The 136,719-nt window shown below is 42.4% G+C and overlaps 3 protein-coding genes, 1 long non-coding RNA gene and 4 other non-coding genes across 10 annotated transcripts; 6 read left to right on the top strand and 2 right to left on the bottom strand.

The window, feature by feature from the left end:
- Nucleotides 1–16,773: 16,773 nt before the first annotated feature.
- Nucleotides 16,774–21,166, top strand: FZD7 (frizzled class receptor 7). Its single transcript, XM_048953209.1, has one exon. The coding sequence runs from the start codon at nt 17,294–17,296 to the stop codon at nt 18,992–18,994; it is 1,701 nt and encodes a 566-aa protein (XP_048809166.1). The 5' UTR covers nt 16,774–17,293; the 3' UTR covers nt 18,995–21,166.
- Nucleotides 21,167–36,365: 15,199 nt separating this feature from the next.
- On the bottom strand, nt 36,366–92,531 carry LOC125696916 (uncharacterized). Its single transcript, XR_007378608.1, has 3 exons — nt 89,407–92,531; nt 65,730–65,859; nt 36,366–37,217 (listed from the first exon to the last, which is right to left on the bottom strand). It is a non-coding gene; the product is annotated as an uncharacterized LOC125696916 (long non-coding RNA).
- A 3,991-nt stretch (nt 92,532–96,522) lies between these two features.
- Nucleotides 96,523–108,358, bottom strand: SUMO1 (small ubiquitin like modifier 1). 2 transcript variants are annotated; one of them, XM_048953248.1, is made up of 6 exons: nt 108,293–108,358; nt 107,374–107,551; nt 101,254–101,328; nt 100,080–100,157; nt 98,352–98,423; nt 96,523–97,396 (listed from the first exon to the last, which is right to left on the bottom strand). In XM_048953248.1, exons 1-6 carry the CDS (start codon nt 108,328–108,330, stop codon nt 97,328–97,330), a joined length of 510 nt encoding a protein of 169 aa, XP_048809205.1. In that variant the 5' UTR covers nt 108,331–108,358; the 3' UTR covers nt 96,523–97,327. The 2 variants fall into 2 exon arrangements, with proteins under 2 accessions (XP_048809205.1, XP_048809206.1); XM_048953249.1 differs by lacking the exons at nt 107,374–107,551; nt 108,293–108,358 and adding an exon at nt 106,820–107,124.
- Nucleotides 108,359–108,755: 397 nt separating this feature from the next.
- On the top strand, nt 108,756–133,454 carry NOP58 (NOP58 ribonucleoprotein). Of its 2 annotated transcripts, XM_048953216.1 has the most exons (15): nt 108,756–108,921; nt 111,851–111,927; nt 113,507–113,559; nt 115,699–115,823; nt 116,573–116,709; nt 117,862–117,926; nt 119,747–119,881; nt 120,627–120,772; nt 121,705–121,831; nt 122,446–122,609; nt 123,329–123,463; nt 124,697–124,758; nt 127,098–127,231; nt 132,034–132,155; nt 132,881–133,454. In XM_048953216.1, the coding sequence occupies exons 1-15, from the start codon at nt 108,877–108,879 to the stop codon at nt 132,935–132,937; spliced, it is 1,584 nt and encodes a 527-aa protein (XP_048809173.1). In that variant the 5' UTR covers nt 108,756–108,876; the 3' UTR covers nt 132,938–133,454. The 2 variants fall into 2 exon arrangements, with proteins under 2 accessions (XP_048809173.1, XP_048809174.1); XM_048953217.1 differs by lacking the exon at nt 111,851–111,927 and having other exon boundaries at nt 108,787–108,921.
- Nucleotides 113,852–113,940, top strand: LOC125697283 (small nucleolar RNA SNORD70). The gene has a single exon (XR_007378754.1). It is a non-coding gene; the product is annotated as a small nucleolar RNA SNORD70 (small nucleolar RNA).
- LOC125697284 (small nucleolar RNA SNORD70) lies at nt 118,514–118,601 on the top strand. The gene has a single exon (XR_007378755.1). It is a non-coding gene; the product is annotated as a small nucleolar RNA SNORD70 (small nucleolar RNA).
- Nucleotides 120,878–120,961, top strand: LOC125697280 (small nucleolar RNA SNORD11B). Its single transcript, XR_007378751.1, has one exon. It is a non-coding gene; the product is annotated as a small nucleolar RNA SNORD11B (small nucleolar RNA).
- Nucleotides 121,964–122,047, top strand: LOC125697279 (small nucleolar RNA SNORD11). Its single transcript, XR_007378750.1, has one exon. It is a non-coding gene; the product is annotated as a small nucleolar RNA SNORD11 (small nucleolar RNA).
- Nucleotides 133,455–136,719: the final 3,265 nt, after the last annotated feature.

Here is a 136,719-nt window from a genome sequence, read left to right as displayed (position 1 = left end):
AAGTCAACTGCAGTGGAAAAATCTCTCACGGAACACCATCAAAGCAGACTGAACTCTTACCAACAATATAAATTCATACACACACACACACACACACACACATATATGTACTTATATGGAAGTCATGGCCAAAGGTCCTGTGCAGCTGTGCACAAGTGCAGAATATGAGCTGCAGTGAGATGAAAGAGCTCAGCACAATGAATGCTGGGCTGTCTTGGGTGTATGGCTCTGGGTGAAAACGGAATTGTTTGGCTATTTGGGTCCAGAAAGGAATGCTGAATTCTTAAATACTAGGCCTCAAGCTTCGTTGTGAATCTGACCATGGGAATGTACGAATTTTTCATCACTGACTGGAAAATCCTGTCACTGAGAAATCATTTAAAGAAATAAAAAATCTGCAATGCTTTGTCTCAAGACAGAATAAAACAAAACAAAAATTCACAAAAATGCCACCAAGACAAGCAAAATAACCCAAACAAAAACTGCTTTTCAATAACAAATATGGGGAAAAACCTATTTCTTATTTTATTTTTGTTCCAGTGGGTGATGTCTACATTAGTATTGCAGTCCAGAGCAATAGTAAATTCGTGAAGCAAATATAAATCCAGTGAGCATCCACACTTTGTAGGAACTGGTTTGCTTTCCAGACTGGTTTTGGTGTGGGCCAGCTTGACTCCTCCTGCATGCTAAGCCAGAACTGCTCTGGATGCAACTTAATGAGCTCCAGTAACAGGTCTGAGTCAATGCCCAGTCCTCTGGGCAGATTCAAAACATGTCTTTGTGGGAACATTTGGTTCAAGCAACCGGACCACCTTGCCCAAAGTAAATCCCAAACCTTCAACATGGTGTGTGTACAGATCTCAGCACCACGTATCTTCAAACTACTAATCCACTCACATTATAGTAAATTACTTTAGACAGTGTCTAACAGACTCAAAATGTGCTGAGTGCTTACTGTTCCCTACTGAAGAGCTGCAGAGCTGTGATTCCAGCTCTGAGCAAATGATTACAGCCAAACTGTACTAAATAAATCAGTGTTTATGCCAAGTCCCAGGGAACAGTGCAGCAGATTAGGCACTCATTAGAGATTAATTTCCAATCTATGGACCAAACAAAGAACAGATGTGATACAAAAGTTTTCACTTAAACAAACCCACAAGGTTCTGGTCATATTATGAAAACAGCTAATGCACTCTTTGTGACTTTTTAAGTCTAGATAATCCTGAATAATGTTGTGTTTTCTGTTTGTTTGTGTATTTTCTATTTGTTTGATAGTTTACATCATCATCTTGCCATAGAATAAGAAGGAAAAGGTAAAATTCAAAATGTTTTCAAAAGTTCATTTCCAAATAATTTGTGGAGAGCTCTTTGATGGGCGATGACTATTACATATGTGGGATAAGAAAGACATCCTGGAAGATTCAGACATCTTTTATAGCTTGAATACAAAATACTGCAAATATTTCTTCAGCTGATATGTAACTTTTCAACATACACTCAGTATGTTGTACATTTATTCAGCTCAAGCGTGTACGTTTATCTGACCAGAAGAGCTGACATTCACATTCAGAATTTCCTTTCCTCTTTTGTGCGTAAGATTTTTCCACTTGCTAAAAGCTAAATGCTACTGAAGATGACCTATATTTACTGCACCATTATACAGCATCTTCCCTAGCAGGCTGTTCACAGGAGCCTAGGATGCTGCATACTCTCTGCATATTCTACAGGTTTGTATTACACATTTCAGCAGCTTTATTTCAGTGACAGAGGGCTACAGAATGGAAACCAGGTGGGAATTATGTTAAAAGCGAGTTACCCAAAGGACAAAAGGCTATCCTCCTTTTCCTTCCAGTTTCAGGATATTATCTTATTGAGCTGCATGCAATCATCTAGATTAAATGAAACTCACACATTTATGTCTTGATTCACCCTGCTCAATACAGAAATCCATTTGATTTCACTGAAGGCAGTGAGGGCTTTGCATGCAGTGGGCTCACTCACTGAGCAGCAATGCCATGTGAAAATGGACTTCTGGAGACTGATAGGACTTCTGCACCAGACACTGCCCTTGCCACACAGTGTAGTTAAGCTGTGTAAACAATGATGCGAATAGCATGCCTTGCCTTGATCCACTTCCATACAGTTCCATAAGGAGTGACAGCAACCTGCTGCTCCATCTCTTCCAGCTCACAGTTACTTCCACTCTACTTACAGAGAGGAAAAACTGAGAAACAAAATGCCCTATTTCCATTGCCTTAATGCAATTGCTAAGCAGCAGGTATACGTTCGAGAAGAGTCGTCTGCCAGGGACGGAAAACAGAGGGTAAGTGAGCAAGGCAGGTACTGAACAAGGTCAGCCAAAAGTTCCCCAAAATGCAATATTTAAATCTAAACAGAGCTGTGCAGTGAAAGTAAGTGAGGGAGGGAAGGCAGACTGCTTTTTCCAGCTTGGCTGATGACTAATCTAAGTTTTGAAATATGCTTTTTGCCTGTCTTTGAGAGTCAAAGGTACCACATACCTGTGTGGCATGTTGCCATCTGAGGGTTCAGCAATAGAGGCTTCACTTGGAGACCTTTGGCAGTGTGGGAGCCAATGCATCCCAGCTCCTAACATGGGGTTTACCCCTCCCAGACAGCATGAGGGCTCTGGGGAGGCTGTAGTAAGACACCCACCTCTGGGCAGTCCAACTTCTGTGCAGGGCCTGTAGGCTGTATACATGGAGAGCAGGAAACATTCATTTTTTTGTTTGTTTGTTCTATCCACCATTTGAGCAGCTGCTCCATTGCTCAATCAGATCTCCTTCTGAGCTTTCTGACCGAGCGGCTGCAAACCCCACCCTGCAGCCCTGGATAGACAACATCTGTCTTGTTTGGGGAAGTTTGAGAGCAGGATGGTTGGCCTCATCCAATGTCCTGGCTGAATGGGATGGGCCACATTCATGCAGTCCCACAAAGAATGGTAGAATTGAATGCAAATACGTGAAACTGCTACACACAGATTTACCATCAAGCAAATACAGTAAATTAAGAGGAGATTATAAACTGGGAAAGAAGACAATGTGGAGTGGGAAAAGTGCTTCCAATCTTGATCCTGTGGAGAACTTCACACTAATTACTTTTGAAAAACACTGGGAATGAAAGGCTGCCTCAAGATGCTAACATTACTCACAGCAAAGTGTGGTTTATATTGCCATACCATCCATCTGCTGCATGATTTCTCCACATCTTGCAAACATCCAGCAGACAGATAAGAGCAAGGCTAACACGTCTGGGTTTAATTGGACATGCCCGCTTCTGCCCACAGATTTTGTCTGGAAGGAAAGGAGACTCTCAGGACTTTCTTTACCTTAATGTGGGAATTCTGGGAGCCCAATGGCCCAGCTGGAAGTACTGTGTGGCAATGATCCCCAGGTTACCCAATGTCCAGAAACCGCAGACATTTCCATGGCATCTGTACAGATCAGCTGCACAGCCTGCAATACAGTCCAGCACTTCCAAGAGATGTCAGAGTGCAATGTTGGTATCAGCCGTGAGGCCGGAGCAGAGTAAATGCATCATTTCCCAAAGCACTAGATTTGTGGGGCACACAGATCACCCGTGCAATGCACCACCAGCACCACCTCACTATTTTTTTTCACCACAAACTTTTGCACACATTTCTGCCCATAGTTCCCCAGAAAGAAGCTCTGGACTAACAAAAAGATCCCAAGGAAAAGGATCTGATATGAACCATGACCACCATTTCTGCAGTAATGAGGAAGAAATTTCTGAACTTGGCACCTAGCAGCAATGTTGCTCGGTGCAGCATCGAATGTGGACCCCAAAGGGTTAGAAGTCTATAGATCCCACACTGGCTTCGTGCAAGTGAGCTGCTGGTATGAAGACAGAAAGAAATATCTTTCTGTGAATCTGTCAAAGAGAGGGTGTGGGGTGTTCTGCTGTTGGACAAGACCAGAAATAAAATGCTATTACATTTTCCTTTCGTTGGAAAGTAAAACGCAGCAGAATTTGATTTTTGGTGGACATCAGGGTGAAAAGGAAGATGCAGCTAAGCCTTTCTAGCCTTTTTCTTTCTTTTGAAATAACTCAAAAACCTATTTAGAGAGAGAAGAAACTGCAGTACTTTTAATCATCACCAGCAGGTCTTTAACCTCACAGGAAACAGAAAAGGAAGGACATATTGTAAAATATCCAGACAGACCAAAGGTCATTCTTCTTTCCCTTGGGATGAAACATTGCATTTCGCCTTCAGGACAAATATGCATCTACTATACACATTCTGTCACACAGAACATCCACATCTCTTCACTGTCACTTGATAGCAGTACACCAAGTTTACATTTAAAAACGGAGATAGGCATGGCAGAGGTGAGGAAGCAAGCAAAAGGATAGACAGAGAAAAAAAAACAAGACACTTCTCTACAGTAAAAGAAGGATCAGCCCAAGCCAAACATATTCAGGGGCTGTGTAGTTAAGATAATGTACACTGTCTCAAAAAGCCCTGTGCTGGAAGAGCTGCATGCTTCCTAGAGCTCTCCAGCTCTTTTTTCACTGCTGGTGGGCAAGCCTGCAGAGCAGACAAAACCAGCGCAGAGCCAACCAGAGGTGGGAACAGGAGGCTGTGAGGCAACCAAACATGTGCCACCCCATCACAACTCTTCACTGGGGCAGAACACCTTGGCTGAAGGAGCACCGTACACCTTCCTGCTAGCATCCATCTGCATACAGATAAGACCTTTTTTTTATCATCAAAGCTTGAGGACTAACAAGGGCTGGGGGTACTCAGGGTTTGTTCCCTCCTCAGGCTCTGGCTCAGAAGGAATCCTGTCACTGAACCAGCTCTACTCCAGGCTACTGGGATCTGCTTCCCTTCTCAGGCCACCATGGCTGCTGGGGACAAGAAGAGCTCTCACTTTTCATAGCTCGGAGCACAGAAAGAGAGACACTCATTTGCAGCTCTTTGAGCCTCCAGAAGAAGGGTGGAGATGGGCCTTCCAGCAACACATCACTGCAGCTGATGAGAACGGGAGCTGTGGGCAAGAAGGAGGAGCTGAATGCAGACAGTTCTCGCTGCAGCACTTCAGGAACTGCTGCTTGCTCTCGTGTGCTGGCAAATTCCTGAAACAGCAGGAAAAGAGAAACACTCTGCAAGGCTGCCCTTAAACGGGACATTATCAACAAACTTGCTCTCCAGAAATAACATCTAAGGACAGATGACAAGACATGGAGATTTGGAACCACGAAGTGGCCAAAACCAGTGTAGAGGGCTGTGATCCCTGCTGCAGGGCGAGTGTTCACACCCTACTCACCAAAGTCCTGGTGGAGAAGTGAGGGTGAGTGGGCAGAACACAATCACACCACAGAAACTGGCATGTGGAAAAAACATTGCTGATCTCAGTTCCCAAGCCCATGTAAATAATGCTTGGAATCCTTGAGCTTTGACTGAGCTTAATCACCCGTCATATGAACACTGCAGAACAGCAATTCCCAGTAACGCCCTATTCCTTGCTGGAGGATGGGCTTGGCAGCTTTTTGCTGTTCCCAACCAGCAGCCCTGCCATGGGCCAAGTGACAGGGTCCACATGCACATTCAGAGAGGGAAAGCCTGGGCAGGCATGGGGTGCTGAAGGGACCCATCCAGGAGAGATCCTGGCAGAAAGTAACCTGAGCAGCCCAGCACAGGGTCAGATGCCCCGTCAAGGGCACACGTTCTGTACTGTGGAGCTGCTCCCTGCCAGCACTTCCCCCGTTGTGCAGCAGTAGTCATCTCTGCAGAAAGTGTCAACGACCAGGCATTCATGTTGGGCAGTTTGGAGAAAGCTGTCAGAGTGAGCCCTAACATCTGGGCAAGATGGCAAAATCTACCCAAAACCACAGAGCAAAGGGAACAACTCCATCCTCCAGCAGCTCCGTCCCTCAAGGTTACAGCAGGGCAGATCAGCTTTCTGAGCATCCCTGGGTAGGCAGGCTGGGAGGAGAGGGCTAGCAGCAGAGACAGCGGCAGTGAAGCACTGGGCACTGTTGTCCCTTTGCCGAGGGCTGGCACCGAAGTTGTTAACTCTCCCTTGTTAACTCTCCCTTCGGGGAGAGAAACCGGGATTTCACATCCTGAGGAGGCCGGGCTTTCAGCAGCCACACCACAGAAGGTGGGGGACACAAATCCCCTCAGTGAGAGCCTGAACAAACAGCTTGAGCTGAAGAAGGGCCAGAGGAATCTCTCACTGTTCCACACCCTGTAAATCCTTTGCTAATTGCTTTATTGCTGTTATTTGTGAAGATAAAGGAAAAGGATTAATTAACTATGTGGAGAGCACAGCATCTCTCTCAATGAGCTTCATTAATTGATATGGGAGAGAGAAAAATCAATTAACAAATTCCTTTGCCTTCTTGATGGGTCTGGAAACAGAGCCATGGCACTTCTTGTTTGTGATTGTGAATAGTAAAAACGAGCCTGCTTCCTTGGCCAGCTGGGAAGGATTCGGTCATCTGTTTGCAGTGAGCTCCTGAAGCACAGCGAAGCACACTGCAGACATTTTACAGTTCTGTGACAGCAAGCAGCAACGTGACAATGTCAGCAAGGTAACGATGTTGGGCACCAACTCTCTTTATTTTTGAAACTTCACTCTTAGGGGAGCTACTTGACTGAGACAAGAAAACGCAACTAAAAATAATTATAACATGGGCACTGGTGTCCCCTGACATTTTAAGCTAGCACATGATTTCCTGCAATATATGAGAAGCAGCAAAAGAAGCAGAATAGTTAGGGAATATCATGTACTGCATGTGCTGGTAGCATTCTTATTTCTTCTTGAACCTTTCCACAAATGCAGAGCCAGAGCCAGGCACTAAGATGCCTTTCACGTGGCATACATATTAGTTGAAGGAAATGAATGGTCCCCGGGGATGAGGCCTCAGAGGGAAGGAAGTGTTTGATGAATGAGGTTAGAAAGGTCTCAGTGTAGCTGTGTCATGCCTCGGTGAGGGCTTCTACAGAAAAGAATGATGGTGGTTTCCATTGCCTACACAAACAAGGGAGGATAAGCAGCAGCTGTGCTGCAATGTAAAAAAACAAACAACCAACAACAACCATCAAAAACCCAGCTCACCCTATTTCTACAGTTTCATCTAAAAGCAACTGGAGTAAACCAGATGCAGTATATTCAATTGTTTAAGCCTTATAAACCATTATTCAGTGTTAAAAATGTGGATAGGGGGAGAGCTGTACTTATCAACCGGGAATTACACAGTTTGGATCTGATGTCTTGGACAGTAATTCTTAAGTTTCACTGTCACTGTCTCCCAGAGACAAAATTAGCTAACAAAGGAGAAGAGTGCACAGGCACTGAAACTGAGGAAAAAAAAACCTGCAGAAGAGGGACAGAGCAAGCTAATAAATAAAACAAGAGCCTGAAGGGAAGAGCTGCTTTGTCAGAATATAAATATTTCCCTTCCTCTTTTATCTTTAATGTGGTGCGAGGAGCTTATTAAGGGAAGTGTAGCTCTGTCCCTGGAGTCCATCCACATAACCATGTAGGGAACTTGGTCCAACACAGCCAGCACAGTCACTCACACATAAACTCTTCTCTGCTGGAAACAAACGTAACGAACTGAGCAATAAAAGGGAAAGCAGAACCCACCGCGGTCACTACAACCCTTATCTTGCTGGCCCTGGTACTCCTCTGCAGGGACGGGCACAGTGCTGGCAGGAGCCCAGGCTAGGGATCTCAGTTCTCAGCTGCAGCACGGGCTGGGCAAGCCGCATCCTGCTGGGGATGCTGTGCTGTGGGGAAAAGCCTGTGACAGCTTGTAATGGTGCCAGATTTTATTTGGGGTGAATAAAGAGAGGGGGGAGGTGCGTAAAGAGGGAACGGCCAGCGAGCGAGTCTTTGCGTCTGCCCAGCTGAGCGTATGGCTGCCTGCTCCTACTGAACACCCAGCACCATGTGCTGAGCCAGCCTGCTGGCCACTGGGCTCAGCCCTGCCACGGCCCGGGCTTTGCCTTCCCCCACGGGATTACAGATCAATAGCCCCTCTCTCAGAACTCTGGTTTCCGCTAACGACTCGGTTCCCTTCCCAGCAATGACACCAGCACCTCCGTGGCGGCCCTTCAAGATGTTCGACCATATGGCTGCACAAAGCTGCGCCATCCGTCAAAGCGTCCAAGGCAGGAAGGGGTACAGTTTCAAATTGCTGCCAGCGGATTCCTTCCCACTATTTCCCTTGCCTGAGCTGTCACAGATACAGGTGTCAACCTGGCTCCTTTACTGCCTCACTCTTTTCATCTACTCTTTAAAAAAAAAAAAAAAAAAAAAAAGGAGAGAAAAAGAAAAGCTTTGCATTTCCTCTGCTCGGGCCTTAAATTGGAAAAATGAAGGGAATTCATTGTTGGTGCTGCTGATCCCTCCACCCCTACTGTTGCACCACTGTGGCCTATTGAGCATGACAAAATGAGCTCCCCAGGCTTCATTATGCAAGGCACTAATTCCTCCCTGAGCCAAGGGGGTGCTTGTGCTCAGTGCCCATAGATACAGGTTTACCCAGCTTTTGTTTTGCTTCTGTTTATAAACACTTGGAATTTCTGCCTTAAAAACTGACTTGATTTTTCTTTTAAATGTATGCTGATGAATAGGAAAAGAACACCACATACTCTTGCAAAATCCTTTTCAAGTATTTCTCAGAAGAAAGTGTTGGGAAGATCTACACATGGGGTTTTCCCCCACATGAGCTCCTATCCCAAGCACCATTTGTCGTAGTGTTTGAAAAAGACACAACCTTAAACACCACCCATAAAACGAATTTTCTCTAAAATCCTTGAACATACAATTTTTTTCAAAAGTGATTTTGATAAAAATGTACTGAAAGAAAAGTCAGAGTCAAATCAGTACTTTCAAAGAAGGATACAAGCAGTAATGAAGTTTCACACAGCCATGATGCTGATTCTGGGATGCTTTTAGCCAGCCCTGTTAGCAGACATGCCCTTTGACCCCTTGCTTGTGCTGTCCCTCAGCTGCCCAGCTCCAGCCCCAGCTCAAAAGCAGCCTGGGAGCGCCCCACACTCCCCTGGCTCTGCTTCCAAGATGCTGCAAGAGGACACATTTGACTTGCCCAAGAAGTGTTTTCACTGTAGCTCACCTATTGCTACACTGTACTTCTGTGGCACAACACCTTTACAAAAAGAAACCTGTAGGAGCCTGGCAAAGACACCAGCACTAACATCTCTATCTCTGAAACTGTACTCCAATCACATTCAGCAGCTGGAATTTCAGTTTTCACGTCCCAGGCAAAACACAGCACCTCCAGCAGCACGGGCTGGGAGCACAGCAGGCAGAGGAGAGCCACCGGCTGCAGCCCAGCATCATTCCCCATGCTGCAGGCCCCAGCCCAACCAGCCCAGCTTCCAAACTTGGCCCTGTTGAGCCCACACGTGGCTGCCTGCTCACCTTGGGGGGAAACGGAGACCTGCCAACATTTCACTCTTCCTCCATAACCTGTTGTTTTTTTTTTTCCTAGGAGTTGTAACTTCTGCTCCAGGCAAAACCTTCAAAGCTGTTTGTAAAAAATCTCGAGTAGCATAAGCCTGGGACATCTTGGAGTACTAGATGTTGATGTTTCCCAAAATATTCTGTGTTCTTACAATTTTAAAACAATACTGTTTTTCACAACGGCTCCCAGGTGCTTCATTATATTGGGATATGGTTTTCTCACCCTTGAAAAACACAGCATAAATATGAGTGAGCTCATCATTAAACCCATGGCTTTACTGTACACGTGTAGCAGCTGACGAAAACACAGCTTTAGGGCTGGGTATCCGGTCAGCAAGTTGTAGCTGTCAAAAGAAGCTCATCTCCTGCCAATAACAAGGTTGTACAGAGTCTTCGAGCAAACTGAGTTCAGTTCAACCTGTATGAGTAAACCAAGTGAGAAATACACTATTCCAGCTGGGGCTGGGGTTCTGCACATCCCCCCTCAAGGTGCTGAGTTCTCAGCTATCTCTGAACTCGAAGGGAGGATCTGTGGGAGCAAGGAGAGCAGGAGCTGCTATTTTTAGAAGTGAGGAGTGAAACAGCCTACCACATCAAGCGCCTCCGAATTTGGCAGCAAATTGGGATCTGAGAGCTCTGAGTGCCTCCCTGGACTGAGCCTGTGGATTACAAGAGATCGTAACCGTGTCCTCAGCCATGCACATTTCCTCAGCGTGTCAAATCCTTTTTAAAAAATGCAAAGACTGAGAGAAAAATATTAAACACGGATCTACACATATTCACCATAAAAAGTTGAATCTCCATTGTTCTGAAGTCTAGCAAAAAAAAAGACCGTAAGCACAGCCCAGGAAAACATGGAGGCTGCAAAAGCTTTGCGATAGTGGACTGAACACAGAACAGAATTTCAGATGTTGCTTTGAATTTCCCAGCTTTGGTAGGTGCAAACCAGACATACGATGTTATTTCTTTGCAGCCCATATGAGAAAACGTTACATGCAGCTGAAATCTATTTCAGACAGCAGTGTTTCTTCAGCAGAATGGGATTTCTCTGATGCTTTGCTTTGCTCCATATGCTTCTAATTATTGCTCAATTCAAACAGCTATTTCTGCATTGACTTGCAGGAATCTCAGAAGGCACCTTCTACGTAGGCAAGAAGCATAGCCCATAAATAATTTCAAAAAGTATTAAAGAGGGGAAGCTTCATAGCTTTTCATTCCAATCTGACTATGTGGTATTTAAATAAACCTCTGTGGCTTTCCAGTAACATGGTAGGAACTCCCAGGTGGCAGGGCTGGGGGAAGAGAGGGAGGAGAGCACTAAACATACTAATGAACATGTAATTAAGAAAATGGGCCCTCATTCCCTTCAGAGACTGCATGAGGAGGGAGCTTATTTAAAGCGCCGCATTCTGGTTCTCCTCCCTCCACAGATGGAAATCAGCTCAATGTCTCCAACGCCATTCCGTGTAGTTCTCAGCAGCTCCAACAAGTTCAGTCAGTGCAGGCTGGCAAGGAAGGGAAAACTGCAGCTTGGAAATGACTGGGTAAAAAAAAAAAACATGTGCAGGGGAGCTCGAGATGTTGGTCATGGCCCCAGTTCCTGAAATGCTTTGAATCACTGCTCCCCGGGGGTCTGGTAGGAAGGGAAATTCCTGGTACAGCAGCATGACTCTTTCCCAGGGGCTTGGGGGGGCTGCAGAAGCCGCCACAGCAAACCTTCGTGTCCCCTTGAGGCAGTGAACCACCTCAGCAAGCGCGTCCCCAGGGCACGATCGAGACCAAAGGAAGAAATAATTCTGCCTAAGAGCTTAATTGTAGTTGAGGAGCATGAGGGTTAATTTGCACAGGCCTATCAGGAAGAGAGAAAATAAAAGTAATTAAAATATTTGTTTCTTTTCCCAAACTCATTTTGGAAGTGAAGTGAGTTAAGGAAATTTCACCCTAAACATAGGATGGTAGCAGTGATTTGTAATTTAAGCATTCATGGGAGGAGGAGAGGATTTTGTAAACAGAGGCTTAGGAATTCCTTAGCCTATTTAGACATCTGGCAAATTCTGTATTGAGTAACAGCTTTTCTTCCCTTGTTTTCTAAGCTTTGGAAACAGCATATTTCTTAGAGGCTGCACTCATCTTTAGTGGGCCCTAATCAAGCTAAGATAAACCATTTGTTTGAACATCAGGCAGTGGCTTCCTGCCAATACAATCCTTAGATGGCAGAACCGTGTCCCATGAGAAATAGCAATGGTCCCATTATTCAAGGTATTTAAAATTAAGCTAATTAAACCGCTGGCATTTATGAAAGCACAGACTAAGTGATATAATGGATCTTTCCCATCTCTTGTTTTGAGTTAAATCCAGTTCTCCTTCCTATATAAACAGAAGTTGAGGCTTTGGCTCTGTTTCCATTGAAACAAGTGAGCCCTTACCCATTCACGTAAATAGGACAAGTGCAAGCCTTCTGTCTGTGCATTAGAAAGTATTTAAGATTCAACCTCAAATAAATGAGAGTATAGAAAGACAAACTAAAACAATGTTGGGAATAAATGACAAACACATAGTGCAAGCATTTCATCATCACATTCCTCACAATCAAAGAGTACTGACAGGAGAGAGATCAGAGCCATCAGTCACTAAATCCACATCAGAATCAAAAATCAAAAATCAGAATCCACATCAGAAACATAACTCCACATTCACAAAAACCCTGGCACCATCTGCAATGAGATGGGAAACTGATGAACAAACTTGAGAAAGTTGGCTGTGTCTCACTAAACTGTATGCTGCCTATCTGGGTCTGGGCATGGTAGTGATGGGCCGGCTGTTGGACTAGATGATTTTAGTGGTCTCCTACAACCTTACTGATTCTATGACTCTATTTATTTTCCCCACCACCCCTGGAAGCTTCTCCTCTTCATACTGTGGTATCACTGCACCCAGAGTGATGGCAGGGCCTGACTGATACCACAGCTGCTGAAAAGCATTTTGCCTTGTTAAAAATCGCCTCACTTGGGAAAGTAAAATAAAGAAGGGTTGCCTACAGTTTATACCAAAGGGCCTCTGCAACCCCAAAATTGTGCGAGAGCAGATTAAATTCACTTCAGAGAAACAAGGGAATTCAAAGTGTCACGCAGGGGTTAAAGTGTAACTGATGTCCTCAGTGAAGTGCTGAGTGGGGATGAGCTGATCAACATCAGGTTTTGTTTTCTTATCCAGGGATGTCAAAAATGAAAGCCATCACCAGATAGCCCATCTTTGTGAATGTTTCCTAATGTTTTCTCCAATTTGATCGTAAATGTGGAAGGCAGTGGAGCTCCCATATATCCTTTGGGATATTACTTCATAAGCTAATAATTATCTTACAAATCCATGATGCAACTGGCGATTGCCTCTCTCACTGAGGAAACCGCATCCCCTCCAGCGGTATCCCCTTCCTTTTGTCACCTGCGCCCTCCCCATCCTCTCTTTTCAATCAGTTTCTGATGCCCTCAATCTAATTTCAAATTCAGGCTCTGTGTTGGGGGGCAGGGGCTGCCTTTCCCCACTCCCTGCCTGTGAAGAACCAAGCTCTCCTGTCTCACTACAGAAAAACCAGACTTCATTGATGAGCTCAAACAATGTGTAATTTAGAGTTGTCTGTCAGACTGATAGAAATGCAAGCAGATATGGTGCTATGAACTTATTTTATTACTAATTATGCAGACTGTTATGTAGAATTTGCATGCATCACTTCCCCCCCAGGCTCCTGGCATCTCCCCACTAAGTTTTAGGGAGGGCAAATTTTGATGTTCGTAGCTCAATAGCCTGCCCGATCATGTAGAAATATTTGTGAGTGTGTTTCAAAATGAGATGAGATGAAAATTGTCCTGGAAGTCCTTCAGTAAGCCTAAGTGCAAGAAGAAGGCCTCACACTTCAGCCAGTTGCAGCTGGGATGGTGGCAGGGCACCATAACTGCATCAGCAGAGTTTCAGCAGCGATGAAGGAGAAGTGGTAACGCTGTCCTTTATTCTTCTGAAGGCAATGAGGTCTGGAAACCTCGCAGCAGATAATCTGAAAATGCTCACCCTCAGGCACCCGAAATAACTGCTGCCTGGCAGAGTGGGGAGGGGGATTGTTTTGGTTTCCTTCCCCCCATGGGAAGAGTTTTCTATCAGATGGGATAGGAAACAAGGAAAATGATATTGGCAACATTTAAGGAGGCTTTAAAACAGCAGGAAAAGACATCATGTAGGGATTGCTGTGCCTCACTCAGACTTAGCTTGGGAGTTGAATTGGATCTATTTTTAAATGTGTATGAAGGCAGAGAATTCTCTGTTCCCAAGAGCTCCTTGCTATGTGCAAAGCCAAGTGCTCCAGAGCTGGTACCAAGCCCTGGTCTCATGGATTTACCGGGACTTTGCTCCTCCTTTACTGCCACAAGACAATGTCAGATATTCAGAAGAGCAGTGGCTGGGAGATTTTCAGAGGACACCTTTTAAACTCCTGTACAGTTACAATAGCTTCCCAAGAGCAGCGAAGCCCTGAGCAGCGCAGTTGCTCTGAGGGGCTGAGGATCTGAGCAGCAGCAACTGCATGTGCTTAGTGCTGATGAGAATCCCTGCTGTCCGAGGAAGTTTAAGTGACTTTGCAGGTTAAAACTTGTGAATTTAGATTGCGGTAAAAGCAGGAGATGAGCACAAGTTTGCAGCCACTTGAAACACGGCTGATGCTACTTAGAGAGGCCCTGATGTTTTGGAATAACTTACAGAACCCTGGCTTTTGCTGCTTTTCTGTTATCAATTTTTCTCATTCCCTGAAAGCTGTAAGGATGTCTCAGAGTAATGTAGTAGCCTGGGATTTTCCTAGGCCACAGTCTGCCATTCTCACACCGCCACTCCCTGTGTCAGTGACTGCTCCCATCTCCCAGTGGTCTAATTAAGAAAAAAAAAAACAACTAGAAACACTGGAATTTGATAATGAGTCCAAGAAATTTTCTTCTTCCATCTTAGTAAATGCTGTTGCACGTTCCTGCCATCTGAAATGTCCTAGCAGTGTCATCCCACATAATAAGTTTACTGTCTTCTTATTTCACTATGAAGTAACAGGGAGCACATTTTTCCTTCCTTCTTCCCTTCTGCCTACTTCTTTCTTCACCTTTTGCTTCACTGAACTCTATGTTACATTCAACACAAACGTAATGGAGCTTTTATAGTTCCTGGCCATCCTTTCTTTCAGACCATGGCTCACAAGAATGACTCTAATGAATAGGACCAGCAAAAAACAGGGGGAAGCACTGATGCCATCTGCCCTGTCTTGTAAATAAATACCCAGTTCAGGTCTTGCCACGTGATTTGACATTCCTTACTCTGAATAGTTTCTGTCACTCTCTCCACACTGCTGACAGAGTTTCCTGCAATATCATTTTACTAGCTCCAAATGTATCCTTCCATACAAAAATCAGATCAGTCCATGCATGGGGCAGAAAGTTTGCAGTTCCTTTCCTCTCTCTGCATTGTCACTGCCTGCACTGAAACACCTCCTTTCCTCTGACATTCTTCATAGTGAATGTCACAAAATGCCTCACAGATGAAGTCAGACATACAAGCCAGAGTGAAATCTAAGGTGATTAGTAAAGATTGATGGCTCCACAGCTCATGGAGTGTCACAAAAAGTTGGGATGGGAAAAAAAAAGTGAAAAAATCTTTCTGAAGGTTAGCAACAGCTGGACACACACACACACACAAACACACACACACACAAACCAACAGTAAAAAAAATAAGTTGATGGAGAACTTTTCCATGGAGAACTTTTCCACTGAAGGTGAGTGACTATAGGTGCACAGAAGTATGCCCTTCAGACAACTAGCCTCACCACGCTGACACGCTTAAGTTCCTCTTAGGGCCCTCCAGCAGCTCTGAGGAAAGAAGAAAAGGCTTCTTGTCTAGAAGCAACTGCTGTGAGCACAAGTAGCTCATCCTGCCTGGCACAAAGCTCAGGGAGCAGAAGAGTAGTTTTAAAAACATGTCCACTTTTAGAGGAGCACATTTATTTTAGTAAGCCCATTTATAACTGTCAGTTTCTCTTAACAAATATAACAAAAGCTGAAGCTGTATGGCCTTGTTGGTATGAGGACACATTGTTCACGAGCAGAAGAGGATATGGGAAACATTTGTCCACCAATTGCTGTTTGAGCTCCCTGAGCCACACTCTGATCTCTTGAACTGCCTCGGAGGCTACACAGATTGGTGTATTTGCTTAGGCACAATATGAGCACAACGGAGAGTGCAAGAGCAGAAGCAGCAATTTGAACAGTATAGTTCCTGTCCTCAAAGGGAGGGACAGGTGAGCTGGATAGTACTTGGCCCCTAGGCCAGAGCATGAAGGGATACGCGGTCGCTGCCGCATGCCCTCTGTGCCGCTCCGGCACTTCTGGCCCCAGAAGCACGAAGGTTCCAGCAGCCCGCGGTTCGTCCGTGTGCCCTGGAACACAGCTGTGCAGCAAAGTTCACTTCTGTCCTCGGCGAACGCACGCCGGCCTGGCTCTGGGCCCACCTTGCATCACCCGCCGGCCAGCAGCGTCCCTCCCCTGACCTACGTTTGTCTCTCTCTGCATTTTGTCTTTCGCAGACGTGCCGGGCTTCCACAGAGGAGCTGCTGCTTTGTTACACACCGTTTGGGCCTCTTTAAGGGGTTGCAGCCGCACACACGGCGATTTAACGTTTTTCCCCTCAGCACTGGTAGCGGTGGACATTTCAAAACAAGCTGCCCTCCCTGCCGAAAGCTTACATCCGCGTGAATAAAGCGCTCATTCTGCCAGCAAAACGCAACGGTCATGCTGCGATAACAAATCAGCCCCCCCGCTGGGGGAGGCGATGGCTCGCAGACGCGGACATCCCACAACGCCATCAGCTCATTCCGCAAATGTACCCGGGCGGAGCTCTTTTTATTATTTATTAAATAACTCCGGGTACGGGCAGCCGTTTGCATTTTCAAAGTCCGCTCAGAAAGCAGCCAGTTAATTTCGGCTCGCTCGGGCCACCCTGAGCGCGCTCGCCGCCCCCCGCCCCGCCGTGCCTCGCAGCGGGGGCGCGGGGCCCCGGGGCAGCTCCTCCCGCCCCCGGCCCGTTCCGCCCTGCCCTGTCGGGGATGGGAAAAAGTTGAGCGCAACTTCTCGGGCCGCCTCGGCCCCGCCCCCGGCACGGCACGGGATTGGCGGGCGGGCGCCGTGAGGCCCCGCCCCCGGCGCGGTTTGTGAATGGGGCCGGCGGCGGGGGCGGGGCCAGCGGCGCGCCCGCGCGTATATGTGTCTTTTTTGTGCCCAGCTCGGCCGCGGGCCGGGAGTTGCGGGGCGTGCGGTTGTGCACGGCCGCGGGCGGAGCGGAGCGGGCCGGGAGGCGAGGCGGCGGCGCCCGTCGGGAGCGGACCCGCGGGGAGGATCGCGCAACAATTGGATTTTAAAAGTTATTTAAGCCCGCAAGTAAAATACACGGCTCGGCCGGGCGCGGTAATAATCCGTTTAGCCGTAACCTAAATCCTCGGCGTCGGGGCTCGGCAGCCAGGCGGGGAGCAGCGCCAGCGCCTCGCCGCGGGACCCTGCGCGGAGCTACCGAAAGCCGTCGCCGCCGTCCGCCACCTTCTCCAGCGCTACCGACTCAGGAAACTTAACGCCGAGGAGCGCCGACCCGCCGCAGCCGAAGAGGAACGCCGCGGAGCCGCCGCCGCAGCCCCGCACCCCCGCCCCGCGGAAGGGGCCCCACCGCCGGGCGCCCGCGCCCCTGGGGCTCGGCGCCGCCCGGTTCTGACTCGCGCCCCGCGACTCCCCGGGCCCCGGCGATGCGGCCCGCGGCGGGAGGAGCGGGCGCCGGGCTCCGCTGGCTGGGCCTGGCCGCCCTGCTGGCCGCCCTGCTGGGCACCCCGTGCGCGGCGGCGCATCAGGACGATAAGGCCATCTCTGTGCCGGACCACGGCTTCTGCCAGCCCATCTCCATCCCGCTCTGCACGGATATCGCCTACAACCAGACCATCCTGCCCAACCTGCTGGGCCACACCAACCAGGAGGACGCCGGCTTAGAGGTGCACCAGTTCTACCCGCTGGTCAAGGTGCAGTGCTCGGCCGAGCTCAAGTTCTTTCTCTGCTCCATGTATGCACCGGTTTGCACCGTACTGGAGCAGGCCATCCCACCCTGCCGCTCCCTATGCGAACGGGCTCGCCAGGGTTGCGAGGCGCTCATGAACAAGTTTGGTTTCCAGTGGCCGGAGCGGCTCCGCTGTGAGAACTTTCCCGTGCACGGTGCGGGTGAGATCTGCGTGGGGCAGAACACGTCGGATGCCCCGCCAGGGCCCGGTGGCGCGGGAGGTCGGGGAGCCACGGCACAGCCCACTGCTGGCTACCTACCTGACCTCACCCCACCGCAGCCTGCTGCCGGCTTCTCCTTTTCTTGCCCTCGGCAGCTCAAGGTGCCCCCCTACTTGGGCTACCGCTTCCTGGGGGAGCGGGACTGTGGAGCCCCCTGTGAGCCGGGCCGGCCCAATGGGCTCATGTACTTCAAGGAGGCCGAGGTACGTTTTGCCCGGCTCTGGGTGGGCGTGTGGTCCGTGCTCTGCTGTGCATCCACCCTCTTTACTGTGCTTACCTACCTGGTGGACATGCGCCGCTTCAGCTACCCGGAGCGACCCATCATCTTCCTCTCGGGCTGCTACTTCATGGTGGCGGTGGCTTATGCGGCGGGATTCCTGCTGGAGGAGCGGGTGGTATGCCTGGAGCGCTTCTCTGAGGATGGCTACCGTACTGTGGCCCAAGGCACCAAGAAAGAAGGCTGCACCATCCTCTTCATGATCCTCTACTTCTTCGGCATGGCCAGCTCCATCTGGTGGGTCATACTGTCCCTCACCTGGTTCCTGGCAGCTGGCATGAAGTGGGGCCACGAGGCCATAGAGGCCAACTCCCAGTACTTCCACCTGGCTGCCTGGGCTGTGCCTGCTGTCAAAACCATCACCATCCTAGCCATGGGGCAGGTGGACGGCGATGTGCTCAGCGGGGTGTGCTATGTGGGCATCTACAGCGTGGACTCACTGCGGGGCTTCGTGCTGGCGCCACTCTTTGTGTACCTCTTCATTGGCACCTCCTTCCTGCTGGCCGGCTTTGTGTCATTGTTTCGCATCCGCACCATCATGAAGCATGATGGCACCAAGACGGAGAAGCTGGAAAAGCTGATGGTGCGCATTGGGGTCTTCAGTGTCCTCTACACAGTCCCTGCCACCATTGTCCTGGCATGCTACTTCTATGAGCAGGCCTTCCGTAGCACCTGGGAGAAGACGTGGCTCCTCCAGACGTGCAAAACCTACGCTGTGCCCTGCCCTAGCCACTTCGCCCCCATGAGCCCGGACTTCACAGTCTTCATGATCAAGTATCTCATGACCATGATCGTTGGCATCACAACGGGCTTCTGGATCTGGTCTGGCAAAACCCTACAGTCCTGGCGGCGCTTCTACCACAGACTGAGTACCGGCAGCAAGGGCGAGACGGCAGTATGAGACCTCCACCAGCCCTGGCACACACGCAGAAGAGAGGGTACTCAGCAGAAGGGAGGCAACAGCGGCTCCCTGAAGACGGAGGAAGGGGGGAGGCTTTCCAAAACTTTGGCTTTCTCACAGCGGGGTTAAAAAATGATCATCGCATAAAGGACTACGTGCGCTGCGTCCAATGGTGCTTACGCCCGGCTGAGAGGAAAAGCACAGAAAGAGGCCGCTGCCGGGGCGGGAGAGCCCTTCGCTTTCCAGACAGCCCCCTCTCTTTTCCGTGTGCGGGAAGGAAACCAACGCGGCCGAGGCCACCCCGGGCGGGGAGAAGGCGCAGCGCCGCCCCTGCCCGCGGGCCGCCCGGCTCTGAGCCCCTGGGGTCAGGCGGCCCCCGGGCTCCCGCCTCGTGCAGCCCGGGGCGAGCACGTGAGTACCCCGCGGGCAGCGCGGTGCTGAGCCGCCTCCGCTCCGTCACTTACACGTTCCTGTTTTACCTCAATGATGGCCGGTGTTCGCATTTCGAAGAGAGAGGAAAAAAACTGTTGGTTTTGCTGCTGCGGGGAAGGAGGGGGCTGCCTTTCCACACCCTTTCTGAAAAGAAATGACTTGTTGCTTTTCAGCAGAAGGCTTTTCCCCCTTGCCTTTGTTCTAGGAGACAAAGGGGGAAACAAAAGTATTTTCTGAACAGAAAGGCGTAAGCATGGGATCGGTTTTTATGGGCAAAGTAACAAAAAGAAGTCACTGATGTTCACCCTTGGATGTGAGGAGCTCACAGAAATAAACATTCCTTTTGTGAGGAGCAGAGGAGGCGGGATGTTACCCGCTCGGACGGCCCGCTTTCCTACGCGGAAGGAAACGCGGGGAGACCGAGAGGGACAGAAGAGCGTAACTGGGAGCACCTGCCGAAACGAGCCCTTACAGTACGGAACGCTGAGATACGATTCTTTCCCCCCTATAACGCTGCTTTTCCCCCCGCTTTCCAGCGGGGCTGCCGCAGGTGAAGCCAACGCCCCGAACTGGCCCCTGGCTGCAGCCGTACCGCTGGGGCTCTCGGCGCCGATCTGCGGCCCGGCGGCCCCGGGGAGAGCCGTTCGCTCCGGCTCCAACACGGCTGCTCGTTGTTCCGGAGATCGCGCCTCGGAAGGACATGCAAAAATTGATCATTAAATCCATCGGTTTCGTTTTGAAATGTGACAGATTTTTCTATTAATTTTTAATGTTGCCACGTTCATTTTTAATGTGTTACGTACTGCTCTACTTTTATATTCACTGAAGGGTCCTTTTTTCTAAGTGTGTGTGTATGTATTCTCGTCTAAGGACAAAACTCTGGACTTTCAGCAGGTCTCCACTCTATGGCTGCTTTTTTTTTTTTTTTTTTTCGAGTGGGGAAAAGAGTGTCTGGAAGTCGAAGAGTGGAGGCTGAGGCTGAAGGTGCAGGCTGCAGGCTGGGGACACGCAGACCGCGTCCTTCAGGACACCTGATCCCGGGCTTGGGGTTTTGTCTTCTACTATGTGCACGTGGGGAACGACATGAACTGTGAGACAAGTGCAGTATGTATATTTTGTAAATCTCCTTTTTGTAAGAAAATATGTATTTATGTTTTTACTTGATTTTTTTTTTTTTTTTGAAGGTCTGTATGAGGCCCTGCTTCATCCCATGTACAGATCACCAAATAAATAATTTTTAATACAAGGGCTCTGAAGTTTTTTCAGTCTTTGAAAGCTGTTCCAGAAAGGGGACGGTGCTGAACGTCCTTGCCTTGTCCTCCCCTCGGGCTCTGCTGTGGGGCACGCAGAGCACAGCCGTTTGAGTAAATACACAACTGAGCAGAAACTCAAAGCAACTTCCACTGGGCGTTTCACACCTACTCGCCCCTAACAACAGATCAGGGTCTGAGGCTCTTCCAAAGGTTTGCCCTCGCTTGAAGTTTCATTCTAGGCTCTGCATCTTGGCAAGCTGATAATCCCCATTTCCTTATCTATAAAATCGGGATAATAATCTCTTTCCATCTCAAATGGACTTTGATGGAAGAAAAGGAGGATGCTGCAGGTGCTCTAAATTAAATCACAGCATTTTTCACACCTGTGAACTGTTGATAACTTTCAGCTTCTCACTTGCAGTGACTTCATCCTATTTATTAGGTTCATTACAATGCTTTTACCTTAAGCTGCATCTATGTTAAAAGATTAATTACAAAACTGCTGTAAGATGTCACAGAAGCCATACCACCAAGGTAACTGGTTACCCTGAAACTTCCTTCAGCTTACAGAGCACGGGGTACAACAGTTGCACTTCCAGGGCACTGCTTTATTTGGACACCGTTTAAAAAAAACCACCTCTTGCATTTAAAGTTCACCAACTACCAGTGTAAGTTACTTTCAAAGGCCCTTCTATGAGCCTTTCCTCCCGTGAATCCATCAGTGCCAGCTGGGGCAATGGCACGGCCAAAGGGCTGCTGCTGAAGGACTGAGAGTGGTGAGGCTGATGCCCTGCAGCCACAGTGCAAAGCGTACAATTAATTCTTAATGCATCACGGACAGGCCTATGACTTATGCAGTCTGTCCCCTTCCTTACTCGCTGCTCATCTTGGCTAGATGGGTGAGAAACTGCATTTAGGTGTGAGGGCTATCTGCTGTTCATAACTGAAAAACCACTAAAGATGTATGCCTTTGTTTCAAGACTTCCTATGAGGCACTTCTGAATTTAAAGTCACTTCCAAAAAACTATGAAAATCCTGGGATTTAACTTGATTTTTAAAATTGGAGATTGTATGTGAAATTTGATGCCGATATAAAGTAAAAGCAACTGCTATTAACTTTAAAGCATATGTGAGTCACATCAAGACTGAATTTGCTCACAGTGGAAACAATGTGGAGAATTTCAAGTAGCGATAAGGTCTGGCCTTCTGGAATAAAAATCTCTGTCACTGTTTTGATAACAAAGTAGCAGTTGCTCTCGTTATGGAGTAAAATTAAAATAAATCTGTGTGAAACTGCCTGCAAAAGAAGAGGAAGCATAGGCCTCTACTAACCTCTGTGAATCACTGCCAGACACCGTTTCTTTGATTCACGTTCAGGTACCTTTGGCCCACGTGTATGCAGTGCTTTGTGCATCACAAGAGTGTGGCAAGCAATAGCCATTGCTGCCAAACATCCCTGTGAGTTCAGGGCATACAGCAGATTGCCATGGAAATACATCCCTTCCTGTTTGGTTCTTATGTTTCAGAGACATCAGTGCTGATTTCTGTAAGAAAGCAGCATCACTTCAGGCTAGTTAAACAAGAGGCTTGAGCAGTTCTGGAGAAACCAGCAACACCAACTGAACGTCTACACAGAAAAAAAGTGCTTGTATAACACATCAGTGTTTGTTTGGGTTTATTTTTGGTGGAATACCCACAGCAGCCATTGAATGTTTTTGTCTAACTACTTCACCCACAACCAATAGCTCTGCATGCAAGTAAAAAACCACACACCTCTGTGTTCAGTAACTGGCAACAGTAGGCATTATTTATAATTTCTCAGGGGTTTAGAAACCAAATTACTAGTTTGTATCTTAAACAGTCCCTTCTTTCTCCATCTCATTCTTGTTCCCTCCCAGACCTTACAGGTACATTCTATATAGCTCGCTCTCCATAATTTCTTTCCATTCCTGTAATTATTTAATATCATGAATCCAGCTGAAAGAAATCTAGTCTGTTGCTTGGAGGGGGAAAGACAATCTTTCAGTGCTGTGAGTGATCACTGAGATAGACCAGTGCCAAGCCTGTTCTATATAAACCATGATAATTGTTTCGTGCCAACGTGAGCATGTGGTTTTGGCAGCTACAGCACTGCATAGGGTAATATAGGACTGGAAGAATGGCAAGTTCTCAAATGCCCCACTTAAAACTGACAAATTTTGACTAAAACGATGCCCGAAGTACAAAACTAAAATGAGAACACGGGCCCAGCCAATGTTTGCTTTGCAGTCAGAAAACAGGGAGTGCTCTGATGCTGCTTTACCCTTAGACCCAAGGCTGCCCCTTTTGGAGGGGCCAGGTGCCGCTCATCCAAGAACTCACTTGGTGGGAGGACACAGCACTTGCTCCTAAACCAGGTAAAGGTCAGGCTCATGGAACACACACTCCCTCCCTTACACAGCTTGGCTCTCCCTGTCTGGTCTGACTAACCATGAAAGGAAATTATGACACTGGGATAAATCAATATATGGGTAAAGAATAGAAATAGACAGGACCTAGAGCACATTTTTAATAGCAATTATAAACCGGTGGGTATCACTTATCCATATTAGTCAGGAAATCCTGCTAGCAGCAACTTGTTCATTTTGGCTGCCATAGCTGTGCCACAACTTTGCTTATAAGAAACCCTCTGCTTAAGCATTACATTCTTACAAATATGAGTGGAAAATCAATATATGCTGCTTAGGAGAGCAGTCTACAGGGACGGGGTTTGGCTGCACAGGTCTTTGACATTAACCCCATTGCGGAGCCACCAGGGTAGCTATGAATCCTGCTGGTTAACACCAGGAAGACAACTAAGGAAATAAAAAAAGAGGTCTATTTCTCCACTACCTTCAGCTTTACTGAAAGCTCTGCCAATTCTAGCACTGTTCTCAAAACATAACACAGAAAGGCAATGCTGTTCTCAGTACAGGCAAAAAGGCGAAGATTATTACCACAGTTCTGTCCTTTTCTTAAGGTAACATGCACAGGTACTTAACAAAAAGCTTGTGGTGAATGGGGAATTCTGATGGGCCACAGCAGAAGAAAAATATGTTGTCTGGCTCAGACGGACACAGAAAGGTGCTCCAGCAAGAAGGCACTAATCTGGAATTCGGAAGACAAGTGCTTGAATGCCTGTTCTGTCATAGATGCTAGGCAGCTCACTCATGGCCAGACTTTCAGCAGTACTCAGGCAGCTAAAGATGCACTCAGGTAAATGGAAAGCACATTTTGTAGTGCTTAAACTCCCAGGTGCCTGTCTTAATAATTGACTAAAAAAATCTCATCTCTGTCTCAAAATTCCTTGTCTGTAAAACTGCAACAGTGGCACTTCCCAGTATCGTAGGAATGCTGTAGGAATAAACACTCTTAAGATCAGAAGAAATTTAATACAATGATAACAGAGTTTATATAAATACTGCTGTCAGATCTTCATCCTCCAGCCCAATGTTTTGCAAGTTGGTCCCATTCTGGAGAAGACTGAATTAAGACCACCAGCTGGAATAAATTATTTGTGTGCTTTCCAACATCTTATCTAAACGTAGGCAGGCTGAACACATGCTTTCACAGGAGTATTGCTCTAGCCAGAGATCAACCATAAGTTATATGAGGGTATAAAGATGCAAGCTAGGTAATTAGAAAATTGCAGTGGCGTGGGGCATGCATGAAAATCAAAAAATGTTTACTATAATCAAACAAAATGGAGGTAAGGATTTGGGCCCATTAGTGCTGGTGCTCTTGTATGTCCTTTCACGTAAGGACTGTTACTATCAACAGACTCAGTGATACTTCTTGTTCCTCTAATTCTTTACAGTTCACTCCAGCTTGCTGCCTTAGGCAGGAACTAAATCATAGTAGTCCTAAATTAGAAATGTCCAAGGGTGTGATGGCCCTTAGCAGAAAGAACTCACCTTTCCTGCCTTATTTCCCTTATTTGCTCAGCTCCTCAACATTTCTTTGTGTTACCATGACCTCCAACAAAATTTTTTTCTTTACTGAGGGTGGCCAAGTGGAAGGATTAGTTGCCCATTCGAGTATTTTCCTGCCACAACAACAGAGAACAGCATGAAACTACTATGCTTCTTTCACCAACGACATACAGAGGGTTCTAACTGACTGCGGTAAACGTTTGTGCGTTGCTTCGGTGCCAGCTTTCCCTGCATGACTTCTGCACCCATTCATCTCCACCACACTTTAGGTTTTTTGTTGGTATCATAAATAAAAACAAAACAAAACAAATTCCTAAATGCACCAAAGCATCCTCTAGATAATAAATCCCCCCAAACAAAAAATATCTATAACTAAGTTTTTGTGGAATACAACGGAGTTACTTCCAAAAATATTTACTGAAAGCAGAAATCTGATGGTTGTCCAGCCCGGCTTCCTTCCAGAAATGCTCCATGAAGGCTGTGTGTAGCCATCTGTGTGTGTGCACGTGTGTGATGTGCAACGTGAGTGCATGCTAGTCTAACAAGTGTCAGTTACAACCGTACGTAAAGCTACCATCAAACAAGCAGTAGGAGAGGAAAATCAAAAGACCCTTGCCCACTGCAGCTGTCTGTTAATTAAACACCAGTGTTAATTGCAGCACTGTGCCTGGCCTCCATTCCCTGTGTTTGTTGTCGTGCCTGATTGAGTTCCGCATTTTACATTCTCACAGAAAATGAAACCATCTATAAAAGGAATGAAAGGCTGTGATATGTATATATATCTATAGGGCTATTTTTAAAGAAAAAAAGATTTTTTGTGTGAGCTAGTTCAAAGCCAGCTTTGATTATCTAAAGCAGGAGTCAGCCTTTAGAAAGGGTAAAAAACTAAATGTAAAGATGAAGATGGAATCTTTTTTATTTAATCTATGATGAAAAGAGCATTTCTTATTTGTAATGCTCTTGCCTCTTGATTCTCTTTCCTTTTTTTTTAATTTTTTTTCCCCTCCAAGTTAAAGGCAAAATGTAAAAGTTTCAGGCAGCACTTCCCATCCTGACTTTACGAGATGTGCAAAGCAGCATTCCACGAGGGCCAGCAGCCAGCAGAGAGGATGTCATCTGACACCCTTGCACAACGGTGCATACCAGGCTGGAACCCAGCGGCATTAGGCGAGCGGGGATTTATTCATACTGTTTTTCTTTACACACTGCTCTCTGAAGACAGTAAATCTGCGATGGGCTTTGCAGAAACAATTTCCATGGTGGCTACAGAGCCTGGGCTGCAGGCGGACGAGGGCCCGCAGCAGCCAGGACAAGGGCTGGCTGGCAGTCGCACCCCAGGGGCTGGGCAGTGCCTGGAGTCTCCCAGCCCAGGCTGGGGCAGAGGTGGGCCCGATTCCAGAGCCCCGCTCCAAATTCCAGGGCAACTTTCTGCTTTTATGGTAGGCTAAGCTCAACTCCTGGCCCTGAACATTAGGAGACTAAAAGACCATATTTACAGTTCCTGCAAGACAAGCCACGCTTTTGGTAAGAATTGTTTATCTGGATCACTTATCTGCAAAGATGAATTAATCAGTGGATAGTTCTGCTTTGTCACGAAGGCAGAGCGCTACACCACTTTCAAGAGACCTGCACTGCTTTTTCTGCCTCTTGTGATTATTTCAGGTTTCTGCCATTTCACTAACAGAGCTGCCATTAACTAACAGAGGTAACAGTTTAACTCTAGCCTCTCACTTCCTTCAAGCACAGATTTACAGAACTGAGTTAATCAAATCTCAATTAAGGCTTCCCAACATGAGAACTGAAAATAAACATTTCTCATAAAATCTCTAGAGACTCAGCAATTTCATTTAACCAACTCTTCCATTTTGCCATCAATTTTCATTAAAAACAATTTTGTTAATAAAATGGCCCTTGGCCAACTTTTCACCACTGCTCTCAGATTCAGTACATTACTTGAACACAGACGTTAAAGCTGCGGTAATGCGTTCGAAGTACAAAATCTAACCCACGGAGGACCGTGTCACAATAACCATTATTTTCACAAGCTCTAGCTTTCCTGTTATCCCTGAGTGCATCTTATTTAGCTGGTAAAATTCTTCGTATAGATACCAGCCTATTTTATTTGTCCTTAAATACAATCCTGCACAGACAATGATAGTTTTATTACTAAATGAGAAGCGGTGTGTGCCAGCAGACAGGGCTCCAGCCTAGGGGTCAGCAGACTGGCATACTTTTCCCAAACTTGCCCAAGGTCTGCAAATTCTTCCAATCATCCTTACCTCCATTTCTTTTTCGGCCCTTCTCTAAATAGGATCATGCTCTCTGGGACAAAAAATGCCTCTATTGTCCACATGTTCTTGCCGATACTGTTCCCATCTTGCTGGAGCCCTGATCTTGACGAGGGCCTCGCTAGATTCGGCACAATACGAGAGGTTCCAATTAAAAATAATTGATCATTAAGAGGCAGAGAATGGCGAAGAGTGAGCTGGTGCTTCACTGTCTATGGGGAAATAGTCAAACACTAGTGGTGAAGTAGAGACATGTGTGATGACACCAATCTTCCCAAAGAAATGAAAGTGGGAAGTGTCACTCATCACCTTTTGGGCTTTTGTGTAACAAGCATAAGGAATGCTCGTTTCTCTGAAGAGTCTCTGTGGACTCTTCAGATGATGGGATTTACTGTCACATGCCCTCTTGTGCCTGTCTTTTTTTGGTTGTTGTACAAAGTGTTGCCATGTGGGGTCTGTGTGATAGCACATACTGCAAAATATCTCCAGCTGAGAGGAATCGGTGCTGGCCAGTCGGGTTGTTAGTTGGCTGCCTGTTTACTGAAAATGAAAACCAGACACTGAGGAAACTATCTTGCTCATAAAAGGAAAATATTTATCTGCAATGGGAAAAAAATTGCTGGATATTTCATTAAATGATCACTGTTGAACTGATTAAGTAATTGAGCAGCAGACCAAGGAGACAGCCAGCTACTTCTCCCACCCACTTCCAGAATGCAGATTCAAATTAAGCAAAACAATTTCCCACTTCACTCTGAATTGCTTCCACCAAACAAAAAAACAAAGGGATAAGGCTGGAAAAGTCTGAGTGCTTTGTTTAAATGCTTCTTAAATGAATCAGTTCCAAGTTTGAATTTGAAATGTAACCAAAATGAGTGAAAAACATGAAGCAACCTTATAAGGCTCAGCTGGAGTGAAGGGGCAGACTGGGTGGACCGAGTTGATGGTTGAGGCAGATACGTGAAGGCACACAACTCAACTCCGGACATGCAGAGAGTCTAACAGACACCACCCTTGGTGTTGTGCACAGCCTGCCCTGAATCACCAACAAATTCTGGTCCACTTCACCTATACCATATGGGCCTTCTAATAAAGGGAACAAGGTAGCAGATAGATACTTCTTACTTTACTTGATGGGATTAGAAATGGCATAGAGAGAGAAAGCAGGGATAGAATAATAAAATCAACTGAGATTTCAGATGTGTATATGCACAGCTATAGCTACATGCATATTTGCCTTTCCTGTGTTTCAGGCTGGTCAGCCAGAAAACAGCTGCCATGTGAAGCCTTGGAGCTGCAGCTTACGCTAACTGGCCCTGTGTGCCAGCTAACATGCAGGGCTGGCATGGAGACTTACCCGGCTCAGAGCCCACACAAGGCAAAAGCAGACTGTCTGCCCCTGTCCAGGTAGGTATCACTCTGGGATTCCTCAGCGCAGCTCTGTCACCTGGCCAGGCCTCCAAACATAGCTAAGTACTGCTACTTGTTAAGCTATCACACATTAAGGGTAAGTGCCCAGGCTGTGAAAGAGGACTTAGTCATACACAGCTGCAGTAGCATCTCCAAGGCATACTGACAGCTGACTGTAAGCTGCTTCAATGCATGTGAATGCTCGCCAAATGATAGCTCTCCCATAAATCTTCAAGAGTAAGAAGTTTGCTGACAAAGAAATTCATGAAGGTTGCCAGGAGCAAGAAGTACCCTTCCAGAATGTCGATCCTCACTATTACCTTGGAAACCAGTAAATAAGGAGTTAAGGTATGAGCAAACACAACCTTAACTGCTGTTTGAGCGATGCCCCAATATGGCCACAACACACAGAGCCTGTGCTATCTCAAAGGCAGAGTGCAAACATTTGGGGAATAGGGCACATGACCACAGGACAGAGTCTAAAGCTACCTTTTTGCAAGGGAAAGCCTGCCTTTCCTGAAGCAGCAATGATGGGCTGGGGGGGGGAGGCACTCTGGCACCACTGTACCCCCTCAGAGAAGTGATCTCTTCCCCAGGACTAATACCTCCTCACTTCACAAACCCCATCCTCGCTGACTGCTGCAGGATTAGTAGTTCTTCCCTGCAGCACTGAGCCCGCAGCCCATCCTGCCATGCCCTTGGGTACTTCTGCTAATTCCCCGGGGGAGGAAGAGCTCTAGGCACCGTTATTACCACAATTTACAAAGTCAACACCAAAAACAGATGCACTCCCGAACCCGAATGACAGAGGCAGGAAGAGGCATGCTACTTTGCTTGGCGTTTGCTGCACTTAGTGGGCCAGTGTAAGATGCCAGCAGGCAGCTTTGCTGGCACTGTGGCAGAGGCAGGATAGCACAGAGTGCCACCTCTGCCGTGATACACCCACTGCTCTAAATGCATGAGCACAGGCAGCCCTGCTCACATGCTCTTTACAGTGGCAGCAGTACACTCAGAAGTGTTGTGCTGTCCCTCTGTTTATTTCTCATTCTTTGCTCCCTAGGAAACTGAGAATCACATTAGTGTCTCCCTCTTTTTGTGCTACTTTGAAAGCTGAGCAGCCAGCACCCATTATTCTGTGACAATGTCCCATCTTACTGATGGATCTTGAATATGTACATTTTTATGGTGCTTTAATAGTGCTATTTTAAACTTTAAAGCCTGTCACTTGTCCTCATGAAAGTCAGATGGATAATAATGCTATTCTCATGTTTTTTTTCTTTTTTTTTCTGGTCTTTACATCCAAAGTAGCAGTTGCTATTGCAAGCCTATGTCCTGTTGGCAAGAATTTATGTAGCCAGTTTGTACGGTGCTGACTTGTGACTATAAAGAAGGGCATACTCCAGTACTACCATTACAGCACATCTGCAACATGCGAGGGCTAGTTCTTCTATCACAGTAACTTGGAGTTCTGGTTGAGCAATGAATGCAGTATCAAATGAGACATACAAATACACAAAATACAAAGATCAAAGATTACAAGCCTAAATAATACCTATGGCTATTCCCACTTTTGTATGGACACCAATACGAACTACTGGTGGTACTCTAGCAAGAGACGAAGAAGAGGACCAGTCTTGAATCTTACCATCCTCCAGACTCAGAATGCAGGCACGTTCCTACAGATTGTTTTTTTCCCAAAATATCTCAGAAGGAAGAAACTTTCCATTCCCATCTAGAAAAAGCCAAAACACAGAAGCTATCCTACAGAAATGGCTTCACATTATTGTGATTATTATGTCAGCAAAATTCTCACTGAAGTGTCACTGTCTGAAGCCAGCAACTCAGCCAGTGGGGCAGGCTGCAGTGGCAGCAGGGTGAGGAAGGGTTCAGCTGCCATATGTCACCTGGGCACGTGCTGCAGCAGAGCAAGGGACAAGAGCATCCTCACATGCCTTGGAAATTCCCTCCTGACTCAGGTGAGAGTTCAGTGTTGCAGACCTGATGCTTAGACCTGAGTGCTCTCAGGACTCAGTCCCAAGCCCTGAGTGCAACACACTGTCTATTGGCTCAGGAAAGTTGGCTGAGGCCTGTTCCACTTGACAACCAAATGCCATGCTGCAGAACTGGCTAGGAATAACCAGCACAGCCCAACCCATTTTACTTGCAAAGGAAAAGAGCTTAGCGAATGCTGCAAAGTACTGAGTCCCAGTGCTCTCTTGGGCCCCTTCCAAGCGATAGCCACTGCACTTTCCTTAAAGCAGATCACCTGTAAATTAAGAGTTAACTTGGAGGGTCAGTCTGCCAAAGCACACACTGTATGTCTGTGGACTGAAAATCCACCTCTTATTTGCCTCATCCTGTTTTAAATGAACCATCCTCTGAGATACAGTAGATATCCCTTTTCTTGATCTGCTGGTTAATTGCCACACTGCGTGTCTCTATGGCTAAAAATCTCCATAGTAGTAAGCACTTCTATAAACACTTCCACTTTATCTGCAGAGAGGAAGAATCCCAGCAGTACTGGAAACAGATACAAATGGGAACTGTTATAAAAATTAATAAAAAAAAAATCACTCAGCATATGCTAAGAGTAGCAGTGATTTCTGGTGAGAATTAATTAAACCAGATGAAATATTTCTAATACGATTTGTGCTATCAGATCATTTAATTAGTTCTGGCTTTTAGTTCATCCTAACAAGCTTCTGTGAGGGTGAAAAAGAAATAACTGTTTATTCAAGTGGCAATAATTTGGGTTTCTTTAATTGACTCCTAGTGTGAAGGCATTGATTCCTGCTGTTTTATAAAATGTGGGGTGGAAAAGTTCCAGCATGGGCTCCAGTTCTGGAGGCCACAGAGTCCATTTCTCACTGCTGCCCATTCCACTCAGCCCTGCTGCTGACCAGGGCTGCTCTGCGCACGGCACAGCATTGAGGCAAAGCTTTGCCATTCTCAAGTACTAGTGGGCTTATTAAGTATTCCTATGCAAAACTACCAATGTGCTCATAAATAATATTGCTAGGACTTAAATACATTTTCTTTCCCAGCAGGCTGGATAGTCTGCAAGGGATGTGTTTTAAGAACAAAAAAAAAAAAAAAAAGGCACCAAAAGTATCTAAAAGAGAAGAGGTTTTGGATGCTACGACGTTTCCCCCAAGCCCCAAAAGTATTTTTTTTTCTATAACTAAATTCAATTCATAATTCTTTGCCCAAGGACAGGGAGGAAATTGATTTCACTTCACTATCAGGATACAGCGTAGAAATGTCACTGAGCCTACAAAGGCATGCTAGCAGTTTTAAAAGTAGGGCTGGCAACTCCTGTTTCTGCTGACTGCTAATTTGTTGAGAAGCAGATGGTAAGAAGGTCCTATGGTTCTTGCTGGGTAAGAGGTGGTACATTAAAGCATGCAAACTTAAGGAAAAAAAAAGAAAAATAAAAAATAAGAAAGGAAAAAAAAAAGATGCCTTTCTGCAGTTTGAAATTCCATCCGAGCACACTGCAGATTTACGACTAATCAATGCTTATGGGTGACTACTATAAAAACAGAATTCTTTACATTACTCAGTCTAACAATGTCCATGGCAGAAGAATAAGGCCCCAGTTTGGAGGATCTAGGGGGCTGAGACCTTATCTGTATGCTTTCCTGTAAAACTCCAGGTGCACTGTGAGATCTGTATCATCAGCTCCATGCTAAAAACTATGTTGTTTAAAACAAAACAATCAAAGGCTGAAAAATGAGGCTCTCAAATATCATGAAACAGCAAAGCAAGGGTTGCCTAATATAACCTTCCTTCTGCCTCTGGCTTGCATGGTATAATATATCACATCGGTCTCTGACCAGGTAATGCCCCCACAATCATTTTTTTGGCAAGAGTCCTTGCTTCTCTCCAGGAAAACGATCCATAGTGCTCTGCATACAAAGTAGCTCTTCAATATTCTTTCTAATTTCAGTTCTTCAGCATGGGGCTGAAAAAAAGTTCCACCTTAAACTGTCGCAGCACTGCTTGAACAACAATACTTTTTCCATTCTACATAGTTTACACTTCACTCTTCAGCACCAGAATACTGACTGCTTTGCACTAGTTAACACATTTATTCCCAGACCAGAAAGCGAGGAAATACGATTGGTACTTTAGACAGTAAGACTGAGTTACTTTCTAAAGAAAAATAAAAAGGAGTCAGGGAAGGAGACCAGATCTCTGGAGCCCCAATCAAGCACTTAAATCATCATTTCTACAACAGGCCTCTGGCCTTTATTCACACCATGCAATTTCTGCTACAGGTTAGGCAGCAGCTCTATCTAGAGACACAGCCCCATTCACCGATACAACATAAATCTACTCCCGTGCCTCCTGACCAATATATAACATGACTCTGCTCCAGGCTTACTTAAGGTGAAAGTTAGGCCTGTGCAGAGGGCCTGCACTTACATCCTTTCTCCTCGTGCTTCCCCCCACCTCTGATCTTCTGCAGAAAAGAAAAAGCAGCCACTGGGCACAGTGATCACTTAATGAGGCACATGTGTACAGACTGGGATTAGAAGGGGCAGAGTAAAGGTTACTCAGCCTTCTTGAAATTACTTTGATCATCTAAAAAGTAGGAAAATAAATTTAAAAAAAGAAAACAAACTTTACATTAAAACTCACTTTGCCCAACGAATTAAGGAGCAAAATAATCTCCATGTTTCAGTCATCAGCTATATAGCAAGAGAATGTACACTTGAATACCTTCAGTCTACAGATAAGGAATGCATTATCTGACTTAGATGCGTGTTTCACTGTGTGAAAAGAAAAGCCTCAGAGTTCTTCACAGAAGTACCTCCTCAGTTATGTGAAGGAGAGGACTGAGACAGCAACAGGTCTCATTCCTTAAGGGCCTTGCCAAGTTTACATATTTTAAGATATCCATCTGCATGTCCAGTGGAAGCTTGTGCAACCTGCTAACCAGTACAGGTCCACTTCCCTTTTCTATCCACAGGGATTCCCAAAGCCCCTGTGTTCCAGACTTTACCTTAAGCCAGCGCGCAACTGAAGGTTGTTTCCCAAAATGAAATCTAAATCAAACCAAACCTGATTGGCACTGGCACAGTGACAACTACCAATTCCCCACTGAAGTCACATTTCTATGACCTGCTTTGAGAACTTTTTAATCAGTCAAAAGGCTGAAAAAAACCAAACCAACAAACCAACAAAACCTGTAGCTCTTCACACTCATGCATGAACGTGTGCTTTGCTCATCCTCTGGAATGTTTGGAGGGGGGCAGCAGGAAGGAATAACACTCCCCACGCTCAGCCTCTGAAGCAAGTTTACCAAATCAGATACTTAGCATTCAAAATAGGTTGTCTCTTTGCCACGCGATCCTTTGTCAGTGAATGGATATTAATAAGCTTACATTAATTTAATTAACAGTTACATGTTCCTGAAGAAAACAGACCTGTCACTTTCAGAACACCATTATTTGCTGCTGTCATTTCCATTCTTAGCTTCTGAATTGCCTCCCTTAAAATATATTTTGTGTTTTAAAACATGCATAGACTTTTCATAATGGCTTTCAGCCACATAACTACTGAACATCTCTTACATATTAGAGATTTATCTTTGCAAGAACCTCGTGAACGAAGGGGGAATGGTTCCCCTCATACAAGTTGTGTGATCATTACCTGCTGCCCCCACAGCTGCGCCTATAGGCTGTTCCTGCCCTGCAGCCCCATACCTGAAGCACTGTGCTGTTTGGAGGAGCCAGGTGCTCCTGGCTGCTGCAGCATTCACACAAGGAAGCGAAGGCTGTACAGCAAGGAAAGAGCCTGCAGCTGGACCTCAAGGCTGAACTGAAAACTTCAAAGGCAAGTCAGAACAAGTTGTGAACTTCCCTGCATGGACAAAACTGAGTTCTGCTGTCCTAGCATATGGGGCTGCTGCCATCCTAGGGCTGGGCATTCAAAACACCTTTTTCCGTTAGCATGGAAAAATGGTAAACCATCTCAGAAAACCTGCATACAACAGGTTCAGCGCTGGACCAGAAATCCACTGAGCTAATTGTGGAAGATGAGAAGTGCATTATGGAGATGACTTTGCCCTGCTCTCATTATCTTTCCTGGCATCTCCTATCAGCCCACACTGGAGGCGGTCTAAGGACCACGTCTTTGGTTTGTCTCACTGTAGCTCTGCTCTTATGCCGTCAGGTCATGTTGCGGCACTTCAGCCACAGGGAAAGGCTAGGGCAGAGCTAGGGATGCGAGCTGGGCTGAGCCCTGCCAAGTTGCACTTGCTGCTCCGGCTGCTGGTGCTCCCCAGCCTGCTCAGCTCGGCCCGGGCAGCTGCCCTAAAACACTCACCACAGCCTCACTTTAGGTTTGGCTGCTCTCTGGACTGCTGGTTTTGCCTATGCCCAGACCTTCCCCAGGCCACACAGAGGGGGAAGCTGCACCCAAATTCCCAAGTCTCAATATAGCAGCTTAACCACAAGTCTGTCTTCCCTGGCTTCTTTCTCAGGGCACATATTGCCTCAGTCTCTCTGTGTAAAATAAAGCGTATAGTGTTTCAGAAGACAAAGTATACTTCTCCTCTCTCCTGAAGCTTGAAAGGAACATATTGACATGCTGCTTTAAAACAGTGGTTAAGCCCAGGGAAGGACTCTATCAGGAGATCGTGGTCTAACTTGAAACCTAACCAAAGCATGCACAGATTCAGACTAATGTTTTCTAGCAGGATATCTCATAGCTGACCCCACATTGCTGAGAAGGCTGCACTGCTGAAAATGCTATGTGCTCCCCAGGCCACATTCTTCAATTTGTGCTCACTTTTCTGCCCAGCAATGCAGAGATAAACAGAGGAGGGTGCTGGCTGACCTTCGTGCTTCTTTTGGTGAGTAACTGCTGGAGTGCACGAGTTACAACGCACACAGTCTCCTCGTGCTTACCCTCACCTACAGCTCTGCTCCAGCTGCGCTGCTCCTTTGGAATGCAACTGTCTCTGAGGGTTACAAAGCATCCTCCAAGGCAATCTCCAAGAAGGAGAAAATAAGGGAACAATTGTCATCTGGTGAGTCAATATGAGCTTCAGTAACACAAACAGACATTTGTAACAGTGGAACATGATGTTAACACCCAAGCTTGCTGATCACCCTGGACACCAAGCTTTGCCAGGCACAGGGAGGCAAGAGTGCTAGAGGCTGTCTCAGCTTTTGTACGAGCTCTGATGTTCCAGAAATCCCACCATATGTGACACTTGAGGAGGCTTAATGTGAATTCTTTGCTCTCATTGTTCTCCCCTTTACATGTTGGAGGCTTCTTCCTGCTTCCTCCTTGTCAGTGGAGACAGCTTTGACAATATGGATTTTATTGTACACACCCTACATCCCACTTCTGCCTCTTGTCAATAGCAGAGAGGCCCAAACGCCATCTCAGCAGCAGAGAGGAAATGACTATTCACAAGACACAAAGGTTTATGGATTTCTGCCTAACAAAAGATTATTTCTGAGCGAACCCTTCATGTACAGCTCTTCTAGTAGGAAAGCTGAGAGCCTGCAGCACGCTGAATGCAAGTGAGGGAGGGCATTCTCCAGGGCAGGTGTACTATGCAAGGTAGCCTCTTAATCTTCTCACATGCACAAGCGTTATTTTTCATACCAGCTGCATCTTAAACACTCGGTTAAGATGGTGATTAGTGGTGGTGGTAGGGTGTCACAGTGGGAGCTTTCTTAAGAAGAAAAGGCTTTGATTGAGCCAATGAAAGCTGTTGCCAGGGAACCAGATGCCATGAACACACCACTCCAGCAGCGCAAGAATACAAACCATGTGAGTGCTGGACTGAGCTTTAAATGCATTTGCTGGTTAGAGCCTGAACACACTGTTAACTCTTTCAGAACCCGACAGAGTTCACACAATGAGGTGGGAAGATAGGAATCCCTTGTGGGCGCTGAGGAGCAAAACATCTCCCCATATCTCTCTGTTCCACCCTGTTGATCCAGAAGTAAAACAGAGAGGGGAAACTTTTGACCTTTAGTTTTTGAATAGTAAAGTGGGATTGTTTATTATTTTTATAAAGTATGCAAGAGAACTTCTCTTCAAAGTAACATTTTTACACTAATGTGAAAAAGAATCAGATTAAGTGCTCAGATAACACTATAAATGTACTAATTTTGTTTTTCTAGGGGGTGTTACACATGAAGTTTGATGTGCACAGTGTGTTCACCAGTCAGTTTCTATGCAAGAGGAACAGAATAGCTTAGATTCCATTTTTCCCAGATCTGAGCTGGTTTCCAACACAAATGTTACCGATTTGAATTTTATCTGATCAGCTGCCAATTTGTTTCAAAGTTAACTTTCCACTCTGATTACTAAACAGCCTTGTACTCTACCGACAGAGCATTTTTTTCCTAATGTAAATTCCACAGTGCTCTGCAGTCCTACCAGTAAAACACAGCTAAAGCTCTAATTAAAAATCATGCCTGCCATATGTCAATTCATAAGAACTAAAATTAAACTAACAAGGGGCTGTAACCAAAACTTTTTTTGAACACAGCAGCTTGCCTGCTCCATTTTGAAGCAGTAATGTTTGAAAACTGGGGCATTTCTTGAAGGACGATGACTTGTCCGAGACATTTTCATTGCTGGGTTTCCAGTTCCTAAAAGCCATTCCCATTCTGCAGCTCAACTGAAAATCCCACTGTTCCCACATAGCCAGTATTGGCTGCCTGTAACTGCTTTGATCCCACAGAGCCACTAACTGTTGAGCAAGTGAGATGTTGCTGGCAATGTTATAGAGCACTCCCCCTGCCAGTCTCCGTTTCAGCCTTTTTACATCCTGTAGCAATGCCAGCCATCTCGAAAGCCCCGAGTTGGGGTCCAGTGCGCTGCTGCCTTTTTAATCCCCTCCCACAGTGTAGAAGGCCTGGGGAAAAGAAGATAGCAATACAATTATAATGCTTAAGTGGCCATAAAGTCCCAGTGTAAGTCCTAACAACCTGCACATAAGGTACAATAAACTTTGGGCCCCTCCAATTTATTCTAGGGGTTTGGCAAGAGCAGGTATTGCAAAGCTGATTTAAAATCTTCACATGACTCTTGTGCCAACTCCTGCCTGGGCTGATGATGGAGAATTTGGACTCTTGGTAGTCCACTGGTCATCAAAACAGTCACAGCTGCTTACTATCAAGACGACACTTATGGTTCATCACCCCGGAGCCCCTAGGAGTTCCAGCTAATAGTTATTCCATGGCTGCATTGCATAGCTGAGAACTGGGAGAACATACACACAAATATGGCAACTCGCAGTGCAGAAAAATGTGCCATACGCTCATACAGAGTGCTTCTGTCTCACTGAACACTGAAAAGACCTACTGGAGGGTCCCCTGGACCTCCTGTGGGCTTGGCCCTGAGGTCCCATGTTAGTTGCTGTATTACCACAACTGGGGCTGCCTGCCTGCTGACAATCTGACTCCTGCGTTTTATCTGCAGAACCCCCTCTCAGGCAGGACATCACACTCTCTTAGCACAAGAACTTCTGCAAGCCTCATAAAACAGGGAAAAACAGCTCTACAATTCAGCTTAGGTTAGCCCTGGATAAGTGGAAGAACTGGAAAAGATTTCTACAAGCAGAGCAGTTATCTAAACACAACTTTGGCAATATACAAGGGCTAACAGCCCAGTTTTATAACCAGTTCCATACAAAATCTCCAATGATCAAAAACAGTCAGTGTCTGCACTTTGTATTTTAAGCCTAAAACATACATATACGTAGCTAGATATTGCACAGTGGCAAAGGAAGCCATTCTGGTGTGCTGGCTTAGTGGGACATAAGGATGAAAGCGTCACTTACTGATCAAACATGCTTCTATGGCACGTTAGTGAACTTTGCAAAGCACCATCCAAGATCCTGGGCAGATGTGATCCTGCTCGGTTTGCAAGAGCAAACAGAACCACAGTGCATGATGGCATTGTTACAGAGACTAATAATCTACTCTCTGCACCACAAATAGGAATAGATGTACTGAAGTTACCATGCTGGTGAGTGACATTTAATACTGGCTGTTGCTGGCTACCTCTTGCTATGCATTGCTGAGCTCCTTCCCAAAGACATTCACTCCCAAACAAACTCAGTTTTTACATTTATGCTCACTCAAGCATTTGTGCTGCCACGTTAAAGGATCTTCATCAAATCTGCAAACTGGAGCCATCAAGAAATGTGAAGTGCAAGTAATGCTGCCATTTCCAAAACATATTTCCTTTCTTCACTTCTACATCAAAATACAAGTCCCAGTTCACAGAATTGCACGTTTCCTTCAGTACATGCACTCTGGATACAAATAGGATTACACCTATTCTGGGACAAAAATGACAACTACAGCTACCTGTAGGACTATGTCATTTGTTGCAGTAAGTGGAAGCTGAACAGCCAACGAGGCAGAAGATGGTGTGAAAAGAGATGGGAGCCTCCTCGACTGAGGACTCAAATGCTGTGCTGAGCAAATAGACTCTGTCCCCAAACATGACACAGACTCCATATCTAGTACAGAGCCCCCTGATTAGCTCCAGGCAACATCCCCACTCATCCCTTGTCCTTCCCTTTCCCTCTCTCCACTCCCAGATTCCTCAGGGCTCCCCTTGTCCTCTTCCTCTCCATAGCACTGTCAATTACTTCCCACTTCCTTCCGCAGACTGTGCTTCTGTTTGCCTCGCTCAAATCATTTCTTCTTTTGCTTTCAAGTTCACCTACATCCTGACCTGCATCTGGTCCTTCTTTGAAAATTTACTCTTTTTTTTCCCAAGCACACCTCTCATTACAATCAATCACTATCTGGATGTACACTGATCACTGAAAATTCCTGTTTTCCATAGCTGTTCCGTACCTACAGATTTGGACAGCCTATTTCCATATGTTATTCTGAATTTACACAAGTTTATTTTAATGGCATTTAAAACAGATCTAATATAGCACTCAGAGGGCTGGATTTTTTTCTGTAAAATATATATCCTCCTTAGAAATAAACTAAGTCAGACTCACCAATAAAACTGACAATCGTAAAAAGTAATGGACAAAAGGCAGTTGCTACAGCCCCTTCCCACAACAGTAACGAAATGTAATTAAGCACTGCTTAGAAACTACGTGGCACAGCCTTGCAGAAGAGTTGCTAAAGAAATGCAGAACAGAGAATCAATCAGAGACTTTGGAAATAAATTTAGATTCATTTTCTCACCTAAATCTCTATTTTCTTAATTTACATCTTGTTCAATTCATCAGAAAGTCATGAAGTACAATCATTTTTCTATCTTGGAAGAAAAATATCATAAGCTGAGGAAAACTGAGAATTGCCCTGCCAGTACAGGCTCATTGCTATTGCTGTTCTGTTATGGAATGTGTCATTTTTGCCAACTGAAGAAAGCAGCTCTTCTGTTTGAAGATATATTTGTTCTGTACATTTTCTATTGCTGTTGGTATATTGTAAAGCACTTTGAGCACATGTAGAGTGAAAGACACTGTTAAATAAGTTAAAAGTTGCAGTGTTGTAGCATGCTGCAAGTCTTTGTACATGGCAGCAGGGGGCACTTCCACAAGATGATGCTGAAACACAGCTGACAGACTATCCTGGTTTCAAGGCCAGGCAAAAACACAGCATGCTCACATCTCACGTCTGAAAGCATGGCATGCCTGCACCAAATGATGGCTCCCCACCCCTCTTCCTCCTACTAAATATGCACAAAGCAGTTGAGTAGCTCTGTGAGAAAATTAAAGAAAGAAAAAATTGTACCTTTGGATCGAGTATGAGGAAGGTAATGAATTGCACACTTGAACACAGAGGGAAGCAAATATCTGAATAGGTCTTGTCAACCAGTGTTGGTGCAGGGACTACAGAGCAAGATTTCCACAACAGGAGTCAGAAATGAGGCTGAGACTCTTACCTTCTCTGCAATTACCTAGGAAGCGTAAAATGCTCTTACAGTAAGTTTCTGCATGAAAAGAGTTGAAATATCAGAGACAAAGTCATTGAAGTTACATAATACATAGATGACTGTTCTACAAAACAAGCCCCCAAACTAGTATTTCTGTACTTGCTATGCTCCCCCTCACTCTCTCTGTGGCTGACGTAAGGAAATCCATTTCAGTTCACCACCACAGCAACAAAGAAACAACTCCTGATGACAATAAAGAGGGTGCTGGAAATGCTTCACAGATCCTGAAATGCTGCAAAGCAAACAGAACAGATTGAACAAGTGCATTTTTCCTCCTGTATGAGGAGAAAAAAGTAACTAACTCCACTGAATCTCCCTCACAGTTGTCAAAAACACAGGATGCTAGTCTGGTTTTGCTGCTATTTGGAATAGCGCATTTGCAGAGCACAGAGGTATGAATTAGTGCATTTCTGAACAAAGAATCTGGCTGAGTGCTCTGAGAGTAAGCGTGCAGTTGCAGGGGCAAACTGCAAATTTGGAGAGCCAGCTGACAGCTCTGCAGCTCAGGAGAAAATGCCTGATCTCTGCCTGCTAAACCATGGTGTTGGACGCGTGGTAAAAAATGACCAGGAGAAACCAGAACTGTTTTGTGAACCAGGGGTGAGCGGCTGCAAGAAAATTCACTACAGTAGCGTTCAGTGATTAAATATTTTTCTTTTTGGAATGTTAGCTTACATTGAAATAATCACCTTAATGTCAAATTATTTTACTGCAATGAAAACTTAAAATGCTGTAATAACCAATGGCATAATATTACATGAGATATACATGTCTGTCGTAGGTAAAACTGCAGAATCTTAAAATTATTGTCCCAAAAGCCACAATACACACAGAAAAATACAGATTTCTACAGGGAAAAGTCAACGCATTGCTAAAAATCAGATTAATGGGTAAAATTGCCGATTTCAGGGTTTGTGCGAGGTTTTTTTTGAGCCTACATCTGTTATACTGATTTAAAATATTTTGTTTGAATAGCACATACCACCAGTTTCACAGCAGCTAAAAGAACAGACTTATACGATGCAATGAAAAGTGAATACATTAGAGTCACAGCCAAAGACTGGGCTTTCTGCCGTGAGTTTGTATCAACAGCACTCCATGCTGCAGCCCTAACGCTGACTCAGTAGAAGTTAGAATTACATCTGAAAGGACCACCTTTTGATTCCAGTTATACAAAAACCTAAAGCTTGCGGGATACAGAGCAAATTTTACCTCAAACTTTTCTCCCAGCTGTATCACAGCCACTCTACTAAAGACAGTGCTGGAAGAAAATATTAATTTTGTGTATTGTGCACACTACCTTGAGATGGATTTTGAATCTCTGCAACACATCCCATAAGAACTGTGACTGTTTATTCTGGTTAGCATTATTACCATAGCAATTACTTGAAGACATAATTTTTGCTCAGTGACAACCAGAACACGACACCAACTTTACATTGAAGAAAGCATGTGAACACACCAATTTTGCAAATAATTTGGAAACTTTATTAATCGGGATATCCGGGATTTTCCATAGATAAACTGTTACACTCTCCTCTTACAATTTTCTCTCAGTGATCCACAATTGCCAGTTTATCAGAGCCATTCTCACACGCCTCATTCAAGACACACCAGGCTCAAAGCATCCATCTTATCTACAGCCTTTACACTGCAGCCATCCCTCTGACCCCTGAGCGCTCGGGGAGACGTTTCAGACTGAGAGGGACTCCCCCAGGTAAGACAGCATAACCTGTTGGAGATGCACATCTGTTGCTTTGCCAAATGCATTACACTTTGTGAGGGAAACCCCCATTTTTATTTTTGAAACATTCCCTCTTCCTCATGTTAACTTCCTCTTTGCTGCTGATGACGAGAACAAAGTGAAAGATTTTCTCAAGCTAGCAGGGGTCAGACTTGTCTATTCACAGAGGATCCAGCCACTATCTGATCTGAATGCTACAGCAACAATTACTATCTCTATACGGTAGCAATACCTCTTCCACCTGAGGCCAGAGCCGTGGTTCTGAACATGGCATACCTCCTTCCACGAGAAATCAATTATGCAGAGAGAAATGGCAAAGGGAAATACACTTTAAACTGAAACAGATGGTGAGCTGCAATTGCTTTTATTGCTAAGACATTTGGTCCCTGTATTTTTGCATTTCAAATCCATTAATTTGCTAGTTTTTAGAAAAACTGTTTAGCTGTAATAGTGGCCATGGATGAGATGAAACAAACTAACATGACTCCCCCACTATGTGACTCCACAGTCTGGTGTGATACATCCCATGCCAAGTACTGACAGGAATATGGCTTCAGCAGGCACCTTTTCAACAGGCTTATGAACTACTTTCTTAGTGCAGCAATATGCTACACATGACACTGCTTATATCTACAAATGCTCAGGGAAACATTTTATGTCCTCAATACTGCTCCTGCAGAGCAGGACAGGCATCCTTTGTAAGCCTGCAAACAGAGACTGCACCCAGATTTGCCCCCCCTGCTCCTCAGTGTTTGGGCAAAACGGATCACTTCTGTGGGGAGCTGAAAGGCTGCAGGAAGGGGAGATGCATCAGAAAAGAGCAGAGCTGGGAAGAGAGAAGGCAAAGCTCTGTAGATGTAGGCTTCTGCTGTCACTAAGAGAAAGGGAAGTACAAAAGCCAGGATGCCATCTCAGAGGAGACTCTACCCTGGGGCGGCAGCAGCAACAGCAGCCAGCCTTTCCAGAGTCGTGGCTATGGACATATAGTCACTGCCTGATATATCAGGTACCCTGAGCAGTGCCTACTGTATCTTCGTCTAGGGCTTGTCTGGACCTAATCCATAAAGCCAATCCAAGAGAAACCCATTAAGGTCCCCACTGAAGACTCAGTATGTTGCTAGATTAAAACTGGGAAAAATCTTGATGATTAATTCATGGCCTCATCCCAGATATGAGTACAGACTGGGAGAACAACAAAGCAGCCCAATGGCGCAAGACATGGGGGTCTAGACGGACAAAAAGCAGGACAGGAGCCAGCAGCATATACTTGCAGCTTGGAAGGCCAATAGTATCCTGGGCCACATCAACAGAGGGAGCAGCAGGGAGAGGGAGATGATTGTCCCCCTCTACTCTGCCCTTGTGAGACCTCATCTAGAGTGCTGCATCCAGAACAGAAAGCATGCAGAGCTGATGCAGTAGACCCACAGGAGTGCCACAAAGATGCTAAAGAGCTGGAGCATCTCTCCTATGAGGAAAAGTTAAAGGAGTTAGGCTTGTTTAGCTTGGAGAAGAGAAGGCTTTGGGAAGACCTTATTGTGGCCTTCCAGTACTCAAAGGGAGCTTACATGCAGGAGTGGAATCAACTTTTTACACGGTCTGATAGTGATAGGACAATGGAGAATGTCTGTGAACTAAAAGAGGTGATGTTTAGGTTAGATGTTACGGAGAAATTTTTTACTCAGAGGATGGTGAGACATTGAAACAAGATTGCTCAGAGAGGCCAAGTTTGATGAGGACAGCGGACAGCCTGATCTGGTGGGTGGCAACCCTGCCCACAGCAGGGAGGCTGGAACTAGGTGATCCTTAACGTTCTTTCCAATCTAAGCCATTATATGTTTCTAAACTCTGGCTGCTCAATAGTTCCTGTAGGTTTAGTTCCTGTAGCTGTAGGTGGTCTGTTGGAGAATACCACAGCTCAAGTCCTAGTTGCCCTGCACAGTAATTCTTAGACAACAGAGCTTCATTTGATATATTTGCTGATGACAGCAGATAAAGATACAATGGTGAAAGTATGTAAGGAAAGAATAATTTCCTGCACAGTTAGTCAGCCATGCAGCCACCAATTGACAAGCTGCAAAATGATTTAAGATACGCTTTTTTTTTCCTTTTCTTTTTCCTCTCCTGCGTTTTTTCAGTTTCACAATTACTTGAACTAGAAGTCTCATTACAATGACTACTATGTTAGGCAGACTTCAAATACAAAGTACAACATGAAGGACCGCTTGGCCTGTCTTTTCCAAAAACCTACAGTACAAGGGTGGATGCACTGCTCTGTACTTGAGAAACCAGTTGAGCCTTCATGGAAAAAGGGCAGTAGGAGGATGGGCCACAGGTAGAGAAAAAAACTACAGATGGAGTGGCACACCCTCCAAAACTTGACAAAAGGCATCTTGGCACATGGAGGCAAGCAGGTAAGAACTGATAGCCTACATGAAGGCCTTAGCTCTGTTCCTGTAAATATTAACTGCACAGACTCCACAAAGCCTCAGAAAAACTACTGCAGTTCAGATATTAAGCAGCTGCTAATAAACTTAACCTGATACTCAAATATATATTTTCAGCATCATCTTCCCCATAATCTTTCCCTCATTTATTTGAAAGTTATCAACTATAGTTCGTTTATCATGACTAAGTTTGTACCTGTTCTGAGGTTTTAAATGGTGCCCACACGGTCACAGTGCCTCTACACAGGGTGACTTATTTCTCAAACACACTGCCGTATGTTGAGCTGCTTCCTTTGAAGCCCACATGGAGCCGGATTTTGGCTCTCATAAAGGCTGCTGGAATTTTGCCATCAGCATCGACGGAGCCAGTTCATGTGTGGATTTCATGTCTATGAACCCTGACAAGGAACAAAACTTCTCAACTTCTATTCAAGTGGAAAAAGCTTTCATGCTAACTAGCTGAGGTTTTTTTCTTCCTTGGATTAGAAAGGAACATGTCAGACATCCCACATGATACTCATCACCCTGGCTCCCATATTTCTTAATTCACAGTATAAAATTCAAAGCAATTACATAATAGTATTTTGTATTCTGCATAACTCATTGCTATTAAAACTAATAAGCTACACCCATGCCAACGACATGAGTTTTTTTTCTGCAGCACAGCAAATCTACTTCAGAAAAAAGAGGTAGAAAGCAGACTGACGCTTTTTAAGAGGACAAGACTTATCCAGCAATCTCTGATGGTGTGAGATACAGTACAGCTGCTACCACATTTGTCTGGGAAGTCTTTGCTTAACTCATTCTTGGCTCCATCATCAGTGACGTAATGAGTTCATCCCAAATTTGTGGCAAGACTTTTATTTTTCTTTTTACAACATCCTACATCTTGATTTGTTCTGTATATACACCCAGGGATAGGTTCACAGATGTCTTTGACAGTAAACTAACTAAGCAAGCCTATATTGTGCCACTTTCCTGATGGCACGGGATGTTAGTAAGATGAATATCAGGTGGCAAAGATCCTCATCCAGCATCATACATTTTCATGCTAAGAAAAATTCTTAAACATTATTTCCTTTCACAAAGGAAGACAAGTCAGAGCTGATCTAAGAGTTCAAAATGCAAGCACAGGTTGGTTTTCCTTCCAATCACTTACTAGTCGTCGTTTGTTTTGCTTTCCTATAAGCCTGGCTTCAGACTAATTGTCAGAAACCAGAAGATTTCACAACAGGCTAAGTTGTGCTGGAAGTGTCTGCAGAGGAAAGCAGATGAAGTCTTTTCTACTCATCATCGTAGGAGCAGAACACAATGATCATTGTAGGTCATTTCCAACTTGGGATATTCTATAATCTGCAGTCTTCTTCAGGGTCTAGGTTCAGTCCAGTGTGATGGCACTCAGAAATGGGCTGATGGAGATTATATGGCTTATAATACTGCAGCAGGCTTGATGAGCAACTGTTTGGGCACAGCTACCAGTGATAAAAATAGCTGTCTTGATTCCAGCTTTGTACTTCCTTAATCCTGGAATTAAGCAGCTTAACTATCCCCAGCACAACTTGCTATGCCACTACCCAACAGTCTCAATAAATCTACGGCAGTTGAGGATTCTAGCCACGTCTCCATGTTTCTAGCTAAATCCCTTATTCTTTGGGAAGGGGAACAGGGAACCCCTGTCTTGACTTTGTAACATTCCACTCAGGGATTTCCAAACTCCAGAAGCACACCACAGGACTCAACCAACTTTAAGAGTCACTTAAAGAAGGGATTGATTTATCTAGATCTGCAATTTTTTATTCCTGCAATACGGTAAAAGCAGAAGAATGGAGCTACGGATGTGCTTCACAGGCATTCAATAGGGTCAACATTTCCTTGATTGCTGAGTGCCTCTGCACTTATTTTCTGTAGATAATATAGCAGTAGCTTGTTCTTAGAATTTAAATGAGGCGTGGGTTGAAGCTTGCCAAATACAATTTGGAAGCATACCCTAAGGGTCTGGGAGGGCACAGAGGAAGAAGCAGAGAGATTGCCTTGCAGAGCCTGCCACTAGCAAAAGCTCTGCAGAATCCAGCAGACACGCCTACCAGATTGAAACTGCCAGACCTGATGCTCAGAAACACTCTGAAGCCCAGCTGAAGTTGTCAACAGCTGCAGGTGTTCTCAAAAGCCCTCTGGCTGTCACAGTAGATGTCTCCCGAAAAGGAGGAAGAATTGGAAGGAAGAATTTCAACCTTTGATTCAGACATAAATTACAACAGAATTATTTCTCGTCAAGTCTATGGCACAACAGCATAACAACCTGTGGTCACAACACTTAAGGCTTTCCTTTTCTTTTCCTCTTCTGCCTAGCCACACTATTACTTGTTCTGTTTCATTCACAAAGAGTAAACACAGTCTCCATGTTGTAGAAGAAAACGGTACACAGCATTCACAAAATGTGTGCCTGCCTATGCATACATGGAGGACTGGTGGAAGTCTGAGAATTTTTCTTCCTCTTATATTCACTAGCTGAAATTAATTAATTTGTTGAAAGTCACACAGAGCAGAGGATAAAACTTCTATGGCTTGGAATTGGCCTGGAATTGAGAAGACTTGGTTTAACTAAAAGATGTTACCACTACTGAAATGCAAAGAAAGCAGCCATTTTGACAAACAACTGCATCACTGGTGCAGGAGATCTGTCAGCAAACAGCAAGTCTGTAATAAAACTGGCAAAGCTAATTAGAAATTAGTTACAAGACAGCTCTGCAGCTGAAAGATATGTTTTTATCTTAATCCTATGACTTGCTGTTACTTTCACAGCAAACTAGAAGCCCACAGAAAACCTGCTACTATCTGTGGCAGCAAACTCTACCCCAAAAAAGATCAGCTCAAAAGCTTTCAGAATTCATCAGATCCATGAGTCCAAAGGGCAATTTCAGTCACTTACATGAGGAACACTCATGAAAAGGCAAAACTAAGGTCCCTTGCCTGTCATCTATAATACAAGGTACGTCCTATATGATATTTACAGTGAAGCTGCTGGATTCTTTTATGTTATTGAACAAGAGCAATTAGATATACTTTAGCATGTAAAGGGGTACAGTATTTAGTCCCCCTACCTCTTTCCAGGTCTACAAGTTAACCACACAGAAATGAGGTAACACTTACTGGCATCCAGCACATGGTCTCTCTGCTGAAGTTTGTCAATAATTAACAGATAATCAGTAGCAACTGCACTAATATCCCTGCTTAATACTACATTTTCCCCTTAACACACAAATAAGTACACTCAAACTATCACATGACACCAATGTTTAGTTATTAATCTGACCGGACTGGAAACGACAATCAAATCCTCCAAACACTGACTCGCATGCAATTCCTTAAAGCGGTCTTTACGTTCTGGCTTAGCCTACAAACCCACAAAATGTCTGAAGAATGATTAATGCACAAGGCAGTTAATTAGAAAATACTCAAGAATAAAAAATGAAAATTCCAATTCTTCAGGAACTGTATCTTGCAAAACCATTTGGAAGTTCTGGCATTTACCTCATGGATGTTTTTATTTCTTGACAATGTTAACTTATTATCCAGGTTCCAGAAATATCAAGAGGCCTCACCCCTACTGTGCTAAACACTATAAAATGCATAGCAAATTGACAATCCTTTCTCCTAAGAGCTTATTCATTAAATCACCATCTTCACTGAGATGAGAAATTTAAAGGCATACACCAAAGCTTAATGCTGTTCATGGGTAAAATATTAGGAGGAGCCTTAAATATTTCAGCACTGTCACAATTACATAGCTTAGCACGAACAGAGAGCAACGGTTAAATCACAGGAAGCAACATGGCTAGTTGTAATGATCTCAGATACAGGGTATTCTGAACAAAATACTTTGTATCCCAGCAACCTCAAATTGCTGTTAAAATCTTAATCCTTCATCTTTACATATGATATGAAAATGTGACCTTTTATACAACTGCATTTTATTAGCACCATCCGAACGGTCTGAAAAATGAAAACCCTATTCATGTCCAGAAATGAACATTTTTCTTGTTACTAGTTAAGGGCATTTTAAAAAGCATGCATGTGTACTGTAAGAGCTTGAATGACTGCACAGATGCATACAACTGCTTTTCAGTTTTAGCATTTACGTGAGCCTTAAGCTAGCTCTATCAGGTCTTACATAGTAACGATATCTGCAAAGATAAAGAGTGAACCTTTACAGAAAGAAAGCCTTTAATCAGTCTCCTAATCTGAGCCTGAACTAATGAGGAAAGTCTCAGTGCAGTCTAGATAACTCTTGCTTAACTGCATTTGACATTTTGGAGTAGATTAGGTTCTAATGGTTTACGGTAGAGCTTTCTCTTTAGAAACCTTGGGATGTCATTAATAAATACTGGCCATCGTATAGGGACTCCACACCTCTGTAGTCGAGACAAAACATCTTATAGGAAATCACTGCCTACTGTGTCATGAACCACATCAGTGAAGCCAGGCGCAACATCCATCAAAGATTAAAAGAGCAGAAAACGAACACTGCTGTGACCAAACACTTGGAATCATGTGCCGACTGTCACAAACAATTAGAATTCAGCAGGGGCATTCTCAGGCATTCACAAATCACGACTGTAGGAGACCGCAGGAAATGGGGCCACGATTAACCCATCCTGCTGTCCCCAGTCATAACAACAGGATGTTATGGGGAAGAAGCTGCAAGATTTTTCATCTTGAAAAGAACTCATTTTCCTAAAACCTCACCTTCTGATCAGGATGCAAAGAATAATCTGTTATACAAGGAAACTTAGAGACCGGGAAATCTGTGCTTCATTCTCTATTCTTTTGAGTAGGGCAGGCATTTGGCAGCAGTGGGAATACAAATGCTACAGGCCTAGTCTCCAGGGAAGGCAGATCCTCTCATCCCTCTGTCCCTCAGTGTCTCAATGCATCTTTGCTGAATGCCAACGTGCTGCCACATACGTAACTCTTCCTGTCCTCATGCAGAAAGCAAATCACTGCAGGAAGACAGGCTGGATATGATGCTCACTGATTCTAGAAGGTGAGTGAAGGAAAACAGAAAGCCCTTCTGAGCACTACAGCACATGAAAAACTGGTACAAACTTTACCATTCTAAATTTGAATATTATAATACTGGGCACCTGGACAAAAAAAAAAAAAGAGACCAACCTATTTCACATAATATGTTCATAGAAAGGATTGTGGAAAGACTCGTTATTTTCTTCAACCCTTTTATTTAAAAGTGGGTCAGCTGAACCTAGTACTACATTCTCAAACTTGCTGTAAGACAGACAGAAAACTGAAATGGAAATTTTCCTACCTGTCATTTCAGAAAGTCAGAACTAGATTTTCACTTAAAAACAAACAAACACGAACAAAACAAGGGCTGTAAGAGCTAGCCCTGCTGGCTAGTACAGTCACACTGCCTTGCAAAAATGCCTGTGCTGGCTCTTGCCTTTACCTGAACATCACAGGTCATGGTGCCCCCATTCAATCATTGCTCCCCCTAGCCTCTTAACAACAACCTGACTCACGCAGGCTCTCTGACTGCCTCAGTAGCTACAGCTGGCTGTGGAGCTGTGAAACACAAAGGCTTGCACAGGAAGTTTCAAAGGTTTATATTTTTCAACATAAGTTTAGGCCTTCCAATATTATCATACACAGACACATCAGTTGGCAAAAGCCTGACGTACTGCCTGACTCCAGCTCAAGCTGAAAGTCACATTTTGGGCATTTTGGGAGGGCTCTCAGTGCTGGATGGGCTCAAAAGCAACAAACACCTCTGACAGCAGTGCAAATTGGTTTTTCTGCATGGGATCAACCCACTATTTAAAGCAGCACATGCTAGAAGAAATTAATAAATGCTGAGGAGAAATATATACAAAGATGTAGGAAAAGAATAATCAGATGCAATAATTGGCTGAACTGTAAAGGAAAATGGACAGGCTTCAACATGCCTGCTATACTGTGAAATATTTGGGCAAGTACAGGGTGGCCTGTTTTGAGAACTGCCAATAAATACATTCCATGAATCAACACAAACTAGAAGATAATTAAGTGGCAAAAAGTTTTAACGTATTTGCAATTTACAGAGACACTGCTGTTCAGGGCTGTTACTTCTACACTCCATTTATTTGTGATCCAGAACAACAGTAATTATCCGAGTCTCTTCAGTTGTTTGCACATCTGCTCACTGAGATGTTGGGAACTCAGATATTTCCAGACCATGAAGAGTAACAGGTCTTTCCAGGCTAATCCCTCACGTGCCACAGGTGTGACACGAGACACACTGTTCTCAATCAAGGAATACATTTGGTGGTACAATTCCAAGTAGTTCAGATAAAGCACCTCATTGATTCGTTCTCAGTTCCTACACAGCATGGCACTGCAACTCATTCAGAACATTGGCAACGTTGCACAGAGGCAGAAGTTGGGACTGGGGCCAAGAGCAGAGTTGGCTAAAATCACAATAGACTAAAAAGGTAACCGACTTTATTACGGTTCTCTATTGAGATCTTACTGGCTTATCTGTAGGTACTTCAAAAGCACTTCAAAATCAAAAGATTTATTGATTAGAGTTTGTTAGCTCATCAGCAGCAGGGAGATGTGAAAAGATTACAGCATCTGTCTGTCCCACGTTATTGCTGCAGGATCACACACCTCCTTGGTACCCATCCCCCCCATCTGGAACAAACCTGATAACCACACTGACCAGCAGAACCACCAAGAGGTATCTCTTCAGACTGTCTTGAACCTGGAAACTGGCACTGTAGTTTATTCCTTTTTAGTGACTGAGGGACTGGAATGGACTGAGCTTTTAAAAGTTCCATTAGTCCTCCAATAGTTTGTAAATACTTATTTGTACCTTTGCAACCTGTTTTCCTCTCCCACACGATTGTTTTTCATCAATTTCTGCCAACAGAATCAACTTTATATGCTCCCCTGCCCTAAGCCACGTGTATCTTTACTTGCAATCTATCCATTCCAATGAGGGATCCACTATTGTTTCACAAATAATCCCAAATGTATTGAAAGATACAAAATGGCCTGGCTGCTGTTTCTGAAAAGTCTCACTTTCTCCCTGTATCACCACCTCTCTGCAAAAAACCACACCAACAAATCCACCTCCATATTGCAAATATCTTCAAATGGAAAACATGATATTAAACTGAATGGAAATGAATACGCTGGGGGGAGGACCATTATATGTTATCACTGAGCATGTCAGAACCAGCTTTTTTCTTTTTCCCCAACACTGTGCAGTCTAATTGTGGAACTCAGAGACAAAAGATACGGATGCCTAAAACACACTGTTCAAAATGATAAATATTGACAAAATCAGGAAATAAAAACAATAATCAAGACTATCAAACCTACAGAACCCCCTCAGCTGTTCCTTGGCAAGGACTGGAAGAATATCCCATTCCTAAGCATCCATTACTGACCACAGACCAAAACACTGGGCTGAAGGGACCTTTGGTGTACATGAAGTAAGGCCACTCCTATACAAGCAGCTGTCCTGTCGCAGCTGAGGTTAGGCTTAGTTTCCCTTCAAAGGAAAGCCAATCTGTGACAACAGCGCAGAACTACTGAAGCTCAGAAGTTTTTGTTGCAAATCAAGGGTTTCTTACATGCTGCTGTTAAAGTAATGGAAAGACCATATAAACTAGACAGCGTGAGGAAAATTCCCAGTACAATGTGCCTCTCCCCACATCTGCCTCAGGCTTTTTAAAACTCATTTCCATAGTAATTTCCTTCTCAACTTGACATTGCTTTGCTCCTAGTTCAATGAATACCTCCCCTGTTTGGAGAAATTCCTGCTAGGATACAGGATGTGAAGGCTTAATACAGTTTGCATTCAAATTACATTTCTATGCCTTCTTCGAGATACATAGTTTTAAATTCCAAAGTACTGGTCAACACCTTAAAGAAAAACAAAATCACTGAGGCAAAACCCCACTTCCTGGAATACAGCATGAATTCTCAATTAGATTATAACTTAACTTGTGCCTGTGCACATTAAGAGAGTGAACAAGGAGCCTTCCATGCTCCACACAAGAACCAATCTCAATTGCTCTCCCTGCAGACTATTGAAACCCAACCATGTCAGTTTGTCCATGAATTCATAAAGCAGCATCATTCAGATGTCATTAAATACATCAGGATGTATGTAGATTCCTGCAGCCAGACGCATGGGCTGTTATCTTACAAGACTGCACAGCTCCCAGTGGTGGACAAGGAAGTAAGGCCACAAAATTTCAACTGAGAAAATCAGGGTTTCTTCTGATCTTCCACAGATGCTGCACTTCTGCTCCAGACCTCACAAATTATTTTAGGACAGAATTATTTTTTTCTAAAGGAGTCTGAGGACACAGGAAAGCTTGCAAAAAACGATGGAAGTCAAGAAATGTCTGTCAGGAAGAAAGCCAAAGTACCTGTTCAGACATTGACAAGAGACCAGGAGCTGCTATCTGGAGCCCAAGTGCCTCCTGTACAGGAGTCTTATGGGTACCCACTGTTCATCACTCCATTTTGCCACCCCTCGGCAGTACCCGACCTGCAGCTCTGAACCTTCTCAGACATTCCCAGAATGGGTAGAATAGTCTCACTCACAGCAAAAATTGTGCCAGCATAAGCTCTGGCTTCAGCATACAACAGATGGCAGTCACACTGCTCGGCACACATTTCATGCTTACAGACTACAAACATCTGCAACGCTGAAGTCAATGAAAGTGTAAAAAAAAAAAAAAAAACAAAAACAAAAAAAAGGCACAAAAGGTTATCAATTTCAGCACCTCAGCTACAAACTAAGAATACAGATAAACTTAAAACTTGCTCACAGACTAAGAGTGATTTCTAAATGATCTCCAAACAAAAACTAGGCACCAAAATAGTTTTAAGTCCACACTGCAAAAGTTCTTAGGATGATATTCAAAAAGGACTAAGGCACTCCGTGCCATCAGGAAGGCTGGCCTTTCTTTCCTCTAGCCAAATAGTGATGCTCCTTTCCTGCCTGCTGTGGTATTCATTTCCTTCCCAAAGAGCTGATTCGGCTCACTCCACCAACAAAAAAAAACAGCCCAGCCAGGAAACAAACAAATAGCAACAACCTAGCCTTCTATTAAAAGATCAACTTTATTGAAATTTGGGTATTCGTATAAGCACAGCTTCTTGACAGGATTTCTACTAAGTGTTTCTACTAAGTTCTCCTTTTCTTGCCTCCTGGAGCACACGGCTGAAAAGTTGCAAAGGTTGCTGTAGCTGAGCATAGGTCCAGGAATTAGCCAAACTACACAGAAAATCCAAGGGATATTGAATCTCTAAACAAAACTACAGAAGATTTTGCTAGGACTATCACTATTAGTAACTCTCATATTCTGACTGAAACATCCCATTCCATTTTCTGTGGAGGCTATTTCCATGAAAGAAAGAAGTTTTACAATGGTAACAAGTACATCTAATTTTCCCCTGCAAAATAGCAGGCGCATTTGTCCTGAACTTCAGAGACTCCTGAAGAATGACAAAGCTTATAAGGACATAGCATACAAGGAAGCATTAATTCGATGGCCACTGCTGCCATTGTTAGTTGTGACTACAGGGCACAGGGAATGTCTCCAAAGTCTACCTGAACTCCTGGTTTTGCCTGTGTGCAGCAGTGTTCAGCTGAAAGCACTGCTGCAATGCAACATATTTAAAAAACATCTTACAAGGAAACACTTCTCCTCCGCTTGGGCACCTGGAGTTCAATGTCTTTTTTCCCCACAGTTGATTCAGTGGCAGGATAAGTCTCTTAGTTGGAGATGCTGACCTGTCTTTTAAATGCTTATCTTATGTACGTCATATCCCATTCTTCATAGCTAGATAAAGATATATGAAAAGCCAGAAAGTTGAAGTAAGAAGACTTCTTAATGAAAACAGCTTTTTTCCTCCTATTCCTTCTTCCATGGACTCAGATCTAGATGTGTTAAAGGCAGAATACAGAAAGGTCAGTTTTGTGGGCTTTTAAAAAATACTTTTGTAGCTGGAATAGCTTGTAAAATGGTCTTTGGGAGTCATAATTTAAATATGATACACAAAATGTGCTGAACTGAGACCACCAATGGTCCACTTGGTCCAGGATCTTGTCTCAGACTGGCTAGTGTTGTACAAAAGGGAAATAAATGAATAAATTAAGAAATTAAAGCTTTTTGTTGGTGGATTGCTTGTTCTTCAGGAAAATACCCTTTTAGAACATCAACAGTTGAAAAAGTTGGAAATGGCCTCTGAGCTCAGAGTCCCAAAACTGAACTACATAATTAATTCATAAGCACATGCATATTTTGGGGAATACACTTTGTAACTCTGCAGATACTTAGTTATGAAAATATGAGAAGCCTAAGAAGTGCACACTGCTACTCCTCCAGAGCTGCAGACAGCAGCAAAATGCTGGAAGGGTTGTGCAGGAGTATTTGTAAGTTCATCCCTGGGGCTCATCTAGGTATCTGGGATAATGACATTTGTAATGCAGCAATAGCTAGTGTGTGACTAGAAATATGCCAAGGAAAAGCAGTTAAAGCCACACCCCGTGCTTCTAAAACAAGCAGGGCTGTTCCTTGATTTGGTTACAACACCATAACTGGGCTGTATGTCTAAGGCTATACTCTTGTTAGAACATGATCAAGGTCCCAGCCATACTGCACGTTTTAATCATGCTGCAATTGTACCAGGGGACAACAGCAAGGATAACCACGTACTGCGATACTGACATCTTTCAGGTGGAGTCAGAGAGAGCAAGAGAATATCCAGCAGTAGAAAAGCCAGAATAGATGAAGTGCCTTAGGGAAAAGACCCACATCTGCCTGAAAGTCAGAATAAGATAGGGCTTGGACAGAAATCCCACGATACATTTGTCAGTGCAGCAATTTGATAGGCTTACTTGCAGGTATAAATTCACTAAGGCTTGCTTGCTCTGGTTAAAAATCAACCAAATAGCATGCCTTGCAGTGGAAGCAAGAGAAGTATGCCCTAAAATAAGAACAGAGGACTAGAGAGGCTTCTAAAAGCCTGTATCAGAAGCTTCTTGACCCTCGCTACAACAGCATTGCTCTAGAGAAACACACATTTTGATAACTGGCTACTCTCTTAACAGCACTAGATCATCCACTTTATCTTGCCTTTACCCAGTAGGCTATCCCCAGCATGCTGTGATGTCACTGTTCTTCTCAAAACTTGCTGCAAAAACACATTGCTGCAGAAAGCAGTCAAGTCAAATAACATAGCTGCACTTCAAAAGGAAAAAGTGGGAGGGAGGACTGGGGGAGGACACAGAGATAAGGATACACATTATGCAGGCCAACAAGGCACCCCTTTGGAAACAGAGGATATTCTTCAGATGTTGGATCAGGCCAAATGTGCTTGCTTTTATGGTGCTGAGAGTTTGACAGGTATCTTTATTCACTGTCATCTCTGTTGACCAGGTACTTTTTCATTAACGGCTCTTCTTTATTTATGTATTTATCCTCACTCTAACAGCCAAAGGTTCCATTATTTATCAGGTTGAGATAAAAGCTAGACTTCAGGGTTCAATAAGAATAATAAATAGAGCTAATACATGACCAAACTGCAGCCTTGAGATTATCTCCAAGTTTCAAAATACACAAAGCACCAACTAAGAAGGATTAACAGCATCTGCTTTGCCTTCATGTAGCTTTTAATGTAGTACCCATGTAGCTAAACAAAGAAATAAATCCAAGAAGTAACATTATTTTTTTCTTATTGTAAATATGCATAATGCATAAAAGGGATGCTGGGTGACAGAGCACACGTCAGCAATAACTTCATTGCAACCACATTCCAGAAGCAAATGCTGACTTAGGAAGCCCAAGATTCCCAAAAGTGGGAGAGCATCCCAATAGCGAGGCTCTTTTCTCAAATCCAATGTCACTTCCACGCTTTTTCTACAAGGCCATTACTGCCCTAAAAGCCCTCTTAGTGAACCAAATACAGCCATTCTTACTCAACGTAGAAACTGTTATTAGTTATCTGTATTTTAAAATATTTAAAAATCTATTCACTCCACTGAACTTGCTTTCACAAGAGTACAAAGAAAGAAAGGTGTAAAACTGCATGTAATGAGACAATTTGGGGCACCTGAAACCTTGGGTTCATATTTTTCAACAGATACCAGAAGCAATGAAGTGACTGGCAAGAAGAGTTACCTACGGTTTACACACTCCCTAAGAAAGCCCAAAGGAACTCCTGGTCATCCCTTTGCTTGACCACATGCAGACTCAACTGAAGACCAGGAATCAGAAAGGAACTGCTATAGAGAAGTAAGCTACATGCAAAGCATCTCGTAAGCTATTTAGTCTGAGGCAAAAGGATTGTTTCCATCCTGAACCGTACCCAAGCGGAGTCAGCTTTTGCACTCAAATATAAAGGCAGCTGTCTTTCAGGTTGTTCATATTTGAATATGTATCAAAGCTCCTTTCTCAGCTGTCCATGTCAAAGTAGGGTAGAGTCTCTGCATGGGACAAACTGGGAAAAAAATGGCATCAGATGAACCACTCCAAATTTGGGACAGCTTAGCCAAAGCTTGCCTGAATGAGCCAGGTCTCTTTGGCAAGTAAAAGCTAAGCTGGACATCTTGCAACAACTCCCTTGAAGCAGTCTGCCACTTAGAAAAGTTTTGCTCATTCTTACACATTGTATGAGTGGCCATATTAGAGGAGGTAAAAGAAGCATATAAGAAAGTCCAGGAATGAAAAGCAGAACATGCAATCAAAAATTAAGAGCTACCCTGATACATACAAGATTGCTGGATAGGTTAGAAAAAGACAATCCTCCTTAAGCCTAAGAAAAAATCCTGCCTGCAGCAGAGCTGCATCTAGTTTGTGTTGGTTAGAGCAGTCTGCAGCCACCTTTATCGTGAATGTTGAGGTGTGGCTCATGTAGCCAGCACGCCCTAACATGCAGTGCACATCTAGATTTGAGTATGCTCTTATCAGATCTAAACAGAGCTCTGCTTGCAGGGACCCGTAGTCTCTGAAGGCCATATCTCCTTATAAAAAGACAGAGGGCCACAGGGCACATCACAGAACTCCGCAGATTGCATGTGGCCCTCCCATGGTTAGTTAGCAATATAACACTGCCAGGAGAGAGATCAGATTTGAAATCTGGGCTGCCAAGGCAACAAAGGCTGAAATCTTATGAAGTCAGATTTCTCAGCTTAAACAAAGCAGAGAAAGAAAACACCTGACATAAGCAGGTCCTCCAGCAGGTATTGCACATTTGGTTTTTTTCCCCGTAAACGGTCATAAGCCAGTAGCCATGTCTGTCCTTAAATTAATATTGAGACAGTATTAAGAAAAAAATAAAAAAAAAAAAGAGGCATGGGAAAATATCGTTGTGTTTTGTTCTCAAAAACCAAAATAAGATGTTAATAGCCATCTGGTCATCCCTTTTCACAGCAGTGTTGGATGCCACTAGTCCAGAATACTGGAGACTGGTAACAACCAATCACCTGGGTTGTTTTTGCATCTCAGCTGCTGGCTCCCAAAGTAAACAGGCCCATCACTTCAGAAGAACAACTGGCAGAACTCTGTTCTGTTGCTTGTTTTTGATTTTTTTTTTTTTCCAAACAAATTTCTGAAGAGTTAAACTACATTTTACATTGATAGTAAGACAGCTTCTAGGATGCCTTACTTGAGATGGTGTGGGGCTCCATACTTGTTTTGTGAACAAGAAAACTGAAATACTCAGGGATAGCTTAGTTTTTGTCTTTCTTAGCAATCACTGTTCAATACTTAAATGCTTTTTCCCCTTAACATGCAAATTTGGAAACTGTTCCTCCTGTCACTTATTTGAAAAGGCAATGACTTTTCCCAGTGTACCTAGTGTTGATGCAACTCTTGAACCATGTCACACTCGAAAGACAAGGATTTGCAAACTGAAAACAAAGCATGCGTACTTCAATTCCACCTTTCCCTTTAATTTACAGAATCACAGAACTGTTTGAGTTGGAAGGGACTCCCAAAGATCATTTAGTCCATCTCCCTTGCAGAGAACTGGAACTTCTACACCAGATCAGGTTGTTCAGAGTCTGGCACAGCCTGACCTTGAAAGTCTCTAAGGATAAGGCATCCAATACCTCTCTGCGCAACCTGTTCCAATGCCTCACCACCCTTACCACAAAAAACTTTTTCCTTATATCCCCTTGTCCTATCACCTGACTTATTCAGTTTCTCTGCTTCTCCTCTTGTCTGTGCTTTCATAGAGTTTCAGAGGAGAAATACTAGGAGTATGTTGCTCTGCCTGCATCTGTAACACAGGCCACAGTATTTTAGTCTTCACTTGTCCTTTTTTGTTTGTCACAACTATCATCCACAGCTGCCTGTTTGCTCAGGCCAACTTGCAACCTCGAAGGAATAATTTCCATTTAGTTAAGGATTTGCATTCTTAGAAAATCTCTGCACCAACTAAACAGGACAATTGATAGTTGCCTTTTTAAACTATTTTGACATATTAGGAGAAAGGAAAACACAGAAAACATGATATAAACACAGTAGTATAATGCACGTTAGCAGTCAGTAAATCTACAGTGCCTCTTAAGAAATAAAAACCCACATTTAAAAGGTGTTCTTCATCCCACCATAACTGCAATGTGAAATATATATCAAAGATCAAAATTTTGAAGCACTGCCCTTATTATTTTAGGTCTTGAATCCACATACATACAATTCCTGATCAACCTTATGTGATTTGCATTCATTTACCAGCAAGACAGCCTCATCACTAGACACCTCTGATTTGAGTAAAAATCTGTGCTACTACTATTTAGTAATCAAAGGTAGTTGAAGAAGAGAAAAACCTGTGTAAAGCAGCTCACCACACAATTAGCTGGGAATGTACATATCTATGTCACATAGGCAGCATAAGCAACTTTTCCCCCAATTTCTAAGATTAGAAATTCTAAATCAAACAACTAGCATATGTTCCTAGTTAAACTCTGGTGGGCTGTCCTAGCTGGCAACTGCTATTCCAGCATTGCACAAGGATGAGGAATTAAGTTATATTTGTCAGGTTCCTGACATAAATAAAAATACAAAGATGCCGCTTAGAGCTATCGTGCGCTCCGACTCTGCCAAGTCCAATCTCAAAATACAAAGGAACAACAGGAACACAGCCATTTGGAAACTATTTTTTTTTTTCCAAGAAGCCAGTTAAGGATATGAGTCATAAAAAACACTGACTACTATCTTCATTTCATTTACCTCTCTTACTCCAGAAGCCTTTTGTTACACATCCAAGCCAAAGACCAGCGGCCATGAGAACCTGCTGGCTCCCTCCCTACATGATCTCATTTCTGGGCCAGAAGGTACAGCTAAGCAACACCAGATGGCCATTGGAGGCTATCCAGACATACATCAAGGTAGTTTCACCGGATCCCCAGCAGGCAATCAAGAATTTGCCCTGGAAAGGGAGGAAGGCAGAAACAAGAGGGAAGAATGCTGGAATGGAGGTCCACTACAAAAAGGTCATTCAGTCTACAACTAAAAAAGATTGCCTTTTCTTAACATATTAGTCATACTAACTGAAATTCAATTATAAAACTAACAAGATTCCCCCTACTAACCACAAAAGCTCAGTGCTCAGCAAATAGCTGCTGATTGCAAACACATCAGATAGTCCAGTATTCTAATTAATGGAAGAGCCCATTAACACATGCTAATTCAAACGTTTTCTATAGCAAGTAAGTTTTTTTGGAACTGAAACCTTGACTCAGAATCTCCATACGGGAGTATTAGGTTGTGCACCTAATACTTTGCAAATACTGAGGTCAGTAAGGCAGGAATTGATTTCTAGAAGCCAGTAATCAACAGTAAATATTTAGTACTTGACACTGCATGCAGCTATCCAACAGAATATAAGACAAAGCAGTTGTTCTTAAAAGCAGAGGAAAAACATGGTGTTCATCATTTCTCAAAAGGATGCCATAAAAATGCCTTTCTGTATGCCGCTATAAATACACTACTGCATCCATTACTCAAATTTTGTAGAAGATACCTTGATTTGTACTTCTGTTTAACACTAACTGCATTTCTTTTAAATTGCTATGATTGGTCTTCTATTAAGACTAATAGCTATAAAAATACAAGGGCTGAAAGTAATGCCTGCTAATCCTACTATTTTATTATGTTGGCCTGCAATGTCAGAGGTGCATGTTGGTGGTATAGCAGTAGAGGCTGAACCTTCTCACCAATATTCCATTACATGTTGTTGCTCTGCAACAGATGGCAGCAGAGGGGCAGTCTGACAAAATGGCTTCTGACATGGAAGTGCAGATGAAGCAAACGTGTGTCACTGAATTCTTCCATGTAGAAAAAAAATGGTTCTCACTGACATTCATCAGTGCTTGCTGAACGTTTACAGAGACGAAACAGTGGATGTGAGCACAGTGAGGTGGTGGATATTGTGTTTCAGCAGTGACAACAGCAATGTGAAAGACAATCCACATTCCAGATGGTCATGCATAGCTGTAACACCACAAAATGAAGCCTCAATCAGCTCATCTACACAAATCAGCCAATAGCAGTGACTATGTTGAAAAATAATGTTTTGTAGCTAAGAATTTGCTCTATCAGATAGTGTTATCATGTTCTTTGTAGCTGTCGTTGCATCTACGGAAATAAATAGAAGGCATGACTTTCAGAGAGACCAACACAGAAACAGCAAATGCCTGCAAAAATGTAGATTAATTAGTTGGCTATCAATAAGGATTACCAATGTAGAAAATTAAAGTTAACTTAAACCTTTATGCACTCATTTCTAAGAGCTTTCTTTGAATCACTGGCTTTTGCTTCTCCTGTTTAGAAGTGTACCCATTCCACGCAGCATTTCATTATTTTCCCCACTACGACGTTTCCACTGAAGTTGGTAAACTATGTACCCAAAATAACACCCTAGCATTACATCTCCTGCCCCCCCATAGATGTAAAGAAAGATCCATTGTGCCAGGAGAGCAGAGCTGGTGCTAAAGCTCCTAGCAGCCATTATGATCTCCCAGATAGCATTACCAAGGGTTTCCTTGTAGGGATTGCATAAAGAACTCCTAGGAGAGCAAAGAAGTAACAGACAGTTCTGTATATTTGTTCTTTGAAAGGAATCCATAATTACTGCTTTTAAGCCATGGAGACTAATGTGGTATTTTTAGTAGGAGTCCTGGGAATTTTAGGAACTGCTTTTATTTTTCATTTGTGAGCAGAGGAAGGGGATGTGAGGATTCGTTTCTTTTAGATCACAAGTGCCAGATACTACAGGAAAAGAAGGACAAAAGCAGGAGGAATAGAACTCCTTTATATGTCCTAGATATACACCTTTATATAGTCCTATACATCTATCAGCACAGAAACAGAAGGGCAAACCTGTCCTGGCTTTTTTTTTTTCCACAGCGTAAGACAAAGGCATTTCAGCCTCCAGCTTCAGCCCAGTGCTGTGCCCCCTCCATGTCAGAGCCCAAAAGCACCAGAACTGCCTGATCAACAGATCACACAGCATCTTGCACACAGTGAGCCTCTCCACAGGCCTTTTGCTACAGGCCACGAGGAGCCAGGTAGCACGCTGCGCGCTTTTGGCACAGAAGAGCATTGCTTGACAAGCAGGAAACCTAGAAATCAGCAGGGCGGCAGCCCCACATAATGGTTAAAGGCTGATGGAAACTGCCAGGTTCCCTGCAAGCTGTGTAGAGTTCTGGCACATTAGCTGACTGCACACCTAATGCTCAGTGTGCAAGGCTTGGCAAATCTTGGCAAGAATACTAAGACTTCACTGAGGAAAAATAACAGGAAAAAAAGATCAGTGGTAAAACTAAACTCCAAAGGTTTTCCATAAGAAAATTACAGGCAGTGAAGCCACCATATTCCCTGCAGCAGGCAGTCGTTTTGTTACAGACCTGCAAAATACATGCTTTTGTCAATCAGCAACTGGATGCCAGGTCACATCCAAAAGCAATGGTCTGTCAGTACCCACTGCAGAATCCGCTCCTATCTCAAAATAAAAAACCTCCTGTGTGTTCACACAGGATGTTTAGAGAAGAGAGAAAGGCACTGAAAATTCAAATGAGAGATCCTGTCTTGTAAACTACTTTTATTTGTATGTATATTCAGAAGCTGCATTCCTATGCATTGTAGATGAAAATATCCTATATGTGAGCTGAGCACTCAAGCTACGATGCAGAACAGCATTTTGGTAGGCCTTGCAGCTCACATAAAAAAATTCCAAATCAAATCCCAGAGAAAACCAGTGCATCCAAAAACACATAACAAGCTGGATTTCCATATGTGCTACAGATCATCCAGTGCTTTTCAGCCTCATTGTTCTCTGAATTACCAGGTGAAAATAGAAGCAATTACTTTAAATGGTTCAAAGCATTTGAGTAGCCTCTCTAAAAGTGTTTCTGCTCTGATGATAGAAATTGCCAATGCTGCTTGGTTTTAAGGTTTCCAGCCTGTTATAGCAGGCAGCCTCATCACAGTTCCTGATCCTGTTCACCTGTCATTCATGGAGTCTTTACATAACATAGACATTCCTGTTCACTTCACTTTAATCCAGGTGAAGATAAAAACTATCAATCCAAAGATTATTTTTTTAATAGCTCTTAAATTTTAGGCTGCCTTAAAAAATAAATGGATAGGACCGAAGTCAACATTTTTCTTACTGAGACAGAATCCCTGCTCATACAGGCACTTCTACTAATGCCTGCATAGCAAGCTCACTTGTCCTGAATTCTTCCATGTAGAAAAAATGGTTCTCACTGACATTCATCAGTGCTTGCTGAAATAATTGAGCAAAAAAAGATCACAACTATTGAGAGACTGGGGACACTATACATTAATGACTGTCAAAACTGCTCTGGAATTTGCCAGCTGTAAACTATTCCTCCCCTTCCTCTGCAGCAAACCTTAAAGGAGGCAGCAGCTGGTTTATAATCTGCTCGGCTCTTTCTGCTATGCACCTCAGCTAGTCACTGTGAATCATCTTCTGAGAGACAAGTTACGCAGCTTCCAAAAACATTAAACAGTGAGCTGGTTTATGGGAAAGGAGTAAGTCTTATTTCAAGGAAGGGTCATCACGTACGCAAAGCGATGTCTGCTAGTGACAAACACAAGCAACAAAAAATAGAACTTGCATCTCAGAGAGCTTTTTGCTCGTACGAGTAAACAGCGAGCAAACAGAATTCAGTGCCACCCAATACAGCTAGTGGCTACTGATGCAGCAATGCAGTCAATACTCAATGTACGAGCAAAAATGATTTCAGATCAAGATATAAATATTTGGTTGTAATACATTATGTTCCAAGTTAAAACTTGCTATTTTTGTAATACAGTTTTATAAAGATAGTCTAAAAATACATAAGAAATAAAAGCCCTCCCAGCAATACTTATGCAGCACAACACCTGTGAAAACCCTTCATTTTAGCAAGAGACAAGGTAAGGTTTTAAATAATTCTCTCATGTGGACTGGGAAAATATTCTAGCAGTGTTAAACATATCCCTCTCACTAAGAAACATCATATGCCGACATTTTAAAAGCATTTGAGTTGAAACTGTACAGTTATTTCTTCTAAAAATAAACCTTTAGCAATGCTTGTTTGCTGAAGTAATGCCTCTGCTAGCTTTTAAAGTATTTGGAATTATTACTGAACACTGGTTGACTTTTGTTAAGATTATTAATAAGGAACATTATTTTGCACACAGCATTAGTGCTGCAGCATGCTCACTGCCACAATCAAGAAGACACATCTTTGCTAGATATCCAGACACAGAAGTTAAAGTTTCCTAAAATTACCAAAATATTTTAAAACCATAGCAATAAACTACAAGAGGGTGTACCTTATTGAACTACTGGGATGTAATCCCAAGTAGGAAAACTACTATGGACTGCTATGGAATTGAATTGTATTAGACTTTTGATGTTTTGAAAGGGAAGAGGAAAAGCATAATACATTCTCTGACCACTTGCTAAGACATCTTTGTGTAAGGTACAGCTTAATGTAGTTATGTTCAAGTTCCATGTGCACATTCCTAGCGACAGCAAGGCTTGGTGCAGTATCTTCCTGAGAGAAACAACCCTGAGAAAAACATTAAAACCAAACAGATAGGAAAAAAATGGATTTTCTCCAACTGTCCTTTGCAAACTTCACTGGACAATGTAAACAGAAATTTCTCAAAGGCTTAAAGTAAAGTTGATGAATTTTCCATAGAAAAAACATGGAACGCACTAATAATAGAAAAACTGTATCTTACACATAAAAAAAACCACGCATCTAATCCAAAACTGGAACTCTGCAATCAACAATTAACACGTTTTCCACAAATGTTCCTATGTTCCCAGTTTAACACACTATCTCATTCCTTCAATCCTTTTGAGCACAATTATTAAAAAAACACAAATATTCTCACTAAAAACACAAAAAGGAAACACTATAGGTCAGGAACGGCTAGTAGACATATAAGACAAAATTTAAATGCTTATTTTCTCATCAAATAACTTATTCTTTAAATCAAAGTGATAATGACCATTTGCGGAGAGCAAGAAAATTACTTTGCTAATAAGTACTACTAATAAGTAGTACTTACTACCAACTCAGCACACCCCTTTTACTCCAAGTTACCACAAGCACTGCAAACAAAGACCATCCAAAACCTGTGAGCACTGCTTTAAGATAGTTCACCAGAACGTAGATATCTTGAATTTCAGCCCCCAGTGCAAACTGCTGATCACCGTGAACTTCGCAGGAAAACCGCCACTAGTGCAGGAAAGTTCAATCCAGGAAGCCCATGGGAGGCATTTTAACACCAGCTAATGCATCAGTTCCTCTTTGAAATGCTCTTTTTTGAGCAACATTAGCCCTAGCCAATATTCACTTACCTGTGGGACTGAAATAATTCAGCTCTTACGGCTGTGTCTCTGGTGAGTTCTCTTAACAATACATGTTAACAATCCATTTTGCACATATTCTGTTCAGGCTACATAGATAGCTTTATTAGTGTTTGGACCCCAGGATGATACTGCATCTCTCAATGACACGTCTGTCATTCAGCATTCTTGCTTCACCTAAGCAGATTTTTTCTTTGCAAACAAGTGCCCACTCTTGTGTGATCTCCCTCCTCTTTCACCTCCCCTCCAGAGAAGTGTCAAACTGAAGTGGGCTCTCTCACTTAGTGCGTGTATTATCCCATCCTCCCCAGCCCTAAGGTGAGACATTCACGTTATCGCACGTTACCTCTCGGTATGTTTGCCTGCAGATCTCAGTCACATCAGCCTACAGCCAGATGTCCAGTGCTGCACAGAAGGTGAGATGGCAGTTTCTCTGTAGGAAGAGGTCACTCAGCTCCTTCAGGACTCAAACTCATCTGCAAAAACAAGATTGCCATTTGTGAAAATGAAAAGACCTTTCCTGCGATGGTCCCAACCCTGAAGAGTCTTCAATATCATGTGTTAGAAGTTACAAAGAGTGGACAGATAGTACTTCCTGCCTTCATCTGCTTATTTAGGATCAGATTCATCCCTAAGACAGTGATTCCATGCTTGGAATGATCTGCTTATAGTTGAGTAATCATACAGAAGTGAAGGCAGAAAGGAATCTGCTTTTTTAATGACAAAATATATATTAAAAAAAAAAAACAGCAATGAAGACAAGTAACATACATGTCAATTTTAACTGGAAAAAAAAATTCCAACACATTTTACAGGGAGTATCAGACTAGAGTCAACAGTTTAAAAAGCAACTGCCCTGCAAGTCAGTCAGCCCAAGTAAAGATTTTCTTCCAAGCAGGAAAAGAAAGTGTTTTCATTTTCATTTATATATTTTCAGTTTTCAGAAACAGACTGTATTGAAAAACAGCAGTTTCACTTGTTTCTTTTTTTTTTTTTTTTTTTCTTTTTTTTTCTTTTTTTCACCTTTTCATTTTAGCCAAGAGATTCACAGAGGATTTAAGAAGATTTTTAAAAAACAAGTAAAAGTCATCAGGTCACAGATACCAAATTGCTCACTTATTTAAATAAATGCTACTGGTTTACAAGACAGTCTTTATATTTATTGTTATAGGACAATCAGCTACAGGGCCCTCCAGTATTTTAGAGCAAAAGCACATGAAATTTTTAGCAGCCATTCTCCGGAGGGAAATCTCAAGGTGACTAGAACAGTCCTTCTCATGGATAAAAATATGCTTGTAATTAGAACGGACTTCTTATACGATCATTTTGCATTTCTCATTCATGTTGGCAGACTGCAGAACAGTTATAGACACTTGAAAAGACACAAAATGATAACTGATGTTATTTTAATTTCACATTATAAAGAAACAACGTATACAATCCTACTTAGAATTAAAAAGCTACACCGTCTCCTTCTGGAAGTCTGAGAGGCTATGGGGAGCTGCTCATTAGTAAGAAACTAAAACCACACACAAAGTTCACAAGTTATTCTTGGATTTCATAGCAGCACTTGAAGATTATCACAAAAGATGCAACGAATGAGGTTATGCAAGAATTTGAGATCTAAGGAAGTCTCAGATGAAAAGGGTAAGGGCATGCTCTGGACCATGGAATGTCACATTAAGATTGGCCATCGAGAGCTTTCAGTCATTTCCAGGGGAGCTTGTGACTGTGACCCTGCTCTTGGTGCAGCTGGTATTCACAGCCAGTATTTTAACTATGGAGACTGTCTGTCTAAGTACACTCAGGCAGCCACTAACAGGAATCAGCTGGAGACAGCTGCTTTTTCTCAGCTGATAACCAGATCTTCTGGTTGTCTCCCAATGTAGAAACATACAAGACATTCCCTATTTACCCCTCCCCCACATTGCCTGCATACACAGGAGACAGGGAGCCAATCTCCAGTAGAGTTCTGCGGCACAGTTTTTATTCCATCAGTGAGAAGTTAGTCAGGTCTTGACCAGTCTCATCCTCAAGCATATCATCAGTCATCCCTGCAGCTGCTTCAATAAAGCAGGCTAAGACTTACATGGAGCTCCATCCTGTCCTCAGGTATTATTTGCATAATACTGTGTGTGTGCCAGAAATTAGCTATGCTATCACCTTTCTAGAAAAAAAAAAAACAAACAGATGAAATTTCTGTTTCCAGGGCTGTCAGTCTAGATTGCTTTTTAGAACAATAATAATACTAATAAAACTCTAAATTAGAGACATGGACGAACTATACAAGAACCTGATTAAGACCCGCTCAATTTCATCATGGGAGACTCTGAATTACTTTTTGAAACTAGAGTCAGTGTTCACAGATATTCACATGAAACTTCTTTGACTGAAGAAACTAGTAATAAGCCATATCTCTCCTTATAAAATTTGCTATGAAGTAATACACAAAACATTTATGAGAAAACGTAAGTATATATTGCAATGAGAGGGTGGGGAATTAGCAGACATGGAGAAGAGCTTGGAGGCCCCAAAGCTTATCTGTTCTGCCTCCTCACAGTTATTTCAGCCAGTCTAGTAAAAGACACGGTTCTCCCTACAAGTTTTCCCATGCTGAAATGGGGAGCTTTATTTTTTTCCTTCTTCCTGATACTCCCCTTTGCAGTCTGTACAGATTAAGCCATGTCTTGTAATTCTGGAGAAGGTGAAATTCTTAGTGAACTTGTAATGGACAGCCCTGAAGACACATGCAATAACCACTGAGTCTCATCTGAGAAAGCAGGGTGGTGGCTTTTGTTTTTTTTTCTTAATAAAACTTGTGGATTAGCACCTAGCCAGATTTAACAGAAATTAAGAAGGCCAGGCAGATAAAAGAGGTTCAGGGATAGCTTTAAATAGGAATGCTTGCACTGGGACATCTGCGTAATCCTAGATAAAGTCAGAAGATGGAAAAAAAAAACAACTTTATTGTGGATGTTAAAAAGGAGACAGAACATCAATATTTGCTGTTTAGGCTACTTGACTTCTCTGTCTTGGGCTTGCTTTACATGCTTACAGTTACGTATGTTTTTGTGTGTATACATATATTTTGCACAGAGATATATAAAATGAAGCTTTGGGAATCAAGCATATAAATTACTTCATTTTAAATTACTTCACTTACTTACATTATAAATTACTTCAGTTCTGTAGCAGATCTTCCAATATACTAGCCATTGTCATATTATAGGACAAAATTATCAGGCTAAGAAAGGAATATTTTGCTCTCGCTGTTCTGCTCTTTCCTTCCCTGGAACATCACTCAGCCTCCTGAATTACTAAATTAAAGGCTGCTTAGTGACAGTGGGAAGATTGCTCCTATTACACTGTTAAGTTTGGGTCCTCAATAAAGCATTACTGGAAAGGGTTCCAAAACACGAGAGCATAAACTGACAAGTATGAGAATTCCATATCCAACATATTCCTCTTATAAAGAGATGCAAACAAGAAAGCCTCATATCTAACTTGTCAGTAAAACACTGCAAACATGTGAGCAGTGCTTGAAAAAAGCATTAAGAAACGCATCTAGCAAAAGCAGTTCTTTCTTTCCCCACACCATTCCACCCACTTTAGTTATCATTACTCTGAACTGCAGGACCTTCTAACAAAGCAAATAAGTGAGTGACAGCAGAAGAGGAGGGGGCTTATTTATACATTTAATTTTTATTGCAGGAAGTTCCTGGAATGTAGGCCAGTCAGTCATTTCAATCTAACAAAAAGTGGTGAGTAAATAGCTACTGGAAGAATTCTCAGGATTTATGAAAGCAGACAACAAAACAGTTGTTGTCTGCCAGGAGGTAGATTACAAAGGAGACCATCCCTGATGCAATGGCAGGAAAATACAACTGGAGTCTTCATCACTCAAGCCTAATTCTTAAGTCTGTTCTTTTGCCATCAAAAATCAGTGCAGTCAAAATCACTGTCGTGGACTTGCACGTTGCACAAACATCCATAAAATTACTCATGTGGTTAAGTAGTCCCACATGGTTCAGTGGGTCTCATTACATAAGTGCTATCAGGGGTCTTAGGTCAGGATACCGCATTCCTTAAACCAGACGGATTCTCATTGAAGTGATTAGGAGCACTTCATTTCCAGAATAGAAAGAATTCCACAGGTATTTGTTTGAAGTGTGAGACAAATTTACTTTAGCTACATTTCCACCTTTCTGTAATGTCTGCAGGAAAAAGCTATTTGAGTGCAGGAGTATTACCGACCAAAGGAAATGTCAGACGCATTCACAGGTACTTGCAGCAAAAGTCTGTGTACTCAGCTACTGCCACAGGTCTGCTACCTGACCAAATCACAACGAAGCAATGATTCAAACTTCTGTCTCACACTCCCACACCTACTCACTCCCAAGGGCAGTGGGATTGTTTTATTATTTAATATATACGAGCAAATCGTTGCCCTTCTGTAGCTGAAAAACTGGAAGGTGGGCTACATTCAATGCTAAGTAAATCACTGGGTTCAAGCAGTGAGCAAGAGCTGCAAAAGTGAAACGCAATAAATTAAGCAGACATCTTGCTCAATCAGCAACATAGGATTGAACCCTCAGTGCTATTCACTACAAATGGATCTATTGGATCACGGGTCATTAGTTCAACTACCTTTAACAAGTGCAACCAAATAGGAATGTTATTAAACATTTATCTTCAGAGGCAGATTTACTGGAAAAGATAAGGAGGTGGTAGAGACACTCCATTAGTACTGCCTATTTCGGCATGCATTCCTGCCATAAGTACCTTTCATTCATAAAAATATCTCAGGAACCCAAAGTATCCTGCACACATCTGCCTTTACATGCTGGGGAGGCACCCTGGCACTCCCCTCCCCCAGCACGGCACTGACCGCTCATTTGCAATACACACTATTTGTTAACCTCTTGCTGCCTTCCTATTCCACATTTCCCAGAGCAGGACAGACAAAGGCCATTAGAAGAGCAAATTACCATTTTGGCCCTAGAGGAGAACCGATCTTATTAACTACTGCTGAAATAGTCACTGCCTTACTAAGAAAGAGGGTAATTAAACACAAAATCAGCCCCTCTCCTTTCCCTCAGAGGTTAGTTCAGATTCTTAGAAATTTGCACCTTGGCCCACAGGACATAAAACAGTAAGGAATTAATTAAGCAGAAGGAAAGAGCAGTTTTTGTCACCCTGGCCTACTGTTTCTACCTTTGCTGACATAAACATTTGTTACTGTATCGGTTTACACTCATCCACATTTGTGCTTCCCTCCCAAGAATTCAAAACAATTTAGTTTTTCATTTAAAGATCAAAATCCAGGAAAAAGAAACAAAACATCACACAAGGAAGAATGGGTTGGGAGGATTTTGTTGCAGGCTCCAAGCAAGGAAGATGTAGCCAAAGGCTGAGTGCAGCTAGCTGCTAGCTTTGATTTACATTTACTCGAATGTTTTCCTCATTGCCCTTGAAAGGCTTTGTTCTGATTTGAAAAGCTGTATTAGTCCTTCTAGGTTAGGAGATATGGAAGGAAGGAGCTTATAATAATATTTTCAAATTCTTCACAGTACTGTTATTCGAGAATCAGAAATCTGAGTCATAAAGAGAAAATGAGTCTCTTTCAGATTAAAATACATCTCAATCTGCCTTAACTGATACATGAATTATGACATCAATAATTACTTTTGTTACAAAGCAGTTGTGACAACCATTTCAAGCTCAGCATTCACAGCTACGCATCTAGTCTCTAAAGAGTCAGCCTAGGCCTTGATTTGATGAACATGGCAGGAGCAAGAACCTGAAGAAGCCTTTCTTGTCTTTCAAGAGATGTTGCAGACCTTTTTGTATCCCTTTGAATAGACCAAGATTCAAGATAGGCTATTTCACTGCAAAAGTTTCAGTCCAGCTTTAAGTAGTCACAGAAATACAAACTGCAGCTTAACCACTGCAATGGTATGAGGGATGGCTTGCCGAAAAGTAAGACCAACCAAACCAACAAACTCATAACTCTAGAATCAGTTCTTGACATTAACAAAAAGGCAGCATATTTCAGTGCTGAAAAGTGCAGTTTTATGGAAGGGTGTTGCCTCTTATCAACTGCCATGCCCTTACTAGCTCTTAAAAGTAGAGCAAATGTTAGAAGCTTTTATGACTGAACGAGGAAAGGCAGTAGATAGACTATAAAAAAGGTATGGGAAAAAGTTAGCACAGAGCCAAAACAACCTTGCAGCTGCGTTACATTATCCTGGTGGGAAGTTGCCAGGCTGGCAGCAAAGTTAAGCTCCTTGTTCATAAAAAGTGAAGCACCAATACCACCAGCTACAACTTGCATTACGTGAGCTTCCCACACCTCTGTGCCAATCCAGCTCAGTCCTGATCTTCACCAATCACACCGTGCCAGCCTCGGGTCAGATTTACACAAAGCCTGCCAGGCAGTCTGTGCACCCAAACTGTGCAGCGATTTACAAGCGAGCTTCTATAGTATACCATAATAGATAGTGGAGATTGTTAAATGTAAGCAACAGCTAGCAGGATAGGTACTTTTTCACAAGTTGCATCCCATCACAATGTAATCATAACACCTAAAATCTGTAACCCTAATGAGCTCCTATGTTATTGAAGCTAATTATTTAACAGTATCACAAATGTACACAGTACTTTTAAAAATACAGAATAGACACATTACCTTTTTGAGTAGGGAGAATTTACATTAACCCAGGATAAAAACTTTGGAAACAATCTGTGGAAATAACTGGTAAGAAAAAGCATCTTGGAAAAGTTTCACAAGGAAAAGTGGGATCAAGAAGTAGGATGGTTAAATATCAGAAGGATAGACTGTGCATGCAGTACAACAAGGCAAAAGGCCCCGAAGTTTTATTTGGGTCCTTGGCTTAGCATCCAAGCCGAATACTCTCCATCACCTGCATCTCTGTGGCCACCCATGAGACCTTTCAACACTATCAGAAATCTACTGCTTCCAGATTTCCACTATTTGTGGAGACCTACCACACTAATGTTAAAGTGGAACTTTAGAGCAAAAGTCATAATGCAGAACACCACAGAAACTCCAGTCCACTTCTAGCTCTTCAGGGTTTCACAGGATCAAATGCCACATGGCTGGTTTACTGCTGTGCAACTCCTCCAGATTACACAAACTCAGTATCATCACAGGAAGGAACAGATTTCATAAGAATATGAAGTTCTATGGCACTTCATTCAAAGCACTTTACAAACACTGTTTAAAAAATAAAACCTGAAAAAAAATTATAGATAGGATCTCTTCACTTCTAGAGAAATGCAGCTGACATTACACCACAATCCAAAGCCAAGAAAAGGACTGGCTATGAAACCAGTCTACTACATTGGGCAGCTAAAGTTTAATATTTGCAGTTATGAGAGCTACTTCTGAAAATATTTCAGGTATTGTGTATCATTTGTTATAAATCATAGATATTCTTCTGACCATATACACATAAAAATCTGCAGTCTCTGAAGGCAGCTGTCTGGAGGAAAGGAAAGTCTCTGAACTTTACAAATACGGAGACATTAATAAATGCTGTAATCTTTGCAACTACCATTTCCATGAGCATGATGTGCAGTGTGTTGTCATACACAACTTGCTAACTCAAGAAAAGGGAAGCTTTCAGTTGTAAAAAAAACAAACAAAAAGACAGAACAGACACACCTCTGATTATTGAATTATTCGGTATCTAGTGGGTTGGGTAACATTTCCAAACTGAAGAGCAACTGCATAAAACACAGTTTAAGAGATTATGTTTAAGAGACCAGGCAGGTCTTCTGTCACCATTCATGTCCTGACCAGGCAATGGTGTGAGCAGACAGGCAGAAATCAGTTTGTTCACAGAATTATGATAGACACACACAGACAGTACCCCAGTGTTTCATTTCCAAAGTGAAGTATTGCTGGTTTGAAATACATTAGGAAGATTATGCATATATATACTTTAATACCAACAATCTGCTCTATGCTGAGACTAACAAAACTGCAGACCTTGTGCAAGGAAACTTGCAGTCAAGGACACACCAAAACTTCCACACAGAAGTCTACTCTTACAGATCTCATTGCAGAAGCAAGGTCCAAGATAGCAGTCAAATCTACAAAAACAAAATTAGAAAGGTATTTAGAGGACTGGAAAAGAAGACTAAGGCACTTCCTGCACTGAGTATTCTCTCACAATTATATAACACCATCACATAACTGCAGGGTTGCATCTGCAACCAGAACAAAAACACTCAGCACTTTCATTTCAGGATGTATTTCAGTGCAAAAAGCAACAGAAAACCCAGTGCTATCACCAGTTTATATAATCTAAACATACAGTCAATACGCACACAGAGAAAAAGTCTGAAGAAATGAATACATCATCTGAAATCCTTGTGCTGACCCATAGTCCCCACTTAGTGCTGATCACTGAAATGCCTATTAAATACGTAGAGTTAACACATCAGTGCTGATGAGAGAGTTAATAACTTCTTAAATTATAGCTTCACACTGCCTCCAAACTCAGGCAGGCATTGTATCACACTGCCTGATATTAAGTATTTTTTCCATGGCTCTTTAATGTATAAAAGCAGGGTTCTGCTTTGATTAGATTCTTCCAGAGCACAGTTCCATGTGAATGTATGCATTTTTTAACTAAAGATGACATGGAGTCCCATCTACTTTGTTCAGTATGTCTGTAAATGCTGAGCCTGCTGATCTTTAAGGGACAAAGACCAACACATTTCTTTACTAAATGTACTGACCGTGGTGCTCTGTATTACACCTTCCTGACTTGATCAATTATGGCTCCGTTTCTGTCTTCCAACTGAAAATTTCCACAAAGATGCAGAAATACTCAGATATATAAAGAGAAGTCTGAAGAACCATTAGGGAACATTTATTTCCAGGCAAAGGTGGTTCCCAGTTGTTTTCCTTGCACAGTCATCCTGGATATCTTTAGCATTTACAATAGACACTACTCTTTTCTTTCGCTTGATTCTATATAGATGCACTGAATCCTTAAATGAATCCAGTTACAATACAGTAGTTTGGGGGAAGAATTTGTCAGAAAAATGTCATCTGTATTTGCAGTGCTCTATAAATGAAGATATCACCAATCCGATACACTCTAGGTCAACTCTTCCTTTCATTGGTGCTCGCTTTTCAGCAACTAAAATCACAAGGCATAAAGTCAGTAGATATCTGAGCTATTTAAATAGCTCAAAGGATAAAGGTCATGCCTCTGATGCAATTTATCTTTACAGGAACCCACTACCTTGGAGATGGGAGATTCTGGGGGTTGTATAGATAAGAGGTTGGTATATTCAAACTAGAGATAGCTTTTTCCAGAGCGTATTTAAAGAGCTTAAAGTAAGGGCTTAGGTTAAAAAAAATAAAAATACAGCAAACAATTACCATCAATGCATTTTACTCTTAAAAACACCCATGAAGTCACAGAGAGTTGCTCTCTCCCACACCAGTACCTTCCAGGGGCATCCAGAGCCCAAGAAAGGAAACCAGTGGTTAGATGTTTCAGTTACTGCTGCCTCTTGGCCCAGTACCGTTTTTAGTCATGTTCTTCACTTTGCTTCCAAGGTAAGGATTAATTCTCCTAAACAGGAGGGAAAAATCTCACCCGTTCACATACATCAAGCACACTTCATTAAGCCAGGCTAAACATCTGACCATGCCAAAGCAGTCAGTCCCACACTACCATCTTCCCCTGCCTGCCACATGCAATGCTCTCCCTGCGTCCCTTATGTCACGCCTGACATTTGCCTAACTCCACCAGGAGTCCAGTAGCTTGATCACCTTGTCAGAAGCTAGCTCTGCAAAAATAAATAAATAAAAATAAAATAAAAATTCAAATTAAAAAGAAATGTAAAATAAAAAGGAATATATTCTGACAAAGTACTTAGTCAAAGGTCAGCTAAACATGAGAACTGATACCACTGAGAAAAAGGGAGAAGAAAAAGCTCTCACATTTCTCAGGAAATCAGCTCCTACAGAGGTAACAAAAAGGCAACTTAGGTACCATCACTGCATAGCCATATGCAAAAAGCATCAGCAATTAACTTGGTAAAAACAAAAAAAAGTAGTGAAATCAGACAAGCTGCAAGGGCAGTATTTTCCTGACTTGCTGTATGTACTGCTACCAACACGTAAAAAATGACTGTTCACACAAACATGAAATGTTTTCACCAGTTCTATTAAGTCTGCTAGAGGAAGTTTCGTTTTTGTTTCAATTTATACCACAAAACAGAACTCCAGCTTGCATACACAGCAGTAGCACCATTAAAAAATTCCACCTTCTTTCAGCAACCAGAGGAGAGGAGGAGAGCTAATTAAAACCACGTTCCCTGAAATCGCCAGTCCTTAGTTGCATGTACCAGACAGAACATAGAATCTGCTACAGATGACTGACCTCAAAACAGAATAGGGAGCAGGGGAGGTGAACGCAGTTGTAACAAAACATGCTCTGAAGGAAAAAGTTATATAAAAGCTATTGGAATCACTGGTAGCTGTACTTGGACAACAAGGAAAGCAGAAGTGGAGCTAGAGGACACAGTAAGGGCACATTCATGCAATCTTGGCACAGATAAACCTAATGATCTAACTGTGAGTATTGTCTATTTTCTTTGAGATCAATGTCTCAGTAACTTCAAGTTCTCTTAGCCAGCCCAGACAGGAAGGATTTCAGTTTAATTAATGACAGGCTTAAACCTACAAAGGTTTCTCTTGAGACTACTGCACACCTTGCAGAGGAAATCATCTGGAGGCATCTTCTGAGAATAAACATCAAGACCACTACTGTTCAGTTTCAGACTTGACCCCACAGTCCCCAGATCTCTGCATATTGCAGCACCCACTATTTTTGCTACAACAGTCAGAAAGTTCTTGATTCCTTAACATGGGAACATCAGCACGTTGTTACTCCCAGACATTTCTTTCTTCACTTTTCAATGTTTTCTCTGTGCTCTCTGTCATCACCTTGTTTTCTCATTTTCCTTTTAATTAAAGATTATTATTCAAAGGAGGAAATGTAGCACAATTTGAGAATTCATTCAGCATGAATAGAGATGCATATGGTCTACTGACTTATGCAGAGGATCGGGAGCCAAGATGCTCATAAGAGCTAGTCCAACAGTTTCTCTAGGTCTTTGTGGAAGTCACTTCAGGTCAAAATGCCTTTCCCATACCCAGAATTTCCATAAGGGATCAAATACCTTAGGACAGAAGAAAGGTTTACTCCACTAACACCAGTATTCCTACTTGTACTGTAGCCACACAATCCTCAGCAGTTAGAACACAGAAGATCATGAGTTTGAGTACATCCCAGTCAGATCAGTGCTCAGCACAGGTTTGCAAATATCACAAGCAGGGACAAGCTCCATATGCTGCATAAGTTTGTCAAGGCAAATTTCAGCTTGGATGAGAGCCTTCTCCCAGCATGACTGAAATATGTATGTTTATTATTTTTCTCCCTGATTTAGCTGCAAAAATATGTTTGCAAACATCTCCAGAAAGAGTCTCCAGCAATAGCTAATGCTCACTGGTTCACCACAGCCACCCAGGAAAATAACTCACTGTGACTGATGCCCAGTTATCTTTTGCCTCCTCCAGTCATATGGCATTGGAATTATGATGGATTTCCTACAGAGAGGGCTATGCAATGGACAGCATATGACATCTAGGTGCAGATCCCCACAAGCATCGCAGCCATCTCATCACATTGCTGAATCTGCTCTCCACACACCATAATATGACAAATGAGCAGCAATGCTTCTTTCAGGCTCCTTTAGTTCTACATTAGGCAGAATAATTCTCACATGCATAACTGAGTTGAGAAGAAAAAAAAAAAACAACTCACTTCAGCATTAATGTATTTTTTTTAACTGCACAGGAGAGCAGGATCAGAAAAGAATGCAGATCCTTCTCAGGAAATGAGATAGTTAAAAGTATGTTACACAAAAATGAGATTAATTCCTGTGAAACCATTTGTTGAGTACATGGGCCCTATGAGATCTAGAACCTCTCTCATTTTTCTGCTAGGAAACAGAAACACTGTTTCTGAATTCAGAGACACAAAGTCAGGATGGTATCTCTAAAAGCTACGGATTAATGCAGTTAAATACACCAAGTCAGATTTTGTTTTTCTACTGCACTGCTATGAGGTACCACGTGTACCCAATGCAGAACAGCAAGGTGACATCAACTCTATGAAAGATGTAAAATTCACAATCAATTTCTACTCTTTATGAGCGATCTACTTTCAGAGCATCAAGGGTAAAATAATGTTCTTAGTAAGGCAAATTACTTGATTACACAAATAGATCAAGAATGAGCTAGATTGAAATAGCAAGGCTGTTCCTTTTCCATTTTTCCCCCAACCAGTGAATTTGCAAGTCAGTTTCAGTTTTCTTTCTAGATGAAGATGGAAAAAAATCAACCAACCCTTTTTTTCCCCAGCAATCAGGTTTCTTTGTGCTAGACTTTCACAACAAGAATTCTGAGCAAATTGAGGATTGTGCAAGCATCTTACATCTTAGTTTAGTTTAAAATACATAGGTGAACTTCAGCACTGCCACAAAAACAAACATTCCACAGCAGTATCCACCTTCCTTCTCTCCTTTATCTGTTCTCCATGTTCTTGTTGTCAGGATAACATTCGTTTGAATGGATCTGGGCTTAAAACTGGTTGAAAATATTAGCGAACCTCCATGCAATTCACTGAACAGCCACAGACACTTTTGGCCAAGCTCAAGGACATCCTGTGCAAAACGGACTAAGCAACAGGTAAGCTCTTTCAGCAATGGTCAGTTGTAAAAGATCACAGAAAATGACTCTCTGCATGTAATTATACCTAAAGTCCCTCACCTAAACCCCTGCATACCCAAAGTTGTATCAAAGACTGAAGCATAAGGACTTTTAAATACACACTACTTCTTTCCTTTCTAGGAAAGCAAGCAGAATCATTCCTATCTTATTGCACAATGGCAGGCTTCTACTGAACATTATCCGAGTCCCTTAGCAGCAAATTTGAGTTCAGATTTGGAGAGCACTGGCTACTCAGCATTCACTCACCACACAGGCGTAAAAGTAAAATGTGATTTACTTTATTTTCAAAGCTGAGAGAGCTGCCACAGAGAAAAGCACCATTACTGTGCACTAAGAATATTCAAGCACAGGGGGAACGTAGAGGAATTGGTGCACTGTAAATTCATATTCCAACTTACTGCACACTAACTTTCCTGAATAGACAAGCCCTTAGACTAATAGGCACCTGGGAGTCTTCAAGTCTGAGTGCCCAATAAATAAAAAAGGCTATTTTATTATATTTTTTTATTGGTGCTCTGGAATCAAGCTCTGATGTCCCTACTCAGACAATGCTTCCATTGAAATCAAGTCTTGGTCTATTATTAAATACTATTTCTGTTACAGCTGCAAGCTTTTCAGGTTTGAGGATAGGGATTTCATATCATGCCAAATCACTAATCGCAGTCCAAAGGGAATTGAGCAGGCATTTTATTTTGGTTTTACATAGGTGCCTAGACACTTGTAGATTCAATAGACTTGCACTGATCCTGAGTGTAGGAACTCTCCTCATGCCTATCAATTCCCAATTCAGATAAACTGAAAACAAAGCCAAAATTCAATTTCCATCACACTTTGAAAACTGTTACACATTCAGATCTATTTGGGACAACACTGAAGACCGCTAAAAAGTCTGAAAGTCTTTCAGAAAACAGCTTTCAGTGCAAATTTCCAGAGCTTCAAATGCCTAATGGACCCTTACAACAAAAAAAACAGCATATGTTTGAAGGTTCCATTGTGCTGAGTTCTACCTCTTTAATCCTTGAGGCATTACGAGCTGTTCCTCCTACAGCCATCTCCCAAACCAACAGATGAGTAGAACCCGCTGGACTCAATGAAAAGGAAGTTAACTCACTCAAAAAAAAAAAAAAAAAAAAATCACAATTTACCAATTCCCCTACCATAGGAAGCAGCTCTGTAACAGGTAACCTGGCCACTCACAGCCAGTCACTACTAGGAATTATTTATGCAATTCCACGCAGCTGAAAGGAAGCAATTGCAGCAGCAATCTCTAGACTAACAAAGCAGACCTGGACAGCAATTGCTTTTCTGTTCCATCTGCAAGAAGCTGCTCACATTCTAACAAAGGAATTCATTTATCCCCTTGAGATACCCAGCCAGCGCATGAAGGAAGCAATCACTTACATCCATGTTATATTAACTTCCTTCCTGCTACACTTCTTGCTTTTTTAGAATAATGGGTCAATGACAAACATTTTCCTTGTAGGCAGTTCACTCACAGTGGTGTTAGTGGAGAGTTTGACAGCTTTATCTTCTTTCTGAGCTACTTACAGCTGTGACTCCATTACTTTGAAGTCAACTTGGATTTGGTTGGAATGAAGTGCAGACATCAGTGACTCAGGCTTAGTGTGTCACCTGCATTTGTTATCTTGCCATAGACAATTTAATCAGTTGTAATTTTTTTTTGTCTAGGCACAAGAACAAGAAAAAATTTGATCAGCATTTCACAGGGTTGTTTCTTCACTGCTAGCAGGCCATTTAGCATCTGATAGACCATATAAAAAGGTCTTCCCAAGGGCTTAGAGTGTTTGAGTTGTTCTTTTTATAGTGTAGGAGATCATTAATGAGCAAGAGAAAGCAGCATGGAAATAGCTAGACAAGTCTTGTCGAGTTAATAAGAAACCGTCATTCTGCTTCAGTACTTTCTCATTAAGCCTGGCAATGCTCATGTCAAAGGAGACTGATGGTACAAATCTATTTTAATGCTCAATTTAGTTCCCCAAGTCTTGACTCATGGCCAGTTTATCCCTCTTTTTTTTTTTTTTTCTCTATGCTTTGTCAGTTCAGAAATTTGAGGAAAAACACTACTTTTTTTTTTTTTAAACTGTTGCTCAAAAGCTAAATTTCAGATTAAAAGTAATTTAAAAAGAGCTAGATATATGCTGGCTATTCTGAACAAAAGACTAGTCACTCCTAATCAAATTATGTCCTCACACGTTTTCCAGGACTAATATCTTTTTGGTTGTTGTTGGGTATGTGTCTCACAGAGCAATAAATTCCTCATTGTTTAAACAGGAGCAAGGCACACATATCACCTTTAACTGAGTCTTAAGTATCAAGGGCATGTCACAGATCACTAAAATGAACCCAGAAAGCTGCTTCTTGCTAAGATGCTCACAGTAAGTAAAGATTCTGTAACTCTTTAGGTACCAAAACCCAGCGCTTTCTTCTTTTAAGCAGCTTTTAAATGCAGTGCTTACTATTCTAAATAACTGTTTTGGTAGAAGTTCAGCATCACACAGATCACATGAAAAGCCAACTCAGCTACTTACACTACAGTAACTTCCACATCACTCTAATGTTGCCATCGGCCCAGTCACAAAATTGATTTAATTGGAAAACTGGAGTAAACCATAACATCTTTGCTGGCCATCTCTGGGCGTCACTTCAGGCTCAATCCCTGCATGTCATCACCCAAGATCATACGCCTAAAGCCACGCTCACAGTAGTACAGCACTTGGTAACTTCAGCTGAACTTGAGGCATATGGAAGTCCAAGAGGAGGACAGTGCAGTGGAGCACAGTTCAACAAAGAAAACTGATGGAAAAGATCCATGTGTTCTTTTCTGTACTTCACATGTACAAAACCCTCGTGAGTGTATCAGAAAGGACTGCTAACACTGAGCAATACCAGCTCTCTCCTGCTGTTTTTAACACTAAAGAAAACAGCGCGGTGCATTAGTGAGGCAGTTTCATTCTCTTATCTGTTATTCCCCAGCATTTGTTAGCTAAACCTCTTAACTCTCCCAGCTACCCATTGCTCACACCAGGGAAGTTCCTAAAGCACACCTTTTCACACAGCATGGGTTTCATCTCTTAGTTGATTTCTCTTTTTCTGAACTCCACACATATGGAATTTCTTGTTAGTAAGCCCATAACAACTGAACATCTCGGCTCTGAAAAATCCCTCTAGAGCTGTTTCCACAGAACTCATTCTTATGGTAGTTCCTTTTCCTTTTCTTCCTCCTTACAACAGCCTACCAAAAGTCCCTAGATCTTTCAAGGCAAAGTACTACTTCCTGCAGCGCAGATACTGTGCTAAGGAGCTGAAGTTCCTGATGGCTTGAAATCTCTGATCATTAGGGTCATACAAAGGTGAAAAGTCTTTAAACTGAAAAAGAGGTGAGAAAGATAAGATGCATCCCAACATGCCAAAAATAATGCAGGATTCCAGTAACGTTAATAAAGGGCTTTCCATTATAGGCTATGTACTTTTGGTGGGGTGCTTGTAAAACTGCTGATTTGAGATAACTTGAAAACTGTCCCATTATTCTAATTTCATGAGTGCTTCCCGCTATCATTCACTGCCATAGAAGCAGAACGAGGCAATTATAATTCTTTCCCCTTATTTTTGAGACTTACTTTTCTGGCAATGGAAAAGGAAAGCTGCAAAGCAGTGGGAAAAGCAGAAAGCAGTGGGAAAAGCAGAAAGCAGAGTAATACCTTAATATCATCCAGAGCAGCAAGCATTCATTCCTTGACTGTGCTCCTGATTCGTTCTGTACCTGTTTAGCCCTGTGACATCAAGCCCTTAAACTTACCACAATATGAAATAACAAGAATTAAATCTGTAAATATATTAGTGAAAATTAATTCCAGCTTAGGAGCTCCTGAAGGCTCAAACAAATGCAAAACAAACAAACAAACAAAAAACAAAACACAAAAACCAAAAGCAATCTTGGGAAGTTTCCTTTTTTGTGTTCTGGCTGTCCTTGGAACAATCTCATTTAAAGAACATCTACCTCTAGATATTTTTATTCTGTAGTCTGAACCACATAAGTTCAACTTTTCTTAGCATATAGTGTAGTTTCTTGATGCTTGAAGTCAAGCATCACTATTGAATCACTATTTCTTGAGTATTTAAAGGTGTTTATTTGCCAAAAGGTGCTTTCCTTGCTCTTCGATCTGCACTTCACAATTTTTAAGAGACAAACAAAAGAGATATCAGCAAAGCTTTTTTTCATACTACCATCACTACTTTCTTCTTGCTGTCTCATCAGAACAGGACCTGCCTTAGATTGTACAGGGCTCTACATGCCAGTATCACATACAAAGCTGGTATCTGACTCCCTCCTCAATTATGATTAAGTCAGTATAATCAGCCAGCACAGGGGAACAATGCAGGCGTTGCCTCCTTTCTGGAGGCAGAGTTTTTCTCCCCAGGCAAGAATTGGGAAGTGCAAGATGCGATTTGTGATGAAATTCAGAACTATGCAAAACTTGCCTGGTTTCAGATTTCATTACCCCCACACTACAAAAGTTTGGCAAGGTAAGAGATCGTCCTCCAACTAAGATCATCCTCAATTGTTCCAGTGTTCAGGAAGCTTCCAGCATGCTGCAAGGTGTGAAACTGCAGCTTCAATCAATCTTCCTGTTCAAGTTTGTTCCAATGCTGAAGTCCTGTTTTTTTTTTTTTTTCTTTTTCTCTCCAAAGGCCAAGCAGATGCCAAGCAGCTACACATGTCCTGCTTTAGCTTTACAAATAGTCACAGGGAAGAGAACAGCTGGGAATGCTGTGTTCCTTCTTGAGCTTGGATTATCATCCTTACAAGCAGAACAAGACTTGTGTCCCCTCTCAGAAGGAAGCTCAGAACAGAACAACACAACTCTCCCACACTAAAGATGCAGCATTTTCAGTGGAGCTGACAATGTTCTAAGTCTCACAGCACTAACGCCTTTAGAAAGAACTGTTCATACTGATACATTGGATTTGATCTCCACTATGTTTCACATAAGTTACGAGGTTCATACAGGCGTATTTTGGTGGAATTCACGTTTCCCTCAGTCCTTTTCTGCCCAACATCCCAAGGGAAATGAGACTTCTCCGACTCTTTAAGACAAAAAGCTCTGCATATATGCCAAGTCATTCTTGCAGGCTGTACCATGCAAGATGGTTAAAAAAGCAGAAGCACCAAGTACATAATTCTGACTGTTAGGTGATCCTTATGGAATGCTGTCCAAATATTTGTGGGTGGGGAGAGAAGCTCCTTCCTTAAAGAATTTTTTTTTTTTTTTTCTGCCTGAAAAGTAACATGAGCTTTTGCAGTAACACAAAATCCAGTGTTGTGGCCTGACAGCAATTCATAGCGTTCCATAGAGCTTTTACACATCCTTGAAACAATGGCTCTCTCTGCTGGTGCCTTAACGTGCCATCCCACAGGACAGCTCTGCAGAGAAAAGCACTGAACACCCACAGCAGAATAGCTCGGTTGTTTCAAAGAAAATTCCACTCCTTCCTCTCTGGATTTGAAGTTCCCTCTTTTAGGTGAGTCCTTGAAATACACATTGGAAAGATTATCTACCGCTGCTTTCTTGTACAATTTAACCTTACATTTTAGCTGACACCAGCAAAAAAAATGTCTCCTAGGGCTGAGTCAGGAAGTGAGAGCACTGTTTTACACATCCTCTTGCCCTCTTTTTTAAAAACAAACAAAAAAAGAACACATGAATTTCCTAGGAGTACAGGTCAGAAAATGGGCAATGCTAATCTAGCAGCTCCAGTCTGGCTCATAGGTTACCTGGAACCTTTTATTAATTAAGAAAGTCCCATTACTACTGATGGCTGCTAACAGGTTTCAGGAAAAAAAAATAATCCTATTTTTGTAACTTTTGCCTTTAATGCCAAACTTAAGCATGAAGAGTTGTTTCATTAATTTTGACTTGCACCTCAATTGGAGTATGGAGGCAGTAGCTCTTATTGAAGCAAAGTCATTCTTTTCACCACCCTAGACATTGAGAAAGAACACGTTTTATAAGAGTAGCAGAAATCTATAACACTTGTCAGAAGAGACTGTGACAACAAGTTGCAAATTTCTCTTGTGGCGAGGTATTTAAAAACCATAATCACTTTTTCATCAGATTTAGAACTAAAGCTATTCTCTCACCCATGGTTTGGCTACGCCTTTGCTGAGACCAATGGCACTGAGCCGCAGCTGCAGCACAGATGTTCAGAGGAAAACTATTCTGAACAAAACAGCCCTGCCCAACCTGACCAAGATCTGGTCTACAGTTTTGGAGATCTGAACAAAGAAAGCCGACAGAAAGCCTGAATGAAGTCTTACACAAACGGAAATCTGCTCCGACCGCTCCGCAATTTTGACTTTTTTTTTTTTTTTTTTTGCATAAAGTTAAAATTCTTTTCATTTTAACTTTTATGAGAAGTTCTAAAAACACGACTACATTTCCATTTTCTTTGCTTCTATTTCAGTCAGGCACCTTCATTTTACATTATTGACCATTACTTCGTCTTACACAGTAACCATAACAGTGAAAATTCTTTACAATTGTAGCCCAACAGTATTGGCTTCTCTAGACCATATTCATAGTTGCATAATCAAAGAACATGAGGATGTTATAATCACAAAATAAACAAGAGAGTTAGGCAAGGCAGACTATGATAACAAAAGAGAATAAATAGAAGGCTTACCCCTATCCTGGGCTCACTCACAAAACACCAGCAGAGCAGATCTCCAGAAGAGATCCTTCCCCACTGGTAGTCAGCTCTTAAATAGGTCTAGGAGGAGCCAGGCTCCACCCCTTCTGGCAGCACAGGTGAATTGCCTTCACCTGTGCTCCTGTGGCTGACTCATGGCTCACCTCAGGTGATCAATCAGAGGTTCAGGCCGTGACTCAGCAGCTCCCATACAATAGCGAAAAAGAACAATTATGCCACCTGCTTATACTGTCAGGAATCCCTCGTCAGATTCTTCTCTTACAATTAAAATGTCTGACAACAACAGCATCTAAGCATTCTTAATGCACTTTCATAGAATTACAGAATTGAATCATTGAGTCTTCCAAATTGGAAAGGACCCATAGGGACCATCTCCTGGCTTCACACAGCACACTCGAAAATCAAACTCTATATCTGAGAGCACTGTCCAAATGTTCTTGAACTCAGGGCCGCACTCACCATTCTCAGAATGCAGAACCTCTCCCTGACCCCCAGCTGCCCGTCCCCTGACACAGCTCCATGCCGTTCCCTCGGGTCCTGCTGCTGTCATACAGAGCAGAGCTCAGTGCTGCCCCTCTGCTCCCCATAAGGAGCTGCAGCCACCATGAGGCCTCCCCTTAGTTCCACTGCTCTGGACTGAACAAACCAAGGGACCTCAGCAGCTCCTCACACATCTTGTCCTCAGCCTCTTCCCCATCTCTGCTGCCCTTCTGCGGATGCTCTTTGATAGTTTTACATCCCTCTTATATTGTGATGCCCAAACCTGCATGCAGTGCTTGTGGCAAGGCCACTCAGAGCCAAGTGGGACAAAGCTTGCCCTCCACCACCTAGCTAAGCTGGGCTTGATGCTTTCTGCTCTGTGCCTGCTCTTCTTTCCTTAGGAAGAATGTTATTTATAATGGGAGTTCGTACACTTCTAGCAGAGTGACACTGTGAACTCACTTCTTTCTAGTCAAAGCACAAGTAACGCTCCTAGCTTTCAATAAATTATTGGTATTCTTCATATGAAAGAAATGTCTTCATCCACCCCAATTCCCTAACTCATCCTTTCTTTTACTTTTGTCATCAAAGTGCTTTCGACTTGATGAGGTCTTTTAAAATTGAGAAAAAAAAAAAACACAAAACACTTCATGGATTTCCTTGTCCAGGTACATACCAATTCCTTCGAGTTAAACACAAAACCACACACACCAGGCTGGATGGATTCTAGAATAAGTTGCAGAAAATGCATTACTTAAAGCAAGATACATGGCGACACTGGAGAAAACTTAACCAGATAGTTATGTTTTCCAGGCCTTTGGTCTTAAGCAGCCAGTTAAGCCAGGTTTCCGACTGAGGTATTGCTGAGTACCAGCAACTCTGGAAACACAGGGGAAAGACTGATAACAAAGCTTATTCTCTACAACTCGCTATATAGCCTGGACAAGTCTATCGGTATCTATTTACTTGAAATGCTCAAGGAGGGCAGCTTCAGTGGAATTTATAGCAAATGTCCTCAAAGCAGAATCAGTCAATAAAAGAAAACAAAATAAAATAGCCAATTAGGATCACAAAATATTTTTTTGCTTTATCCCTCACTCTAATAAGTAAAATGTTATAAAAATAAAAAATAAAATAAAAAATAAAAACTTTGCTAAACTCTAATTGCCATATTCCACATATTCAATGTTCACAGTAATTTTTTTATTTTAATTTATTTTTTTACTACTCCAGAATTCTGGCAAAAAGAGCAGTGGACAATAAGTAGTACTAAAGTCAACTTCCTGCTCTACATCAATTCACCTCAAGACAGGGAGCAAAGTAAAGCCTCTGTTTGCAAATGTACCTCTTAGAGTCATATTCAGAAAAAAAAACCCCACTAACCCTTCCAAATAAGTCTTCACAGAACATTAATACTGAACTTATTCACTGAAATGTGAAATGACATTTTTTTAGATTAATTCTCTCATAAAGCCAAGAACTTACTGCTGCTAAAATCACAACAATCTATGGAGACACATAACTCCTAAAATAAAAATCGTACCATGAGTTTCCAAGATTAGGACCTTTGAATGGTAAGGTGTAAATTACAGAAAGGAAACTACAATATTAGAATATTCACCATTATTAATTGTGCAAAGCACCAATGAACGAATCTTTGGATCTTCATTGTAGCATAAGCCTCAGTAATGAGAGAAGAAATGATCTCCAAGGACGGAAGCAGCTACCTGCAAGGGCCACTACAGTTACATGAACTGTTCATTATATAGCACTGACAAATTATTCTAATTATTCTGAAGAGTTTCAGAGCTTACAGCTGTGCAAAACATAGTGAGAGGTTAAGGCAGCAGTTAAATCAAGCCTCCGGGTTTTCTTTTTCTTCTCTGAGCTTTTTTTTTTTTTTTTTAAATTAGCATCTGCAATTCAAATTGTGAGAGTCAGTTTTATTGTTGTTTCCCTCAGTTTACTTCTTTTATTTTTATACTCCAAAGGCAGGATTTTACAGCCTGAATCTGGATCAAGTCTTCTGAGTTCTTCTAGCTGCCAGGAAATGCAGAAACAAAATCCAGAGTAAAAACAAGTATTCTAAAAAGCAGTACATGAGAGAAGAAGAGGAGCCTTCCCAATCAAAGATTTAGAAAAAAACAGTTGGCAAAAGTTGACATTGTAAGTCTTATGGCAGCAAATTTCTGTCCTTTCTCCTATAACAACCTTGACTATGTACCTATGTCAGCAACTGGTTTCAGCCATGTTTCACACACAATGCAATACACTATGAGTTGCCAGTCTTCAGCTACAGATTGCTTTGAATCATCAGCATAAAGTTAGGGCAGCTCAACAGTCATTCATTTACACATAAAATCATATGTTGTCAACTGCTAAGTGACCTGTATCTACACACAGGAGAATTCATCCACACACAGTGTTGACTACTGGTAGAACATCGTTATTCCTTATAACCAATCCATAGCAGCAGCACTGAAGAATGCAGCTGTAGTAGTAGAGAATAATTAAGTCCGGGTGAAAAGCACATCCTGAGGTCTCAGTTGTTTACTCCTCATTGGTCCAATAGCTGGTCTTTGGGTAAAGTGAAACAGTAGGGACTCTTAGCATAGTAAATAGCCTGTCTGGTATTAAAAAGAAAAAACAATAGAACAACACAGAAACAGATGCATTGACAGATAATTAGAAGACAAAAAGAAAAAGCAACAACCCACAGGGCAAATGGCAATTCTTTATACAATCTGTAGACATAGATTTAAGTCTTAGCATGAATTCTGAACTATCATTTAGAGAGGAAAATAGTTGATCTTTCCTCAGCTCTTAATCACCAATAAATTCATACAACTTCAAGATATCTTCATATTTCAAGTTCTCATGCAGAATTTTGTCTGTGAAGTGTAAGCCTCAGCCTTTAGGGGAGTCAGCGCAGCATTTAAGGTGATTAGGACAAATCATTAATTAGAAGTTAATAGTTATTTGTATCAAAGTTTTAACATTTAACCTAGTTTCTTTGTTTCAAGCTTTACTGCAGTCCTGATGATGTACCTGTTACATTTTTTCACCATAAATGAAGTCAGAAAATAAGATTTCTGGTGTTTTTTATTAACTCAGGTGGAGCAAAGAGTAAGACAGAGACAGAAAGACCAAACAAGTTTTTCTTCAAAAAGCCATAATATTACACGACAGAGTAAATCCCTTACCCAGAATAAGATTAAAACAATAACTTTGCCCCATTTAAAATTTGACACATTCCCAAGGTGTGATAACGTGACATAAAAATGAACACTTTAATAGAAAATATTTACCTCTAGATGGAAACATTTCTAGTCTGAGCAAGCAATCACCACAGTATGCAAAAACTTACTGCCAGATCAACACCATACTATTTTGACAACAATTTGGCCATAGTAGGTTTGGAAAAGTTTGTGTTTTTCCAAGAAAACCAGAAAAAAAAAAAAAAGAATCAGAGGGATGAAAAATACCTGTGAGGAGATGACACAAGATGGACGAAGGGGAGGCAGGTAACCAGATTTGAGGAGACAGGGGAACAAGTCCAGCTGCTCGCAGCAAAACAGCCAGCAGCACCAGCCTGTCCACCTCTCGTGAGGAGGATGAAGGCTTCCCTGATGACCAACCCTTCACAGCCAGCCATGACCTCTGCCTAGCATTTGCCTCCCCAGGTCACCTCAACCAGCAGAACCCACGCGGGAGAAGGTTGGCAGGCGGGGCCACAGAGACAATTAATGGCATTCGTGGATGCAAGCGTACATTGAAACAACCCCCTCGTGATGAAAGCATGAAAACAAGAGTAAAGGCTTACCCGGAGCGCGGTACTCGCGACCACACAGCCGCACAGCTCGCTTCCTCCCCCCAGCGGCCGCACCTCAGGGTGCCCGCAGCCCCTCCCTCAGGGCCGCTTCCCCACAGCCCCCTCAGCGCGGCCCCCTCAGCCCGGCTGGAGGCTTACCTCAGCCGTGCTGCGTAAGTGGCTCCAGCCCTTCTCTTAATTCTCCTAGTTAGTTATTTGCCCGAGTATCAATCATGCACGGGGAGAAGCCATCGCTCGTGGCGGCTTTTTAGCAGACCGACAAAAACAGGAGCAACTTCTGCCCGCGTGTTGCAGCAGGTGAGGGCAGTGAGTACCGCACGAGGGGCAGCACGTGAGGCCAATCGGGCCCCAGCTACGAGGAGCCCGCATCCTCAGCTGCCTCATCTCACCCAGCTGGCCGCCTCCTCCAGCCAGGCAGGCACAAAGCTCTGCTCCGGCCACAACGCGGAGCTCCTCAGAAGCCCCCTCATTTTGGCGGGAAGCAGGTGCTCCTCCGTAAGCTGAGAGATGCAGTGAGGCAAAGCAGAGAGAAGCTGGGTGCTGAGGCAGGCACGGAAAGGCTCAAGCTGCTCTGCGGCACTTGGCAGCTAGTCCCGTTTTGCATTACAGAATGCCCAGCAAAAGCTCCAATTCCCAGACACAAATATCTTACACCAACTTTCAAAGTGCTCCTCTATCCCTTTTCATAAAGTGAGAGCAGACTGAGGTTGAAAAAAAACAAGCAAAAACAACCCCAGATATCAGACGTGCTTAGAGAGCAGCATCTTAAATCGCTGCAAATTCTAGAACAGTTTCCTTTGCTCTGAGGAGTCTCAACACCCAGGGCTGTGGTGGGAGGACTATGGGGACCCCAGCCTTATTTCTTATTTCTTGCTGCTGATGCAAGCTCTTTCCACAGATCCCACGTCCTCAGTTCTGTATTGCTGACAGTTCATAACCTTGTGCAGCAGACTCACCTTGTACCCCCAGGCAAATTCCAAGGTGGAGAACAAACATTTTCACCTGAAGTGTGTGCATACATAAAGCTGCATCTTTTAGAAGCAGATTTTTCCTAAGCTTAGCATTGCTTGTCCTAAATACACCTCAATACTTCCATCCATTTACCATTATTCTGAATTTTGAGTCCTAAGATTACCTTTTTTTCCCAGTCATTAATGAAAAACTGACAGTGAACTGCTTATTGGTCATTACACAAATTCAAGTTTTTCAGCCAATTCCATCTAGCCTACGGTACTTTCATGAAGACCAAACACTTTATAGACAGCACCAAAACTACTACTGAATGCTTTCTTGACAGAAAACTTGGCATGGTTGCAACTACACAAAGACAGCTCACAGTAATCCAAGTTCTTAATGAAGTGAGAGTTTTTATACTACAAATAAAATAAAAAAAAAAACAAAACAAAAACAACGGCTAGAGTATATTTTGTTCTTTACCTTTGCTGCTGTGGAGATTTAGGGAAAAAATAAAGGCAAAGCTCTGAGAAACAAGCCCTGGTGCATCCTAATCATCGCATTCTGTTTACCTTTTGAAACGTTCTAATTATACAGTACAGCATATTCTCTTCTGACACCATCTCACTGCCGTTTCTATGCTGTATTTTTTTTTTTTAAGAATAGTATTTACTGGGGAAAACAGCGACCTCCTTGGGTGACTTCGCAGAGCTGCAGCCTAGAAATAACGCTCAAGGGAGGGTATTTGTAGGAGAAGCAGGTTTTTAGGAGTAACATCTTTTACTTTTTATCTTTTTTTATTATGTCAGATGCTTGAAAATGAACATGTCTGACTTAAGGTTTTACTTTCTGAGATTAGTACCATGCCCTATTCGACTCCATTTGTGGAAAAGAAAGCAGGCATTCAAGTGAAACTGCAGGACTAAGAACCGCAAGTTAGTTTGGACCATGACCTTAAGTGTCATTCAGTGATGCACATTACCCACATCATTTCAGAATAAGGAGAATATTAGCCTCTTTGACTTTCTTTCATAACTCTTCTTCTCATTATGAATCTTCCTCCAAAAAAATAGCCTATTTAGGTCACCATTCCATTTACATCTAAAACTTCATTCAGTATTTTTCATTGCCTCCTTGTTTGTCACATCTCCTAGACTCTTGTTTCATGTTTCTATTTGCATTCTACCAAGAAAATGCACTTTAAATATTTCTCCCAGCTCTCGTTCTCTGAGTGTCTCCTGTCTCCTGTGCTGTCCTCCATCCCTTGACTCCCGGTCAGAGTAACCACTTAACTTGTATCCCTAACTTCCTCTTAGTCTTGTATCCTCCCAAAAGCACATCTCAAACTTGTAATTCAGGTTTTAATCCCCTTAGAGATGTTAGGAGGGAAAGTAGACTTTTCATTATTTTTTAAATACTAATTTGCAGAACCAACCAGGCATATGTGAAGTATCACTAACCAGCACTTGTTTTCTCTTTATTCCCATTCCTCTTTCCTTCATTTAGGCAATCTGTTTAGCTCTTCAGGCTAAGTACCTCTTCTCCTGCCAAGATTGTTCAAGCAAATTCAAGGTTGCTATAGCAATTAATAATCATTTTTGTTTTAGGTTACAGAAACAAACTAAAAGAGTGGAGGCACCAGGAGGAGGTGGCAACAAAGAAGTCACAGTTAGAGAAAATGCAAGAACATATTTAGCAGTAAGGGGGATTATCAGTGAAAGCCTCTGCAGTTCCAGAAGAGACAGAGAAACAATATGGAGCAGGTAGCCTATAAAAAGGTTAGTGCTTATTTAAACAACACAGAATTCATCTGAAAAGATGATAACTAGACTTAGTTTGTCTCTGCCATGCAATTCCTGACACCATGTCCCAAACTTGCATGAACTGTCGCACCTTTATTAGAGATGGTTACAATAGTCATCTCTTATACAGTTGCCTTAAAGACAAATTCCACAACCTAGCTTGGATTAACAGCACAAGGCGTTAGCAACAACATCAATGCTATATTTGTTCATTTCTTGATGTTTTCAGTATATTTGATATCTCCTCTGCAAGCCCGACACTGCGTAGCTGAAGAAAGATCCTATTTCTAAAATACATTTGCAGAAAAAGACTTGAAAAATAATAAATGCTAGGAAAAAAAAAATCACAATTTAAGACAAACATGTTTTTAAAGATTATTTTAAATACTTGTGATATCGGTATATCAACATTATTTTCTATATATAACTGATGAAAAATATTTCCTAAATAGGAAGTATGAGATTAACTAAAAGGAGATGGTGATCTGTTTGATGGTTTTTGTTTTTTTTTTTAAGAGGCAGACAATTGCTGACAAAGAACGAGCACTGAGGTCACGCCAGCAGCTGGTGGTGATAGCAGAACACTTCAAGTATGAAAGAATAAATCCAGAGGAGAAGAATGTGAGACTTGAGGCTAAGGAACAAGAACAAAGGAAAATGCTAGACTAGCTGTGAAGAAAGCCAGAGACAAGCACAATTTTCACTTAGGTGAATAGCTATTATACAGAAATTGAAGTTATTTTTTCCCTTAGTAATAACAACATCAATATGCCTAGTGTCAATAATCAGGACTCCCATTAGTGCAGTCTGCATTGAAGAGCTGCATTAGGACTTAAGCTACCTTCAGTTCAAGATGCACTGCAGTTCTTTTGCTATTTAATCAGTTTTCCAGCATCTCTCCAAATACCAGCAGCAATTCAAGTACATCTTATGCTCTAAAGCAGTTCAAAGATGCAGATTGGTTTATACTTCAGAAAGAAGCACAACTGGGTTTCCACGCATACATGAACTTACAATTACCTTCATGTAGTCCATCAGAACAGACTCCAGCACAGCATGCTTCCAGAGCTCTTTCCTATGAGCACCTCAACACAGAGTTTGTACATTGCATACCAAAACACTGCAAACAGCACAGAACTCTTCAAGGGATGAAAGGATTCATCATGACTGCAGTTGAGCAGGAATAGCTGTTTGCTCTACCCATCTTGTTGTGACATGAAAACATACTGTCTCACAATAAGGTATAAGCATAAGCAAAAATTTTCTTTCCCAGCCTGTTTCAAAGCTCGCTCAAAGCCAACTCCGAGGTAAGTCCGGGCTCCTGTCCAGGTTGTGCCTCAAAGGGCAGTGTTACATACTGGCATAAAGCACCAGTTAGCCAGCCATGAGCCTACTGAGTTCACAGGTTTCAAGTCAAAACATCAGCTTTCTAACCTGAGGAAGTCTGACTTGTGTTTTTGGTCCATTTTATCAACAGTTTGCAGGCACAGAGGAGACTCCGAAGCAACATCTGCAATTCTAGTAAGCGCTGCTAATCGAAGCTACTGGACTAGAACACAAAATACTTCTCATCCATAGGTGTTTTGTTATTTTTAGCTACTTGAAAAGCTAGGTCTGAAAAACCACACAGAATAAATAAATACTTGGTATGGGTCACTGCAGTGAGCTCTTTCAGCTAAAGGTTCCAACCTTATTCAAAAGAGGAGCAATGTTTTTCTCTTTACCAAATTGGTGCTGTTCTCATTCCCAAAGCTATTTTCCCAGATTGCAACTATGGTCTGTATACACATCACATTGATAGGAAGTAAAAGCATTCATGTTTTATCAGCCAGTGAAAATTAACCTAGACAGACCATGATAACCTTTATAACCATTTGAGATGCCAGAATACATTTTGCTTATCTTTTGCAGCTTCACCATAGATTTTTGGGCCCACTTCAGTAGAAAGAAGAAACAAAAATAGAATTGCCTTTTTACAAAAGGTATAAAGACCTTATTGCTGACTTTTGGAAGAAACACCCAACTCAATCAATTTATGTGCTATTGTTTCAGAAAAGGCAAGTTTTCAGTATCAACAGTAAGATAAACTATAGCAAGACAAGAACTTTTCTTTGCCAGTCATCTTATTTTCTGCTTGACTAATATTATCTAGTGAAAGAAAATGACATTTGTAGATCCAAATTGTATTGCTGTTCCTGTAGAGTCTCCTGCAAAGAAGAGTAATCAACTCCTGTGATCTCCCTAAGCTGAAACTTAACTTCACTTGAATTCAATATGCATCAAGCATAGGTTCTAAAAAGCCTGCAAGCATTTAAACGTTTAACTTCTAAATCTCATTTTCTTGAATTTACAATTGATTATGTAGATATAAACGTATTTAAGAAAAAATACAAATACTTCAAGCATATAAGCTTTAAAGACCTCCACATGGAACCTGATATCTTATACAGCATTTACCAATGCAGTTTTTACACAGTATAATGAATATCAAGTACATTAACTCATAATTAGAAATATTTAAATTGCTTTAATATTTGAAGTGAATAGCCTCTACATCTTCCTGCTGTTAAGTCTGTTTCTTTTTCCAACATTCACCACTTTTCTAAACAATAACAGCCAAAAACCACTGAGCAGGAGCAGCTATCAACAGCTGATCTGAGCTTTTCTGATAAACAGGTAAGCACATCAGTGAAGAGGATGCCAAATTTCACAAGCAGGAAGATATTTTTGTCTATTTTTCTCCAACATACAAAGGAGACTGATGTCCAGTCATGAGCTTCAAATCCATGAATGATTTGGAAAGAGCAATTCAGATCATCTTCTCAGAACAGTTTTTTGGAAATTACTTGATCCAAAGAAATGAAAGAAGAAAAACCAAGTCTTCATCCTCTCAACTTCAAAATGTATGGCTTATTTCAAAGTACAACTTTCAAAAACAAAGTTCCTTAAAAAGGCACCAATGCACGTGTAGCTTGTTTATCCTCACACTTTACATGAAGCTCTCAGTGCTAATCCTGTAGTCAGAGTACAGTTTCCCTATTATTGCTGTTCCATAAACTGTTGCAACTGCACAGACATTGCCTTAGATCCTTGATGCTTGATAACGGATCAAAAAGAAGTCATTTTGCCACTAGTATCATGTCCACTCTATAAACAGAGGTGTTTCAGGGGAATGGTATGCAACAGAAAAAAAACCAAACACCTCAGCCTTGAGCTTCATACCACTGAAGCTGCAATAGCATTTGCCAGGAAGCTCTCCTCCATATCCTCTGGTGAGGCAGCCAAAACTAGAAAACTGATATGGAAGAGCACGTAAATCAGACTCGAAAGAGTAAAGTGAACAGCAGGAACCAAAGCAAGCTGACGCAGCAACAGTGCTAGCATCAAACACGGGGGAACTGGATTCTTTTTTCATCTCCACCTTCAGTTTCCTGAGTGACCTCAGTAAACCACTGTCCCCTGCGCCTCTGTTCTTAATTTGCAGAAGTGGGATAATGAGAACTTGTCTACTAACAAGAGCATTACAAAAATTAAATTAGAGATGATCTGATAGTAATCACAAGGCTGTTTTATTTCTGGTATTCTGAAGAGGGTACATTTATTGTTCTCAAAAAGCAACTGGAGCTAAGTCCAAAGAAGCCATCACAGTGGGAAGAACTGAATTATATAGAATACCTGAAAATTGAAGTCCCATATTCTAACATTTATTAATCAAAAGTTTTAATGTTTTAAAAAATTTCAGTGCTACTATGCATACAAAAGTATTAGTAAATAAATAAAATCAGACACAAACCACAAGAAGGAAAGTTCCTGTACAGCTTTATAGCAAGAGCCATAAAAACTGATCACGGACAGCTCATCTGCAATTTCTTCCAAGCACTAAAATGCTTTTAAATTTATCTGTCATTCGTAAATGAACTTGATTTACAAAACCAAGAACAAGTCCTATCCACCTGCTGAAAAACTGGAGCAGGTACAATGCAGAAATCTTTGCTATCTTGCCCTGCTTATAACCTTCCATATGAGCTTTCACACCCAATCAAAGGTTTTCAAGGCTATTTGGAACCTGCAACTAGCTACAACATGAACATGACCCTCAAGTGAGCTGAAGCATCTCGACACTCCCATGTCATCCATCATAGATAGATCACTCATTAGTACCATAGTCATATAAAATGTAGATATTAAACCCTTGTATTCTCTTCCAAGTTGCATCTTCAGTCTAACTTTTGTGCATGAAGTGAAGCAGTATGTAACTACATGAACATTCCCTAACAGGACAAGAAACAGCCAGTAGTCTTAAAGAGTCACCTGCTATCCAAACCAGTAAGCATATTGCTTATGCAAATGAAAAAAAAAGTAAATGGTTTTGTACAAGGTATGTTTACAGACCACAACTTTTCTTCTGCCTTCTATGTAGAGGCACTAGACAGGAAAGCCCCAGTTATCTCTTTTCACATTTTTGTTCATTTCCAAACATTTGAAAAGAAAATGCAAATTGTTTACAAAATCGTTTTTCTTGTTTATTTTAAATGAAGCTGGTACAGACAATGTCCATTCAAAACCCATGTCCCAGGCCAAAAGGTACAAACAAGAGTGTCAAAGTAACACCAGTTGCCTGCTGTGAACATTCTTGCATGAATACCTGCGTGTACTAATTGCTATATGAAGTTAAAATGCTTCTGGGCTCTTCTGGCAAGATTTAAGATTCATTAGGGTTTTCAATTCTATGTCTTCAGCAAAGCCATCTCTGGAGCAAGGTACAGATGACAACGGTTCTAGCCTTTTCATTTCCAACTCTGATCTTCTTTGTTGGGCCATCAGCACAATTTAAGCAAAATAGCTCTGAGTTATGGATACATGATTTCTCCTCAGTTTAGTTCTGAAAAACTTCATCTCGCACTGAAAGTTATAGTCCAGGAGTGAAACAGTCACACATCAAAACTTCAGGGCAGATATGGAAGTCATTAAGAACACTCGCCCACCTGGCAGATCTTACAGCCTTCGTGCCTGAAATGCACGAACCTAGTGAACATACAAATGCATGTGTGTACGTGTATTTCTAAAGGGGAGGGCGGAAGGGAAAAGGAGAGCAGGGCTGCAGCTGGATCACAGAAGTTCAGCACAATGGAAACAGAAACAATAGTGTATAATGAGCACGAGAATTTAAAATACCAGACGCTTGAAAATAAACTCCCAGAGATGGGGTGCCAGTTTCAATTCAGTGTTGAACACCACATTACAAAAGAACTATTATTTAAAAATAAAAAAGGATTAAGGGGAAATAAAACAAACAGAAGGATCTAAACTGTTGAGTGACCCCCCGTCTGTTCCTGATAAACTTCAATCACATCTTCCTCCTCCATCCCCAGCTGTGAGAACAGAGAAAAAACAGCACAATTGTTATAAATCTGGTGCACTGAATTCAGAGCAGGTCCTAGAAAAGCTATCTGATGCTTTGTTCTCCTGTCCCATAATTTTTCAAAGGACAAAGGGGTGAAAAAATTTTCAGTACCTTACTAGCCAACACTCACAATCTTAAGTATTTTTTCTTCCATCATATACTTTTCAGCACATCTCAAAGCAATAATCTTATCTGTGAAGTCTAAATCCACTTGTGAAGCAGTACACATCAGCTTGGGAATTACTAGCTTTACTCTCCTCTGAACTCCTTCTCAGGCAACAGATGCACAGGAATGTAACTACCAACACTGTGAATGCATCTGCTGTATAGCCATATGGATTATATACTGCATGCTGCTAAGCATGATACCACTAAGACCGACAGCTTGCAACTCAAAGCCTGTTCACAGCTGTTGTCTCAAAGTAACCTGCTCGTTGTGGAATTCAACGTTTGATTTTTTTCTAGAAAGTCATCATTATATTTCCATGTTTCTTCCTGCTTTATCATAACAATTGGTGGAAGTCACTGTACAGCAGAAGTAACTTGTTCGCTGTTTATTTACACTTCCATCTAATAAATGTGAACAAAATACACGTTTGTTTCAAATTCAAGCTGAAGATCTAGTTCAACAACTGATCAGCTCCCTCAGATTTTTTTTCACTGATGAGCAGTGACTACATCTTTCTTCTGAGGGAAAATTACATGTGAAGGTCCAATCAGTCTTCTTCCTGACCTATGTACCAGCCTTACTAAAAACTTCAGTCAGACAAGTACAGTCAGACTACATTTAGTCAGATATATTCTAAGAGGTCGGCTATATTTGAAGAAACAAATCAGATTAGTTTAGCAGAACAGATTAACAAATTTTGCATTTAGTTTCTCCACTGAATGCTGTATGCAACACTCTTTGAAAAGAAACTCACCTCCTTGGGGGTATGATTATCAGTAATTCTCTGACCCTCGAAGAGAAACCTGAGTGAGTTCATTGGAACACCCTTAAAAAAAAAGAAATGCATAAGAAAAACTCAACTGAGATGTACACATTGATAATACATTTTTAATAAAAACCACACGTGTAAGTCAAAAAAGAAAGTGTAGTTTCTTGTTACACAGAGAGCTCAGCTATCCTGTTGCTCCCACGTAAACCACCAAGTGTCTTGAGGGGAATAATGGTTCTGAACTGCATAGTTCTTCCCAAGTTACAGTAAAGCTCTTCTAGCTCAAGAACTGGGAAACTTTCTTAGCATTTCCCCCCTCACCTCCTCTAAAGTACCAACTATACCCTCTCTTCCAAGACATTACATGAAGGTGCAGCCTTCTTCTGAACCACTTATCAGCCTTATTAAAGACTAGCATAACATACAGAATGTGTGTATTTCAGGAACTCCTACTCTTGCTTTCACAGTGGTATATCACTGTAAGAAAGGATGGTATCCTTTACAGCTACAAGCTCTGCGAAAGCTCTACACTGTGAAGGATAGGGAGCAGAGAAAGGTGCACCCCAAGAGCAAATAAAATGAGGTCCAGTGTACAGTATTCCTCTGTTAAACTCAATACCACACTTCACCTTTGCAACTAAGACAAACATCTAACCTTTTCCTCTTCTTTCATATGCATTATCAGCAAAGTAAGTGTAAGTGAAATATGAACTGTTTAGTGCATCAATTACATCTCAGAAATACTGCTTGCAAATTATTAGGCAGAACAACTCATAAGTAGGAAAAGCTTTCCACAATGCTCCAACAATCCCTCTGGGCAGCTTGGAAGAAATGCTTGATGTCCCTCTAGAAAAGAAAGATTACTTGACACCAAAACCAGTGTTGACTATAGATGAAGGAAGTGGGACTCTCCAGCATTCAGCCAGGAGATGGATATAGTTCTGTCTGCTGAAACATGGATTTCTCAGAAAAAAGTCTGCACAAGCATTTCCAACAGTGAATACGACTAACTGCACAAATGATTTCCAGAATCTGCTTTTAAGTTTTCTGATGAATGCCAATTTTAATAATTTGTTCATTTTTGCTACAAAGATATCTGTCGTCTAACCTTTTATCTCCTTCTCTAGTAGGATAGGAGGCCATATAGCAACATTAGTGTACAAAGACACAGAAAATCTAATGCATCATAGTATAAAAAAGGCATTTCAACAGAACTGGCCATACTTTGATGCAAATTGAGCTCATCACTAAAAAGGTTTTTTTTTTTTTATTTAATAATTTTATCCACTGAATTGAACTTCCATGCAATTGCTCAAGAAAAGGCCATATAAGGCATCTGTTCCCAAAGCTAGGAGCAAAGTAGGCCAGGGCCACTAGAAATAGCATCAGTGAATCCACAGTATCTGCCACAGAACCTGCAAGTGAACATGTATTTTCTGTCCTGGAACAGTAGTTACTATTTACCTGTACCAACCATTAATACTGAATATTTCTTTAGGTTAGGGTATAATAGCTAGCATAAATTTATTACCATACTTTTGACAGTAACAATGTCTAAGGCTGCCCTCATCCCAAGCCGCAGTATTCTATTTCACGGGAATTTGGACCCAGAAGATTTTACAGTAACTATAAATGCAAGCGTGGACATTTTAAAAGATCACTTCTACTCCTTCTGAACAGCCACTATACATCCAGTGTCATTGTTTCACAAACCTGTCTTTGACAGTATGATTCTTTGAGTTTCTTGAGGTGTGTTGTCATTTTCACCTTGAAGTGAATTTCACTGCTGTCCTAAGAACAGAAAAGAAAAAAAAGATTATTTTAGTAACTGCTTGCTTTTTCTATGCTCATTTTAAGGGTTTCATTAAGAAAGTCTTACAGAAAAAGTAGCACAGAACATTATTTAACTATCACTGGGCATGATTTAGTGACTGCTAAATCATCTTAGGAGGTTCATCTTATGCACTTACATTCATCACTTTTGCAGGAAGCCCTGTTTTAAAACAGATGGCACAGTATAGCCTTTGGCTCACTATGGACATTTTTGGATTTAGAAGTATTAAATACCATACTCAGCTCAGTCTGTACTCCATCTTTAACCAGCTGACATACTTACAAAATACAAACATACATATGCAGGGGACTTCTGTTCTAAGATTCCACGAGACAAGTTAAAGCTTGTATTTCAAAATATATGCAAAACCTTGTTCAAATAGAGCAATTATCTGGAACTTAGGATACAGGCTGACTTGGCAACATAACATCAACCTAAAGCAAAACCTCAGCTCTCATTATTCTGTAGCCCTTCCTACAAGCAATAAGGTACAATTCACTGCATTTGTCAAAATGGCTGCAGATAAAGCAGACCACAAAAGGTTCTGCACAAACAGTACACGGGTCACACAGCTTTTGAATGTGTTCTCATCATAGGTGATTGAACCAGCAAGATTTGAGTTTATGTTAGCACCAGTTAAAATCATGTCTCCAGTAAAAAACAATTCCACTAATATTGCAACAAATGAGTTAAATCAGATGAACTAATGGTTCTCTGTGGAGAAAGACTTCTGTTCAGAAAGAAGTTAGGTATCTATTTAAACAATACAAATTTGGACTTACAATCCAGCACCCATTACCAACAAGTCAATCAACAGAATCCTCTTCCTATTCTTATCCAGTAGGGCTGATCTCACACTTGGTGTATATGAAATGCAAAGATCCAAATTTAAGAGTGTGCTATCACACACTGCTGACAATTAGTAAATAGTTTATTTGGGGTCTGGAGGGGAAGACTCACATTGAACAACTTACAGTATCAACTTTCTCCCATTCATTTCAATAGTTTAAAAATTCACACCATCTCCCAGATATCCATTAAGCAAAAACTCACCTGCCCAATGACTTTGAGTTTAATGTATTCCCCCTCTTTCTTATCTCCTAAGTCCTCAGCTGAAGGCTTTGCTTCCTGCAAGAAAAGCATTCAAAAAAAACCCCTTTTGATTGAAGTCCAACACTTATTTTCACTAGACAATATGATGCCAGTTACCCTCATCATGTTAAATTCACAGTATTAAAGGTATCTTATTTCATCCTCTATGCATGAAAATAGTAGCATGCTATTACAATAGGCTGCCTATGTGTGAGAAGTTGATGAAAGAAACACCATGAAGAACAAAAGAAGGATCACTGGGGAGCACTGGAACAGGCTTCCCAGAGAGGTGGTTGAGTCGCCATCCCTGGCTGTGTTTAAAAACCACTTGGATGTGGTGCTCAGGGACATGAATTAGCTGAGGGTTGTTAGATTTAGGGTAGCAAGGTTAGGTTGCAGTTAGACTTGATGACCTTGAGGTCTTTTCCAATCTGAGCAATCCTTCGATTCTACGATTTAAAAATAGGTGACAGATGAAAAGATCTGGGAGATATGATTTTATACCACTAACTCAACAAGCAGGTAGCAAAACAAAACAAAAAAAAAAAACAAGTATACCAACAGACTCAGACACTTGACAAAAAAAGGACAGCATGAGTAAATAAATACTCATAACTCCCTACCAGTGTAAAGGCAGTGAACCACACAACACTTTCCCATCTTTCTACTGCATCAACAGCAGTTACTACTTTCAAAAGGACAGTAAGCCACCTTCTCCTATGACTACAAAACAACATTGGTTAAAAGTTTCCTTCTAGTATGTTTGTTACAAGACTAACTCTTAAAAATTTAACTTTTACTTCTAAGAACTACATTGCTTTGGTATTTCTCCAGGATAAGAATTAATTGTACAGGAAACTTTGACTCAACATTTCAAGCAGTAAAGCTCTTCAACTTACGTGCTATATTCTATAAAGCATGAATCAGGGACATCAAAGTTCTCATGTTAGCTGCTGATAAATAAAGTAAGCCAAAGAGCAGGCAGTATTAGCCCTATCTCTTTTGCCTGCCGCTACACATTTGGATCAGGGCTTCAGTTATGTTCCATTACAACACAAGGGATCCCATACAGACACCACCACAGGTCCAGCTGGTACTCAATCAAAAAGCCTTCCCAAGTAATCAGAAATACAGACTTCCTGCTGATCGTGTTCCATCTTCCTTTTTCATTCTACTGCTTAGCACAGTAGACAAAATGAGTAAAAAGTTTACATGTATCTAATACATGTCTTCCCAGCCATAAAGGTGATTTTTACTGAGTACATACAAATATCCTTTGTATGCCTGAACTTAAAATACCTACAACACCTACATATTAAGGCCATCCAGATAAACCTCTCTCTCCGTATTAAAATGGTAGATGAACCTTTCTGAGCATCTCCTGCCACCCTCCCAGAGGTTAAACAAGCACAACTACATACTTGTCCAGTGGGAAGTGCCCCTGCCTCTAGCAGGGGGGTTGCAACTAGATGATCTTAGAGATCCCTTCCAACCCAAACTGTTCTATGACTCTATGATAACAACTTGCAAAAGGGGAGGAAGCCTGTAACTACCTCCCCTATGTGCACTACTTAATCTGGACGAACGGAAAAAGAAGAGCTCTTTGTGTAATTCTGAATACTGCCTCAAGCCCAATCCATTCCATTTTTGCAGCATCAAAAGCCATAGACTCCACCTGGCCTGATATTCACCCGGGCCCAATCTAGACTACTGGGATTGATATATCACCCTCAAAGATCAAATAAAAAAGATTAACCCCAAGCCTTCCAGGAACTGGACGCTCTCAAGTCTCTGAGCAAGTCACTTTGGACACATGAAAAGAGTCTTTACCAGTAACAGTCTCAGCAAGCAAGCTTCCCACCTAAGTTTCCCCTTTCTAACACAGTTGAATTCTAATCTCATGGACTACTTGCAGGAATAAAAATATGCTGGCTTTCACTCCTGACTCACAGAGTAAAAATGAGAACCAACACCTGTCCTAATTGCTTGCACAAACAGCATTTTTATTGCCTATGTGTATTGCCTAGGATTACTAGCCTCAAGGAAACAAAATGTTTCAGTTCTCTATAGATACAAAGCACATAACAAATTTCTCCTGTTTGTAGGAGAATTTAAGACATCCCCTCCTTTCAAAGGATCAGATCAGTCACTGCCTCAGCTTACTTCTGCATAAGAACTGAATTGCACAGCAGCATATTATCCCAAAATAAGTATTTGTATTTGTTCAAACACTTCATTCTAACATTTACCTACTTAGCTCCTATAAACAAATCAGCCTGTAAAAAGTATGACAAAATATTATTACTACTGCAGCAGCACCTCTGGCCAATACAGCTGGAAATCAATGATTCCTAAGTTATTTGTTTTCTACTCACAGGGAAAGAAGACTCAAGTACTAAAATCTAATAGGGAAAGCAGCAAGCAGTAGAGAAAGCAGGAATTAGAAAAAGGGAATTAGAGTCCTAAAACACCATACCATTAAGATGCTTGTTTAAAGCCCAAGCAGCTTATCACCCACATCACAAAAATCAGTGCTGAGACAGAACTTCAGGAAAAGAAAAACAGGGTCAAATCTATGTTGACACAAATAAAAATAAATAAATAAAACAATGCAAAAGGCTTGAAATCAATACAAGACCGTGCAAAACACTTCTCTGCCATCTTGTCAGTGCTAACTACACTGCTATTCAATGCCAAATGGTAAAGCCCAGCAGAAAACCTCTTAAGAACAAATAGAGCAAGGAGTAAACAACTAGCATTTACTAACAAAACCCTGGATCACCAACCCACCAGCTATCCCCCAGACTTCCACTTCCACTGTGAACAGGAATGATGTTACTCTTCCACCATGAAATTCTACATTAAAAGAAAAATAAGCACATAAACAAAAGAATACCCCAGTTCTAACTTCCCATTAGATCTCCAAGGTTTTATAGAGCTTTTTCCATAGTCAAATCTATTTCACCTATAACTAGGTCGTAACACAGTTAAACATAGCCAAAAACACAGTCAAACCCTTTTCACCTAAAGAGCATGAAGTGAGGCCCCTAGTACTGTCTCACATTTGTGTCAATACTGAATTCATGACCTTAAAGCACCCAAAGCTTCTTGGATGAAATGTACTAAGTGTGCCAGGTATTTGCTGCTATAGCTAGCAGAACCACAAAACAAGTATTGTTAAGCTTGTGTATTATAAATTTCCTCTTCCAGTTTTCTCAAGTGCTTAGACTTTACTGTCTAAACATACAATTGCACTACGCTTCATAATCCAGCCAATGAACTCTGACATTTGCTACAGGAGTGAGAGAACGTATAAAATTGTGCCACAGCATTCCATTTATGGTCCAGGAAGAGACAGACACTTGTGTTCAACTAGAGCAAAAACAACCCAAGATGCTTCAGAGAAGGGAACAAATTTTCTCTTCTGCTTGGATCCCACCAAGCAGCCACGTGCTTTTTGCAGTTTGCCTATCTTACAGTAACTTTTACAATAAGTAACTTTTACAATACCTATCTCCTTGGGAATAAAGTTACTAAATCAAGCGTGTTTCTTGATTTATACTAGAAGGATGGGTCAAAAGCATAACTACTGCCAAATGGCATCCATCCTCTTAACTTAATTTCAGAGCCACAAGGAAGACACAGTAAGCAATGTCCAATTTCAGGCTGTAGCAATTGAACAGACAATACAATGGGAAAGGTGTTACTACAAAGGTGTGATGATGGAAGGACCAGCACAATAGAAAGGTGCTGTAAAGGAAGTGAAGATTGCTCCCCTGTATTAGAAGATTCCAGGTTCACAGAGGAAAGCTTCACCAAGGAGGGATCTCCAGAAAGAAACCTATCCCCAGTGGCAGTCAGCCCTTAAATGGGTCTAGGGGAGGTGCAGCCAGGATCAACCCTTTCCTGTCACACAGCTGAACTGCCTTCACATGTGCTTTCAGGGCTGACCAGGTCCCTTCCCCAGGTGCTCAACCAGAGGTTCAAGCTGTGACTCAACAATTCCCATACAGAAGCAAATTATTCTAGTTGATATTACTTTACTGATTACTTTGATAAACAAGGGAATAAGGTCTACAGCTCTGCACGCTGTATGGTTACTTAGGCAGCTGTTGAGCTCTTGCTGCAGTCTCCCCAGTACAGCGACACGTATATGACAATACTTAGCTTAACTATTTTCAATAAATCAAAATGGGCTGTTATTCAAAGACCAAAAAGGTGATCCCATATAGGAAATTTTACATACTTCAAGCGGTTCCAAACATGTATTGCTTTAGCAGGACTGGGCTGGAGAAGGAATTACTTAATGAAAGCTGCTATGTGTTAAAACATGCCTTAATTCACAAATGCAGAGCACTACAGAATGGGTCACGTGAATTGCAGCCTACAAAATCTAGTTCAGAATTTGTGCTTTCTGTCTACACAGCCACTTTCCTGCAGTTCCCTGCACTGAAGATGTGCCCTAACCGGTGCCAGCAACAGCTGCGCTCACACAGAGAGGCAGGAGCATCCTCACCAACACAGCTGCACAAGGCTGAAAAGCAGCAGATGACCACCAGCACGTACAGCAATAATTTCTATTCACAACCTATGGAGGCTATTCTGCACAGCAAATACAGCCTATCAAGTTTTGAATATCTGTAATTCCCTGGCTGGCACCGGCACTATTCTTGACTTCACAGCATCGCAAGAAACATTTGTAGATACTAACATTGATTTTTCAGAATTCAAACGATCGTGACAAAGTTAGAAAACACTGCCATATGAAAGTACTATATATGATAAAGTCAAACAGAACACAGATTGGAACTGGAACGCTGTTGTAGCTTCCAGCCAGCAGGTCACACAGCCTAACGCGACGGATGCGAGCAAAGGGCTCTGTGCGCGCCTGCCGAGCGAGCCAAGAACTTGCCGTACAAGGAACTATTGAAGTCCCCGGCTGACGGTCAGAACTGACAACATCACGGCGCACCAGCGGAGGCAGGACAGGGTCTGGGTGAAGGACCGGATGTTTAATACGTGCAAACAACGCTGAACCGGGCAAGTCAGAGTTCACCTCCCCCCCCCCTTCGCGTTCCTAAGGCAGCCGGGGGCCCCGGCAAGCCCGGCCCAACCCGCGGAGAGCCCGCTCCATGGAGCAGCATCCCACCGCACCGCCGGGCAACCGCAACGAAAGGAAAGGAAAGCAGCGGCTGCTGCGCGCGCCGCCCCCCTCCCCGAGCCGCAACCCCCCCCACCAGGAGCGCGCCCCGGGGCCGGCCCCGCTCCCAGTGCCCCGAGCGGGGCGGGATGGAGGGATTCACCCCTAGCGGGGAGGGAACGGAGTCGGAGGCAGAGTTCGACCGAGCCGCGAGGCATCCCCCCCCCCCCACACACACACACCGCGCTCCCCGACGGGACACCCCCGCCCCGCCGTCTGCAGGGGGCGGCCGGGGGAGCGGGGGCGGAGGGAGCGGCTCCCGCCTCGCGCCCGGGCCGCGGGGCTTCGTAGACGCCGCTACCCCCGCGGCCGGGGCTCCCCGCGTACCTGGTCCGACATGGCTGGGCGCGGGGCGGGCGGCGGGCTCGGCTGGGCCGCTGCGGGGCTCGGCTCCTTTCTCTGCCCGCAGCGCAAACACAGGCCGCGGCGCGGGCGGGATTTCCTGTGCGCCTGAGCTCACTTCCCGCCGCCGACTCCTCCCCGCCCGAGCGGGGCTCGGCTCTGCCCGCCCTGGCTCGTTCCGCGTTGGGACGCGGGGCCCGGCCTACTGCGCTGTTGCTTATCGGCCGGCGCCGCACTAGGCCCGCAGCGGACGCTTCTCATATCGCGGGCGGTGCGGCGCCGACGGCCCGTGTGCCGGGCAGCGGGCCGGGCGACACTGCCGCCGGGGGGAGCGCGTCAGTTCAGTAACGCTCCCGACGCCCTTCCCCCAAATCGGCTTCAAAACGACGCACGGTACCAACAATAAAACAAACCTCATCCTATAGGCCGTTGCTACTCACAAGCGAAAGCACAGCTCTAAATGCAGAAGGGTAGCCGTATATCGGTGTGGCTGTAGCGTAAGACCTGAGCGTAATTCTTAACGTTACCCATTTTCTTACACAGTTCTGCAATAAAAGCGCACGCTCGCACAGCTGCCTGCCCCCATACAGAACAAAGGCTCGGCTCTGACACGTGCACGGCCGCACACACCGCGTTGACTCGCCGCTCCGCCTCGTTAAAGAAGTCGCGGCCCCAGGGCACGAGCTGCGTGCGCTGCCTGCGGAGCTGCTCCTTGACCTGTGAGAAAGATGGAAACGCATCAACAAGCCCACGCTCCTCTTCTTTAGCTGTGTAAATTCAATATACTGTATATTTACAGTTAAAACACTACCACACTGCTTTAAAGAAAACAACATGCATACGTAAGGCTCTTCTCAGAACACTCAAAGCCATCGTTGCTGCCATTGCCCAGAAATTAAATGAGACTATTGTGGGAAGTGTTATAACTTCCTTGATTCTCCTCTGCAACTAATCTGTCACCTGGAGTTGGTGAGCTTCCCTTCATGCCCTCAGGTTGAAGTGTAACTCTGTACTCGAGGCCACAGATGCAGCGAAGCAGAAAAGGGCTGCAGCGCTCCCACTCAAAATCAGTGGCCCACCTCCTCTGTGAGAAGCCTCTTTAACCTACCAAACCCAGATTTTTTTAACGTTAAATACACCTAGTTGGCTCTTAACGCTGGCACAGCTGCTTGGGAGCAGGTCATGCTGGTAAAAAGGGTGAACATAACGTTCCAAACGACATCCTGGGCCATCAGCACTGAAACGGGGCTTTGAATGTAGGCGCATCAATCTGACAATGACCTCCTGAGGTGAACGTTGCTTCTGTGATAATGCTATTAGTTACAAGGCTTAAATATTCATTACAATATCGAAAGTAAAAAAGAACTCCCACGGCAAAAAAAAAAAAAAAAGAAACACCCTTTGGAATAACGCGAATCCCCGTATTTCAGACTGCTGGCCTCCCAGCACACCCCTTACACAAACACAGGGCAGGAAACGCAGCGCTGCTGACTCATGGGGATGATTGCATAAAAGAAAGGGAGGCACGGCAGCACCAACCAGGGTGCAACAGCGCCTCCTCGCGGCGGGCAAGGAGAGCCGCGCACTCGACGGTTGCACAGGCAACTCCGAAAGCAGCAACAGGAGCACAACAAAAGAGGAACTACGCTCAGCTCGTACCCACAGCGCAGCCCTCGGTCGCAGCACAGCCCAATAGGCTACTACTTATAGGCAGAAACTTGCATAGCGACAGCCAGACTTTCAGCGCGCTACCTTCGCGCAGCCACTCCCACTAAATGCCCGCCCCCATAGGGTAACGGTTATACCTGCGGCAGCCCCAGCCCCGCCCACTGCGCGCGCCCGCCGCGCGCGCCTCCCGCCACGTGGCCTGTAGGAGCGCGCGCGACGGGCGGCCTCAGTACTTCCCCTACCGGTGAGGTCACTTCCGCTGCGCCCGCTTCCTCTTCCGGTGCGCGCGTGCTTAACCGGGGGGTACCGTGCGTGCGCGCACGTGGCTGTGCTGCCGCCGGCCGCCCCCGGCCCTGCTCCGCTCCGTTGTCATCATGTTGGTGCTGTTCGAGACCGCTGCTGGCTATGCTATCTTCAAGGTAAGGTATCGGCGCGCGGTCCGAGGTTAGTGAGGCGGTCGCGCCTCGCGCCCGGTTGGGGCCTGGTGGGCGGCGCGGAGTTGCGGCCTGTCCGTCCTGGGGAGGGGAGTCGGGTATTGGTCAGTGTTCTTCGTCAGACCTGTGGCTTCTGCTCGTGGCAGCCGAGTTAGCGGGAGCCGGGGGGGAGGCCCAGAGCCCGCATGCGGGTTGTATGGAGGAATGTGGGTAGCTCCAAGGTTCCAGGCTTTGGCCTATCGTTCTGCTGCTTTGTTGTTAACAGGAGTTTTATTTCAGTGTGGAAAAATAAGTAACTAATGTGGTGGTGAGTCAAATTCAGTGTAACACTTTGTCTTTGCATAGTAGTGCTGAATGTCAAGCCCTGCTTAGCTAGGTGGTGGAGCGCAGGCGTTGTCCCATTTTGCTCTATGCTGTGCGGTCTCATCTCAAACACTGCGTGCAGGTTTGGGCACCACAATGTAAGAAAGGTATAAAGCTATTAAAAAGCATCTGCAGAAGGGCAGCAGAGATGGGGAAGAGGCTGAGGACAGGATGTGTGAGGAGCTGCTGAGGTCCCTTGGTTTGTTCAGTCCAGAGCAGCGGAACTGAGGGGAGGCCTCATGGTGGCTGCAGCTCCTTATAGGGAGCAGAGGGGCAGCGCTGAGCTGTGCTCTGTATGACAGCGACAGGACCCGAGGGAACGGCATGGAGCTGTGTCAGGGGACGGGCAGCTGGGGGTCAGGCAGAGGTTCTGCACTAGAAAGCAGTGGGCATGGAACAGGCTGCCCAAGGAAGTGGGCACGGCCCTGAACTGCCGGGATTTCAGAATGTGTTTGGACAGTGCATGCGGGCAGAGGGTTTGACTTTCGATCCTTTGTGGAGCAAGGAATTGAATTCAGTGATTTTTGAGGGTCCCTTCTGACTCAGGAGGTTCAGTGATTCTTTTCAGTAATTCTGCAGGAGTCAGGAGGGGCTATAAACAGCCCATATTTAAGCCAGTGAAACCAAGGTTGGCTTAAAATAAAGGCAGTAGAGACACAGAACTGAAGAAACTCTGCTGCAGAAGTGTTGCTGCTGACGTCAGCAGCTGCGTGCTGGGCCCAGCTGTGGTGTCCCTGCCAGGCAGCAGAGGGCGCCAGGCAGCAAGCTCTAGCATTTCTTTGCAGACTTTAAACATATCCTGGTGGAGCAAACTGCGTTTGTGTCTGGGTTGAATGCAAGAGAGCTGGAAGCTGTCTGTTAGAACCGAGCATAATTAACGTTTTATTAAGATGCGTATTTGGAGGCATGTTTTGTATTTCCACACTTGTTCTGTTTGTAACTGCCAGGAGGGCCCATGCACACTGCACATGTGCAGGACAAGGAAGAGTATTCCTTTCCTCCACACACTAGCTGCAAGTTTATGTGATTGTCATATCTGTATGTTTGTTCTGTATCCAAGTATTCGCTATAGTGTTTGGGTTTTTTTAGACAGCTTCTAAAGATAGTTACTGTTTAGTTTGTTTCTTTAATTCCTTGAGAACTGAAGAGAATTTAGGTTTCAGAACTTTTGGAAACAGTTGTCACCCGCTTCTCTTTTCAGCAGTGTTCAGAAGCTATCTGTAGCCAACATAACTGTGCTCTGCCTTTATGCTTTGGTGAACAGAACCATTTCCTTTGCAAGCTGAGTGGCTCTTCAGCATTCTCTTGTAGGTATTGCTCCCATCAGAGAAGTGAAGAGTGTGTAAGAAGTAAAGGCGAGTGTTCTAGTTCTTGGAAGTCTTGTTCCAATATATCTCAGTATTTGGTGGGACGTAAAATGCCCATAGGCCATAATTTCTGTATGCTAGCAACCTTGATTATTAGCTTGTATGCTTGTGCTTTTCTTGATGTCTGTTTATAGACACAGAGAATTCTCTGAGCTTCAGGGTAGGAAGGACTAACCCACTCCATATCAAAGATGAATCCAATCCAAAGCAAAGAATCAATAGGCTGGGGAGGGGGAGATGTGCCCAAAGGTTGTCTTGTGCTTCAGAGACCCGTGGGAAATGAGTCATCATGTTTATTTGCTCAGCATTAATTTAAAAAAATTAAGAAAGAACCTCCTTTGACTTCAATTTAAAAATCTGCAAGGGTGCAAGAACAATTTTTGACCAAGTCAAATTGTAGTTGTGCTGGAGCTTGTCACAACTTAAATCCAGCATTTTTACTGAGGTATAAAGAACTTAAAGTTATAAGGATCTTGCTGGTGCTGTTCCCCTGAGCAATTTTCTAGGAATTTGCAGTACACTCAGCATTTTGTGAAATGTGTGCAGGGTCTAATGGCATAATTGTTATCCTTTTCCTGTTTAAATACTGAAAGGGAATCCCCTCTGACCAGAGATGGGATTAAACCATTGCTCTGTCTTAGGCAATTTTAACTCAAATGATTACTGAGGTGTGGTGAAAAGTCATCCCTACTGTGATGTCCTTTCTTCCTTGGGCTCATTTGGATTCATGAAGGTAAGGTGTGGGATCACTCCTTCCTGTGAGGTGTCCCAGACGTGTTTGTATTTTCCCAGAGTAGAGACAGGTTTGGTTTTGGGTCACTGGGGTTGTGAATGAATCCTTTAAGAGGTGGAGCAAGACCAGTTTTGATAAACAAGGAGAGGGCTTTGCTTTGATGGTGCAGGTTCAAAAGGACCTAGCCATTGTTGAGCAACTTCTATAATGCAGTTGAAAGCAAGTGTAATTCTGTAAATTCAGTTGCATTCCGAGTGGGATGAAGATGCTGAGACAGAACGGTGAGACTGGAGATTACCATAATTGCATTTGTTGACTCAATTTGCAGTAACTTCCAGTGGTAGGATGTGCCATGAATCTGTGCCAGGACATCTCTACTGAATGCAGGTTTGAAGGTTGTTCAGGAGTGCTTTAATATACTTGTGTTTTGTTTGTTTTTTTTTGTCTGCAGGTTCTGAATGAGAAAAAACTCCAAGAAGTTGACAGTTTGTGGAAGGAGTTTGAAACTCCTGAAAAAGCAAACAAAATGTAAGCAGCCTGATGTGGGGGTGACAGCCTGACTTTAGAAGTACAAAGCTGCCTGTATAGCTCTATTAACCTAAGGTTCAGAAACAAGTGTTGACTTTTAAATATTGTAAAACTTAAAAGCTGTGAACACCAGTAACGTGAAATCAAGTACTATCTTGAAATGATATATATGTGTTTGTGTGTATGGCTGCATAATTAAGCTGCAGAAGTTATTACCAGTGCCTCTGAAGAAAGGAAAGAACAATATTATAAGGAGTTTTGGATGTTCTGACAAGAACATCCAAGTTTATGATGCTGAAACTGGCTGACATAACATGTTTTTGTGCTCGCAGGAAATTCTTGAAATAAAAACCCATCGTGGTTCAATCCAGCTGAAACTAATAGCATGTGAAACCTTCTGTGAGTTGAGAGCCAGTGTTGCTTCCCATGCCACCAATGACTGTTAGTGTTGCTGAGCAGCTGCCTGGGATTGCAGTGCCTGCTGACCAAGCTGGCCTTTCTAGCAAATAGTCCTAAGGCTGGGAACAATGGTGAATTCCTGCCAAGTCTGCTTAGGGTGTTTTTATTGGAGCATTTCTAACCAGCTTTGGTTAGAACAGATACCTCTGAACAAGCTATGACTTGTGAGTTGGATTTGTACTGCTCTGGAGGAATATTTAGAGGAGAAGTCAGAATATTCCACATTTGTCTGTTTGAAGTGTTGTTAATCTTGTCTTGGAAACATCATCCTGGCCACTTGCTAGACAGCATATGGCTCTTAATGGATCTGTTCTCTGATCAAGTTAGTTCTTGTATTTCTAATGATTCTAAAAAGGCATCAGAATAAGCCTGGGGCTTTTGTTGGGCTTGTGTTCTTAATTCAGGCATTCAGCTTTATCTGTGACCTTGCTTCTTTTGCAGATACTTGACTCACAAAGCACAGTGGTTAATCAGAACTGGATTAGTTAAATGCCTGCCCTTGACAAGGAATTTACTGGATTGTGATAGCTTCTTCACTGGGACTCTAGATATCAACACCACAGATTATGTGAGGGGGAGAAGGAACTTGAGCTGTGGGAGTTGGCACAGTGTGTTTAAACACTGCATATATGATTTTTGGCTCTGGTGAGCAGTTAGGCGATGGAAGAATTTTCTGTTTACTGGTTCTTTGTTTTAAGCTCAGCTCAAAACTTCTGTTCTAACATGTAATTACAAGGGCGGACTTGAGGATTCAGGGGCAGTGAATCAGTTCAGTCTTAAAGATTTGAAGAATTCTTGGTGGAAAAGAGTGTTAAATCTGCACTGTGCAGGCTGTGTCCCATGGAGGCAGAAGGTTCTCTTGAAGATGAGAAGGATAGTTTTATCAGGCAGCAGTGACAATCATGGTGCAGTCTTGAAATTCATGTGCTTAACGTCTGTCCTTAAATATCAGATACATTGCTCCTTTTCCTTTTTGAGGGTCTGAATATTCATCTCTGCTCACTTGCAATCGGGGGCAAAGAGGGAAACTGTTATAGTGAGGGCAAGAAAAAAAGCGAGTGTTTTCTTTAGCATCTAGTTTCTATACATTTGTTTACATAATTGCATTTTTCTTTTGCAGAGTAAAGCTGAAACACTTTGAAAAGTTTCAGGACACAACAGAAGCGCTTGCTGGTAAGGGGAAGTTGGCATTGTTCATCGAAAAATAAAAAACAAAAGCCAGCCAAACAACAACCATCTCTAACCTGCCAGACAATAGTTCACTCATTGCTTACCTCTGTCTGCTGTTTTTTCTTTGCGTAGTTTTTCAATAATGCATCTTTCAAAGGCATCTGCTTCTGTTGTTTTATGAGGTCATCCACCCACTCTACAGTGTAGTAGAGACATAACGAAGCCTTACTTTTTTTCATATCACTCATTGCCCAAGCAATTTGCTAATGAGCGCCACGTAGAAATTTGTTGTGCATCGTCTGTTGTCAATGATGGATACTTGTTGGAACTGAATGTAGCTGATTGGAGGCAATATTTCGTCACTACCACTGAGACAACAGACGATATCAGACTACATATTATTATAACTGCTTGTTTTACGGATGTGTTATACTTTTTTTTTTCAGTGGAAAAAATGCTGATATTGCACTTCAGAGAAATTCAGGTGCTTAAACAAAATTGAAAGCCTTATATTCAGTAATTTTTACTATTTAAACACTTAAATTCTCAATGCTGCAAATTAGTTTGAACAGAAAAGATGGAAGTGCTAGCTAGTTGTTCAGGGATAGCATGATTGTTAGTGCTGAGTGGATTGGCAGTGTGTAAATTCTGTAAGTGGATGTTATACCTCATGTTTACTACCAAATAATGGATTTTCATATTCTAAGATAGTAGGGGTAGCTTTTAGAAGAAGGTAAGGAAACACTGTGAAAATGGAGGTGTCATATATGCAAATGAAAGAGTTGAGACTGAAGCTGCAGTATATTTCTCTGGTGTGTTTTTTGGCATAGGTTGCTTTTGCTTAGGTTTATATTCAGATCATGTATTGCTAGTTTGATTTGAAAATATGCAAAAAAAAAAATCCCAACACCTGAACAACAAAGCAATAAAACCAATGGGAAATGCTAATTTAGAGCTTTGAGTCTATCTGGAAAATGGAGAAGATTACTCAACCTACCTATGTTACATTTATTTTGAAGAGATTGTTATGTAAGTGCCTGTTTTATGAGGCTCAGGAGCTATTGGCTATCTTGAAAGTTTCATAACTTACCTCTGTTCTAGAAAGGATGAGAGGAAAAAGGTAAGTGAGCACACAATTTGCTCTTGCATTTCCTTAAGATTCTAGAAATCAAAAATCACTGGCTTGTGTTTTGTGTGCTATGTTGAAGATGTATCAGTCACCGAAGTTCAGTGGAGTACCAAGTTGATCTGCACAGAGGGCTTTATTTGTGCCATCTTAAAATATATTGTGTGGGGTTGTAAACCTCTTGCAGGTCAGTTAATACTTAAGTATGAAATGAACCCATTTGAAGTTCTTCAGTCTATGTGGTGTATGCTAAAAGGGTCTGTTTCTGACTCCCCAGTCCGCGGATGTGCTGGGTGTTTTTTCTTGGGCTTTGAAGGACCGTATGTTACTGTCAGCACAGGATGCAAATAAGCCATTACTCAATTTAAGTGGACAAAGGGACCTAGTTAAGTAAATTGGATACAAAATGTTCCCTTAAAACTTTGCTTTTGGAAATGTGAAATTTACATCTAAGACATGTGTATGGGAACTGTTGGATCATGACCTGAACCTCTGATTGACCACCTGAGGCAAGCGCTGAGTCAGCCATGGGAGCACAGGTGAAGGCAATGCAGCTGTTTGCCAGGAAGGGTGGAGCCTGGCTGCACCTCTCCTAGACCCCATTTGAGGGCTGACCCCCACTGGGGAAGGGTCTTTTTCTGGAGATTGCTGCTTGTGGAGTTTACTGTGAGCATTTCCATTTATTTTGATTATCTTTCCACCGTGATAATCTTACTAAGCCTAACCTCTGTGTATTTATTGATCGTACAGACATTATGTACTTGTAGCATTCCATAAGCAAAATTCAGAAAAACTGAATTGAAAGCACATGAAGCGAGGCAAAGCAGGTGGGAAAATGGCTCCTGATCTAGGTCTTCAATAGGGCAAGAATGTAATTTCTACGCAGTGAAGTGGTATTGCAGCTCAGACTAAAGCTACTGTGGCAGTCAAAATAAAAATACTAAGTTAGAGGTCATAGAGTTGCAGGTTTTAAGAAAGGAATGAAACTGCATGTTTGGTGGTCTTGTTTTCTACAGCATCTACAGCTCTTGTAGAAGGCAAGCTCAGCAAGAACTTGAAGAAAATTCTCAAGAAGATAGTGGCAAAAGATGCCCATGAACAGTTGGCTGTAGCAGATGCTAAACTTGGTGGTGTCATAAAGGTGATTATTGACTTTCCTGTTTTTATCTTTGTTTCATACTACTGAGATCTTATAAACAGGTTCTAGAAAGATAAAAATTATTAGCAGTGGAACCTGCTGCCACTATGGTGTCTGTGGTGTGTAGAATCTCTGTTCCTTATGATCAGTTGTCTCCTTCAGTTCTTGAAGCAAGAAGAGGAGCAGAGGAGCAAGTGCTGTAGAAGTGGTCTGCTTTCTCTGGTACCTCCTAACTGTTAAATCCTAGATTCACATCTCATGTCTGATTGCTGCCTGTTTCAGAGAGTTTTATTCAGCCACATTCGCATCCTGTGTTAGATTGTTGTGGGATGCAAACAGAGAAGGCTTCAGTGCTGAAGTGAATACTGCCAAGGGCTCTGACCTAATTATTCATTCTTGTTCTCTGATCCCAAACCCTGAAGAAATGAAAACTCATATATTCTGCCTTTGAATTTTCTCTCTGGGACCAAACTCTTTCCAGTAAACTTCAAAATTGTGATTCTGCACATCCAGTGCCTATGTAGTAAATAGGGGCTTAATTATGCATTTCCTCTTCAAACTGGGATTGTTGGATACAGTGTAGTGAACTGAAGTTGTTACTACTTTAAGCATGAGAAAAGACCTGAACCTGTTGAGTGACCACAGAATTGCCACGGGGAAGCCAGGCGTAATGAGATAAAGCTCTGGAAGAAGGGATTTAGAGAAACGTTATTGTCATGTCTGACTTGGACTCAACAATTTCCATCTTACAGGATAAGCTGAATTTGAGTTGTATACACAGCCCGATGGTTACAGAGCTGATGAGAGGGATTCGTTCACAGATTGAAGGGCTTATTACAGGCCTGCCTTCTCGAGAGATGGCAGCTATGTGTCTGGGTCTGGCACACAGGTGAGTTCCTAGCACAACTCTCTCATGCTGTCACTGCCCTACTCCTGTGTCCTTGGCTGCTCTGTGCTGTGTTATAGTTTTGTATTCACTTTATAAATCAACATACGTGCGTACTTGAAGCCTTGTTTCGTGGGGATTTTCCACTTTGCAGCCACCTTTTTGGGGAAAGGCTTCAGCCTCACCCCAAAGTTGATAGCTTCTTTTCCCTTCACCAAACTAGTTTGGTTTGTAATGTCTCTGTCGCAGCTGAGTGGTTAGTTTAAAGCTCCATTGCCATTTAGAGATGGGAGAATTATAGTTTGTTGATTTACACTGGCATACATGCGCATATAACGTATATAATGTAAATATTAAAGGCAGAGAGATGTTTTCCTTCTCACCATCACACCTTGCTAGGTTTAGTGGAGCAGTAGTTAAATAGAAAAAAAATACTGGATCAGCACAGGGTCAGGCATATACTCATGAGCAACTTTTAATTCATTTTCTAACATGAGCTTGTTCTGTAGCCATTGGCAAGTTAGAGAACTGCTTTGTAGCTAATTCTTTAAAAATGCCTTTGTTGCTGCTAATTGTGTCTAGAACATAGGCATTAACAAAAAAAGAAGATATAAATGGATATCATGTGTTTTACTGTAGAAATTTTTAACATATATTGAAAGCCGGATGATAATGGACATTCTCAGTTAGTGAGAGTCTGTTCTGGGAAGTTTCTTCTATTACTTCTCACTGCCATTGCTGATATTTTTTGCAGTGTAGTTTGTGTTTTGTGGATCACTTCCAATTGCTGCAGAACTGAAAGTGCTATTGACAAATAATTTTTGCGGGAAGCAATGCAGAAGGAAACTAGAAACCTATTTCCTGCCACAGTGTTTGTGCTCAGTCTGATTCACATGATACACTTAGCCTTAGCTTTCACTTTTTTCACAGCATGTGCACATGTATATGTCACAGCTGTTCAACATGTTCGTCATATGTCACAGATTGGGTTGTCACGGCTCCTTCAGTGGTCACAAGTGGGAGTGGTCAGCTCCACAGAGTTGAGCTGGTATGAATGAATGCGTGGACAGCCACGTTCCTGTAAAATAGGGATGGGTGGGATGTGCTCTGCAGTGGGATGTCAGTGTACTGATGAAGTTATTTCTGTATCCACAGCCTTTCTCGATACAAGTTGAAATTCAGCCCAGACAAAGTAGATACCATGATTGTTCAGGCAATTTGTAAGTATATTTAAAGCCTAAATTATTAATGGTTCAGCTTATGTTATTTGCCTTCTTGATGCTGGTTGCAGAAAAGCATTGGTGTCATTTTTTTTTTCCCTTACCATGTTACAGTAAATCATATTGTGTTTCAGCTAGGCATAAGGTTAGTTATCTCAGTAGGATTTCCCACAAACTGACATTGTTAGGGTCGTGCGGTAAGCCAATGTCCATTTTCTTAGCATAGAGATCAGCTGAAATACAGGCAGTGTAAGTTCAGTCCTTTGAGGACTTCACTTCCAAACATGTCTCACCTCAGTTGTTTTGGGAGAGTGTCTGGGCCCCACACAACAGGGCTTTCTGAATCTCCGTTTTCATGGTAGGTCACATAGGGAGCGATTTGGAGATGCTCTTACTTCAGAGGTGTAAAAACCACTGCAGTATTTTATGCTGCTTTCCATGCCCATGCTTTCTTAATGGAAAACAGACTGCAGCTATGAACACAGATAGGGACACCCATTCCTCATTTGTCTTTGTAGGCATCCACATCGTAATCAACATTCTTGCTGTGAGCAGTAGCGAGGAATTCTGTTTTGAATATTAATTCCCAGACTGCTGTCAATGATGAAACATAGTTAAGCTGAAAATAATGATTTAATTCAGTTACTTCGTCACTACCACTGAGACAACAGATGGGAATGTTGGTATTGCACTAGAGGGAAATATTTTAGCCTCGGGGCTCTGTAGCAATATATGCCGTGGGTGTTACATGTTGATGTTGTAAATCCAGTTATCAGTCATATCTTCTAGCTGGTGAGCCTGTTGGATTTGGAGGATGCATTTATACTATAAAGACAATTAAAGGGCTTAATATAATGAAGTAACTGAGTACAAGATACATTCTCACCATTAGGCTTTTTCTGTAAAGTTTATTAGGTGGCTAACTGTTACATCCATCTTGTGGGTGTAGCACTTCTCTGATAGACAGGGAGAATCACAGTGGCTCCTGTACCCCATCCAAGAGAATGCCCTTTGCAGCTGTTAAAGGAGTCTGTTCTCCAAGGTGGTCCCAGTGGTGAAACTTTCAGACCATGTTTGTGGTAATTCTGGTGTTTCTGCACTGTTGTGCCTACGATTATGCAGTTCTATGAAAACCAAAGACTTCTACGTTACTGAAGCTTAAGTTTCACTCCATAAAATCTTGTTGATAAAATATGAAGTCTGCTCCGAAGATAATGCCTCCTGTTTTATTATGTTGGCCAGCAACATCAGAGGTGACTATTGGTGGTATGGTAGTGGAGGTAGAACCTTCCCACCAATATTGTGTTATATTTTGTTACTGTGTGACATATGGGAGCAACGGGGCTGTCTTACAAAATGGCATCTGACATGGACGCATATATGAAACAAAGGTGTCGTTGAATTCATCTGTGTGGAGAAATTGGTGCCCAGTGACTTTCAGTGATATTTGTTGAACATTTCTGGAGACCAGACAGTGGATGACAGCACAGCAAGGCAGTGATGACAGTGGGTCTGCCTTCTGGTGCAGACTTTTATTAATGCAGCATGCAGACTTTTTCACTGCTGATGAATATGTATAGCTAATGGTGGTGACTGTGATGAGGAAAAAAAAGTGTTTGGTAGATGAGAATTTGCTTTATCAAATAGTGGTGTTGTGCTTTTTGCATCTGTTACAGTTTCCATGGAAATAAATAGGAGGTATTACTTTTGGAACAACAGATCTACTTTCATCTCTTTACATTGTTTAAGTTTGTCAATTTAAGAGTTAACCATTTCTCATTTCCTTGTAAGAAACAAATGCCCATTCTTCTTTCTCATAGCACTTCTTGATGACTTGGACAAAGAACTGAATAATTATATCATGCGCTGTAGAGAATGGTACGGTTGGCACTTCCCTGAGCTGGGTAAAATCATCACAGATAACCTAACGTATTGTAAATGCGTGCGGAAAGTTGGTGAGTAATGAGGAGGCGTGAGCCTGGGGAATGCACTGTGTACTAATGTGAAATGTTGTGACATCTGTAGACCAGAGCTGCTTGCTCTCCAGCAGGTCATGGTGTCGTGTACAATCCTACCATCAAGAGCAGTGTAAATAGGGCCAGTAGAGAAGTGGTGTATAGTTGCCTCTGTATGCTAATGCAGTTTGAAATTCTGAAGCTTAGTATAAAGCTAATATGATATGACCAGCCAATTCTTCATGAAGACCACCAGCATACCATAGAATGAGAATTAATCAGCTCATCAGTTTGCATATTAGCTGCCAAATACGATGTAAAGGGACTCATGGCCTGTTTGTGGCCGTTCCCTTTGTCTACAGCTGCTTTTTTTTTTTTTTCCTTCTCTTCCAATCGTAGGAAGAATTACTTAGGCCTGGTTAGTTAAAAGTGACTGCTTGCTTCCTGGTATTCTTCCTTTGTAATCTTGTGACTGAGAATTTTACAGCAAGAAAATACTGAAAAGGTGAAGTATTTGGTGTTACAGAATAAAGGCTTTTTTCTAGTTCCAAACTTAATTTTCCTAACCATTCTCAGGTAGTGTAAATAAAGTCTGAACATAAATGTTTATTCTGGGGGTTTAGGTTAGGATGATAGCAGATTTAACTAACTGTTGTTATTTTAGCTTTTATCTGTCTGTTTCTGTTCTTCTCATACTTGCTCATCTTGCAGCCACTACAAACATGCTTTCATCTGTCCCCTGCAGGAGATAGAAGAAATTTTGCATCTTCTGATGTTTCTGACATCCTATCAGAGGAGATTGAGGAAGATGTAAAAGCTGCTGCTGAGATTTCCATGGGAACAGAAGTATCAGAAGAAGATATAAACAACATAATCCATCTCTGTGATCAGGTATGTACACATATATGAATAGCAGTAGAAATTCCACATAGCCTCACAACATCAGAGATTCTTCTACCAAGGAGAGGCTTTCCTAGGGTTTTTCTAACACAATCATGATGGCAGTGATGATTCCTATATTGTGGTTTTCCTGATGTACAAACATGAGGGTGCACAGTCACTACCTCATCTGAGCCATCTCAATCTGTCCATGTCTACTTGAAGCCTTCTGCAAGTGTCATCCTTTTGCGTGGAATTCTGGCATTGATCTGCTTTTAAGCCCTTAGGAGAATGGTACTGTGCAACCTCTTTCTAACCTGTCAATTTTGAAGCCGGGTGGTAAGCCCTGGGTTAAAAGTTAGCACTGAGGCCTAAAAAGAATCAGGAGCCCTCTCCTTTCATTTGTATTGCTTATGAACTCCCTCTGACTTTGGTGCCAGCTGAATCCCTTTGTGACTTTACCAGGGAGTGGCAGGGTTAGGAATAGCAGTTCCTGTTCTCAGTCTAGACTGGGCTGCTTTTTTATGTGTGTTTTAATTGAGTGTATTTGTATGGAACAAGTAAAGACCATTTATCCTATTTAAAGAGAATGGTGACAAAGATTTATGTGAAAACTGAATGTTCCAGTGTTTTGTCCTAAAGAAAACGTCCTTACTAAGTATTTTTGTTCTGCTTCGCTGTCTTTGGCATGTTGTCAGCTCCTTTATCAGGAGCTCTACTGAGAAAATAGGTTGCATGAGAGAATGAACAATACAAATCCAATATACTTCATGGATGGAACTCTGCTCTGGGAATATGCCCTATATAAAGCTTTCTGTAACTGACTCTTGACTGTGTAGTTTGCACTGTTAGCCTCCTTGGTTGGAATTTTCAACACTTTCATTTAGGGCTTTGATTTGTCTGTCAGCCAATTCTGATTTGTGTAACTAAACTTTGTATGCCAGGTGATTGAGATCTCTGAGTATCGGACACAGCTGTATGACTACCTGAAGAACAGAATGATGGCTATTGCTCCTAATCTCACTGTCATGGTGGGTGAACTGGTAGGAGCAAGGCTCATTGCTCATGCAGGTGGGTCACACTGTCCATAGTAAATAAAGCTTAGTTGACCTCATCACAAGTTGTCTGTCAGGAGCTAATTGGCTAAAGGCATCATGCAAGACAGTGATGAGCATCTCTTGAGAATGAGTGTGAGCTTGGTACCGGTCTGTGATGATGTAGTTCTTGGTTGGCCTGAATCCTTTTGGAATATGAGGGCAACTTAAGTCACTACCTCTTCTGAGACCCTGAGCCCCCTTCTGACAGTCCAGTCAGATAAAATACTTAGAAGCTGGCTTCAAGCATTTGTATTAAGATTGGCTCAAGGTAGCAGCGTTATTTTGGTTATCTGCTGCAGTTGTGTGGTGATGTATTCTTGCCGATGGACCTGGTCAGGAGTAGACATGACTCTTGTACCGAACATTTTATTGACTCACCCTTCTTTCCTGTTGCTGAAGTCAGAGACAGAGTTAGTCTAAGCGTGAAAGATTGAAATGGCTTACTTGTGCTTTGGGAAATGGGCATGAAGCAACTTGTAGAGAAATTGAGTGCTCAGATATTCTGCTTTTGAATACTGTAGGGATCTAGTATTATGCTTGTTTAGCTGCTCTTCCGATAGATTATATTCCTGTGTCACTTCCTTTTAGGTTCTCTCTTGAATCTAGCAAAACATCCAGCCTCAACGGTTCAGATATTGGGTGCTGAGAAAGCACTCTTCAGAGCACTGAAGACTAAGCGGGACACGCCTAAATTTGGCCTTATCTATCACGCTTCCTTAGTGGGACAAACAGCTGCCAAGAACAAAGGAAAGGTGAGTTTCAGAACTGTTGAAGCTTGGCTTTTTTCAGAATGTGAAAGTGTGCCATTGAGATGATTTGAGCTTCACATTAAGGCTCTTTCCTTGGCCTTGTCTCCTGTTCTGCTTCGTGGTTATACCAGTATCCCACAAATCTTTGTGGTGTCCATTCCTGTTGACAAAGGGGAAGGGGGTGGTCTATTCAACACAACTCTGTAATAGATCCATTCCTGCTGAGTTGTGATGTAACACTGGTTTTCTCAAGAGATATTTTACTGCTTTATTCTATGTGATAGTAAGCTAAGCTGTGTCAGGCATTAGTCTTATTTGAAAATCAAGTTCATACTGTGTCCTGAAGGTAGTAACTTTCATGGCTTACATTTAAAGAGCTTAGGTTTTTGTAAAGCGGCTGGATGGAGACGTCTTGAGTTGTGAAGAAAGCTATTCACCTGGAAATTATACCTCAAAGTGACCTGAGATAAAACTTGAGGTAGAGTGGGAGATGTCTAACTTAATTGCTAGGTTTAGAAGTGTCCCCCCTACTGATGTAGAAAATATGGTGTTACTTAACTGTCGGTAAGTGCTAAAGAATGACATACTAATTGTTTTCTGGACTGAATGCTGCTAGGAGAAGGTTGCTTTGTTCTTCTGTTTGTGGTTATGGTTTCCAGATCAGAGTGAATCATTGCCTTATGTTCAGTCTTAGCATTTAATATTCTTTTTGCCTTGCCCAGATTTCTCGAATGCTGGCAGCTAAGACTGCCTTGACTATTCGTTACGATGCCCTTGGAGAGGATACCAGTGCTGAAATGGGAGCTGAGAACAGATTAAAAGTAGAGACAAGAATGAGGCATTTGGAAGAGAGAGGAGTAAGCATTTGGATTGCTGCATGAAGCCGACTTTCTTGGAAAATGTGACTTCTGTACCTCTTCTGTTTCTGGCATGGTTTTCTGATACATTGCATCTTTGTCATTGTTACTCTGTAGCTTATCTCCAAACCTTATCGGGGGGCCTGTGAGCTGATGTCAGTTTTTCTTGTTTGTGTGGTTCCCTATGTATGTTATACTGAAAAATGCTGGCTTTGAAGAAGCGAAAATGATCATGCACTTATATTCTAGTACATTTATTTATTAATTGTAAACATATACTTGTTATGTCATGGCTGCTTTGCCTAAGAAGGAAGCCAATTTGTTTATTTTTCCTCCTCCGCTCCATTTCTCATTGTGATTTCCCAAAATCTGATGGTGTGTAGAGTTCAGAGCTTTCAGAGCCAAAGCTAGATGTTATTTGCATCACAGAAGAGCTGCTGCATTACCCTCTCATCACCTAATACACGTCTTGCCTCTCTGTACCTGCTGTTCCATCTATTGCCATTGGCATAACATACTGGGACAACATAGGATTCACTTTCCCCTTTTAGGTAGTATGCCTTCTGCACGTGGTCTTGCAAGCTATGACTGCTTGCAGCCTTCCAAGCTCTATCTGCTGCTATTATGTTGTACTACTGGCACTGCTAGTACCAAAAAATAAAAAAAAGAAAAATCCAGAAAATCCTGCCAGTTCTTCTTTGAGTATTTCATGGGACACAGTACTTCCCATGGAAACAGAAGGAAGGAGCTATATTAGTTGATACCAAAGTACCAACTTATCTGACAAGTACAGATTTAATCAGATCAAGTTTTGAGCCTGTGTTGTGGTTTTAAGGTCAGCTTTATGCCAGCTGTAGAATGATACCTACCCTGACATACAGTTGTCCTTACAAAAAAGAAAGCGTGCACAAATTTGAACTAGCTCAGTGAATTTCCAATTTTGATCTTTTTATGTGGCTGTGCTATGTTTGATCCCATGCTAGATGTCCCTTAGTTGAGCTGGCTTCTGGAAGAGCAGTATTAGAAAAGCATGTCGTGAGGCCTTTCTCACCTCAGTTGTCACCCTGTCGCTATTCTAATCCTGGGAGAAAGACTTGTACAGTTGTGCCAGATCCTGGCCAATCACATAAGCCCATCTGTCCACTTCTGATTCCTTTCAAGGGCTCTGAATCTTGTATTGTGAATTGTTTCTGTTCTGAGTAATTTATTTCTCACTTCTAAATTTTCTTTTAGATAAGAAGAATAAGTGGCACTGGAAAAGCCTTGGCCAGGGCAGACAAGTATCAAAACAAGAGGTGAGTAGTTTTTCTTTTCAGCTTGACTGAGGGTAAATAACTCTTCATACTTTTATTCCTGAGAAGTTTTTTCATTGCGGGTTGGATTGCCTTCAAATCCAGAAGACATAGTCGGTGCTCTAAAACATTGATACCATGTCCCCATCACTAATGCAAATTTCCATGTTCCCACATTGTATAGTTATAGTGAAGCCAGTAAAGTAGTGAAACAGTCTGATTTTCTACCAGAAAATTGTTGACATCATCAGATAACTACATAGCAGCTTTATTTAATGCAAGTCTGAAAAAGTTAGAATTAAGAAAATTGGTGTTCATATGAATTTCTTGGATATGTTTGAAAGCTGTCCTAGAAATCTTATTTTTAGGAAAGTAAAGAAATACATACAGAAAACCCACTTGTTTTGAGCAAAGCTTGATCTCCTTGTTTAGGTCCTGTAGCAGAGTCTTAAGGAACAGATAGAGTGGTTTCTGGTGCCTGAAATGAGTGAATTGCAGCTTTGCTGGCTGAACATCTAAGGGCTGGAATGTATTACTGTTAATTTGAGCTGCGATGTCTGAATTTTTCACTTAATTTATTTGCAGGCATTTTGCTTAACCTGGCCTTCCCATTCTGGTGATTCCTTGGTGTAGAAAGGGCAAGTGCTTGACAGAAGTAGAGCAGGCTGTTAGTTCTGTCAGAAAAACTAGCAGCATTGCATCCATTTGCATTTACCACACATCTTTTTCAAGGCTGGCTGTAACTTGCATTTCCATTTGTGAAGTGTCTCAAAGGGTAGTGATAGCTGTGTTTTCTGGAGCAGTTTTCGAAAAAACTGTCAATAAATGAAGCATCAGTGTGTGTAAGGAGGCAGTAACTTAAGGTGTTGAGAAGACAACATACTTGTAGGTTTATGACCTCTTGAAGTGAGGAGTGGTCAAGTCCTGCTGGGACATGTTTCTACTCTTAGGCTTGTTCTGCAGACGTGTAGGCTTGGGGGAAGAGACGCTGAAGATAACTTCGTGCTGTTTAGCCTAGCTTGGCTGTCTAAAAGGGAAAGAGATTAAAAATACTCATTTCATGCACTCAAAATAATTTGAATTCTGGAATTTCTGAAGTTTTATTTTCAGGAGCATGTTTACTTTCTGAAAAAGTTAAACTACTTTGGCCATGATCTGTACACCAGGTCAGTCTCCTTCAAGTTATCTTCATAGTAGCCATACTACTGCAGCTTTGTGGATATTGTTTGAAGGGCCAAACTAGTGTTGTAAGAATATTGGCAAGTATGGAACTACATACCCAGTATTAATTACATCACAGTAATGTTTCAGAAGTTTGTTGTCTGACTACTTTGCAGAGATGAAACAGAATCCACTGTTCCTAAGAGGCTGTGTAGTCAGTTTCTGCCAAGCAACATGCTGTGATCATAGCCATCAGAGTCTGTGATGCTTAGAGAAGTTGATAATGCTACCTGCTAGTATTGCTGTGTGTTTCTCGGTCTGATCACTAGTCTCAATTGCAGTTGCAACCTCTGCAAGGTAGCTACTTCAGATTCCTGCTTTAGAGAAGTTTAGATGCTCACATGTCTGGATGGAAAATAGTTTGGAGTTACTGTTTTAGAACTTCTTTCTCTTCTAGGAATTCTGTTCTGAATTAAAAAAAAATTGCTTTATTGCTATTAGTGATTCAACTGTCCTTGAAAAAGTATGGTGGAAGAGAACTGTGTTTAAGGGCAGCTGATTCTCTGCAGTCTCTATAAGAGGTAAAGACTGAACAAAGGACCTTTTGGTATTCAGATAGAGGTGGCTTCAGCCACAGATTAGGTATTCTCCTGTCTTGTGAAGTCAGTGGTACAGACATGAGCCATTACTTTGCCTTCTAACTTGTGCCCTGTGAATGTGATGGTGGAGAAACAGCACAGAAAAAGCAGAAACAAAGCTCTTCCCAGTCCTGTGTTTCTGATAACCCTAGGGGGGTACGCTTATGAACTCCCCTATTTGTAGGGAGCTATGTACTTGTGACCATACAACAGTGATAGGAAGACTTTCAGCTGGCAAGAGATAAAATGGGTAACTTAAGTGCTTTGTAGAATCTCAGATATAAACCAGAACTGAGCTCTTGGCTGAACTGATCCTTCTCTTCAGATCAGACAGTTGTACTTCATGGGATATATTCTGTACCCCTAATTACCAATGAACCATTCATGCGTTGAAGAAAGGGCCAACTACCTGTAGATGTTTTGTTAGCTGAGCAGGATTGTTTTGCTAATGTTTTCAGGAGATTGTGTTGGAAAGCTAACTTCAAGATCTTACCTGGAGGCTAGTTCTTCATTACCTGAACTGACTTGTTTTCTTCATTACAGTGAAATAAAGGTGTATGATCCTTCCGGTGACTCTACGCTTCCTGCTGTTTCAAAGAAACGCAAAATTCAGGAAGTGGAAGAGCAGGAGGCAGGGGTTGCGGTGAAAGCGAAGAAGTTCAAGGCAGAGATGAAAGGTTAGTTGCTGCATCTATGCTGCTAGCGTGCTGCTGTGTGTTTTGTGCAGTCTGACGGCCATCCACAGGACCTGGTTGCTCTCCTTGGTCTGATGCAGTATATTAATAATAATAAAAAAGAATCTTCTGATAAAACTGCTGTAGGCATTGAACATTTTAACAAGTAAGAGCTCTGCTTATTCTTGCACTGTATAGTAGGCTCATCTTCAGTGACTCTTAGCATCTAGAAAGAAGAAAGTTCCTGTGGGGGAAGAAAAACAACTTGCCTGAGTTTTCTTTAAATGAATGCTGTTTTATTCTGTATAGGAGAGTTCCGGCACATAAAAGTTGAACATCAGGACTTGAGGTTAAATGACCCTTGGAAAATTCAGTCTGAATTTATGGTACACAAGGAGCTATTGTCTACAGAGCTAAAACAACTGTGGTGACAGTTGTTCTCTTCTTCTCTGAGATACTGTGTGAAGAAAGGTTTGGGGCTGTGATTTCAAAGCACTCTGTTTTGTGGTTCACTTTGTGCAACGTTGTCCCTCTTCTTGTGCGTACACTTGCAGCACCCCTAAATGGCTGGCCTAATGCTTGCTATGACAGTAGAGTACCCAGTAGGTAACTTGGAATGACTTCAAGTTCCTCTTGTGGAGCCCTGAACTAGATCGGGCTTGAGCTGCTCCCAGTTCTATCTACTGCTCATGTCTGCAGATTGGGGCTGTCAGAGCCTTTTCTTTCTGTCTTCCTCTGTGCTGCTGTGCTCTACAGAAATCAGAGGCTGGTTATGAGTAATTGTGCTGACTCTTTACTTCTTAACGCTCAACTTACAGAGAGGTGATTTTTCCAGATACTGGTTTGTTAATTGAGCCCTGGTGTCTGTGTACATGTATGGAACAACTTGTAGGAAACTGAACTTAGGAGAATTGAAATTACACGGGTGGGGGAATTCTTTGTACTTTAAATCTGAGATATGTGCTCCAGCTTGTTCTCTTGTGCTTATCATAATGAAACAAGGACACTTGAGTACTTTAAAAGTTTGAACTTTGCCCATTTGGTTTTTGTAGAATGTGGGTGTTCTCACAGCTACTGCTTTTGGTAGTCCTTTCAACTAAATCCCCTTACTATAGCCTCAGAGTTGTTCCCTTGGGTCTTCTTTCTGTTACAAAAATATTGATGTTTTGTAGGCATGAGCTGCTTGCAGGTGAAGTATTACAGTTATTTCCAGCCTGATCTCTTACCAGTATGAGGATGGTATTTCTATTTGTAAATGTTACTCAATGATTTGTGCTTTTATAGAGGTAAACTGCTTCTGTTTTCTTCCTTTGCTTTATTGAGAATTGAGAATGTTGGAGCCTCATAGTTGCCCTTGAGCTACCAAGGTTGATTTGAGCTGTAGAGAGTGTTCATAAGAATACTTACGAATTACTGAAATCTGTGCTGTTTGATTTTTGGAAAAGTTAATGATACCCAAAGTACCTGAAAGAGTAGGGCATCCTTTGGATGTTCATAGCTCCTATTTTTCTTCCCCAGATCTCTATATCAAGTGTGTAATTTTGAGACAGTTTGGGAACTAGAGCCCTACTGTGTGCCAAATGCTTGCCAGACTATGGAAGAAGCATACAGCTTATTTACCTCATAACAACTGTACATAGATTTCATCCCTTCAGCATCCTAGACAAACCATGACCTTGCTCTTTTTCTAGTTGATATGTCTGCAACAGCATGCTGGTGAGGTTTTGGTCCAAGAAGTTTGTTGAGTAGTTCATTAAGTTCTGAAACATACTGAAGAGTACAGAGGAGGTCCCAGCATTAAGATTTATGTTGCATATCTGCTTGAATATGTACAAGCATTTCGGTTTCTGCTGTTCTTGGCTCTATTCTTTTCAATACAGTACTCTCTAATTTGCATGTGCACTACTCTTAAGGTTTTCTCTGGTCAGAGATTACACATACATTGTGTAGGAATTCTCTGCCCCCTTCCTTCCTCTTGTTGTTTGTGCAGCTGCACAGTAAGCAGGCACGGTAGAAAAGCAGTCCAGGAAAAAAATTCTTCAGCCAGATCAAGTTTGATCCAGTCCATATCCCATGAAGAAGGTAAGGAATGAGAATGAGGTGGAAAGCTGCATTGAAAAGTGCTTTGTCAGACTACTGCCTTAACATTTGTAGTAGAGGGGAGCAGTATTTTGTGTTGGGCTAGATTGAGATGTAAATGCAACTGCAAAGTGTGGTGTTTTCTCTCTGCCTGTTAGAGGCGTGTGTGTGGTGGTAGTACCTTGGACAGGAATTTAGTAGCATAGGGGCTAAGGGGGGGTGGCATGACCTCAAACTACATTCAGCTCTTATGTTACGCCTAAAAGGAACTAAAGGGAGGGTTAGTGCCTGGAATAATTTGTAATCCACTTAAGGAGTTGCTTTTTAATACAAAATGTGTTAATAGTGGAGAATGGTAAGTAGGACTGATGTTTTGTTGCCTCAAGTCTGAAGCTAGCTGTGGCCAAACAATATGTACCACCAGTGAGGCTAGCCAGTGCTCCCGGTGAGGTACTCCAGTTGTGTGGAGGCATCAGGTTATAGTAGCAGCTTGTCACCTGTGAAGGTTTCTCTTGGCAAGAGACATCATCTTAAATTAATGGCATGAGCCCTGCAAGGCCCAAAGCCTTAAATGACAGGAGTGTCATGATGTAATGTCCTTATTGATAGGCTGTGTGAGTTAATGGTGTGTGTGGGCATCATATGGAGAAGGGAGGGTGCATTGGAGGCTGGTGTGTAAAAGCTTAGAGAAGACTGGTGGAAAATGGGTTACTGGAACTAATGATTTTCAGTGCTGTGCAGGACCATTGATCAAACTCTTCTTCTGGGTGCTGCTTTTTGTGCCTTAGTGCCTGAAGCAGCGGCTGGTGGCTTTCTTGTCAACTGCTGTGTATCACAAAGAAGTCCTGCTGGGCTTGAGTGACTTAGAAGTACTGGATCCAGAGGGAGAAGAGTAGCCCCCCTGGAGCCTTTATCCTCATTCTGCCTAGGTTCAAATGTATGAAGTCCTGTGATGAGCTTTGCTAGAAAGCAACAACTTAAATCTTCTTGAAGGTATCTGCTGCCAGCTGTGAGAAGTGACTGTGAGTGTTCAGTGCTTTATCTGTGGCTGTAAATTGTGGCGGATTCCACTGCCTGGTGTTTCAGACTCGATGACACATGGTAATAGCAAGAGATGTGCTACCCAGTGTTGTGCTTGACAGTGCAGAGCTTACTCATCCTGCTGAGTGAAAGCGTGTATCGTAGCAAAATGTGATGCATACACTCCTGTCATACTGTATGGCATTAATGTAGCATAGGGTTATTTTACCTATCTCATATAAGTAGTAGTACAAAGGTGAGTATACTCACACGTTTTGTGCCCTTATGTTTGCACACAGTTAATTGCAAAGCATGTTTATGGCAGAATCCCCTTAAAATCATATATACAGTGAAAAGGTTCCTTTGTTGGGAATCCTTTTGCTATTTTCATTCTGGCATTTTTAAATGTCAAAAAAATGAATGTGTTGGTTGGCTGGATTTTGCTGCAGAAATGTCTAGAAATTTTCTGTACTCAAGCCCATTTTTTGTCTGAAGGCTTTTTGATGGCAAGGATAGGAGCTTATTTTTGACTCAGTCCTGCTGCTCTGAAGTACTAAACTTGTGGCAGTACAATGAAGATTTCAGAATGTGATTTTTTTATTATTATTGCAGTAATACTATTTTTGTTCCTTTCTTTCTGAAAGTGATAAGTGAGTGTACTTTCAGGCTGAAATGTTTCTTGGAGAAATGCAGTGAGAAAACAGCATCTTGAGTCGTGCTTCTGGGTAACAGCTATACATAATTCCAGGTACTACCGTTTTCAGCATCTTTGTTTTGTAGCTGCTGAAGGACAGTGGTTACTCCATCATGAATGTGCTCATGAGTACTTCATACTGAGAAACTTGCTATCTAGCACTGACTCAGTTGTGCAAATAAATTTAACTTCAATATATTCCGGCAGCAGGCTGGCTACTGCAAAAGTTATCAGCTGAATAATGGTTTCTGCTTGTTTTTTTTACCTGGAGACTCCTTAGACTGTGGCATATATTGTTGAAGATGAGTAGTAGTAAATTGTAGTCCTCCTAACACAGTGATCAGATACACCAGTGGTTGGCAAATAGATGGAAAAATAAGCGTAAGAGAACGTGAATAAATCCCTCCTGGAGTTAACAGTTCTCCAAGGTTAATATAAATCTTGTTTTTTAGGACAGAGTTTCGACTCTTGCATTAAATATTTTGTCAGCTCAGCATTAGGAGATCTTTGTGTTTTCCATTCTGAATGACTGCTAATCTGCCTCTTTCCAGTGTGAAGATAAGGGAATCAGTTGCCAATAACCTGCTGCTGGCTGAATGCACTGCTGATGTGGGTTGTTGGGTCCTTCCCTGGCTCTTGTGATGCCAGTGAAAATGTTTGCCAAACTGTGGGCAGTCTCTTTTCAAAAAGAGCACCTGAAATGCAAATAAAACATGCAGGCTTATTTTGAATGTTAGGGATGGCATATAGGAGTGCTTTTTGTGTGAGATGTGATTAGTACTGTCACATTGTCATTTATGTCTTAGGTAGCTGTAAGTTTTGGTGATAGCAAGCAGTAGTCATACAAATAGGGGAGGAGAGGATTAAAGATGAGTGTGGGGACAGCGTGGTATTTTTTGCTTTCTTAATATCCTTGTTGCATCCTCTCAAATCTCATAGCTTTTTCCCTCTGCCTTTTACCCTTGTAATAATCAACAACTTGCCTTTTATTATTCTTCCTTCTTTGGTACAGAAGAGACAAATGTAGAAGAGGATGAGCCTGTCAAAAAGAAGAAAAAGAAAAAGGAGAAGAAAAAGCAGGCTGAGGAAGAGGAGGAACTGACAGAAGAAGTGCCCACCAGCTCTACAGTTGAGGTGAGGCAGAACTGCACAGCTGCCTGACCCTTTTTAGGATGGATTCCCTTCAAAATATATGGAGCAAGGGGAAAATATTCTTGCCTATTGAACTCCTGTTATGCAGGGACTGTTTTTAGCAACTTCATTTAGTAATATCCATCACTGTAAATTTCAGGAAGAGTTGTATTACATAATAAGGCCTGAGAAATTGTGGTTTCTCAGTGCACTAGTAGTGTTTCCCTTCCTTTTCTGAGCTCACCCCCAGCTTTAGTCTCCATTTTTGTTACTACTTCTCTAGAGATCTCTTGGTACTGATCCACAGGCATCTCTGTTGTTCAGGGTTCCTGTAGAGCAAAGTCTGTGCATGCTGAATAGATGAAGCATCACTTGATGTCTCCTAGCAGCAGCCGACTGGATGCTGTAACTAAATTAATTGCTCAGTTTTGAAATTCTGTTCTTAACATGGAATTTCATCTATTCCCCTTTCATTAGAGCAGCTACACTGCCTGTTACAGACTGACCACAGCTTGGAGCAGCCAGCAGTGTGTGACGGACAGCACAACTTCCCTTGCTGTGTTCTAACCATCAAGTGGAGTAGCAGCGGAGCAAGGGAACATCTCTTGTGCTGTGCTGAGCATGGCAGCTGGGGGAGATGCTTTGAGTTTGAGCTCTGTTGCTTAGCTGCACGTGTTGTTTTGCTTCTCCATTACAGCTTATTCATAGCAACGTTTGTTTGTTTCCAGAATACAGAGAAAAAAAAGAAGAAAAAGAAGAAGGTGAAAGACGAGGATGAAGACTGAGAAAAGGTGGAAACACAGGCCATAGGACAGTGCTTCAGAGTAGCATTTCTTGACGTAATTTCTTTAACCTCTAGCTGAAAACTGTTACCATTCTATATTGCTAGAGGGCAAGGAGGTGCATTTGATAGCTGTCTTCTGCCCTGAAGCAGGATACCCCACTGTCCCTGCTACTTAGGAAGACTGCTCTGTTGTTTTGCAGTATCTTGTGTTGAGAAGCTGACAGTAGATCCTTTTTTCATATGCAGTCTTCACTGATAAAGAATAAAAACATTTTTATGGAGATCTTATGCCTTTGTCTTGTAATTTATTTGCTGGCTTTCTAACCATTATTGGGACTGTTCCTAAAATTTAATGTTGTAATTGAATGATCAGCATGAAACTATTTTTTCAATGTGTAAACATTCCATTGCAGTTTCTTCCCTAAGAAATTCAAACCTTGTAAATATTCTTAAGTTCTCCATAAAATGGATACAAATATGTGTGAGTAACATAAAAAAGCATTGAACAGCTGAGGTGTTATCAAGCCTGCAGTGTATTTCTTATCAGACTTTTTATCATCTTTTAAACATTTGTTTTGTAACATTGTCTGACAGAATTGAGGCACATGTTTTGAACAAACGTGAGTTAGTTTCCAAATGGCTTCTGTGATGGTTATGGCAACTTTCTTCACTTGAGGGGGGAAAAAAAAAAAGGAACAGGAAAACTAGAACACAGTGACTTTTTCAGCCATCTGAAAATGGACTTGAAAAGGAAAGCATTTCATTTATTAGAAACAGAAATCAGTCATTTGCTAATTTTGCCATTCTCTGTGGGGAATACAGTTGCACTGAAGTAGCATCATACAATCAAGACTAAAATTCTTGGAGCATACGTTGGAAAAGAAAATGTTTGACCATGCTCAGCACTGCATTCATTAATGTGAAAAAGATTGTAGGTATGGTAGTGCACCTAGTAGTTATGAGGCTACATTCCAGCTAAGCAAAATAGCAGTGTTGTTGGCAGGATTTAGTCACCTTTCAGCCACTGCCACTGGTGTTTTTCCGTGGAGTATATTTGTTGACCAGCTCTTGAAATTTAACAGCCTGTAGCTGGCTTATCTTTCAGTGAAATGAAGCATATTGAATCCCTAACAAAGTTGGTAAGGTGTTTGCTTCATGTATTTCTGCCTGTATCAAGAACATGAGCTGCCTTCTCTCTGATTGCTAGGGCTTGACGGCTATAACCGAGGAGGATCAAGGAGTATCTGAAGCAGTGTTCAGGGTTGTGTTGCTGTACTGCAATCATCTGCTATCCTGGGTGTTACGAGTGTGTCCTTGTGTTGTTGCTCTGTCTGCAGTCGATGTTCTGTCATGCGAAGCTCTGGATTGCACGGGAGTGCTAAGGCCTTTCAGCTCATTTGCTTTTTGCTGGAAAAGCAAGATGAATTCAGCTTCAGTCTCTTGGCAGGTGACAAAGACGTTAAAAATGATCCATAGTGAGTTGGAAGGCTTAGCTCTCAGTGCACTTAGTTTTTTATTGTAAGTACGTTTTCAAACAGAAATCCTTACTGATGTGAGATTTAAGTTTCCTCTGAACTGTGAATGTACTCTCATATTCAAAAGTCTCAGATAAATAATGTATGTGCTGTTCAAAAGCTGCCCTATATAATTTATACCCTAATCAGAAAACTTGTATGAACATCAGTTGCTCAGTAAGTCTAATGAATGAGATCGAAGTGGAACAAGGTTATTTTTGCGTAGCTGCTTTCCTCCCTTTTGCTTATTCCTTAGATGAATCGCATTCACTTCCTGCCAGTCTTCATACTTAACACATTTTATTACTGCAAGCCAGTGTCCCATAGAAGCAAGCTTCCGTGTCCCAAGGTGGCTATTGCAGCTGAACCTTTGCTTCTTCTCCTGTCCCAGTGTTTTGAGTGTGGATTTCAATATCACAGTAACTACAGCTTCTGCTTTATTCTGCATCAGAACTTCAGAAATGCAGTGTGTGTTTTGTTTTTGCAAAATGAAACTGTTTTGCAGGAAATAGAAGTATGCTAGGTGAGGAAAAAAGTTGCAAGCTTTTCAGTCCTGGCTAGATCATGTGCTTATCAACACCACCTCTTTTTAGCAGGTAAGGAAGTAGGTACTCTACGTTCTGATTTGAATTGTTTGACTGTTAAACTCCTCATTTTAGGAACAGTGTGCTCAGTACCCTTAAGGGCAGCTGCTGAAACACTGATAAGTGTATTCAAGTCAAATGCTGAATGTGAGCAGTGAAAATAATCGGTGGTGATAGACTGCAGTCGTTTTAAGCCAGGGTCACTGTATTTGAAGTTGCTTATCAGCTCAGGCAGATAAAACTGGCTTGCTTACGCATGGTTTTCCCAAGACAAAGGTCTGGGTATTTGTGTACCATCTTGCATCTTTGAAATAATGAAGCCTACAACTACAGTTGGGAAATACTGTAACCTCTTTACATGGGTAACAGTGAATGCCACGATTTAGAACAGGCCGTTAATTAGGACTTCAGCCTTCTTATTTAAGTAGTTCGGATTCTTATGTTTGTACAGCCTCCTTTTTGAGTAATTGTGCAACAGGACATTAATGTGGAGCCTAGTGCTATTGCTCACTAATCTTTGTGAGGAAGCAGATCTGTCCAAAAATGGATCTTTTGTTTTGCCTTTTAATAAGAAAATTACTGATGTTGGGTTAAGGATAGATCTTTTTTGTTTAATTTCCAGAAAGAATAGCTGGCAAAAGGCATTGGCATTTCAAGCGGATCAGTGGGATCTGTGATCCTTACAGCATTTGACCTGTGTGGTTTACAGTAAAGCCAGTAGTGAAAAATTGCTGATAGGGTTTAAGCCTAGGAGAGGGTAAAATTATTTAAGACTAGCTGAAAAAAATGCAATGCATCTTGGATACTTGGGCACTTCAACACGGTATTTCCAGGTCTTGCCATCCTGGGACACATGGGCCATGCTCACCCTACTTTCTTTGCTTTCTGCATTTTAGAGATATTAGGAATTTTTCATTCTTTAGAGTTAAGTGTTGGATGCTAACTGAAGCCACCAGATACATCTCCATATCAGCTACTTAACGGGGGAGATGTGTGGCTGCAAGGGTGCGTGCAGCTTTAACTTCTCTTCCAAAGAGTTACTGCTGTGCCTGAGAAGCAGAAAGAAGTGTAGCATCTCCAACCCATTCAATCTAAGAGATGCTTAATGTAAACCACTGGTGGCTTCTGTGGTGTGTGTCTCTCCTACAGTTATTTTTTAGAGAAAATAGCTGGCTCTGTCATCTCACTGCACTTCTTATTGCAGAGACCTTTCCCTTTTAAGGGATGTTGCTTCAATGTTGGAGAGGAGGGCAGTCTTGACCAAGCCTTAGACAATGAGGTCTGATCTGATGACTTTTATTCCTCATGGCTGTGGCCTTATACACACCCCTTCACCAGGAACAGCTGTAACACCCTGCAGGACACCAAGCTGACAGCCTGCCTTCTGGGAGCTGCTGGAGGTTCATGAGGTAATGATGTGACTTTTCTACCTGGGCAGATAGTATCATTTTCTCTTCTACGAGGAGATTTTTGTCAAATATGCGGGCTGGCTTCTGGGCTGGGGTGCCCCAACCTGCTTCTCCTTAGAGCCAGCCTGGCTTTTGGGACCCTGTGCCTTGAATTATTTCAGAAGTGGTTTGTTGGCACTCTGAGCACACACACATAACGTTGTAGGCCAGTCTAAGTGCATGTGTGCATGAGGTGACATGGCCCTGCCTATTGTATGACTTCAACATTAAGCCAAA

This window comes from Lagopus muta, chromosome 8, assembly GCF_023343835.1.
Source record: "Lagopus muta isolate bLagMut1 chromosome 8, bLagMut1 primary, whole genome shotgun sequence".
Taxonomy (NCBI): domain Eukaryota; kingdom Metazoa; phylum Chordata; class Aves; order Galliformes; family Phasianidae; genus Lagopus; species Lagopus muta.
The sequence above is the reverse complement of the archived record's forward strand: the minus strand, read 5'-3'. Positions and strand labels throughout refer to the sequence as shown.

Coding starts and splice junctions, on each gene's coding strand:
- FZD7 (XM_048953209.1), top strand. CDS start 17,294: ATGCGGCCCGCGGCGGGAGGAGCGGGCGCCGGGCTCCGCTGGCTGGGC.
- SUMO1 (XM_048953248.1), bottom strand. CDS start 108,330: ATGAGTCAGCAGCGCTGCGTTTCCTGCCCTGTGTTTGT. Junction 107,552..108,292: donor GTTTCCTGCCCTGTGTTTGT/GTAAGGGGTGTG, acceptor TCTTTCTCACAG/GTCAAGGAGCAGCTCCGCAG. Junction 98,424..100,079: donor AATCATACTGTCAAAGACAG/GTTTGTGAAACA, acceptor TTTTTTTTTAAG/GGTGTTCCAATGAACTCACT.
- NOP58 (XM_048953216.1), top strand. CDS start 108,877: ATGTTGGTGCTGTTCGAGACCGCTGCTGGCTATGCTATCTTCAAG. Junction 108,922..111,850: donor CTGGCTATGCTATCTTCAAG/GTAAGGTATCGG, acceptor TTTTGTCTGCAG/GTTCTGAATGAGAAAAAACT. Junction 119,882..120,626: donor TAAATGCGTGCGGAAAGTTG/GTGAGTAATGAG, acceptor TGTCCCCTGCAG/GAGATAGAAGAAATTTTGCA.